General features: G+C 45.5%; 5 protein-coding genes across 17 annotated transcripts; 3 read left to right on the forward strand and 2 right to left on the reverse strand.

Annotated features, from left to right (window-relative positions):
* Positions 1-43,027: 43,027 nt before the first annotated feature.
* Positions 43,028-45,231, reverse strand: LOC135443528 (7-alpha-hydroxycholest-4-en-3-one 12-alpha-hydroxylase). Its single transcript, XM_064703775.1, has one exon. It carries the CDS (start codon positions 44,847-44,849, stop codon positions 43,320-43,322), a length of 1,530 nt encoding a protein of 509 aa, XP_064559845.1. The 5' UTR covers positions 44,850-45,231; the 3' UTR covers positions 43,028-43,319.
* An 862-nt stretch (positions 45,232-46,093) lies between these two features.
* On the reverse strand, positions 46,094-50,585 carry ACKR2 (atypical chemokine receptor 2). Its single transcript, XM_064703261.1, has 3 exons — positions 50,492-50,585; positions 49,876-49,933; positions 46,094-48,227 (listed from the first exon to the last, which is right to left on the reverse strand). Exons 1-3 carry the CDS (start codon positions 50,513-50,515, stop codon positions 47,110-47,112), a joined length of 1,200 nt encoding a protein of 399 aa, XP_064559331.1. The 5' UTR covers positions 50,516-50,585; the 3' UTR covers positions 46,094-47,109.
* A 3,333-nt stretch (positions 50,586-53,918) lies between these two features.
* On the forward strand, positions 53,919-60,295 carry HIGD1A (HIG1 hypoxia inducible domain family member 1A). The gene is made up of 4 exons (XM_064703776.1): positions 53,919-53,975; positions 55,755-55,862; positions 58,277-58,411; positions 59,413-60,295. The coding sequence occupies exons 2-4, from the start codon at positions 55,760-55,762 to the stop codon at positions 59,460-59,462; spliced, it is 288 nt and encodes a 95-aa protein (XP_064559846.1). The 5' UTR covers positions 53,919-53,975; positions 55,755-55,759; the 3' UTR covers positions 59,463-60,295.
* Positions 60,296-60,921: 626 nt separating this feature from the next.
* CCDC13 (coiled-coil domain containing 13) lies at positions 60,922-92,792 on the forward strand. 12 transcript variants are annotated; one of them, XM_064703777.1, is made up of 16 exons: positions 60,974-61,165; positions 67,054-67,190; positions 68,637-68,785; positions 70,744-70,886; positions 73,161-73,250; positions 73,466-73,582; positions 74,387-74,491; positions 77,719-77,883; positions 78,437-78,613; positions 80,008-80,193; positions 80,990-81,066; positions 84,849-84,923; positions 86,108-86,236; positions 88,488-88,642; positions 92,197-92,296; positions 92,493-92,792. In XM_064703777.1, the coding sequence occupies exons 1-16, from the start codon at positions 61,043-61,045 to the stop codon at positions 92,572-92,574; spliced, it is 2,010 nt and encodes a 669-aa protein (XP_064559847.1). In that variant the 5' UTR covers positions 60,974-61,042; the 3' UTR covers positions 92,575-92,792. The 12 variants fall into 12 exon arrangements, with proteins under 12 accessions (XP_064559852.1, XP_064559847.1, XP_064559851.1 ...); XM_064703778.1 differs by lacking the exon at positions 67,054-67,190 and adding an exon at positions 64,721-64,941 and having other exon boundaries at positions 61,032-61,165; positions 86,069-86,236; XM_064703788.1 differs by lacking the exon at positions 67,054-67,190 and adding an exon at positions 64,721-64,941 and having other exon boundaries at positions 61,032-61,165.
* A 7,302-nt stretch (positions 92,793-100,094) lies between these two features.
* On the forward strand, positions 100,095-121,384 carry HHATL (hedgehog acyltransferase like). 2 transcript variants are annotated; one of them, XM_064703789.1, is made up of 12 exons: positions 100,095-100,326; positions 101,974-102,124; positions 102,745-102,812; positions 103,598-103,711; positions 104,648-104,842; positions 106,375-106,584; positions 111,115-111,286; positions 112,584-112,728; positions 113,068-113,103; positions 114,583-114,784; positions 118,159-118,300; positions 120,275-121,384. In XM_064703789.1, exons 2-12 carry the CDS (start codon positions 102,019-102,021, stop codon positions 120,397-120,399), a joined length of 1,515 nt encoding a protein of 504 aa, XP_064559859.1. In that variant the 5' UTR covers positions 100,095-100,326; positions 101,974-102,018; the 3' UTR covers positions 120,400-121,384. The 2 variants fall into 2 exon arrangements, with proteins under 2 accessions (XP_064559859.1, XP_064559860.1); XM_064703790.1 differs by lacking the exon at positions 100,095-100,326 and having other exon boundaries at positions 101,997-102,124; positions 102,749-102,812.
* The last annotated feature ends 512 nt before the right edge of the window (positions 121,385-121,896 follow it).

Genomic DNA, 121,896 nt, shown 5'->3' on the forward strand with positions numbered 1-121,896 from the left:
CTTGTCAGGTTTTGCAGATGAGCCTCCAAGTGTAGCAGAAGGAGGTGAAAACAGAGCAGTGCTCCTCTGGTTCATGCCAGCAGCGTGAACTGAGCAGCAAAAATAGGTTTAAGCTTCTGTAAGTGGAGAAAAGAGACTTAAAAATTGTAATAAAGGCCACAAATAACCATCCATCCATCCATCCATCCATCCATCCATCCATCCATCCATCCATCCAGAGCAAGGAGAACTCACTTATCCTCAGTGTTCCATCACTTGTAAGCCGATGTTTTAATCTATTAACCAAAGAGATGTCTGGGCTGTCCCTAATGCTTACAGCTTTTAACCTGCTTATCAGGGGCTCCTGCTTTGCAAAGCTGTTTGCCTAAAATGCTCTTGAAAAGTTGAAATGATAAATCCTAAAAAAAATGCTAAAAATGGACGCAGAATATTTTCCTCTCGGGGAAAACAACAGGAAAAAAAATTTTAAAACCGCCAAAACCAAGCAAACAAACAAAAAACAAGAAAACCAAAAAGAAAGAAAAGAAACCCAAATTCTCTCATCCTACTTTCGTGTGGTTCTATCCTTCAGTATAGGATTGCTCAAATCCTCCCTCACACCTTGGACAGCACATATACAATTTATTAAATGCCATTTTCAGCTTTCTCATCCCAATATCGAATATTGAATCTCTTTGACATCTGCTACAAATAGAAATATCACAGTTGGTGTCATTTGGGAGGACTTCAAGACCAGACATTCATAGAGCAACCATTAAAGAGACTTTTTCTTACAGACATTGTGAGATTTCATTGAATTTATTCAACTATGTAGTTTATATTACTTAATTCTCATCTAAATTTATTGTTGCTAAAAGATTTGTAGAAAACACCTATTATCAGGTGTATAATCCAATTAATTAAAACATTTCCATCAGAGCTTCAGTATTTTTACTCATATACTCAGTGCATATGGATTAATCTCATAATATTATTTAAAGAGATTTCTAAAAGTTATTTAAAATTTGCAGAATAGTGATTTGAAAGTTCAGTGAAAATCTCTCACCTGAGTGTGGTAAATTGTTAGAGCACTCAGTTCATCTGCCATCACTGAATTATTATAATTCCACCATTTAAAACAAGGTTTGAGTTATTAAAAAAATATTAATTAAGTATAGGTAAATGGGTTTATTGTAATTGTGTCCAGGGATAAATATTTGAAAATAATTTTGCTCTTTACTTATCCAGTTAGTTTAAATTCAGATCTCCAAACAGATTTTGTTTAAACTCACCCAGTTCTGCAGCAACTCCTTTGAATCTCTGGGAAATTATTCCAGTTTTTTACAGGCATAAACAAGACAAGGCTCTGCAAAAAAAAAACCAAACATGAGCTCTAGGTCAGAAATTACCATCAATATTTGCACAAAATTCCTTTTCATTATGGTCAAATTTGTGTTTTTACCTGAGGCAGGGAAGAGCCCTTGGAAGTGAAGTGGAAGGAAAATTAGGTTAAAGTATTCCATTTAATATTGTAAATGTATTTTTAATTTTCAGTCAATGCAGGTTTGGGGGCACCATTGAAAACATTAGCACTAATCATCAGTTATTAAACAAATAATACAGACACTCCAGATTCCCTGGGCAAGAACTGTTTGTGATTTTATAGATATTTTTAAGTAGCAGTTCACTTAAATTGCACTGACTGAAAATTACCAGAGCTTATTTATTATAGGCTGGCTGGAAAACTGAAAACCAATTGCTGGAGATTAAATTATGGGGTTTTTTAAGATATTTTGCTATTTATTAAATAAAGAGTGAGGCTTGCTGATTTTTTTTTTTTTCTAGATCTGAAATAGGTTCAACCATTCAGATGTGCTCAAAGCAGTGTTGGTCAAAGAGTTTCTTAATTTTATTCCAGTGGAGGAGATGGGAAACCTGCTGAAAATATCAGTTAGTTCTTCAAACAGGATCTTTTTAGTTTTTAAAAATGTCAGTTTTAAGGAATATTTGCAACACCATGAAATCTTAACTTTTGATCTTGATATTCATCAACAGCTTCCAGTTGGTTATGGAAGAAGGGTCAGGAAAAATTGCAAATTACGGCAGAAAAAAAAGAGATGGAGCAGACACAGGGCTCTCCTGGGTTTCCTAGGATTTGGGGTTTGGGGGTTTTTTATGCTGATTTTCTCTACTGATGGAAATGATATTAGTCCACAAAAGTTGGGCCACAATCCAGTGTTTGGGGAACTCTTTTTTTCTAGGAAGCGAAATCAGTTTAAAGAATTTCAGCTCTCCAGGATTTTCCAGGTTGAGGCATTTTCAGGTTTCTGACACCATCACTACCTTATTATAGGATAAAGAAAATTTAAATAAGGACCTTGTTTTCTAGCTTTAACCTACCAAACAAAAATGGTAGAATAAAAAGTTTTTGCCAAATCATTCTCCCCAAAATATTTAATTTCAAAGCCAAATGTTCAGAGAGCATTCTGGATTCTCATTCCTGGTCAGCAACACTAAAGATGATGCTGGAAATAACCACAGAAAGCATGGATGGGATGGTACAGTTGGTTATTTTTCACTCCAGTTTATGTTGATGAACTGAGCAAAGAAAATTTAATCATTTCAGCTTTTGCCTTTCTTTAACCCCATGCTGTTCATACTGTTCTCTTTGTAGTCACTGAACAAGAGACTAAAGTGCCCAAGAAAACCATCATCATGTAAGTGCTGATTTTTTTTTTTTTGTAACATTTGTGGTTATTTTGCCTTGCTGCCTCTGCATGATCCAATAACAAGCTTGTGCTCATTGGCCATGCAAGTGTGTTCATTCCCAGATCCCACAGAATTCTGTGCCATGTCAAGTGACCACCTCAAAAAATGTCCTTTTGTTCTTTTCCAAAAATAGCAGCACTGGTGTTAGACACAGCCTGGGACAGTTATTTTTTGATATTACACAGGAAAAATATTCTCCCTAATGCTGGTAGAGTTTCACAAGAGCTTGGGAAGGGGGAATCTGACTTTCAGCGTTAAAAAAAAAAAAACAACTGAAAATTGTTTACCTGAAAATACCTACCAATTTAACAAATATCTCAGAGCTTAGAGTGATTTCTTCTGGCTTTATTTTAAACTTTTCAGGAAAGGCTTGTATGATGAAGCAGAAGGAAGATGAATGTTTTTATCCCCTTCTATCTCTGTATTTCTAATATGAATACTTGTCCTGATGACTTGGTCTTTTTAGATGCTTTGAGCCTGGTTTATAGTGAATGCCTATAAAATCCAAAGATTAGTTACTGTAAAAAGCAGTATTTTCTCAGTCATACACAACCTAGAAGCCAAGCAGCCATTAAAATCTTAATTTATCCTCTTGAGCACCATAGAGAAATACATAATAAAATAATTTCATGTGCTGGAAGGGAGGCCCTGACCTGGGACAGATTTCAGAGCAGCTCCAAACCACTCCAGCCACGTCCTGAGGGCAGGAAGGAGTTGTGCAATGGATATTTTGGGGAAATGCCTTCCCTCAAAAGCTGCACTATTGCTAAAATCAGCCCTTGACTTGGACAAGAGGCTTAATGGATGTATTTTATTTTTGTTAGACATAAAATTGCAACTGAAGGATGGTTAAGAGCTGCTTACCTTTTATCCCTTTTATTGTTTTCTGTGAGGATTATTCGTTTAGACCCATGCACTTGGCCCTTTTGGAGGCAGTGGTTTATAAGTTGTCTCCCCTCCCAGAAGCTGCAGATAAGCTCAGTTAAATTTCCAGCCATTATATCTTTTTCACCCTGCAAAAACCAGAAAATAAAGTGGTTTTACCTGTATTAGCTCAAGGATCAGGATTCAGACTGGGGCAACTGAACAGAGTGTTTTTGGGTTTTTTTTAATATCGCATTCAGAAATATTGTGAGAAAGTCATGAGGGAATCTCAGAGCCAGTCCACATCTAAAACTTGGTAAATCTCATTTAACCACATCTCTGTGCCTGTATCTGGAGCAGTAGCATTAATACTGGTGGATCAAATAATATTCATTAATACAAAATACCATCAGTTAAGTTGATTTCTAAATTTCTGAGCTCTCAGTTCCATAGGCTGTTTTTCAGGACAGCTCCAGGAGGGATTCCTAAATCAAGGGCTGTAGCCTCAAAGGAGTTTGATAAATTTAGGAGTGGAATCTCAGGCAGAAATTCCCCTCCTTTTGTGGTCATGAACTTTAAACAAGAGTAGACCTTCAATGAAATTGGGATAGTGATGGGGGAAAGTTTGGGAATAATTCTGTAAGGGAAAATTCCAACTCTTAATCTATAGGAAGCTGATGAACAGAAGCATCTTTAAAACTTCTGTCAGAAAATAATAGATAATTGAGAGATGGGATTGAACCATGTTCATATATGCAAATCCCAGACCCCAAAAACCCACTTTAACTTTGCAACATAGATCATGGTTTGCTGCAAGCACCCAAGGATTCATTCTCATCTACAATGATTTAATTCTGTGTAATTCAGAAAGGCACCATGGCCAGTAGGAAGGCCTCTGCACAGACCTTGAAGGTCTATGGAAAAACTGCAGAAAACTTAGAGAAAAGAGTAAAGCAGTGGAAATGAGCAGAAAAGAGGGTGCTCTGCAATGAAATAAACCTCTCTGTAGCTGATCCAGTCCTGGACTCCACCATGTCCTCAAAGGGAGAGATGAAAGGTGGAAACAAATCTGATCTACAGAGCAGAAGGAAGTACAAGTTTTCAAAAATAAGACCAGAAGATGAGAAAGGCTGCAGTAAAGCCAAGAGGATTAGTCTACCCTGATGGCTATAAACAGGTTCTCCATTCTCAAGGGCAAAAGTCAGAGCAGAGATGTCAGAGGAGCAGAGGAGGTGACCTTCAGCTCCACGTGGCTGTGACTGGAGGATGGTGAGGAGGAAGAGAGGAATTAAAAATCTGCTGTCTCTATTCCTAATTTCAGTTCAGGCCACTGTTTGACACTTCAGTTAATTCTTTGTTTTTGACCCCATTCCTTGGAGGTAGGGACAGAATCTCAACACAGAAACAAAATGAGTTTTGCTGTGATTTCCACTGGAGCAGATGTGGGGCATTGGCTTCCTTGTGCTTGCCAGGAAAACCCTGGCAGAAATGTATTTACCTAAAATAAAGGTAAGAAACACCACAGCAAAAACCTGCAGGAAAAACTGCATGATAAGTATATAAATTAAGAGCACTGGAGCCTGGGTTTAGGCCTTGGGTTAGAAGGGACTTTTAAAGATAATCTAGTCCAACCCCTTGCTGTGAGCAGGGACAATTCCACCTGGATCAGGCTACTCAGAGCCCCATCCAGCCTGACCTCGAATGTTTCCAGGGGTGAGGCATCTACCACCAGCCCAACTTCAGTCAAAAAATCTAAAGTAAAGCCAGCAGAAATATACTGAGAAATCATAATTATGTATCCCAATTTGGATTGCTATTCCTGTGTCTATTGAAGGCTGTAGGATCAGGCTGTGTCTGCACTAATGGTATTGTGAAGAGTAAAAAAATTCATTTCAGCATAGATGACTGGTGCAGAAGATGTTCTAACTTTCTTTTCCTGATCCTCCACATTTTAAGATTAATCCCTTTCAGTGTAACTGTTCTGCATGTGGAAGTGCAGATCTCTGGTCTCAAAAGAGGCTGTAATAAAAAAAGAGAGATGTGCTGCATTATTAACTATTATTAAGAAGACACTGACTCTACTGCAATAAAAGGCATTTAGCCATTGAGGTGGACAGAATTAGGATTTTAGCCAAGGATACTCAGGAAAAGGTTAAAGTCTTTGAGTGTTTAAATTTTTGGGGGGGTCTAGAGTAGCAGAGTAAGTGATCAACACAAGCACATGAAATGCAGCAGCACCCAGCAGAGCATCTCTCAGCTGGACGCGCTCGTTGTGTGCTCACACCCAACGGACGAGGTTCATGGAACTGGGGTTTTCCTTGGGGAAAAGGGCACTGGATCAGGGGTTTTTCCTGGATCAGGGATTTTCCCTGGATCAGGAAGTGGAGATGGGCATGTGGGTGTGTGCTCTGCGTGTGTGCCCCTCCCAAAATGACCGCTTCCCCAAAAGCTGCAATGCTCACCCCAAACTAACCCCACGTGGTGCCTCGGCCGGCCGTGGCATGTGCTGGTGGAGTGGGGCTCCCCAAAAAGTCTCATCTTCCCGCCAACTCCACCCCTTTCTGCCACCAGAGAGGAGACCATAACCACGGTGGTGAAGAGCCCAAGACAAAGGGGAAGGGTTTCTCCTGCACGTTCTCCTTCAGGTCATTCTCCTTCCCGCTCCCCGCGGGCTGAGCCGGCTCCGGAGCCGGTTTATGTCTCCAAGATCAGGCAGCCCATCCACAGACACGAGCAGGAGGCAGCAGCAAAGGCTGCTGCTGTTCCCAGGCTGTATGTCACAGAACACGAGGACATGCAAGGGGCAGCGGCGAGAGACGTCGTTGTGGAGAGCACAGTGGAAGAGAAAAAGCCCAAGTGGGTTGAAGTGGAAGAAATAATTGAATTCAAGGTGAAAAAGTCACCAAAGCCCACAAGGAAAAGAGGTTCTTCCCCTGTTAAACAAGAAAAAGATGAATCAGGGGTGTTAACATTCACTTTTCCAAGCTCAAGGCCGAAGCGCTCCCCAGAAGATGATCCCAACACAAACAACTCCAACAATAAATTGGTGGAACAGTCAAAGTCTCTGCCAAACGAGGGTCTCTCTGAAGGTGACATCCAGCCTCTGGTGTATACCACTGAGCAGGAAGGACCTCAAGTCAGCAGCGAAGAGAGAAACTCCCCGTGTGGGTCTGAGCAATTAGGAAGTGATTCGTTTATGGATTATGTGACTGAAGGAAAGAGTTGCCCTCAGGAACCTCAGGAACCATGTGCTGACTGCGGGTCAGGTGCCACCTCCCCTCTGCTTGCTTGTGGGGGTGAGCCTTTGGTCTTCAGTTTTGGGACAGCTGCTGGAGACCAACACCAAGTTCTGTTCTCCCCAGTGAGTCCAGAGGACAAGGAAGGGCTCGATGAAGTGGATGTGTCTTGGCCTGTTGGAGAAGAGGTGCCTGAAGTAATACAGGACATCCTTCCCGAAGAGGACAACGTCATCGTGGACGAGCCAGAGGAGCCACACACCGACGACATCAGCACCCGGGACCGCAAGATTTTAACCCACAACGGCAAACTCTTAACTCTGGAGGACCTGGAGGATTACATCCCTCAGGAAGGCGAGACCTACAGGTGTGAGGATCAGAAGCCCACGGCAGAGAAGCCCTGTGAGATCTCAGTGCTGCAGACGGAGATCAACGAGCCCACCATCGGCAAGCCGGTGCTGCTGAGCGTGGTCAGGCCCGTGGTGCCCGAGCCCAGGCAGAGGTTCTTCAGCCAGTACGAGGAGCACGTCCCCGGGGCCGTGTTCCTTTCAGCCTCTAGGGTGGCTGGCGTGCAGTCCTCAGGCCCCTCCAACATCTCCTTCCGCGTGAGCGACGCCCGCGCGGCGCCTCCCGGCCCCTCCTTCACGGTGAAGCCCTCGTTCTGCACCGAGGTCCAGCGCTCCGCCGACAACGGGCAGTCCAGCTTCAAAACTGAAGTTTCCACCAGAACCCTCAGCTACGGGACTGTTGGCGAGCCTGTCACCTTGCACATCAGCACAGAAGACCTCTCCCAGAGCTGAGAGGATGCCAGTGTGGTTTTTAACACCAAAAAGAGCAGCTTTATGTAAAAAATATAAATATCAGTATTGTTGTAGGCGAGGGGAATTGGTGGCGAAGATTACAAGGGAATGCCTTAGAGAGAAATGTATTTAAATATGATGTGTCAAGCTTTTCCAGTCTTAAAGGGAACAGTCTGTCAGAACAGTTTGTAGCTTTAAAAGCTTTGATCTAGGTGAACATGTATCATTCCATAGTGGAGCAGTGATGGGAGGTTTAGGAAAAGCCTGATTCTTCTACCTATGACAGAAATCTAGATGAAGAAGTGTGGGTTTTTTTGTCGATAAACTTAATTATTTTTTTCATGTGCCAGCTTTTGGTGTGGCAAGGAGGTGAAAGTATCTAAGCTTTTCAGCATCTTTCCGTAGCCCAGGACAGGGGGTGTCTCCTGTCACCGTGTGGGCCCAAAGGTCATGAAGCTTCACTGTGCTTTGACTCTGCTCTACACTTGTGACACCAATTAGCTTTACCAAAATTTCTTCATAAACCTTTCAAGATGCACAGTCTGGTTGCATTTTTTTAACCTTCTGCCAAATAATGAGATATATAGTAGATGTTAACATATACCAGGGATTCAAAGGGCTGCTCAGGCATTTTTTTAGTTGAAATCCCAGTTTGACTCTAGTCAGTGGAGAGAGTCCCACTGTCATGAGGAAGCAAGAGTTTTGTTGTTCTCTTCTGCTTTAAGTGAAAAAGACTGTCTTTTCTAAATGACTAATATTTTCAAATCCACTTCCTAGTTGCCTGATAATGTAGGTTTCATTATCCTGAATTCTAGTGTGGTGGATTTATAAACCATATCTTTTGAAATATAATTTAGTTAACATGCACTGAAAGATTAATGTGCTGCACAAAATAATTTCTGCATCTGCAATCAAACATTAACAAGGACAAAGAACCACAAAGTGGTCTTCAAAGGACACCACAAATGTAGTCTTTGCCAATAAATATGACTGGATGAGGATTTGTTCTCCTGAATGTGCCAGTGGTGAAACATTCCTGCTAGCAGATTAATCCCTGATGTCCCCTATATGTGATAAGAGGAATTTACCACTGAGCTATGGCAAAGTAGCAGGAGCACAAAGATTAAAAAAAAATAAAGAGAGCAAAAAGAGCTTTACCATAAATATTCAGTTGAAACATAGATCTGTTCCAAATGTATTGGGCTGCCAGTTGCAATTGCATCATTTTACTGTAACCAGGAAGGTCGAGGTGCCTCAGAGAGGGACTGACTGTGGGGTTCCTCTGGAGCTTTCCAGCAGGAACGCTGCACGAGGGGGAGGCTGAGGTGCACTGAGCACAGCCATCCTGTTGCTCACAAAATAGTGCGACCTCAACAAGCCCTGAAAGAGATGAGTTCCCAGGCCCAAATCTTGGTGCCAGCTGGAGTCAGGTGGAGCTCACTGATCTCAGCAGGACCCTGCTCTGGCCCTCTCTGGTGACAGAGATGTGGAGTGGAAGGTCCCCACACCCTCTCCCAAATGAGCTCTGTAGAAGTGTTCATTTGTGGATTCATTTGTGGTTTAGGGAAACCAGAAATGCTCAGGCACAGCTGAATTTCCAAGCAGCATGAGGAGAGAAAGTGGAGTGAGTTTCTGCCTTGGGAAGGAATGGATGGTGTTGGCTCAGGGTTTCCCAGCCAGGTGATATTGAGGAGCTTGTTTTGGAGGCAATATTCCTGCCAACAGGGAATGAATTCACAAAAGGTGCTTGTAGAAAAGTTATTTTTTTTCCTTCTGCAGCTGCACCTTGTGCTGACTAAAATGAACATATTGATTTCACAGCCTTTCACTTTCAACATCCACTCTGGATGTTGTGTGCACTACCTTCATGATTTAGGATGCTTTTCCAGTGGTGAAGGAAATCAAGCTTCCTTTGTGGTACTATCCCATTTTTTATAACATCTCCTTGGTTTATACTGTTTGTTTTGTAATGAAGCAATAAAATGGATATATATATTAGTGCTTTTTTCATATATTGCACTGTACATTGGAAAGTAAAGGAACACAACAGGGAAATGCTTTCAAAGCTAAAAATGTTTATTTTGAGCCTGATTCTGATCACAGTTATTCCAGTATCAATCTTGAATAATTCCACAGAAGGAAGTGGATTTTATTCAGATTTATGAAGATACTGCTGAGAAAAGAAATTGCCCTGTGATTGTCTTCAAAAAATGTAATATTCAAACAAAAGATGAGGATGTATAAAGGAACATGGAGGTTTCCTCCTGTTGTGGTTAACACTCAGGTTTTTTTAAAGAATCTCTAAGGCTGCACTTCAAATGGTCATACAACAAATAATTATACTTTGATTCATTAGCTCAAAGCAATTAACATCTGTTTACATTTTCTTTTGATATTTAAGCAAAAGAGAATCAGTTGAAGGGAATTTTTAAAATCCTATGCAGGGCTCTGTTCACAAAGTGAAAGGTTTATGAGATGTTCATTACATATATTTTCAAAATATTTTCCTAGAGGTTAAAAATTCTGCTTGTAAGTGATTAAACTGTGTAGATAACTAATGAGATGTGTGGGGATTTATTTCCTGTAGATGAAAAGATACAGCTGTACGAAAGATTTTAATACAGTGAATGTTTTAATGAAATTCCTGGAGGTAAATGGGTATTAATAAAGTGGAAACTTCAGTTTGCTTGAGATACAAAAAAGAAAAAAAAAAACACACACCAAAAAAAAGTTAAGTGCAAGATATGCTGTTAGATGCTGGGTTTAAATTAATAAATGTCTTGCATCAGCTGTCACTGGACTTGTTGGGTTTCTGTGTTCTTTGTTGGGTTTCTGTGTTCTTTGTTACATCACTTGATATTCCATCAGCTCATCCTCTTCTCCCACTGACTTCAGCAGGAACTGGGTTGCAGTCCAAGAATATTAATGCAGTTGGTCTCTTTCTCCTTTTTCATGGACAGTTTCAGGAGTGTTGAAGTGAAAAAAATCTAGTTTTAGGGATATTTCCAACTCAGGAATCTTGAATGATTCACCTTGTTTTGGGTCCTTCTCTGAGACCAAACTGAAGCTCCAAAATTTGTGTCAGTCTTGAGTTCCTGGGGATGGGCTGAAGTTGTGGGGTGGAAAGGCTCAAGGCTGAGATTTGAGAGATGGAAAAGAGGTTGTCCATCTCAGGGTGTCATCACTGTGGTGTTTGTTAGGTCTGTGTATCTTGGGGGTTTTAAAGTTTCTCAGCCTGAATCGGTGTCCAAAAGAAGGAATTGGTGTAATGTCCCTTGGGCAGGGAGGGAAATGATGGTGGTAGAGCATGGGAGAGACCAGTGATTATATATAACCTCTAGATCTATATCCACACACCTGTGGACATATTTCCTAGTTGAGTGTTTCATGCCTTTCCAATCATTTCACTCATTGGCAGCTGCCCTGTTCACAGGACAGCACCAGTTGGCAGAAATCACAGCAGGAACACCAGAGAATCCAGGTATTTCTCAGGGAAAATATTTATTGTCTTCCAGCCAGCCCAGTGCTGATGAGCACTGATGGGAAGTCTGGGACATCATGTGAGCAAATCTTGCTTTTTTCCATCCACAGATTCAGGAAATAAATATTCTGTGACCATCATGATCATTGAAAACAAAAATCAAGTGAGATGTCTTTATCCACACATAGCCTTTAACTTTATTTTCTCAGGTCTATAATGGGAATTTACTTTCTTGACGTCAGGAAAAGAACAGAATCAAAACCTCTACAGGGCATGCTCATTAATGTCAATGGCATTAAACAAGTCAGAGCTGTTTATTCCAAATGCTCTTTTTTTCTTTTTTCTGAAACCATGAGATTATTTGGGTTTTCTCTCTTGATTGGTGACCATCTGCATCATGAATGTGATCATTGTCTTAACCTGACCTGCATTTTCTCTGTCTTCATGATTACATGGGGGCTTCCCTAAGTACATCCATCCCTTTGTTGTGCCTTTTCAGGATTTGTGGGAGGTTTATCAGGCAGGAGATTGGGTGAGAAGAGCTCCTGCAGTTTGTGATCCCATCCCAGCCTTCTACATCCCAACCCATCAGAAATATTCAGATATCGTGAAGCAGGACAAACACATCACCCTAAGAGCAAGGAGTGGCTTTTCTGCGAGACTTTGATGAGAAAGAGCAGCTCTCTCTTCACCCCCCTGCCCTTCTCCAGAGTCACTGATCAGGCTGATTCCTGTGCACTCCCTTTCCTTCCCTGTGAGATAACATCTTCCTTCATGTAGGGTCTCTATCAGTGCAATGGGTCCATTTCATTGGTCTCATCCAATTTTTGGGTTGATTTTTCCCCCAGAGCATTCCCAGGCTCCCCAGGGAATGGGCATGGCCCCAAAGCTGCCAAAAGTGTTTGGATAACACTCCCAGAAACAGGGTGGGATTGCTGGGGTGACTGTGCAGGGCCAGGAGCTGGACTGGATGATCCTTGTGGATCCCTTCCCATTGAGGATATTCTGTGATTCTATGATTAATAAAGGTATTGTTGACAGACCAACCAACGCCAGGTTGAGCTGGGAGATGGATCCTTTGTTCCACTCTCTGGAACAGGCCAGGTGTTCACATAGGTACAACTTTCCAAAGCACATTCTGCCAGCCTTCTTATTTTAACTCTCACCTACACTCCCTCTTGCTGGAATAAGCATTTCTCCATCAACTCCCTTCTCTAGGAGGGGAAAATGCCACGATGGCAGATATTCCCATGGGTTGGATGCTGCTGCTGTTTTCCTTTTTTGCCCTGAAGGGAGAAAAGTTGTTGTTCTTGTCTGTAGGAATGACTTCCCCCCAGTCAGAGACGGAGACTTCTGTGCAGGCCTCGCTGCAGCGCGCTGACAAGGAGATCAAGACAGCCCTGAGAAAGCTGCTGGACTCGGCATCCCTGCTGGTGACACTTCCCCCTGGCATGAGGGCAGATGGTGGCCTTGGCCTTGTCCCTGCTGGCTCTGCTCCCTCAGAGCCCTCAGGGGCAGCAGCCGGGCCCTCTGTGGTGCTTCATGAAGCCAGCACCCAAACCCAGACTGCTGGAGGCCTCGGTAGGTTTGGTGTGAAGGTGGGAGATGTTCCCTGGGAGTTGAGAAACAGAAAAATATTGAGCATGCCAGTAATGATGTTTTTAAGCTCATTTTTCTGTGTTTTGGGGAGATGAAGTTTAAGGGAGAGGGCATTCAGACCATGGAGGGTGGGCTGGGGTTAGGTTGGATCTTAGTTTGGGGCAGATCTTTCTGGAAGCAGGAGGTGTTTGAAAACCGTGGCTGAAATAGAGTTTGGTTCATCACCTGCCCAAAATTAAGGAATAGGGGATCTTTTCCACCTTTGGGCGTTTTCACTGGTCTTACTTCAAGTACTTTTTTGGAGAAGGTGGGGTGAGATCCCTCCTTTACATAATTTCTTGGCCTTGGCCTTGGCCCTGCTGGCGCTGCTCCCTCAGAGCCCTCAGGGGCAGCATCCGGGCCCTCTGTGGTGCTTCATGAAGCCAGCACCCAAACCCAGACTGCTGGAGGCCGTGGTAGGTTTGGTGTGAAGCTGGGAGATGTTCCCTAGGAGTTGAGAGACAAAAAAATATTGAGCATGCCAGTAATGATGTTTTTAAGCTCATTTTTCTGTGGTGGTGTGTTTTGAGCAGGAGAATATTTAAGAGAGGGCATTCAGGCGATGGAGAGTGGGTTGGGGTTAGGTTGGGGTTAGGCCAGATCTTTCTGGAAGCAGGAGGTGTTTGAAAACCATGGCTGAAATAGAGTTTGGTTCATCACCTGCCCAAAATTGGTTCATCATCTGCCCAATCATCCACCCTCTGTGGTGGTTCATGAAGCCAGCACCCAAATCCAGACTGCTGGAGGCCATGGTAGATTTGGTGTGAAGGTGGCAGATGTCCCCCGGGAGTGGAGAGACAGAAAAATATTGAGCATGCCAGTAATGATGTTTTTAAGCTCATTTTTCTACGGTGTTGTGTTTTGAGGAGATGAAGATTTAAGAGAGAGGGCATTCAGGCCATGGAGGGTGTGTTGAGGTTAGGTTGGGTATAAGTTTGGGGCAGATCTTTCTGGAAGCAGGAGGCGTTTGAAAACCATGGCTGAAATAGAGTTTGGTTCATCATCTGCCAAAATTCAGGAATAGCGGATCTTTTCCACCTTTGGGCTTTTCCCCTGGTCTTGCTTCAAGTACTTCTGGGGAAAAGGTGGGGTGAGATCCCTCCTTTACATTCAGAGAATCATCTGGGTTTTGATTTGGTGGGGTGGGTAAGGGAGGTTTCTTTATTTTATTGTTTGCTGTAAACAAGCTGGAAATGTCTTTAATATCCCAACCAACTGTCAGAGACTTTCAGAGGGTTGGGTGCCTCAAGTTCACCTGCATTTCACTGACCCTGAAGCCTGGACAGACTCCTTGCAGCTTCTGTGTGACTAAAACCAACTGTGTATGTGGCTGTGTCTTGCCAGCAGAATAATTCCTTTGTTTTTCTGTTGTTTTTAAAAAACTCATGGATGAACGACAACCCTTCCACTCTTCCTCTGCTTCTGCCATAACAACTTGTCTAAGCTGTCTCTGTGTCAACTCAGAATAACTGTTCTCCACCACTGTTACCTCAAAGGACAATGCCAAGTAACCTTCAGCCCTCAAACTCCAGATAATTCCTTAAAAAATAAATATTCTTACTCAAAACTTAGCAAGAATAAAAGCTGTTCATGGAATCTGACCCAAAATAACAGCATAAAAAAAAGTGTCAGGGCTTTAAAACCTTTTTTCCTTTCTAGTCACAAATCATGTTTGGAAATAATCCTCTGGTGGAGTGGGATGACTCAAAAATCCTTAGTAAAATGTCACCTAGCAGATTATTTCCACAGTCACAGCTACAGAGAAAATACAATAGTGAATGAGATGGTTTGGCAGGTCTTTCATCTTGTTATGGGAATTATTTTAATCAGATAGAGACTTGACACCTCTCTCTATGATCACTTGCCTTAAATAAAAAGGAGGTAAATATTTCAATAGTGCTGGTGATAGGAAAGCACAATCCCACAACCTGGGATCTCTGATCCAGTAATTCCCTGAATAACCATGTTTTCCACCCCAATGGAGCTGTTTTATGTGATTTCTAGAAACAGCTGTTCTTTTCCAAAACCAGCCAGCACCAAACATCCCTAGAGTGCTCCCTAAAATATTCCCATCTGCTGGGTAGAAGACTCCTCTGGATTTAACCTTTTCTCCTTAAATGAAAAAGGAGATGATGCACTTTATCCTATGGTGTAATTCCAATGGTCAATATTAAAAGACAATCAAGTACTTTTGGAACATGAGATCAAACCAGGTTTTGACTCTATATCTGATAAAATAATTAATAATTAAAGAAGAAAAATAACTGAAATGGCCATCAAGCTGCACCATTTTTGGTTTCATCAAGTCCCATGTGCCAGACCTTGTTCTGGTGTAACTCAGAGCTGTGCAAGGACATTTTACAGTGGAGGTGCAGCAATGCTGATGCTAAAACACCACCAGGTCCTCTGTAAGAGTCCATATTACCTCCATATCAATCATATTGATATTGGGCTCTTTCTCCAGCAGCACTGACACAACCAGAGCACACAGCCTCAAGCTGCACCAAGGGAAATACAGGCTGGATATCAGGAAAAAGTTTTTACAGAAAGAGTGATAAAGTTCTGGAATGGCTGCCCGGGGAGGTGGTGCAGTCCCCATCCCTGGGTGTGTTTAACAAAGCCTGGATGTGGCACTGGGTGCCAGGGTTTAGTTGAGGTGCTAGGGCCGGGTTGGACTCGATGGCCTTGAAGGTCTCTTCCAACCTGGTCATTCTGGAAATGCTGTGAATATCCTCAGCCAGGACCTGCTCTGGCCACCAGCTCACATGGATGTGAACTCACTCCTGTCCCTGGTGCTGTCTGTGATCACAGCAGGGAGTCAGGAACTGTTCTAACACAAAGCTGAATGGAAGAATTCATGTGGACAAAGCTAACACTGGGTTATTCCCTGGAATGCATTTCAGGGATGGACTTGGCAGTGCTGTTGATGGCTGGACTTGTTTCTAAAGGTCTTTTTCAACCTGAATGCTTCTGTGATTCCATGACGTCCTCACAGCCATGAGCCAGAATTCAGACATGGTTAAATTATCCTAAAAGGCTGTGTTAACCCACACCATCCTTCCAGCTCACCTCTATTTCCCTGTCCCTACCAGCTGCCTTTCCACCTTTGTCTGTGTGCATTTCCTTACAGAACAGTCAGTTTAGCCCAGTCAGCCAAGTGCCACCACTCTGGTGTTGTCCAGCCCCTTTGTTTTGTGTGCTCTTTGCTAAAATGCCAAATTCTCCTCGAACTTTCAGTGTCTGCACCCAGCTGAGTTCAGGTGGGCTCAGTTCTGGCACGAGGCACACCAGGGATGTCTCCAGAGGTTGGCTCTGGGGTTTGGGTGTGATCTCATGGGTGGCATGTCTAACCTGCCCAATTTCTGCTGCCAGCCAAAGCACAAAGGGAGATTCCAGCTGAAGAACCAGGGGTGCCAAAGCCCAGCCCTGCTCCTTCCAGGGAAGAGGAGGCTTCTGGAGGGGGAAGCACTCGGGAACGTACTGTTCCCATTGACAGGTAAATAAATACCCACCTCCACATGTCCAGGATATCCACGTGGATTTCTGACTTTGGTGCAAGGAAAGCAAGTCCTCTGTGGTGGACCCAAACAGTTTCTTGTAGGTTTATCATTATTTTCAGAATCCTGATGACAATGCTTTGTCAAAGAAGGGCAAAAAAATGTCAGAGAGAAATTAATCCCACCCCAAAATAAAATTCTTCCTGTATTAATTTTAAGCAGATAACTCTTTGTCTGCTGGTTAAACAGATCAATGGCAGGGTGTAATCCTGCACCTCTTGTATGTGGCTATGCCATGATCTTTTCTCTTGGGTTTCTCCAAAGAACATCCCCAGATGCAGGGGCAGGAGGCTGGTACAGGAGAGAAGGAGATGTGGTCTGGGACGTGCACAGTGAAGTTTACATCGAGACCACAGAAAGAACTCGAGTGTATAAGACTGAGGAGAAGACTCCAACAAGTAAGACCAAACCCTGTTTCCCTTTCCTAGTCCCATGATTCTCACTGTCTTCTCTTTTGGTAACAACTCCTGACTGTTTTTTTAAATTTATTTGATTTTTTTAAATTACTTTTTTTAATTTAATTTTTTTTTAATTTTTGAGTGGTAACTGTTTATTAAACAAAAAATAATAAGTAAATTTGAAGATAAGAAGCCTAAAAGTAATATCAACATGAAGAACCCCAAATACATTGCTGTTGTACCTCTTGATTTGACTTTAAACTACTGTTACATCCTAAATGGCCTGTCCTATAAATCCCATTGAGTAACTTCACTCTGTCAGCACGCTGGGAAAGAAGTTTCAGTTTCACTTGCATGCAGCAAATGCTCTTTTTTCACCAGGTCCTCCTTACATGCAAGTGACAATAGAGGATGTGCAGGTTAACTCTGGGGAACGTGCCAAATTCCAGGCAGTCATTGAAGGAACCCCTCAGCCCACAGTTTTGTGGTTCAAGGTGAGTGCAGACTCTTTCCTGACTGAGAGTGCACAATTCCACAGGGAATTTAATCCGTTTTTTCCTCCCACACCTCTCACACTGACTCTGGATTGTGTCTGCAGAGTTTGTGGAACCAGCTGTTCCCACTGAACCACCACCTGTGCATCCCTCCCTGTGTTGTCACCGTGTCACCCTGCAGAGAGGGTGACACAGGGATGGTTTTGGGGACCAAAAAGAGCAGGAAGAGAAATTGTTTCTACCTGAGTGCCACTGAGAAGTGTGCTGCAGTTTGGGGGCAGGAATGGCATTGAGTGGTTTATCCCAATTGTCAGGTTTATTGTGACTTCCAGGCTCTACCTTTCCTGTAACTACTTAGTAAAATCAATGTGACTAAGGACAATGAATATTCTATAGAAGGGAGAGAAATTATTTATTATCCCTTAGAGTATTGTTGTCATATCTTCCAGGCTGAAGAGCCCCAGTCTGCTGTCAATATACTCATCCTGAGGCTTTTACAGAGGACATTGATGATGTACCAAATAGTGCCACATCATGGGCAAACCAAGCATTTATCAAATTATACTCTGTGTCTTATCCTTCATTTCTTCCCTAATAATTTCTAGTATCTGGTACCTTTTAGCTCCCACCAAGCACTGAGCTGGTGCTGCTGTAGAGTGATTTACTCCAACTTAAATTTTTGTTACAATTTTTTAAGGAAAACCTTAGAAACAGAGATTTTATGTGGGAAAACAGGATTGCGTCACTTCATATTTGTGGTATAATATACATATATGTACATATTATAGTATATGTTTTTATCTTGCATTTTTCTGTCATAGGGACCTTTTGCAATTGCTCACAATCTGCTCTGTGTCACACATACTCCATCCTGCCCCTTTCTTCATAGCATTTATGAAAAAAATCCAGTATCACAGAACCATTAAGGTTGGAAAGACCTCCAAGGTCACTGAGCCCAACCTCTGACAGAACACCACCTTCTCAACCAGACCCACATCCAGTTGTTTCTTGAACACTTCCAGGGATGGTGACTCCACCACTCCCCTGGGCAGCATTTTCTCCATGAGGTTTCCTCACATAAATAGTCAGGGTTGTAGCTCTGCTCCCATATCTTGCTTTTGAAGTGATGCCTTGAGAAGGCTGACCTGGAACAGAGACTGGACAGAGCTAAAGAATAAAGCAGGGATTTATTCAAAGGCCTCCAGGGATGCACCTTGGGCAGCACCAGAGCCCAGCCAGGGCTGCACCCAAGATGAACCAAAATGGCCCCAAAATGCACGAGCGCTCCCGGGCTCTCTCCCTGGGATCAGTTCTGCTCCATTTGCACCTTGCAGTTCATTGTCCCATTCCAGCTTTAGCCCAGGCAGTCCCACCCTGCTTGTTTTTCTCTCTCCAGCCCACGGGGTTTGTGCTCCTGGGCTGAGATTTGGATCATTTGTCCTTGGTGCCCAGCTGGAGCAGGAATTGTTTTGTCTCCCTGCTCTGTGCACAGAGCTCACCATGCCCTGATATGAAGCTCAGACCCACACACTAAAGCAGCACAGAATCTGAAAACATAAAAGCTAAACCTGAGGCATCAGAAGAGCAGAAACATCTGTTTCCATCTTGGCTTTCCCAGTGCCAAAATGTCATTTCCTTCCCTCAGGGCACTTCACTGTTGACAGACAGTGACAAGATCCATCAGGGGAGGGAAGGAACAACTTATTTCTTAGTTGTGGACAATGCTGCTCTGGAAGATGGTGGTGTTTATACCTGTGTTGCCAAAAATGCAGGAGGGGAGGTTTTGTGCAAAGCAGAGCTCGTCGTACGTGAAGGTAATGTCACCCTGTCACCTGTGAGGGCAATGTCACCCTCTCTCCTCTGAGGGCAATGCCACCCCCTCACCTGTGAGGGCAATGCCACCCTCTCAGCTGCAGGAGTTGCCTCCACTGCCATGGCAGTGTGTCATTTGTTCCTGTCATGTTCTGGTATCTGTATGGAATCTGTTCTGTGTTCCTGTGTAGTATCTATAAACGGCCGGTATGGCAGGATCCAGGATAAAATCAAATCACAAAATCCCAAAATGGTTTGGGTTGGAAAGAACCTTAAAGATGCTCTAATCCCAGCCCCCTGCCATGGGCAGGGACACCTTCTGCTATCCCAGGTTCCTCCAAACCCCATCCAGCCCGAACACTCCCAGGGATGGGGCAGCCACATCTCTGGGCATCCCCAAAGTTAATTTTAACACATGCTTCTTACCAAACAACTCCACTTAATTCTCCTTCAAAGTTTATAAGACCCCTCTAATTTTTCCTGCCTTAAATTGTCCTGTAACAACTTTGCACACTACTTGCAAGGCACTGTTGTCTGAATATTCACCCTTTTGTTTTTCTTCATTTCCAAAGCTAAGAAAGACCAAGAAGGAAAGAAAGTGGCCACCAGGAGAAAGCTCCACTCCCATTATGAGGTTAAGCAGGAGATTGGAAGGTAAATGAATTTTCCAACTCTACAGCCAGGGAATTCTCATTGCCCATCTGAGCTGCTGAGGCAGAGGTGGGTCCTGAGAATTTGGAAATAAAGGCAGAAGTGGGATGTCACTCCAAGGTGTGCTGGGGCAGCTCCAAGCAGAAAAACCATCCAAAGGCTCACAGATTAGTGCCTGGATGTGGCTTCTTGGCAACAGGAGCATCCCAAGCCTGTCACATCAGTCTGTCCAAGGGATGCAGGAGCACCAGCACGATCCTGCAGCAGCTTTTCCCTCGATGGGAACACCTTGCTTCCCTTTGGAGACAGCCAGGAGAGGGCAACAGCACCTCACACACAGCAAAACAAGCTTCTCGTGCTGGAGAACTGAAGCACAGAGCAGCAGGGAGCTGTCAAAGGCCAGGCTGGGGGGAAATCTCTGCCCAGGTCTGATCGGGGCTTGTCCTTCCATTCCTGCACAGGGGCTGCTTCAGCTTCGTGAAACGGGTGGTGCACAAAGGGAACAGGGTGTCCTGTGCTGCCAAATTCATCCCTCTGAGGAGCAAAACCAAGTCTAGAGCTCATCAGGAGAGGGATATTCTTGCCTCTCTGTCCCACGACAGAATTACCAGGCTCCTGGATGAGTTTGAGACACGAAAAACACTGATTTTGATTCTGGAGTTGTATCCTTTTCCGTGCAGTTGTCTGTGGAAGAGGCTGGGAAATACTGGGTATTTATGAATACCTCATAGCTAAGCTCATTTATGAAATAGCTTAAATATTAAGTATATTTAAGTATATTTAATATAAATATATAAAAATATATTATATAAATATTTATATTTAATATAAATATATTAATATTAAGTATATTAAGTATATTTAATATTAAATATACTTAAAATATTAAGTAATTAATATTTTTTTTTTGTTTTCCCTGGGAGAAAAGGGCACACAAAATTCTTCTCTGCACTGCAGGGCAGCACAGCTCTGTTAGAGCTCCACTGCAATCCTCAGCTTCTGCTGGGTGAGAAAAATCAAACTTGTATATACAAGTGTGAATGAGACATTAAACACCAAAATAATTTTGAAACATCTGGAAGTTATAAGCTCTGTTTCCATGAGATCCAGTCCAGGTGAGCATGAGGGAAATGCAGAACAGAAACCCCAAAATCAGCAGGCAGATTTTAGCAGAAGTGGCACCAGGTTTAGAGCAGGCCATGATGATCCCAAAGCCCATGATGATCCCATAGCCTGAGATCACCTTGTGAATTCTGCTGTTGGCTGGATGGAGGAGGCTCCAGAGTCAAAATAAGCTTTTCCACATGGTTCTGTTGTCCCTTAATGCCACTGTCAGATGCTCCAATGAGGAGCTCCTGGATCGTTTATTCAAGAAGAGCGTGGTCACTGAAGCTGAGGTAATTTCTCATTTGAAAGTACAGTCAGTTCTTTCTGCATTTTCCTTTTGGAATATGAAAAATGTCTTTGAACCAGTGATAATCTATCAAAGCAGAATCAGCCTTTACAATGTGTTCCTGGCAACTTTCATTGCTAGTTGGGTTTTTTTGGGAATAACTACAAGCAGCTAGGGGGTTTGATGATCAGCATTACATTCAGCCAAAATAAAAATTATTATATTTGCTCTCTTGTCATAATTTCCTTGCTATCTGTCATCTGGAGCTCTTATCTCCCCTTATTTAGTACCACTTTATCACTTTATCCCCCTGTAACTGTACTCTATCTACTCCCTTTCTGTCTTCAAAAGAAAAGTTGAAGTTATGGTTTCTAAGGGATTTCTTTTACATCCTTGGTGCTAAAAGTTCAAAATGTTTCACATCTCCCATCTAGTAGCTAGGTGCCCAATATTTATTGGTAAAATAAATTTTTTTTGGAGAAATTCTCAGAGGGAAACATCATAGAATGGTTTGGGCTGGGAGGGACCTTTAAAGATCAAATCTTGGTGAAATGAGGAACTCTCCCTGTTTAATAATTGTTCATTTATTAATTGCTTAATAATGGACTCAATTCTTAGGTCAAACTGTACATCAAGCAAATTTTGGAAGGAATCAAATATCTTCATGACCACAACATCCTTCATTTGGACATCAAGGTAATGAACGTGTTGGCCAGTGACTGGGTGTTCTCTGAATTATTCTTACAACTGAAAATACTCCCTGCTCTCAAGAAAAAATACCCCCATTTTTTTTTTTTTTTCCCATTTAACAGCCACTGAATATCCTCATGGTTTATCCTGAGAGGGAAGACCTGAAGATCTGTGACTTTGGGTTTGCCCAGAGGATCACGCCCGTGCAGCCCCAGTACAGCAAATACGGCTCTCCGGAGTTTGTTGCCCCAGAAATTGTTTCCCAGTCACCAGTGTCAAAAGCAACTGATATCTGGTAATCTCTCATTTTCCCAAAAAGCTTTTCCAGGCCCTCAATGGCCTGAATTTCCATTAGCTGTTAATTAGTAAATGGAGCAGTGACTATAACACAGGAAACAGAAAGTGAACGCTGACAATACAAAAGCCATCAAGGCTCTTTAAAGCTCCTTCTGTCTAATTTTTTTCAGCCATAATTGAACTCTGACTGCTAATTAATGCAAAGAAGCATCTTGGAGGAGATGATCTCTATTCCAGGCAGCAACTAAAAGAAATAATCCTAAAGAGCTTTCTAGAAAAGACAAAATAAGTTTAAAAAAAGAATTATTTTGAGTCCTTTCCTCTATCTGTGCTTTAAAAATTAAGGATTGCTTGGGAAAAATTAAAAATATATTGAAGGGGAAAAATTAATGGAAATGGAAAAAAAAATCAATAAATAGCTTTTGGGATTTATTATTATTGAAAGGTGAGGAGAAGGTGATCTTGCTGTTTCAGGGTGTCTAGTGGCAGGAAGAGAGGCTTGAGAAGGATGGGAAAATTGTGACAAAAATGACATTTGTGTTCCCTCTCTCCTCAGGGCTGTTGGAGTCATCACGTATTTAAGGTAAATAAATCTTGGAAACACTCCCTCAATAACCCTTTGTCCATCAGAGCCCTCCAGCACTTTCAAATGAGGGACTTTAGTGGAGCATTCAGTCCTTCCATAATAAATACAATTTATTTTGTGGTTTCCTCGTTTCCTGGTTGCTCCTCATGAACATTGCAAGTCCCAGGCATGGAGCCCCTCAAGTATTTAAAAACCCAGTGTAAGCACTTGTGCTTCTATCATTTGAACAGAAAACAGAAACCTAAAGCCTGTCTCCTTTCATTTTATGGTGCTCAATAAATAAGCCTCACATGCAAGTCTCCATTTGCTGGGGAGAACGACAGGAAAACTCTCCTAAACATCCAGAACGGGGAAATTTCATGGACCATTCCTGATGTTGTGCACTTGAGTGAAGATGCAAAGGACTTCATGAAAGGGATCCTGCAGCAGCACCCCAAGTGAGTGTCCTCCTGTGCCTCCCTCTGTGCAGAGCTGCTGGTGTCTCAGCAGCCACATCCAGCTCACTATTTGAGCTATTTCAAAGTCTTTTCTACTTTGAAAAGTAGAAAGCTGAGTGAGATGTGTGGCATTTTTCCCTAATTCTTCCTCATTATTCCCCATTACCCAACCCACAACTCGGATATTTGCCAAATTGGCCTCTCCCTGGCGTGGTGATGTCTTTGCTCCCTGCCTCCCCCAGGCTGAGGAGTTTCTGGAATGACACAGATGAGTGGGAAGAGCACAGACTGGTACTGAGGGAATTAAATAACATTGACCACATTCATTAAGCAATTTCAAGTACAAAAGTTGGCTTGAAGGCATATTTACAGGCATTTGGTTTTAATTTCATTCCTACTCTTTCTGCCTGCTGCCAAAGCTATTTTCACTCTGGCCACCTAAAGAGGCAAAGGCACTCAGAGCTGCTCTGGACACCTTTGGGTTCCTGCAAAGAGCCAGGAGCTCTTCCTGAGCATCTGTGGGGAGTGTCAGGCTGAAAAAGGAGGATGTTTTCCCCTCAGGGGAAGGAAACCTTGAGTTAGAAGCTGCTGTGTGTCTTTTTGGCTTCTCTGCTCCAAATCAGCATCCCAAGGACACAGCCCTGAGTGTACATGGGTGTCTGCATGCAGAAGCACCTTCAGGAAGATCAGTGATTGATGTTGGAGGGGATTTCCTACTAAAATGTCAATCTGTTCTCTTACCAGATCCAGGCCAAGTGCTTTGGACTGTCTTTCCCACAAATGGTTCATGGTAAGTTTGTCCTGGTCCTTTACTTGTCAATTTTCCCTAAGATCCAATCTAAACCTCCCTGGTGCAACCTGAGGCCATTCCCTCTTGTTCTGTTACATCAGTACAGAAAGGAAACTGGCCTTGCAGACCAAAGTTTATATTCCAAAGCCTTAAATCACTAAGGAAAAGAGTCAAAAATTGCTAACAGCAAAAATAATTTAATGACAGATATTGAACAGGTTCTGATTTAATCACTGAAAAGCTCATTTTGTCTGCAATTTAACTATGAAAGAACTGCAGCATTTGATCTACTGTAACTTTCCTAAATTAAACAATTGTGTAAAGAGAGAATTCTTTAAAAAACCCCACAAAGACACCTCAAGAAATGAAATCAGTATTTTTTAACCAGTGGTTTTCCTCTCATTCCACCTGGCAGCACAACGTCCCTCTTGAAGCAGCCCATTTCATTAACACCAAACAGCTCAAATTCATTGTGGCTCGGAGCAAGTGGCAGGTGAGTTGCCCCTAATCTGTGTTGATTCTGTTTAGTTATATCTATTTTTAATTGCTGAATAATTTAATATTATAACTGATAATTTAATATCTGAATCTTTGAAAATTTTTTTGGGCTAGGACAGCGAGCTCAGCAGAGATTGAGCGTGGCTGGGAGTTGGGAAAAAGCCCAGGAGAGATGGATGTGTCAGGAATTAATTATCTAGGCTTTTACTGCCTGGAAAACCATGCAGGAGCCTGTAAGACACAAGGTTGTGCCTGAGTTAGGTGCCCTCAGCTGCCTTTGCAATCAGAGCTGAATTATAGACAGGTGACAAGAAAATGTCTCTTTTCCTGAAGTTCTCTCAAATAATTGGATTGATTGCCTTCTGAACATGCCAGTTTCTCTCTGCTGGCTGGAAGGAGAGGCCCAGCTTCAACTGAGATGTCCCACATAGCAGAATTTAGAGCAGAGGAATCCCATCTCCTACACTTGGTAGGTCTTCTGCTGACCTGAGTCACTGTAGGTTGTATTGCAGTCAAAGGATTTAAAGCTATTTACACCAGCGAGTCTCTCATCTGATGTTTTCCATGAAAAACTCCTTTCCATCTGTTTTGAGTGGCCAGATTGACTTTGGAAATTTCAAACAAAGTCCTGTTTCCTCCCAGTCACCAAAGCAAGTGTGTTCCCTAAAATCAATTTAATGTCTCATCAGTGAAGAGGAAGATTTGGAGAGAAAATGAAGCCTGAATTGGTGACATTTTCAGAGGGTGGCAGTGTCTAGTTAGACTCATGGGTGCAGGAGTTCATTTTGCTGTGTTTGCTTTCCATACTCTGACCATGTTCCCATCTCCTTGTGCTGTGTTGTGTTTCCTTCTCAGCGCTCCCTGATGTGCTACAAATCCATCCTGGTGATGAGGTCCATCCCAGAAATCCTGGAAAGGACCCATGACAACAGCTCCCTGGCCATCTCCCGACACCTCATTGAGGAAAGCACTTCATCCAGCACCAGTGGCTCCTCTTCAGACAATGAGAACTCGAATTTCCCCCAAAAGAAGCACTTTGGCTCCACCCCTGAACTGCACTTGCCCGTATTTGACGCCCCGAGCCATCCCGAGCCTCTGAAACGTGCGAGTGAACGGGAGCACTCCAAAAGCTCCATCCCTCCAGTAAAGCCCATGAGGAGGAAATATGCTTCAATGAAAGCTGAGGTGGGGGATAAATCACCCACAGAAAGCAAAGAGCTCATGGCAGGTGTCTTACAGGAGAAAGAGGAGAGGCTCCTTCCCAGCCTTCGGGAAGAGCCATCCCAAAAAAGTGGCGCTGCTGAGCCTTCATCCCTGAGGGCTTCCACAGAAAGCACATCACTTGTGCATCAGAGAGAAAAGCCAGACACAGCTTCATCTGAAAAGGACAGAGGTGAAGAGGCAGGGGATGGGGCAGAGAAGCCATCTGCCTTTGTTCCCAGGCAGAGTGTCATTAAAAGCACCTTCTACAGCCAAGCAACGGAGCTGCCTGCGCGGCCGCCTTTGTCACCAGGCCGGGAGTTCAGAAGGCACCTGGACAGAGCCAGGAGGACTTTCCGGAAGGCTGGCTATTCAAAGGTGCCCCTCAGCGGCCTCCGAGAACCCCTCCTTGAGCAGTTTGAACTGGAAGAAGAAGAAGAAGGAGGAGATGATCGCAGAGAAGCTCTGCTGGGATCCTTGACCAAATCCGCGTCGTTTGACACGGCCAGGAAGCCCCCACACCCTGCCATTGCTGGTGGCAGCCGCAGCCGCTCCCTGGATGACTACAGGCTGAGATCCTCCAGATCCCTGAGGGAACAAGAGATTTTGGAGGAGGACTGTGATGTGTTGTCCCAGGAAAGCTGCCCTGAAGGCAGTGATCACTGCGATGTTTCTGCAGGGGCTGGCAAGGGATGTTCTGCGGGCACGGCAGAGCAAGGGGACATCAGGAGAGCCAGCAAGGATTGCTCAGGAGAGAAACCCTCTCCCTCCACACACTGCGAGGGGAATGGGTGCCCACCTGCTGTCATACAACACGTAGAGGGACTTCCAGTGTCACCTCACAGGAGTCAGAATAAGAAGCATTTACTGAAGAAGTCAAAAGCCACTGAGATTGAGGAGGACGTTGAATGTTTGGAAGAGAAAAGCCCCATTCCAGCTGCCCAGTGCTCAGATGTAACAGCACCATCAACTCCAAAACAGGAGAGCACAGAGGGTAAATCTGCCCCTGGGTGTGCCTCTGACTCTGCTTTTCAGGAGGGCAAAGAGTCCATTTCAACCCTCACACAGTCAGAGACCATCCCAAAGTCTTCTCCTCCAAGTAAGGGAGGTGTGCTTCTGCCTCAGGAATCTGGTCCCACTGACAGCCACCCAGATCTAACAGGTGGAAGCTTGCTTGTCAAAAGGACAGCCCCAGCCCCACCTTGGAAAGACAAAAGGCAGAAACACTCAGATGAAAAGACTTCTGCTCATGGCACTGCTGAATCTGAACTCATGGAGCATGAAAGCTCTCCTGCTCCAACAGAACAAACAGAAACTGAATCACTTCCAGTATGTAAAGACAAAAGTGAGGAAATTCCTGGGAAAAGTGTTCCAGCAGCTACTGTCACGCTGGGCAAGCAGCCAGGTACCCTCACAGCTGGTGAAGGTGTTCCTCAGAAGCTGAAGAGCCATAAAGACATGAGATCTGCTGTCCTGGAAGAAGCAGAAGCAGCTGTTACAGGAATCACTCTGCCATCAGTCCACAGTGGTGAAAGCCAAGCACACAAGAAGGCTCCTGTTCACTTGGACACAGCAGCAGGTGTCCTGAAGGGAGAGCAGCTCACTGCTTCCAAAATCCCACCACCAGGATCAGCTCTGGTCTCTGATGGAGCACAGCAGGCTCTCGGCAAGGAGGAACTTGCTGCTCTGAGGAGTAAAAGTTCAGCTGTCCCAGGGGTTGTTTCCAGTTTGGCCCATGAAGGAGCTGTGCCCCAGAAGGTTCCTGAAGGCCACGGCTCCGAGCCTGCTGCTCTGGAGAGCAGACACCCAGCCAGAGCTGCCTCCTCCCAAAGCACTGCCCTCCCTCAGGCCTGGGCAGGTGAAAATCAAGAACATCCAGAGGTGTCAGTTCACAGGGAGATGAGATCTGTTGTGACAGCAACTGGAAGCCGAGCAGCTGGACAAGCTGTGGCTGCTCCTTTCCCCAAGGCTGGACATGGGGTGCTTGAGCAGCACAGGGCTGGGATTTCAGATGGTCTGGAGGGTGGCAGTTCAGGTGCATTAAATGCTTCACAATCAGAAATTGCTCCAGCTGCAGCCTATGAACTGGTATATGAGGAATATCCAGAGGGTTATGGTGAGGATGGAGGCATCGCCTTTGAAAGTGGAAGAAGTGATGCTGGAGAAGCTGCCCCACCACTGCTCCGCAGGGATCACCATGGCCAGGAGCTGTCACACCACAGATCTTCTTTTTACAGTGATGAGGAGTCTGCTGCACTGGAGGGCTTGGTGGATGAGATGGTTTCCCTCTCTGAGGAGATGAATGTTTGGGCAGAGTCAGTTTCTGGAGAGAAGGGAAGCAGGAGGCACATTTCTCCTCCCAGAGGGATGTCCTACAAAGGCAGCCAGGCGCACATGGACAGCTCCTTCCCTTCAGTCCAACAGGGTGGAAAAGGAGAAGTTGCTGAGCAGGATGACTTTGCAGAACCCTGCCTTGCTGTGAGTGAGGAGCCAGGAGTCCTGGAAGAGCAGGGAGCACAGACTCCTCATGAATGTGAGCACCTGGAGGACTTGGCATTTGAGACCTCCCCTTCCAGCCCAGAGAGCCTTTCCTCCACAGAGAGCTTGGACACTGCAAGAAGACCCATCCCAGTGATCAAGGACACTGGCAAACACCCAGAAGTCTCTTTGGTGAAAATCAAGGACCTGTCAGATGAAACACCCAGTGTTGGCAGTGGCCCCCAAAAATTTGACATCTCAGAAGTGGAGCCTGCCTATTTGAATTTCTCAGATTTGTACGACATTGTTTATTTCCCATTTGAGTTTCTGAGCTATAAGAAGCCTTCACCCAAACCAGTTCCTAGAAGGTTCATGTTCCTTGGTGAAAGGGCAAGGTCCCCTCCTGCAGGACATCTCCATAAGGATAAAAGACTGTGCATCAGGGAGCAGGAAGACAAGAACAGGAAGAACCGTTTGGAAATATCTGAGGATTCAAAGGCAGCTAACTTATTAGCCATGGGGAAAGGGGCAGAGAGCCATAAAGAAATGTATAGCTCCCAAAAGGACTCCAGTGGGAAGCAGAAAAGCTCCTTCCACAGCAAGCCTGGACTCTTTAAGCCATATGCAAGGTCTCATTCAGTGGAGCAGTCAGTGGAGCAGAGTCTGAAGAAGAAAGTAAAAGCTTCTGTTGCCCACATTTCAAGAATCCTAAAAGGAAAGACATCTCCTGAGCCAGAGGAAGGTAAGTATTTCCCTCTGTTCCTTTACAGATTTGCTGCCATAACTGGGCTCTGCTACAGCTGCCCTTTTTTTCCCCAGCATGTTTGAAGCTGTGGTTAGACCAGAATTGTAAATCTGGCTGTGGCAGGTTCTGAATTCAGCAGTTTCCACCATCAGGTCTCTGTTACTGGCTGGCTTCAGGGCAGTCAGCTGGGTTAATCCACTGATGGAAGGGGCTCAAATTCCCTGTTTGAGGTGGCACAGAAGCAGAGCAGGGCTGGGTGATGCTTTCCTTGCTGCACTTGTCATCTGACCATGGCAAATCCCTCAGTGGCTGGGAGAAGCTGAAGTCACCCTGGTTACTGGACATGGGGATCTGTCCTTTCTTCTCTGCCATCCTGGATATTCCCTGTTCTTCCAGGACTCTGTTCTGTCACAGGCTTCCCTGTTAATCAAATGCTGGTTAATAAGGGAACCTGTGACTGTTTATGTGTGAAGGCAGAACAGTCACTGCAAATAGATGCCATGGGGAGAAGGGTGGCCTTGAATGACATTTCATCCTTTCTCACAGCAGAGTTTGGTGAGCTGGGAAGTGAGGCAGCAGAAAAGGAGCTGTTAATAGGGGCTGAAGGATCTCTGAAGAGGAAATCAGCACTCCCTTCATTCAAGCTACCAAGCCTCATCCCAAAGGAGAAAGGTATTGCTGTGGCAGGAGTCACTGGTTTGTTCTACCTCCAGAGGGTGATTCAGGAAAGAATTGCTTTATCCCTGACAAGTTTCCCCTTGGCTCCATCAGGAGCATTTTCTGAGGTCATGTTACTGTCCCAGCATTCAGCAGAGCCCAGACAAACACTGGGAAGGGCAGCTGGGGAGGCTGTGGCAACTGTGGGAGGCTGGCGGCCACTGTGGAGAAACACAGAAGAAAACCTGAATTCCCCCTTTCCCATGGAGATAGGAGCAGATTTAATGCTCTACAGGGTTTTTTCTTCTTCAATATCCATCTTTCATGTCTCCTTCTCTCTTCTTGTGTTGTCTCAACAAGAGAATCATTTAGCTGGCAAAGACCTCTAAGTTCACTGAGTCCAACCATTACCCCAGCACTGCCAAGGCCACCACAAAACCATGTCCCCAAGTGTCACACATCTGTTAAATCCCTCCAGGGATGGTGACTCCCTGGGCATCCTCCTCCAGTCCTTGACAACACCTTCCATGAAGATATTTTCCCTAATACCCAAACTAAACCTCCCTTGAGGCAACTGGAGGCCATTTCCTCTTGTCCTGTTTGATCCCCTCATCCTCAAAATTCCATAATTCAGTTTTGCCCCCACATTTAGGTGTGACCAGAGGAAAACTCTTGATGTGACAGGGTCTCTCTCTGCTCTGAGCTGTTCTGCTGCTTTAGCTGTACCAGGGCTGGGCAATGCAGATATTTCCCATGGATTTTCCAAGATCCATCTGGATCTGTCACACTACACCCTTGGGTGAAGAGGGCTCCTTCACCTGTGCACTCTGTGCCTGGGGGATTCTCCAAATGGTGGTGGTCAAAGGAATGGGACACCATGAACCAGAAAGGTTCTTGATCCCATTAGAAATGCTTTCTGATGTCCTGCGGGGATTTATTTTTGTACCAGGGCTGGGCAATGCAGATATTCCTCATGGATTTTCCAAGATCCATCTGGTCTGTCACATCCATGGGTGAACAGGGCTCCTTCACCTGTGTGCTCTGTGCTCAGGGCATTTTCCAAATGGTGGTCAAAGGAATGGGACACCATGAACCAGAAAGGTTCTTGACCACATTAAAAAAGCTTTCTGATGTTCTGCAGGGATTTGTTTTCCACCAAGCCCTCCAGGCCACCCTGAATCCCCCTTTCCCTCCTCTCTGCAGCCCCATCGTTCACTGAGGAGCTCACGGACCAGGCTGCGGCCGCCGGACAGTGCGTGACGCTCTCGTGCCGGACTGCACCTCACTCCTCCCTGCACATCAGCTGGTTCAGAGGTGACACTGCCATCCCTCCAGAGAGCCCCTGACCCTCAGGACAGGGCCTACAATTACCCCTTGGTATTATTTGCAGGGTACTTATACCTCCCATCTCCTGCTTTCCAGATGGGATACCTGTCCAGAGCAGCAGCCGGATCCTCATCTCCTCCACACTCAAACACTTCCAGCTGTTAACAATTCTCTCTGTTAATGCTGAGGATTTTGGTATTTACACCTGTGTGGCCACAAACTCTCTGGGCTCAGCATCCACCTCTTGTGTCATAAGAAAAGCAGGTGAGAGAAGGGGTAGCTACAGAAATAGGCATTTAAGTAATTTTGTCCCCAAAAATGTAACCTTTCAATACCTTTGAGGTGAAATTTCTGCACATGGGTGCAGAGGAAGATCTCTCCCTTGCTGTGATTCACAGACTGTGCAGGGTTCATTCCCTCTTCTTCACTCTTTATTTCCTCTCCTGGATTAAGAGCCACTCCAAGACAAAATCTTAGTACTGTGTTTAAATTACAGATGGTAAAATTGCTGTTCCACTAGCTGTGTGTATATATATGTATACATAAAAACATATACATGTTTTATATGTATATATATGTATATGTATATTTATAAATAATATCTGGAGCTGAGACATGCTGGGTGTAGAGTTTTGTATCACAGCAGTGCTGCTGTCAACACTCATGGGCTTTGTGCCTCCTCTCCACAGAGGTTCCCCCCAGCCCTCCACCCCCTGACATCGTGGAGGTCTACAAGGATGGAGTGCAGGTGGTTTGGAAACCTGTGGAAACCAACACCCCTGTCCACTACACTGTCCAGTGCAAGACTGAAGGTAAAGTGCTGTCTTGTTGCTTTGCAAGGGACATCTTGGTTTGTATGATCTCTTCACCAGCTGGATATTTTATTGTTATTCAGAAACAGCCTTATTTAACTCCCCAGTTTAGAGTTAGGAATGGGATTCATACAGTTATCATTTAACAATCTAAAAGTTAGGGGTTGTGCTGGTTAAATCAGCCTGGAATTTGCATATTCATACCTAGGCTTTGCTAAAGTATGAATCAAACAAGGCTGTGTGGAAGCTACAAGCAAAAAGTGAGCAGCTACAGGGGAAAATGCCTGGTCTGATATAATCTGATATAAACTCTGAGTAATCTGACAAAATGAGACACTAATGAAACAACATCATCCCAGGCTCAGGTTTTCTGTACAGTCTTGGAGAAAAATGATTTATCAAACAGGCAGTTTATCCTCTGCTGAACAGCTGTGCTTTCTTTTTCCATTGACTGTGGAGGAAGCTCAGGGCAAAGAGCCAGGACAAAATAACCAAAGTTTGCCAAAACTGCATCACCCCTCTGACATTCTCTTTTGAGGCTTGGTCCAGAGGCTGCTGAAAGTCAGTGGATCATTTAATCATGGAATGGTTTGGGTTGGAAGGCACCTTAATAACCACCAAATTCCAGCCCCCCTGCCATGGGCAGGGACACCTTCCACTGTCCCAGGCTGCTCCAAGCCCTGTCCAGCCTGGCCTTGGACACTTCCAGGGATCCAGGGGCAGCCACAGCTTCTCTGGGCACCCTGTGCCAGGGCCTCACCACCCTCTGAATAATAAATTCTTCCTGACATTTAATCTAAGTCTCTCACAATTTAAAGCCCTTCCCACTCATCCTGTCACTATCTGCCCTTGTCAAAAGTGGATGTTTTCCTGTTTAGTTACAAAAGCTTTGTATCAAATCCCCAAGGCTGTCCTGTCTCTCCTGGGGTGGATTTGCTGTTGTTATTATGAGTGTGATGTCTGATAGCAATTCCTGCTGCAGCCACACAAACACAGCCTGGATTCTGCTGCTCCCTGTTCCTTCACTTAATTCTCCAAACAAACAAACAAACAAACACCTGAACACTCCCTTTTGGATTAGCATGGGCAGCAGCTTTCTGCCCTTTCCCTCTGGAGCTGGTGTGAGTCACTTTCCCTCCAACACCACTTTCTTTATCATTATTCATTTTAACACCACTGTAGGAGAGATTTTGGGGAAGATACAAACACAAATTCTTCCAATTAGGAAGAGAAATGTGGAACAGCATCTATATTTTCCACTGTGTTCTGTTTATTTGGCAGGAACTTGCAAAATATGCTCTCCTGAACACAGGAACGTTAAGATAATCAGGAATAAATTCCTTTTTTATCTATTATTTGAAAACAGGCTTTTCTATGCTGCTTCTGCACATATTTTTCTCAATTTCTAATCTCTATCTGCTCTTTCTTGCACAAAGAGCCCCCAATTCAACCATTACCCTGTAAAATCATTGATACCTTGGGTTTGGGTGGGGAATTGCTGCTTATCCAATGGTTTGAGGCTCTTTGCCAGATTTTATTTGAATGGAAGGATGGGTTTAATCTCAGACAGTTGCAGGGAGTTGGGTTCAGCCTTGAGCACAGAGGGCACAGCATCATGTGGGAGGAATGCTGATTAAATATTTGCTGGGAATTTTCTCCTTCCTAACTTAGTCCCACGAATAATGAGTCCAGAATGCACTTAGAATTCCAGTTCCATGAGAAATCATCTGAGTTTCATAAAAACTGAGTAAAAACCCCCATGCTTCAAACACTGGGTTTGCTGGGATGGTGTGAGTGGATGGTTCTGTCCAGGAATCCTGCACCGCATGGTCTCAACTAGATTTAAGACAGAGTCAACAGGAAAAAATAAAATTAATTATGTTTTGTTTGGAGTTCTTGATGTATATTTCCAGTAGAGTTTGGTGGCATGAATTAGATAAAGAGAAAAAATACAGGAAAATGTCACCTTTCCTCTGGAACAATATTGGCACAATTTGGAATTATCAGATATGAACCAACTAATTTTAGAAAAGGTAGAGCCCCAAAGTTGGCCAAATTGGTTTCTCCACATTCCCAGCACATAAAGCTGGTGGGGAAAAAAAAAAAAGAGGAAAAAAACCACAACAAAACCCCAAATATCTAAAAAACCTCCAAGCCATAGTGACCACCTTAAAATGAATGCTGATTTCTTTTCTCTCTGTTCTTGGTTCAGATGGGGAGTGGACAACTCTTGCTTCTGACATCACTGACTGCTGCTACTATGCCAGAAATCTCCCCCAGGGCTTCATCTACAGCTTCAGGACAGCCTGCAGCAGCAAGGCAGGGATGGGCCCCTACAGTGACCCCTCTGCCAAAGTGACAATCACTGCCAAGGATCAGATGGGTAAGACCAAACACCCAGAAAACTTTGGGATTTTCCTGCATCAAACCCGCTGCATTTTTTTAGTTGTTGACCCAGAAGCCAACAAGTGAATCAAGGCCAATTCCTCTTGGCTCAGGGTTGTTCAGGGCTTTTGCATCTAAAATTAAATTATTTTCTAATTATTTTCTAGTTCTGGACACAGGGGAATAGGTAAAAACATATTAAAAAGCTCAATAACATAACATCGTGTAAATATAAACAATGTGTAACTATGTAAAATTTAATATTATAAAATATAATAAATATCTATATATTATTTATTAAAATTATATATATATATAATTTAATAATAAAATAACAGCCTGAGAGCTGTAGATTACCTGTTGAAGAGACAGTTTTGATTTGAGATTATGAGGAAATTGGTCTTGTACAATAAATGTTTTACTATAGGCATTTATCTACTGATACAGACCTTGCATTGGTGAAAACTCTGGACTTGCTTATATTACAGACTAAATCCTAAATTCAGTAGTTATTTTGTCTATTCTGGAATCTTCCATTGGGAGTTACTGTCCTGTGGTGAATTTTCCAGCTGTATTTTGTCTCTGAAGTATAGAAATCTTGATTTACTATTTTTGTCACCCGTTTGACTACTTTGTACTGCACACATGTTTTTAAAATTAAGAGGTCCATGCCCCACAGCAAACAGATCCTCATGGCAAAGGAAATGTCCCTTCTGTAAAGAGACAGAAGGATGCTCTAGCTGGAATTTCCTCCCAATGGAGAGGATTGCTCTGTAAGAATCAGTTCACAGAGATATTTTTAACTCACCCTAAGTCCTCTGCTTTCCTTTTTCTCAGGATTTCTTATCATATTTCAGTTTTTCCAACCAGATGCTTTAAAGGGATGCTTTAGTATTTCAGGGAGCGCTTGGATACAACCAAACACCAGAACCAGAGCAACAAGTTCCAGCTGCTGCTCTGAAATGTCCAACCACAATTTTTCTAATTGCTTCTAATTTCTAATTAGAGTTTCTAATTTCTTGTCAGTTTTTACCATATCCCGAGGATTTGCTGTGTGAGAAAATAAGAATCAGTGGCTAAGAGGTTTGATACCATAGCACACAACAAAGAATCCATCTCATTCTGTCTGCAGTGGCCATATCAGGGAATTTTGGGGTGGACAGAGCAGAATCTGCTGCATTCCAGTAGCAATGGGTGCTATATTCCAATATATATTCCAGTAGCAGCTGGAACATAGAGTCCCCTGGAGAAAGTTCTGCTTGTTGTTGTTCACAGATAGCAGGGGAGACTCAGAGAGGCTCCAGTTTCCACACAGAGCTGTTTTCCCATGTAAAGCTGTTTTCCCTTTCCCCCTGCAGAGCCTCGTGCTGCCACACAGGAGTCCCCATCAGCTGCCCCTGAGGAAGAGAGTGAAGTGATCTCACCTCCTGAGCCCTTCCCAACCTACCAGACCTACGCCTTCCAAACTGAGATCAAAAGGTAGAGAACCCAGCTGAGTTCTTAATGCCCCAGAGGGAAATCCCACATGTGATGGAGCAGCTCTCCCACAAAGAAAGGCTGAGAAAATCGGGGTTGTTCAGCCTGGAGAAGAGAAACTTCAGGGTGACCTAACTGCACCTTCTAGTACCTGAAGGGAGCCTACCAGAAAGATGGAGAGGGACTTTCCATAAGGGGATTTAGGGGCAGGACAAGGGGATGGCTTCAAAGTGAACGAGAGTTGGTTTAGATTAGATATTAGGAAAAAAATGCTTCCCTGTGTGTGGTGGTGTTTGCAGGGGTCTTAGGATGAGGGAAGGGATGAGAATGTTGACTCCATGTTTCAGAAGATTTGATTTATTATTTTATTATATATATTATATTAAAACTATGCGAAAAGAATAGAAGAAAGGATTTAATCAGAAGGCTAGCAAGGAATAGAAAAAGAATTATAACAAAGGCTTGTGACTGACTGAGACAGTCCAGACAGCTGGACTGGCTGTTAATTAATAACAATCACGAGACCAATCACAGATCCGCCTGTTGCATTTCACAGTAGCAGATAATCAATGTTTACATTTTGTTTCTGAGGCCTCTCAGCTTCTCAGGAGAAAACATCCTGAGGAAAGGATTTTTCATAAAACATGTCTGTGACACCTGTGAGGAGGGGGAGGCCCTGGCACGGGCTGTCCAGAGAAGCTGTGGCTGCCCCACCCCTGGAAGTGCTCAAGGCCAGGTTGTTTTACCCCCCTTACTGTAAAAAATAACTTCTTCCTCATATCTGGTCTAAATCAACCCTCTTTTACTTTAACACCATCCCCTCTTGTCCTGTCACAACAGATGTGCTGGGCAGGGGGCAGCCAATTGATTTATTATTAAATGAGCCCAGGGCTAATAACATTTCTTGTCCTTGCTGCACCAATCTTTGCAGATACAGAAAGACACTGATTTCTGTTGGCAACAGGAGAAGTTCTCTTGCTCTCTCCTCTCTCTCCAGAGGAGTTAAACTCTCACTCCTGTAATTTAAAGTGACTGTACAGAATACAGACACAGGAGGATGTGCAAACTGTGACAGTAGATGCAGTAACTCCCCACCAGGCACAGATGAAAAGCACAGCACGGGATCCTGGTGGTTTTAAAGAACAGGAGAGAAGCTAAACGTGCCTTTGTGTTCTTTGCACCAGGGGCCGGTTCAGCATCGTCCGGCAGTGCCGGGAGAAGGTGAGCGGCAAAACTCTGGCTGCTAAAATCATCCCTTACTGGCAAGAGGACAAGCAGGCTGTGCTGCTGGAGTACCAGGTGCTCAGGAAGCTCCACCACACCAACATAGCCCAGCTGAAGGGTGCCTACGTCAGCCCCAGGCACCTGGTGCTGATCCAGGAGATGTGTGTGGGGCCAGAGCTGCTCCACTCCTTGGCCTTACGGTAAGAACATGAGGGAAGAGCTTTCCTGTCAGGGCTGCTCATGGGAGGAAGATACCTGTTGGTTTCTCCTGACAAACTGGATCATCCCTCTCAATCTCATCCACTGTGCTGTCATTGAACACAGGATTTGTAAAGTGTTTGTTCTGCATCTTCTGAGATAAAAAAATTACTTGAGTTTTCTACAGCAGGACAACTCAGAGCCACCCAGCTGAGATGCTGAAAGCAGTTTACAGTGATATGAAACTATTGATGCCTTGTGAAGGCTGCCCTAGAACACAGACTGGACAGAGCTAAAGAATAAAGCAGGGATTTATTCAAAGGCCTCCATGGATTCACCTTGGGCAGCACCAGAGCCCAGCCAGGGCTGCACCCAAGATGAACCAAAATGGCCCCAAAATGCACGAGCGCTCCCGGGCTCTCTCCCTGGGATCAGTTCTGCTCCATTTGCACCTTGCAGTTCATTGTCCCATCCAGCTTTAGCCCAGGCAGTCCCACCCTGCTTGTTTTTCTCTCTCCAGCCCACGGTGTTTGTGCTCCTGGGCTGAGATTTGGATCATTTGTCCTTGGTGCCCAGCTGGAGCAGGAATTGTTTTGTCTCCCTGCTCTGTGCACAGAGCTCACCATCCCCTGATATGAAGCTCAGAACTACACACTAAAGCAGCACAGAATCTGAAAAATAGAAAAGTTAAACCTGAGGCATCACTATCTTCCATAATGTGATACATGAAGGGTTTCCTTACACCAACACCTGTTAACCCCAACACCATGACATGGAGGTTACTGAGGGTCAGGAAGATTCATTGTTTCTCACAGTGGCACAAAATGGATCTGCTGAAATCCTGTGATAAAAAAAGAGACAATTGTGGGCATCAATTCAGAGATCAGGTAAGATATCCATGGCCCCACAGCAAACATATCCTCATGTCAAAGGAAATGTCCCTTCTGTAAAGAAACAGAAGGATGCTCCAGCTGGAATTTCCTCCCAATGGAGAGGAGGAAAAGTCTGCTTTTTCTCTTTCAACTCTACAACATCCTGTTGTTGCATCTGTAAACCTGACTCACAGGATGGACCAGCCTCTCCACACAGAGCTGATTTGCTAAACTAGAGTTGTTTCTTGTTGTCTCTGAAGGGTCTGATGGGATCAGACACCCAGGGGAGTGTGACAGTGGGTGTAGAAAGGCATTTCTGGGCATGCAGACAGGACACCTGTGTTTTCTATCCCCTTTCTCTCACCAGGACATCATACTCAGAGGTGGAGGTCCGAGACTACCTGTGGCAGATCCTCAGTGCCACTGAGTACCTCCATGCACACAACATCCTGCACCTGGACCTCAGGTCTGAGAACATGATCATCACTGAGCCCAACCTGCTGAAACTCCTGGATTTTGGCAACGCACAGTTCTACACACCAGACAAATTTATTACCATGGATAAATGCTCGGACTATGTGGAGACCATGGGTGAGTAGAGCTCAGTCACAGGGACTTGGGGCTTATCTGCAATGTGTGATAAACAGAAAGACACAAACATTGGTCAAGGCAGCAGGTGGTCCCAGCCAGAAAAGCCTTCCAGGTGCTGCTCTCCAGTGCCAGTGAGAGTTTGTGGGAGCACTGAGTGGTGACAGCTGTCCACTGCAGAGCACAGGGGACAGAGCTCACAGCAATGTCACTTTAGCTGGCATCTATGTGTCCATTGCTGCCATCTGCCCAGAGGTTCTCATGGTTTCACTGCAATCAGCATCCATGTGGAAGCTCCTCAACCAGCTCCCTGTCCTGGGAAATGCCTCTTCTTCCGTCTTGGGAAGGCAGCAAAGCATGAGAGTATCCACTGCCTTTGTGCTGCTCTCAGTGTGTTGGAGAGGAGCTTGCCTCACACAAGTTTACTTTTCCAGCTCCAGAACTGCTGACAGAGCAAGGAGCCCTTCCCCAGACGGATATTTGGTCCATTGGAATTACAGCCTTCATCATGTGAGTCCATTGGTTGCTCCCTGTGCTGTTATTGGCTTTAAAATTACAGTTTCAGTTTTTAAATCACAGCCTTCATCATGTGAGTCAGTTGATTGTTCCCTACCCTGTGAGTGGCTTTAAAATCAGTTTCATAGAGTTAATCTCAGCTGTGCCCTTCCTTTGGCAATGCCATGGAAAGCTGGGGGATGAAGGGGATGGATGGGCAACCTGTGCCAGGGCCTCACAGGGAAGAATTTCTTCCCAATATCTAATCTAAAGTTATATTCTTTTAATTTAAAACTGTTCATCCTTGTTCTGCCACTACAAGCCCTTATCCAAGGTCCATCTTGGAGGCTCTCTTGGAGCCCCTTTAGGCACTGGAATGGGCTCTAAGGTCTCTCTGAAGCCTTCTCCAGGATGAACAATCCCAATTCTCTCAGTTTTTTTCCAAAGAAGAGGTGCCCCATCTTTCTGCTAACCTCAGTGGCCTCCTCTGGACTCGCTCCAACAGCTCCACATCCTCCTCATGCAGCCACCCTAGAAAATAAATTACTCAAACTCTAATTAACTCTAATAGTTTATAAAAACATTGGTCTTGTAAGCCAAAGATTGAAGACTAAACCCCTTCCTAGTTACCCCACCACCCTATCTCAGGAAGAAAGGATTCAAACCCTCATCTCCAACTCCCAAAGCTGGCATTTTTAACTAAACTACTTCCTGACCCTTCCACTAAAAAGCCCAAATCGCGCCCGAGACAGCCCCCACACAAGGTGCAACACCACAAATAAAGTCAACAACAATCCTCAATTCTGTCAGCTGCTGGGAGCTGGAGGCAGGTCCATGATTTCATTCTCTTCTCCTGGGGCAGGCTGAGTGCCAACTACCCCATCAGCTCGGATGTACCCTGTGAGTTCCTGAGAACAGCCAGGAAGGGGAAGCTGAAGCTGGCGCGGTGCTACGCGGGTCTGTCCGGGGGAGCAGTGTCCTTCCTGCAGAGCACTCTGTGTGCAAACCCTTGGTAAGAGGCTGCCTGTCCTCCCAGCACATCCTGGGTGTTGCCCCTTCTCTTTATTTGCAAGGAGCCTCCTGTCATGGATATATTTTCTGAAAAATCCTTTGCTAGGATTTGTTTCTCCAGAGAGTCTGAGACAGCTGAATGTGATTGGCCATTAATTAAAAACAACCACATGAGACCAATCAAAGATGCACCTGTTGCATTCCACAGCAGCAGATAATTATTGTTTACATTTCGTTTCTGAGGCCTCTTGGCTTCTCAGGAGAAAAATCCTCTGAAAATGATTTTTCAGAAAATATGTCCATGACAGCCTCCCCATGCAGCACAGACCCTCCATGACTGACCCCTCACCTCTGTCTGTCCTAGGGGAAGGCCCTCAGCCTCCGAGTGCCTCCAGAGCCCCTGGCTGCAGGAAACAGGTCTGGACAACAGGCAGCAGGCACTGGTCACCTTCCCCACCACCAAACTGAGGAATTTCCTCATGGACCGGGAAAAGAAGAGGGGCCTGCTGTGCTCCAAGTATGGCCTCATGATTGCACAGTGACGTGGATGTGGTGACAGATGGGAATCACCTCCCTGTGCCCTCCTGCACCGGGTGTTTGGTACCAAACCCTCCCACCAACCCCACTGTGTTCTGTCCGTGTGTCCTGCCTGCCGCGGGCTGTTTCTGTCTATGTGTGACTTGTGGGGGGAACTGGGACACTGGACAGTGAAGGCAGCAAACCCAACAGTGACCTTGTAATGTGCAGATTTTGTACCACTAAGAGACTTTGCCACTTTGAAGCTGAGCTGCTCTTCCCTGGGGAGCAGGGACACATCCACTGGGAGATGTGGCAGCAGTGTCCCTGGCAAAGGCTGAGTGTTTTAATTCTTTTTAAAAACCCTGAAATGTCACGTTCCTCTATGACCTTCACACCCTGCTTTCCTCTGCAAAGGATGGTGTTGGCTGTGTCATTGCTTTGTACTCATAACTTCAGTGTTCCTTTGAGTTTCTCTGCAGTGATTGATGTATCCCTCAATTTCCCATATGAGCAGCAGAAAGAGGCTTTATCAGAGCTGTGTCTGGCTGTGTTTAGTGGAAGGAGAACAGGAAAACAGTTCCTAATGCCCTAAAGTTCAATACTAAAAGTGAGGCTGTTTATCCAGGGATAAACATCCAGGGATGCTCTTTCCAAACAAGTTTAACCCATATTGTTCCAAATCTGAAAGATGGAGCATCATGACTCCTTCCCTTGCTGAGCATGCAGAGCAGGAATTGTGACTGAGAGCTGAGGAGCTTTCCCTGTGCTGTGGAGAGCAGGCACCAACTCAATAGACTGTAAAATTTGGAATGCTGAAGTGTGCTAGAGGAGAGAACCCCAAGGGCTTAGGGCCAGACTCCATGCTCAGTTCTCTGGGAGGAGAGGAGAGTTACACAAGACAGACACTGCAATGAGGGCTGCCCCCAAGAAACCCTTCAGGACTCTGGATCCCGTCCAATTTAACTTCTGTCACAAATCCAGACAGGTTTTTGTTGGCACAGGCTGGTTCTTTGCTCTTGCTGGTGCATTTTGGGATGGAAAGGTCAGTGCCAGGGAAAAACCTATCTAAACATAAAAAACATAATTATAGATTAACTCACTTGGAGTTTTCATGCTCTTCCATATATGAATTATTTTCTTTCTTGCTTCTCACAATTGCATGCATTTGAGCATGTCTGAGCTCTTTTATAGACTCAACACTGTTTGGTTAAATAAACCATTCTGACAAGCAAATAAAGCCACATTTTTCTGCTGAACCATTGTTGTTACTTTTACATTCCTTCCCCAATCCCAATCCACATTTGTGCAGCACACATCCCTCAACTCTGACCTGGGCTCTTTGTGATAACCTGCATACACTGTGTTAGCTAGGAACCACTTCCATGCAGGACATCCACATGAAAAATCCTTTTACTAGAGCTTTGGAAGGAGAACATCATCTGGGCAGGATGTGATGATGGCTCTGAGCTGCCCAGCTACCCCAGGGAATTCCTGGGCATGGTTTGGAGCTTGCATTGACCAGAATGTGAAAAGGGCTTCAGATGGCAAAAAAATAGGTGAGAGCTGCAGCTGGAGCATGGAAGGAGTGAAAAGGTGCTGGAATTGCTAATGGAAATATCAGCAGTTGCAGTCAAGCCTTACAGGTAGTTTTTTTCCTTGGTCCTGCCACAACTGCTTGATAGTTTCTGCCTGAATTTCCACCACATCCATGAGGTCAGGGCTAATGACCAGTCTGGCAGGCCAGGATAGTTTGCCCTTAACATGCAGTTACAACATCATGTAACATCATGACCTTTGCAGGACAAAGCAGAATCTGGATCTGATGTTTGGACACATGTGAAAATGTTTGAGTTTCATTCCTCGACCACAAATAATCTCCAAAGTTCAAGGTTAGTGTCAGCATTAAAATCAATCCACTGCTCTCCATGCAGGAGAGGCTTGGGTTTAACTTCTGTAAGGAAGTGGTGGAAGTTCTAATTGTTGAAGGGTGATAAAGCAAAGCAGAGCTTGTAGAGCAAAGTTTTATCCTGCACTGATTCAGCAGATAAAAAATATGTTTGAGGGCTGTAAGATCACAGTGGCTGTAGCCCATAAGGGATTGAGGTTGCTCTCTTTGGAGGTCTCATCAGATACAAGAAGGGAACCATAAACAAGACAAAATTCCCCAAGGAAATTTTTACATCTCTGGAGAGGATATCTGCTGCTCTCTGACCTTTCAGGGGTTCACCACAAGCTGATGCCATCCTGCCAATGATACTTACTGAGGCAAATAAATTATCAGGTGCAGGGTGTGACCTGACAAGTCTAGGGACCAGTCAGTCACCTATTTGCCCCCAACCAGCCCTTTTCACTCCCTTACATCTCAATTTTCTTCCCTAAATCACCCAAGTCCCTCTTTTAACCCTCTTTGGTTCCTCCCCCAAACACTCTATTATATAAAGTCCTGTGCAGTACCAAAATGCACTTTTCCTACACAGCATAGGAGGTCTCCCCTGCCTTGGCACAATCCCCCTTATCCCAGGCGGTGATCCAGAGAGCTGATGACACATCTCCATGGGAGTCATGCTGGGACCATGGGGCTGATGCTCTGCTGGGGCAGCCCTGGGAGGAACCTGGGCAAAACCCTTATTCCTTGGAAGCCCTGAATTTGAGTTCCCACCTGCCAATCTGACCCTGTGCTCCTCCTGGCTTTCAATGGGCTGATGGTCCCCAGGATGGGGCTGGGAGTAGCCTGGCAGGGCACATTTTGTCTCTATGTGTACATCACCCTCTTCTATCCCATAACCAACACAGCAAGCAGCAGCAGCACACAAGGAGGAGGAGGAGGTAGCAACAAAAGCCATGACAAACATTGAGCAAACAAGATCATATCAGTGCTGGCACTGCACAGATCTGATAACCATGAGATCAGACAATTTGTTCCACAGGTGACAGCAGAACAAACACCACCAGGAGTGCCCAGGTCAGAAGCGTGGCCGGTGTCTGAAGCGAACGTCGCGGACAGGCTGCATGGTCCCGAAGCCCCAGCGGCTGATGTCTATGGCTGGGATCTCCTCCTCCCCATCGACCAGCTCCAGGTCAAAGTGACTCAGCATCAAGAACACAAACAATTTCATTTCAGCAGTAGCAAAGAAGCGGCCGGGACAGGTGGAAACTCCTGCCCCCCAAGGCATGCTGACGAATTTCAGCTTTTTCCCGTTTCTGTAGAAATCTTTCCTGGTGCCGTCTGGGTGTACAAAACGATCGTACTTAAATTTGTGAGGTTCCTCATGGATTTCTGGGTTCATCTGCACGGAGATGTATGGGAACAGAGCCACCCTGTCCCCTCTGCGGAGGGTGAACTCTGTCCCAGTGCTTGTCCTCAGGGAGGTGTCCTCGAGCACAGCTCTGACCAGTATTGGGGCTGCCACCAGCCTCAGGGTCTCCTCCAGAGCACTGTCCAGCAGAGGGGTCTGGTTCAGCATGTCCCTAGTGACAGTAACTGGGGGGCTCCCTGCCTTTACTTCCTGCCCACTCTCCTTCAAGACTTTATCCACCTCATCTCTCACAGCCTTCAGAGCCTCTGGATGCTTCAGCAGATACAAGAGGAGCCAGAAGGCAGTCGGGCCTGTGTTGCCTTGGGATGCCCAGAGGAGCATGAACATGAAACGCTCCCGCATGTACTCGGGGACACCGTTTTCTGCCAGAAGTTTCTCTTGATCACTTATCCAGCCACTGATATTGTCCTTCTGCCAGACATTCTTCACAGACAGCACATTCCAGAAGTGTCTCTTCAGCCGCTCAGCCTCTCTTTTGTCCTTGGGAGGCAGCAGAGCATAGGCCAGGTGAGGGAAGAGGCGGTCGTACTTACGGAACTCCTGGAAGAGCTGGTTGGAGTGGAGGCGATCCTGCTCTTCAGCTTTCTCCTGGCTCCCTGCCCCTCGGGGTGGCTCAGTGCCATACAGAGCCAGATACCCAGCTCTGAAGACAATGTTGTAGCAGTAGTGGAAGAGGTTTTCCTCCTGCCACACTCTCTTCTCTCCTGAGCTCAGGTTGAAAAGCAGCAGCTTCCGAAAGCTCTCCATGGTGGCTTGTGTGAGGACAGTGAGGCCATCTCCCATCAGGTGCTTTATGCTTGATGTGTGAACTATGCTATGAGTGGCTTCGATGGGTTTGTAGCCAAAAACCTGCACGACCAGCTGAGTTGCACTAGTCCTAAAGTCCAGTTTGGATCGCGATTCCTTCACAATGGTGCCAAAGGAGAAGGGATCCATCACAAAGGTGAAGTAATAACCACCGATCAGCACCGTGAAAACATCCCCGTGTTTGCTCTGCATCCTTTTGAGAAACTCTGAGCTGTCCTTTCTGAATTCCAGCAGATGGCCCAGCCAGGGAATGGTACCTTTGTCCAGGGGTGGCTCATTGGGTCTCCGTCTCCGAAACACGCCCAGGACGTAGAGCCCACCGAGCAGTGATGACACCAAGGTGCAGAGGAGAACCACCCAGAGCACCATGAGAGCTCTGTGCCATCCAGGAGCTGGGACTAGAGGCAGGCTGGGGCAGGAATGTGCATTTTATCCCCACCCAGCAGCTGACAGGCAGATGCAGAGCTGACAGCCTGTGTCCTCATTGGCTGTGAGTGTTTGCCTTGCCCCTGCTCAGTGCTCTGCTCGAGGTGAACTCGTCCCTGGATGAACCGAGAATTTTAAGGTGGAAGGTATGTTGGAATCCCGTTGGAGTACCCATGCTGTATCGGGGGGATGGGCTTTGGCATGAGGCAAATTCCCTTCTCTAGGCTGCATGGAGCCCAGATTTTGTAAGGAAAATGTTCAGAGAATCCCACTCTGTGATTTTTGCCTTTAAGACCAGGCTATGGACACCCACTGAAAAAATGAAACCAATGGATGTTGGAAATGCTACTGGAAATGAGCACAGGACCGAGGGAAGGGGGTCACAGCTGAGCTGATTTAGTCTCAAAAGCCAAGAGAAGGAAAAGTCTCTGTCAGTTTGGTGATCTCCACAGCACATGGTGTCCCAGGGGTGCTTTGCCAATGAACAGTGCAAGGGCTACTGCTCTGTGTGAGTGCCAAGCAAAGCAGCTGAGCTGCCCCACGAGTGAGGAGAGCTTGAGCCACTGCATTTGCTTGGCACCAGAGGAGCCCAGAGCTTCCAGATGCTCCATCCAGCCCCTGGCTGGGGAGCAGCGCCCACAGGGACCACAGCACTCCTGCTTTTCCCACTTCCCTTCTGCTTCTCAAACTCCCCTGTTACCTCTCTCCAAATGGGGTTTGGGGACAATGTCAGGGACCCCTTGTCCCCTGTCACTGCTCCCCTTGGTGTTGCCACCCTGATCTACCCAGACTGCCACCACAGCCTGTCCCAGCCCCTGGTGCTTGGACCTCTTCTCATGCAGGATGGAGAGTGACATTAACTGCCCTCTATTCCTCACCTTTGCTCTTCCCTAGAGCATCTCATCAGAAGTTTTCCACAGTCCCAAGAGTCTTCCTCTGTCTGGGATCATAATCTTCATTTTTTAGCTTCCCAGCTGCTGTCCCTTCTGTCCCTTTCCACGTTCCCTACAGTGACCTGACCCGAGGAGTGAAGGCCACATCACAGCATCAGCTAAATATTTATTCTGGCTTTGTTTTTTTAAGGAAAGCTCCCAACCTTAGCATTTTGGAAAAACACTGCAGCAATGCTGGGAAGAAAAATAACAGCAGTGATCAACTCAAAGCCCTTCTCAGTCCTGTAACCTTATGTAGTAATAAAATAAACGTGATGAGTGCTTTCTCTTAAATTAATCATTTTATTTGTAAACTCTAGGCAAGTTCCAGACTTAATAGATTTTCAGGATGAAAAGGGACCATTTAAGGTTCAGGAGCATTTGGGGTGAATAACGCCTTGAAATAAAAGTCAGCAAACTCAGAACCTTGAACTTCAAAGCTGCACTGGGTAATAAGGATTGACCATCAGCCCTCTGTGCTCTGCTGTTCAGGACATGCTCTCACTCTGTTGTGTTTCAAAGCTAATATTTCTCTTACAGGTGGTATCCATGGATCGTTTTTATCTTGTCAAACTGGATCTTGGAAGACAAATACCTTTACCACTGTTCTGCTGAGCCCCCTTTTTATCTCTTTCTGATTGTTACTGGTCTGGACTGTTCTGCTCAAACTGTCTCAAATCAGCTGATGATCAAACTGATCTCTAACCAAGGCTCTGCCCCTTGGGGAGCCACAGTTCCCTGCTCAGCAGGTCCGTGTGCCACCAGCTCATCATGACAGAGAACAACTCAGCTCAAAGTGTCCAGTCCTTCCTGTTTTTCTCCTGGTAGGAAACAAGATTGTCCTGGTTAAATCATCTGGCAGATGGTAAGAGCCAGGAGAAGCAAAGCCATCCCTTGGCAGTCTTTCTGGCCTGATGGATGAGCATGGAATTCCATCCATGGAAAGCCCATGCCAGGGAGGAGGAGAATCTCTCCTCAAGTTTTAGTTTGCATTTTTTAAGGCACAACATTGAGAAATCTGATCCTTTGTTTGCTACTGCCTCACATTCTCCAGATGGGAACTGGGTTTCTTCCACTAGTGCAAATCCAGGACAATTCTTTCGTAATAATTCCACTTGCAACAAAAACAGATCCCACATGTACTTTTCCAATCCCAGTATGGAAAGTCCTCATCTCAAGGCTGTTGCTAGCATGAACTATCTGGTTACACAGTGCTGTGGGCTCACACCAACTCCAGCATGGGCAGGATACGATGTAAAAAATGTAAATATTTATGATGCATTTGTGATGCTCAACATTTCTATCTCAGCTGCATATCTGCTGCAAGATGGGCTCGTCTGGGAGTCCTGGATGGAAAAGAAAGCACCTCTCCTGAAAATGGCCTGAGGGATCTTCCACAAATATGCCCTGAAGTGTTTCTTCACAAAAGCATAGAGCAAGGGGTTGAGACAGCAGTGGACAAAGGACAAGCTCTCTGTGACCTGCAGAGCATAATCCAGTTTCCTGCTGCTTTCACAGCTCCTGATCACACCAACATCTTGCAGGGAGTGGAGGATGAGCACAACGTTGTAAGGACACCAGAGCACAAAGAAGACCCCCACCAGAGCAAGGACTAAGCAGAGAGCTCTCCTGGAGCCAGGTATCTGGGAGGTGTTGAGCACACAGGCGATGCGGGAGTAGCAGAAGGTCATGAAGAGGAGGGGGAAAAGGAATCCCAGGGTGTTTTGAATCACCCGAAAGACAACTTTCCAAAATAAGTGTTCCTGGCCATAATCCTGGGTGCACATGATGGTTTTGTTGTGAATTTGCCTTGTGCTGGTGAAAAGGCCATCAGGAATGGAGAGAGCTATGGAAAGGACCCACATCACCAACAAGAGGAGGATGGAATTCCTCCACACCGTGGAGCTGTGAGGAGACCAAGCATGAACTATCTGCAGGTACATGTCCAGGCTCATGCAGCTCACAAAGAAGATGCCACTGTAGAAGTTCAGAGTGTACATGGCATTCAAGAATGGGCACAAGATGTCCCAGGTGATCCACTGAGAAATGTACAGAGCCCAGAAAGGAAGGGTCAGTAGCAGGAAGAAGTCTGAAACCACCAGGTTCAGCAGATACAGCTCAGTCATCTTCTTTTTCTTCTTGATGTACATGAGGAGGACAGCAAACAGGAGAGCATTCCCAGCCATTCCAACCAGGAAGATGATGGTGTAAAATGATGGCAAGAACACCCTGCTGAAGGAGAGCACCTCCTCTTTGGTGCAAAGGCCATAGAGCCCATAGTCCTCCTCATCCAGGTACTCATATGGGTACTCACTCGAATTGGCAGCATGCAGCCACGAGTCTGTGGTTGTTGCTGTCACTCCTGAGCTTGTGTTTGACCAGTGGCTGCCTAGGAGTAAGGGAAAGGATCAAATGTTGCTCCAATTCACACAGGAAGCAAACAGAACATCACAGAGGGTTTTTCTTTAGCTCATAGAATGCCAGAATGGTTTGAGCTGGAAGGGACCTTCAAGATCATCTCATTCCAACCCCCTGCCATGGACAGGGATACCTTCCACTATCCCAGGTTGCCCCAAGCCAACCTGGCTTGGGCACTTCCAGGGATCCAGGGGCAGCCACAGCTTCTCTGGGCACCCTGTGCCAGGGCCTCACAGCAAAGAACTTCCTCCTAATATCTGGTCCAAACCCACCCTCTTTCAGTTGGAAGCCATTCCCTCTTGTCCTGTCACTCCATGCTCCTGTAAAAAGCCCCTCTTTGTCTTTCTTGTAGGCTCCATTCAAGTACTGGAATTTTATGGGTTTAAATTTCTGCCACTGTCTGGTGAGTATTTTGTGTTCTGAACAATTTGGCCTTTGCCTAAGCATGGGCATAGCTGTCTACATGTACATACAAAAAAAACCAAAAAAACCACAAAACCCAAAACCCAAAATTAATTCTGTTTTCCTTACTCAGACACATAAAACGTAAAAATGAATGAGCACGGTTTCCTCTGACATAAGTCACTACTTACTCCTGGCACCACCACAAGCTTTTAGTGAAGTTTCTGCTCCAAATTACAGGAAATCCACCACCACAGCTCACTGGAAGCTGCTTATATTCACCTGGGTCACTACTGAGAAAGCAATATCTCAATTCTTGGTAAAGAACCTGCCACCAGCACCTTTATGTCAGTGGGGCTGTTCCCAGGGGGGAAATGCTGAACATCTCCCTGCTCCTGGAGGACATGGACCCCTCTCCATGCCAACTCTAGGACATGGATTCTGGTAAAAGGCCTTTGTAAGTGGAAAATACAGAATTCATAGGATCCCAGAATGGTTTAGGTTGAAGAGACCTTGAAGAACATCTTGTTCCAACCCTCTGCCCTGGGCAGGGACACCTTCCATTATCCCAGGCTGCTCAAAGACTCATCCAAGGTGAGGACATGTAGGCACCAGAATCCAGTCCTGAATTTTGGTGAGAGGGAGAGATTCAGCTGGAAGAACATTGCTGGAATCACTTCTGCATGAGACAAGGCATGAGACAACCCCTGCAGTGGTCACTCCCTGGAACTGTGGGCGTCACAGATGGCTGCAGCCCAGATTTCAGGAAATGGTGAGTGATTGGGAGCCTCCTATTTTTGGGATTTTCAAGCAAAAAAGCTGTCACTGAGGAGCCCATTTCACACAGTAGGAGATGGGACTTGCCTGGTGCTGTTGGCATGAAGGTTAATGAGAAGTTTATAAATCAAGGCTAATCTTTTGACAGCAAAACAAAAAAGTTTTGCAAAAAGTTGTGTCAACACACCTGTACCCTTAAAGCAGATTTTTTTTTCAGCCATGGCCAAAGCTACCCATCTTTCCTGGAGCTCATTTTCCAGCAATCCCAAAGAGGCCTGGCTGTGTAGCTCCAGTTTCTCCTCGAGGATCTGTTTGTCCCTGCAGAGATGTGAGGGTTTAGGGATGGCTCCCTCCCCACACACACCCAGGAAAAGGGGTGCCCCTGCACCCCAGAGCTCAGAGTGGGTGTGCAGCTCTAAGGGGTGAAGCTCTGGACATACCTGCTGTGGTCCCATGACTAAGAAGGCTTAAATACCCATTCCAGGCAGCCCCAGGCAGCTGAAAAGCAAAGAAAAATGGGTTTGAGCTGGACTGAAATGTTTTTGTGCAGTCTCAGTTCTTTGGCAAGTGCTGCAGAGCACTTCAGACAGAGCGGTGGGAGAGCAGGGATCTGCCATGGGAAAGAGCCACAAAAAGACTTGTCTGGGAATGAGCTTTTAAAAATTTCTTTTCTGTGTCATATTTTGGAGGAAATTCACCCTCAGCTGTGACTGCAGACCTTTGAGAGGAAACCAAAGCTGCACACTCTGCTGATCACAGCAACACCCGAGACTCATAAACCCCTTCCCCCTCACACCCCCTCTGCCCACACCAGCACAAACCACTCCCAAAATTTGCATTTTGAGATGCCTTTTCTCCCTCTGCCACATCCTTCTCCCTCCACCTCAGCCCAGCCCTGGTGCCCACATCCCCACCCCGTACCTCAGAGTGGAAGGGAGGGCTGAGCCCAGTAATTAATCCCAGCCCCAAGCTGGCTACCCCTCAAAAACACAAGAGAGCCTTGCCAGGTTTCTTGTGTGGCCTTGTCTACAAGCAAGAAGCAGAAAAGGCACTTACAGGAGCTTCTTCTCCTCTTTCCATCCTGCCAGAGGCTTGAACCAAGCTTTTAGGAACTTCTTTCGTTCGTGCAAGAGGACAGTCAGGAAATGTGAGCTCAGCATGACCGCCCTGGTTTTGTTTTGTTTTCCTGCTTTTTATCATTCCTTGGCAGCTGGAAGAATGATCTCCACCCTGTCTGAGCATAACATCTACAACAGCTGCCAGGGCTGAGCCCCTGCTCTAAAAATCCTTGTGTTTTCCAGGAAATCTAATGCTGCAGGATCCTCATCCCTGGCAGACCAGAAATGGCAAAGGCATTTCTGATGGTTTATTGGAGGAGTTTTTGGGCATCAGCATGGGTGAGGTGTCACACTCCTGCTTGTTTCCTCATCTCACCAACACACAGGGCCATGGGAACACACTGGCTGTGCCAAGGCTTCCCCTGTGCCAATCCCAGTGAATTTTACTCACCCCAAACCAGCCTGGTAAAAACAGGAGAGCAGAGCAGCAGGGATGGCCACAGCTCCACATCCACAGAGATTCACAGAGGATTCACAAAAAGAAATTTGTTATTTCTACCCATTTCCATGTTTGCCACCATCAGCTGCTGCTGCACTTAAAATATACACTGTAATACATATATATTACTATAATACAATACATATATATTACTATATTACTATAATACTATATATTAATATAATATACAAATATATATTACTATAATAGGTCTGCAACGCACACATTAGCAGAGAACAAGAAGCCACTCATAGAGCTGAGACATTGGACACACACAAGGAAGCTGCAGGTGACAGAGGTTTTATTAGGCCAGCAATTAAAATGAAATAAGTTTTTGTTTTTAATTGAGTTTCTGCCCTGAAGCAGAGAATTAAACGTGCCTCTGAGAGTCACTGGAGAAAGTGGCCTTCACTGTAATTTATTACAAGATATTAACTCAATTTCAGGGCTGGTAATTGCATCGATTTTTTGTTTCCTTTCAGACTGCAGGGCCCTAATGGCTTTGGCAATTAAAGTAACCAGATTAGGGGTAATGGGCAGCACATTTAGAGAGATGCAGGCTTGTCTGAGCCGCTTTATTTTGTGCTGCCCAAAGTGCCACATGTCAGTGGCAGTGACCCAGCGGGAGCAGCAGCTCTGCCTTCCCCCAGCTCGGAGATGGGGAGGTACAAACAGCACACAGGAGCACTGGGCTTAGGGACAAAAGGATTTGTATTTGCTGGTTTGCTCTGACAAGATGTTCTCAGATTTAGGAGAAGGTTTTAGGCATCTTTGGGATCCCAGTGGACTCTTTTTCCTCTTCCAGAATATGGTTTAGATCAGGAGCAATTTCTAGGCTGTCTTTAGGCATCAAAATCCTGGCACAGAGTGGGGGTAAAACGAGGTCTGCTTGAAAGCTGAAATTTGGGAAAGCACAGTCAATTACATAATTCAGCAGCAAGAAATTCAGGCTGAGGGAAAGCCAGAGAAGCTGTGGCTGTCCCATTCCTGGAAAGAGTTCCAAGTTCATGGGGCTTGGAACAACCTGATCTGGTGGAAGGTGTCCCTGCCCGTGGTAGGGGGTGGAATGGGGTGAACTTTAAGATCCCTTCCAACCCAAACCATTCCATGATTCTGACATCAGGTGGGAGTTCTTCAGCAAAAAGAAGAGCCCAAATTTCACAGAATCTCAGAAGTGTTTGTTGCTGGTTGGGGTTTATGTACAAATCACAAACAGGACAGGACAGCTGATGAAGTGTCTCAAGCTGTTTTATTTTCCAGCATCAGTCTCATTCCATGGTTATGACAATGGGAAGATGCCAGCAGCTCACATCCCAGGCAGCAGACCAAGAACTTAATGTTGCAACTCACTTTAAAAGTTTTTTGACTAATTACACAAAGCAAAAGCATATTGACAGTAGTTCTAACTATTATAAGCACACGTACCTTTGGTTAAAACAATGCTTGCTTATTTCAAACACAATACTTGCTTGTAAGCTTTGAGATAGAATGCACAGAGCTCCATTATTAAGCTTAGAACTTCTTAGTATCTCTAGATATACTATTGGAGTAGATACTATATATCTCTAGATGTATAATAGTATCACTAGATGTACTTTTTTGTAGCTTAAGGAGTTACAAAAGCTTAGCTTATTTTTGATAAGTGTTAATACACAGACCATTGTTCTATTTGTCTTTACTTTCTACTTCTTGTATAATTTTTCTGCTGACCAATCTTCTGGCTACTGTTTAGCTCTAATCATTTTTGCTGTCTCTGAGGCCTGCCTTTTGCAGCTTTCTCAAAACCCCCTGATTTTATGGATTCCCATAGTGTTTAGGTGGGAAGAGACCTTAAAGACCATCTCATCTCATAGGGAAGATGTGTGCTGATGTTTTTACAAACAATTCCAGGGAGAGGGGATGGCTGCCAATGGCTTTGAAATGGGGTTTTAATGTCTCTACATAAATTCAAGTAGTGGGTTTGTTCCAGAGCCCAGGCAGTCTGACTCCTGAAACAGCCAAATGGGGCCGCACAACCCTGAGTTTCTAAACTTTGGGGTAAAATGACAGGTTGGAGGGGGGAACATGAGGTAGGTGGTTCGGGAAGCTGCAGAGGGCAGCGAGCGGCGGAGTTTGGATAAAGGAGGCTGCGCCCTCCGGAACCGAGAGAGAGAGAGAGAAAACCCCGCGGGGATGAGCCCAGGGCCGCTCTCCTTTACGGAATGAAGCTGCAGGATCCTCTGTCTCCCGTAAGGACACTGCCTTTTCCCAGAGGGATTTTCCGTACAATCCCATCCCCTGCCATGGCAGGGACACCTTCCACTGTCCCAGACTGCTCCCAGCCCCGTCCAGCCTGGCCTTGGGCACCGCCAGGCATCCAGGGGAGCCACAGCTGCTCTGGGAACCTGTGCCAGGGTCTCACCAACTCCCAGGGAACAACTTCTTCCCAATATCTAATCTAAAGCTCTTCCCTTTTTCTTTAAAACTGCTCGCCCTTGTCCTATCACTCCGTGGTGTTGCCAGCAGTCTCTCTCCACCCGACTCCACGTCACAGTGTGACAACACGGGACGTTTTTGTAGCGAAAAGCAGACAAGCCGCAGAACCACCAGCAGCCGTTTTTCCACCCTGTTGCCGGAGCCGCTGTTTTGCTGGTATTGGGGTTAACCCAGACTCGGAGCCCCCGCCCGGCTCTCGATGCCGCGAACCCGGGGCTGAAGGCCGGGGCTGAGGCAGGGCCGGGCCCCGCAGCGCCGCCTGCCGGCCGCCACCGCCTCCCCGCCGCAATGCGGAAAGCCGCGCGCTGACGTCACCGCCCGCCCCGCCCCCGCGCCCGTATAAGGAAGCGGTTGTGGCAGCCACGCTCCGGATTGGCTGTTGTTGGGCGCGCGGGCGCGGGGCACGCTGGGAGTTGTGGTCCCGGCGGAGGGGCGGGGCGGAAGCCGCCAATAAGAGGTAGGGGCGGGCCCGGGCGCGACAGACGCCGGCCGGTGTCGGATCAGCGCGGTGAGAGCCGGGTCTGGGGCGGGCGGGACCGCCGGGGGCACAGCGCGAGTTCTGCAGGGCCCTGCGGGTGCCTGGGGCTGGAGCCAGGAAGGGCTCCCATGTCGGGGGAAGATGACTGGGGCAGGAACGGAGCAGAGGCCCCGTGTGGGGACGTGGGGCACAAGGCCGGGGTGCGGTGATGGTGCCTGGGGCCGCGGTAGGGAACAATCCCCATGTGGGGTGCAGGGGCTGGAGTGGGGAAGGATCCCCACGTGAGCTGGGCTGGCGGAAAGCAGCGTGGGGGTACCCAGGGCCTTCCCCTTGCCGGGAGGGATGCTGGGAGCTGTCACCTTCCCACGCATGGTCCTCCCTCAGTGTCCCTCCCCATGGGTGACACCGGGCACACAGGTTCCCTGACCTCCCTGCTCGGTTCGGCAAGGTCAGGGCAGCCGGGCCGTGTGTTCCACCCGGTTTCTTCTGCCCTGTGCCCATCTTGGTCTGAGCTGAAGGTCACAGAAACTTCCCGTGGTGGATGAATTGTTTCACTTTTAATATAATTTTCTTATGTAAATCTCACCTCTGGCTGTCTCCTCCTCTGCTGAGTGATGGACAGCTCTTGTTACCTTCTCTGAATGAGTCAGGCTAAAATTATAGTTTACATTCAGCAAATAAGAGTGGTTATAGCACAGGCCAAATCCTAGAGAGATAGAGAAACCAAACCCTTTTGTCTTGCAGAGGAAATGGTTTGAGAACCAGTCAGTCTGCTCACATGGGTGTGCTCGAAATGCTGCATAACCAGGGAGCACGGCCACCTTTGAAATGTCTCTTCTGCCTAAGGTTACTGGCACCTGCTTAATGAAATTCCTCTTGGTTTATTCTGAGAGCTTGGAGCCTTTCTAAGTGCCCCTGAGCTGTGTTTTGCTGTTGATGATAAAGCTGAACAATAGCAGTAGAGATTTTTCTAGCAGGGCCCTCTGTGGTGTCACTGACAGAAATTGTCATTAACTGAGTGATGCTTATGCCGAGCACTGAGGAGGGAACAGGTCTTGGTGTAATCCTTGCAATTCCCAGCACAAAAAGCTGGGAAGTTCTGGAGGATGGTCTTACTTTGGTGATGATGATGGTTCTGTGAGTGGAGACCTTCTCAAGCTGTTGCTGCTTTTTATTTTCCTTGGGGGAAGGTGAGAATTCACCTGTGGATGACTTCTCCTTCTGAGTCTGCACCTATTGAGGGCTTCAGGACTTGCTCAACTCCTTGATGGTGGCTGGAGAACATCTCTGTGTTCTCCACCAGGAACTGGGAATTCTGTTGATGTGGGACAGGCTGTGGTGACTGAGGAGCTGGCAGGCAGGGCTGACCTTGTGCAGCAGCTCGTGCTTCCCAACCCAGCTGCTGCTCTTGGCAGGGAATGAGGGGGAGAAGTGAACTTTGCTGAGGTCAGAAGTGCCATAAAGGAGCAGCCTGCAAAAGCCAAGCGGAGTGGTGAGGCATGGAATTCCTAAAAGGAAAGGCAGGCAGTGACCAAAGCTTTGTGTGGCTGCCTGTGAGCATGGGGGGGTCACTGCCATCTCTGGATTGCAGAAATTTGGTGTTCTCCTACTTTTGTTTTGTTTCATTCTTGTCTCTCCTGGTAAGCACAGTCCTGTTTCCCAAGGCTTCACTTGAATTAAACCATCGGTGCCTGTTCTTATATCTCACTACCTGGATATTTGTACCTGGAAATAAGGGATTTTCTTTTCCTAAATATTCTCTTTATTTGGGGTTTCCAAAACCTGAAAGGAGGTTCTTTTTCTTCACAGCCACAATGTCACCCAGCCAGGAATCCGTTTACCCTGACTATGAGACAGAGACCAGCCAGACCTCAAAGCTGATAAAAAAGTTTAAGGAGACGCCGTTTGTGCCCATTGGTGAGTTCAAAAATGGAGAAATGTGTTTGCACAATCGATGTGGGAAACACCAGTACTGTTCACCTGTTTTCTGTAAACAGGAAATTACTTAGAAATTACCTCCCCATAATAGCTGTCCTAAAAGAAGGGGGGAAATTAATGAGGTTTATAGCCTTAAATAAAAAAACTCAGAAGCTACAAGTATAAGAAAGAAGCCCAAACCAACAAACCCTGAAAGGCTTTTTAGGTGAGGCTAGAAAACATGGGAAGGTGAGGCTGTCAAGTGCTTAAGGAGTGTGTTGTGCAGCTGTTCTGGAGCACAGTTCCTGGAAATTATGTGACCACTACAAAGTGACTTTAAAGCTGTAAAAATACAAACTAGAAGGATTTAAATGACAGCCTGTCTGGTAAATGTTTCAGCCCTCTGCTGCCATTGCTTAGTTCAAAATGTATTTTTTAGTAACTTTTATGTTACTCCAGCTTGAGGAAGTTGTTAAAGTTCTCAGGCTCTGTGTTGAGAGGCTTCTGAAGAGAGCAGGGATCAGCTTTTGTGTGACACAGGACACGTTTTGATTTCCAGCCACCTTAAATGGAGAGCAGCAGGGTCACTCAGGGTGAACCGTTCCAGGCTTTTGCCAGCACATTTCCGTCACTGCTTCCGTGCTCGCTGCACTTTGTCTCCACCTTGCTGGGCTGTACCATGAACTCCAGGAGTTCCAGTTCCCCGAAGCAGATTGGCAGAGCTCACCTTTGACCTGTGTCAGAGCTGGGCTGAAGGCCCTAAAACTGTTAATTGGGATTTAATGAGAGTGTTTATTAAGTGTTTACAGCTTTCGGGTGGTGCTGGTAATGCTCTGGCTCAGGGAAGACAAACTGCCCATGCTCTGCTCAGTAAAATATACACAGCACTTAAAACTTGGCATGCACCTATGAACTGTGCAAATAATCCTAAAAATGGAATGAAATGGATGGAATTGGAAAAGGTTGTGCATTTCTCTGTGTATTCTGTAAAAGCATCAGTGTTGGAGCTGGCAAAGCTGGGGCTGGTTGCTCTGCTGAAGGACTATCAGTGAATTCTGGCCCTGGGGAAGAGAGCTGGTGGAGCCTCCCTCCTCCCAGCTTGGGGACAATAACATGTGACTTGTCCTGTCCTGGTGGCACCTGGCCAAATGTGACAACACCCCAAATAGCAACTGCAGCAGGCCAGTGGGTACATCAGGGAGCATCCACACACTGAGAGTCTGAGCATCAGCTGGGTGAGGGTCTTGGCTGTGTGTGTGCAGGGAAGGAGGTGTGAGGAGCCCTGGTGCTGCCTGAAAAATATCCAGGGAATTCTCACACCTTGAGCTGCTCCTTTTGCATTTTAATGCTGGTGGAAATCTCTTCCTCTTCCCTGATGTGTGCATTGAATGAGGTGGCACTGGAGTGAAACCAGGGCTAGGATTTACCACTCCACAAAACCACAGTGATCAGACCAAAACAGGATTATTTTAGGATGAGAGAGAATGGCCTCAAGTTGTGCCAGGGGAGGTTTAGACTGGATATTAGGAAAAATTTCTTCAAGGAAAGAGCTGCCCAGGGCAGTGGTGGAATCACCATCCACACAGGGATTGAAAAACTGTATAGATGTGACACCTGGGGACATGGTTGTGGGGATCCCAGTTGCTGGGGTACTGGTTGTGGGTTTGTCTAGGTCTGGATTGAAAGTACTTGAGACAGTAGTTCATGTTTGGACTCAGGTGTTTATTATTTCTTATCAGTAAAACAGTCTCACTGCTGGGAGTTCAGCAGCTTTTCATTAGAAGGCACAAAATGGCAACAATCTCTTGTTCCAAGGCCTTTTCAGTCTAAACTATCCAATGAAGAACTGACACCTGGATTATTTTCCCTTTTAACCCAATAACTGATCCCACAGAGCTGCAATGGGGACTTTTCTGCCCAGTCACAAAATGCCACCCAAACCCATGGAGAAGAAGGAAGAAGCAGCATGAAGAAGAAACCCAGGATGACACCCTGTGCCCTCCATCTTGCTGCCATCCACAACACACTAAAAACCCCAAAGCCTCAATTTCTCACCAAGTGACACACCTACACTACTCTCTATAATCTATTGCACACTTTTGTGGGTTCCAGTCTATTTTGTAGTCTGGGAAACTTTCTCCATGGATGAGGGTCAGAGTCAGTGCTGCCCTGGGGGTCAGGGCACTCCAGAGCAGACACAGAAATATTCCCAGTGCCCTGGGTTTGCACACATGGTTTAGGGGTGGGGGTTGTTTCCCCTTGGCAGCTGTGGGGGAATGGTTGGACTCAGTGACCTTCAGGGTCTTTTCCAGCCCAGACAGCTCAGTGCTTCACAGGCTGTTTTGTTTAGGTGGGTCCCTGCACTCCTGGTGCCCTGGATCTCCACTCAGAGGGATGCTCTGGTTGCCTTGCAGGGATGGCTGGCTTCACCGCCGTGGTGGCCTACGGGCTGTACAAGCTGAAGCACAGAGGTGACACGAAACTGTCCCTTCACCTGATCCACATGCGGGTGGCAGCGCAGGGCTTCGCTGTGGGAGCGCTGACGTGTGGTACGTATGGAACGGGAGCTGTGCTTGGCAATGGCAAACCATGGAGAGCCTCCTGCATCTCTCCAGTGGGTAACAGAGCTAGCATGGAAGGCTGGAAGCATCCAGAATGTTTATTTCAGGATGTTTGTGCTCCTTACTGCTGCTCAGTCAGCCTTGCTGGAGTAATCTCATTTTATGTATTTAATTTCAGAGTAGCAATTTTGATTATGTCTAGATGTGGAATGTGAGGTTCTGCATCTCTGCCTCTTACAGACCAAAAAAAGAAAACATTCATCTGATATTAAATATGTTGCTGTTTCTGAATTTAATGCACTGGAACATCTAAAGCTTGTGTAGACCATGGTATTACATATATATATATATATATATATATTTTATATATACGTGTATACAATATATATACATATGTATATATTATATATACACACATGTATGCTATATATGTATATATTTATATATACACATGTATACAATATATACATATATGTATATATTTTATATATATACATGTATACAATAATTATGCATATGTGTGTATATATGCACATAGTGTTATATGTCTATATATGTGTATATATATTTTTTTATATATATGTATGTATGTGTGTATATATATATGTATATATATGTATGTTTTCAGGACTGGACTTGTGTCTCTGCATGCACAGGGACACTGTGCCTCTGATCTGTACATCCCAGATCTCCTCTGTGTGTAAATTTCCATCCCATAAAACACTATTTGTACTGCATTCCCAGCAGGAACATCAGAAAAGCTTGACTTTGGCCACAAAATCAACTAGAATCAGGATCTGCATTTTCATAAATTGTATATTTTCATACCTGGTTTTTCTGTATATGAAGAATTTTGTAGTGTTTATTAAAAAAATGCAGCTGAGGAGGAAGGGAAATTCTGCCTTGCTGAGAACTGTTCAGATTTTGAAACCCATTCTTTCTAATTTAACGCAATTCTTTAACTGTGTTTTTTTTTTCCTGTCTTGCAGGGGTGCTGTATTCCATGTTCCGGGAGTATGTGGTGAAGCCCAAGGAATAGTGGAAGCTGTCTGAAATCCCTGTCCTGGTGGTGGCCTGTGTACTGCAGCTCCCAAGCTCCTCCTGAGGGGTTCTTGAAGAAAACAAATAATACATGGCATTAGAGAATTTTTGTGTATGGTACACTGTGCTGAACCTGGCAGCCTCAGAATGTGATCTGTGGGGTCTGGGTCTCTCTGATTGACGCCACCACATCCCAGTTTTTAAGGGATATCGTGGAGTGCAATCCCTCTACCTTCCCCTATAACTCAGTCCTAAAACTGGTGATTTCTTCTGCTGTTGTTGGCCAAAACCATGATGTCTGAACTGGCTTCTGTCAGGAAAGCCTTGCTGTCATTTTCTATCCTCTGCCTCCAACTTTGTAATTTAGAAGCTTCCAGTAGCACTAAATGACTTCTAAAATATTGAGAGCTATATAAACATCTATATTTTTTATTTAAAGCATAGAGATAAGTATGTTGCAGCTATTTAAATGTTATATTTATTCATTGTTAACGAAGACACAGGCTCCCTATTTTTGCTATATCAGACCCTTGGATTATGATATTTTGTAACTTTATTTACAGTGTTCTTCTGAGTAACATCTAAATGTAACATTTAAAATACAGATTGTGGAAACTGAACTTTAATTTGGTGGTTTAATGCTTTTAAAGTGTGCGATCTAGCTGATTTCTGCAGTACTGTTCCCCACAGAAAAATTTAAAACATTTAAATCTGAAAAGCCCCCCATCACCTTTGAGGTATTAAAATCCTTGTCTGAGAGTTATTTTCCACTCAAACTCCTTGTACTTCCAACAGCAGTCACAAAAATAAAAGCCAATTTCTAAAAAAGCACATATTTTCCTGTCAGCTGACATTCCATGGTGACAGTCTCAGATGTTACAAGGTACAAACTGCACCTACATGTCTGTGACCTGTTGTACAGAGCAGGGGAAGATTAAACATGAATTAAAGTGAGCAGTGGAGGTAATAATTTGTACATAGCAGGGGGAGATTAATAACGAATAAAAGCGAGCAGTGGAGGTAATTTCTGTGAGCTGTTGTACGGAGCAGGGGCAAATTAAACACAAATAAAAATGAGCAGTGGAGATGATAATTTCTGCGACCTGTTGTACGGAGCAGGGGGAGATTAAGCATGAATAAAAGTGAGCAGTGGAGGTAATAATTTCTGTGGCCTGTTGTACCGAGCAGGGGCAGATTAAACATGAATAAAAGAGAGCAGTGGCGGTAATAGTTGTTCGCCTATGGATTTGTTGGCGAGGGGCTCCCATCCCGCTGCAGAGTGAGGGCGTGAGCTGAATAAAAATCCCCTGAGGAGGGAAAGGCAATTCCCAGCCTGGTGCTCTCCTTGACTCCCAGCTGCTCTCACCCTGCTGCCCTTGGCTGCTCCCACACAAATGAGGAGGGGCCCGACGCCTTTTTATTTTTCTGTTCCTCCCACCGTGAAGGGAGGAGAAAGAGCCGCTCGTGGGGTCGGGATCGGTGGAGGAATTGCAGGGATTGCGGGAATGGCGATAGGAGCGCGGAGTGAGGGGGAGCCATCATGGCGGCGGCGCTGAGGAGAAGGGCACGCGCGTTGCTATGGGCACCGCACCGGGAGCCGGGGCCACAACTCCGGTGCCGCCGCTGCCCAGCAGGAACCGGGGCCAGCCGGGGACACCCTCCCGGTGCCACCCACCCGGTGCCCTCGGGAACGCGGCTCGGGTAGGCCGGGGGAGGTGCGGGAAGCGCGGGCAGGAGCTCCCGCCATGGGGGAACAGCGCGGCGCTGTCGGGACCTAGCAGGTCCTGGCAGGTCACAGGGGTGGTGGCAATTACAGCTACAGGTTTGCAGTTAAAATATATAAACGTAAACACTAGAAATTCTGCCTCAAAGTGGGCGAGAAATTCTTTCTGCAGAGCGCTGGAAAGGGCTGGGCAGGGAGTGCGAGGAATTTCTTTTTCTGGGGACATCCCAAAGCCACCTGGGTGAGTTCCTGTGTCACCTGCTCCAGGTGACCCCGCCTTGGAGCCCTCCTGGCTGGAGCCTGGCATGGTTTAGATGAGATATTCGGGAATATTTCATCAATATTCTGGAGATATTTCATCACTGGAAGTTCTGAACCTTGTGAAAAAATGCGTATTTTATGTTTGGCTTTTCGCAAATATTAAAATTAATATTATATGTGTTGTGTTAGAAAGTTATGCTGGTTTTGTTTTTTTTTTAGTAGTGTGTTAAATATTGTTTTAGGTTATAACATAAGGTTAAAATAGAAACTATGCTATGTAAGATACTTTTTAAAGAAAGGACTCGCAGTGAGATAGCAGCCACAGGGCATCTAAATCTTTCAGATGTGAAAAACGCCAATCACTTGTTTTCAAAATTTTAAAAGTTTAATAGTAATAAAATGGTTATAAAAATAGTAATACAATTAGAGTAATAATAATTTGGACTATTTAAATTAGAACAATATGAGACAATAGAAACCAAGAGTTACAGAAGTCCAGGTACCTTTTCTGGGCAGCACAAGCCCGAAAAAGGACACAGGTTAACAGAGGATTAACCCTTAAAAACAATAACCTGTTGTATATTCATACACCTCATACATGATGCATAAATTCCATTCAAACACAGGATTCTGTCTGGGCAGTGTCAGCTTCTTCCTCCGAATCCTGACAGTGCCTTTGAGATGGGAAGAAGTTCATTTCTTCTGATAATGGGGCAATAAATTCTCTTTCTCTGAACGATTCAGGTGTCCTGTGGCTGCTGTCTCGCTGCAAGCCCTTTCTGTTAAACAAAGCATCTTACATAGCATCGTTTCTATTTTAACATTTTGTTATAACCTAAAACTATATTTAACGCACTATTTAATAGAATTAATACAGCATTACTTTCTAACACAACACATATAATATTCATTTGAATATTTGCAAAAAGCCAATCATAAAATACACATTTTTCACACAGAGGAAGAGAATTTATTGCCCCATTATCAGGAGAAATAAACTTCTTCCTGCCTTGCTCAGCCATGAAGACACAGTTAGGATTAAGAGGAAGAAGTTGACACTGCCCAGACAGAATCCTGTGTTTGAGTGGAATTTATGCATCATGTATGAGGTGTATGAATATACAACAGGCTGTTGCTTTTAAGGGTTAATCCCCTGTTAACCTGTGTCATTTTTCAGGCTTATGTTGCCCAGAAAGAGGTACCCAGACTGTCTATAACTCTGTTTCTTTTGTCTCATATTGTCCTAATCCAAATTGTCCAAATTGTTATTACTCTAATTGTATTACTATTTTTATAACCATTTTATTACTATTAAACTTTTAACATTTTAAAAAACAAGTGCTTGGCGTTTTTCACAAACCTTTCAGTGTGGAGCACTTCATCCCTGGAAGTGCTCAAATCCCACATGGATGTGGCACTTGGGGACAAGGTTTGGTGGTGGCAGTGCTGGGTTAATGCATTGCAGGACCTGAGAAGGTTTTTCCATTGTAGCATTGTGGGGTTGCAGCTGCACCCTGAGTACCATGCACATTTCTGGCCTATAGATAAATAAATAACTCAATGAGTTATAAAATAATAAAGTAAAGAAAATTCTGAGAAAAATCATGAAGCCTGAAATAGTTACTCTGCTAAGAATTCTAGGATATTTTCAGAACAGAGAGAACTATTCTTTGAAGATGTTCTTGCTTATCTTTGCTATCTTTAAGGTCAGTAGCTAAACCCATCAAGAGATCCAATCTAATTATAAATTTAATTATCAACCCAAAGGTTACTGAACCCAGAAAAGCTGTCTAAATTTTATATCCAGTTTGCTGAAGTAAATGGAATGGGTTCCTTATCTCTGTAGGCTTTCTCCAAATCTCAGAATTGGCTTTAATCAATTAAAATTAATTTTCCAGCCTCACTGACTCAGTAATTCTTTGATCCCTCATGCCCAGGGCCCTGTGGGCTGTGCAGATTTTCTTTGCTCTTTGCACCTTGTCCAGGTGACTCTGCCCATAAAACACACACAGGGCCACTCTGCCTTTGGTGCATTAATCAGGATTATTGGATTTCCCTCAGTGTGGGAAAGGCCCTGTGATAATTGCTCAGTGCAGGGCGTGCCTTTGGAGGGATTTATGTATTCGTTTTCCTAGAGCAAAGGTGCAACAGGGATTTTTTGCCCACAATAAATGTCAAACAGAAGGAGAAAGGGGCTGCAGTTTATCAGAAAACTGGCTTTAGTCATCCTAAGAAAACATTATATTATTACTATTTAAAATACAGCAATATTGTTATTATTATATTATATTTTATTATTATATTATGAAATACAGCAATATTATTATTTAAAATACATACTCATAATATATTGTTACAATTAAATATACTTAATAATGAATATATTCTTATTTAGTTATTTAATGTTATCACTCAGTGATTGCAGGGAAGGTGTAAGCCACACTTCTGTTGTGCCTGAAGGGAGCATAAGGGAAAAAATACTTTTCTTTCTCTCTCATTAACCCAAAAATGGGGGGATTTGCACCTTTCCTGGACATGGGCAGGGAGGCTGGAGGGTCCCAAACACTCCAGTGTGACCTGGCTGGGATTTGGCCCCAGCCTGCTCCTCTGTTAAAATGTTTATTTAAACAGGTCTGGTTAGGAACATTTGGAAACGTTGCTTTTTGAACTCTGGAGTGAAAAAAAACCCAACAACTTTTTTAAAAGGGCTGTTTAAAAGCCATTTATGGAAAAAGGGACTTGAAGCAGGGCTGGAGAGGAGGAGGAGGAGGAGGAGGTGTGTGGTGGTGTTTGCAGGGAAGAGATGAGAATCTTGACTCCATGTTTCAAAAGGCTGATTTATTATTTTATTATATATATTATATTAAAAGAAAATTATATATTAACACTCTACTAAAAGAATAGAAGAAAGGATTTCATAAGAAAGCTAACAAAGACAGGAAAAGGAATGATAATAAAATTTTGTGACTGACCAGAGAGTCTGAGCCAGCTGGACTGTGATTTGCCATTAATTAAAAACAACCACATGAGACCAATCACAGATGCAGCTGTTGCATTCCACAGCAGCAAAACATGGAGAAGCTGAAGCTTCTTAGGAGAAAACATCCTGAAAAAAAAGGATTTTTCATAAAATATGTCTGTGACAGAGGTGGGAGACTGGGCAGGGTCAGGGAGCAGAAGCTGCAGAGCAGCTGCCACAAGGGGATGTTTTTCAGAGCAGTGCTGATCTCTGCTCTCTGTCACTTCTTATTTTCCTCTCCTTATGCTTTTAGTAAACAATGGAGCCAGAGGTAAAAGTGAGTGAAGATTTCAAAAGCCAGTTCAAGGCTTACCAGGAGCAGCAGCAAAGGCGGCTGAGAAGTGTGCTGGAGGCCAAGAGGGAGAAGCAGGACAGGCAGAAGAGCACTGGCAGCACAAAGGAGACTGTAAGAGCCCTGAGTGATCTAAACCTGTTTAAAAAAGGACCTCCTGTAAAGGAAGATGCCAGCAAAAGGTAAAGGTCTGGCAGCACCATTCCTTCAGGAAGTCACTGGAGTGTGTTTTGCTTATGATCTCATGAAACTCAGGATTATTAAGCTGAAAGGACACTTTCTGTTTTCACACACTGGGCTTTCATTATCCTCAGCAGATTCTCCTTGTCCATAATTATCCTCAGGGCATTGTGCTGTGCTCTTTAATGTCAGTATTTCACAAATGAAGGGGCAGCCAGGTGCTACCTGACACAATCCAGCCTTTTGGGGTCAGGCTTAGCTGGTTAGCTCCTGCCTAGCTTTACACTAATAGATTCTCTGCAGGAATCATTTCCAAAGATGGACACAGGCAAAGCAGCTGATGGGAGCAAGCCACAGGCCTGCAGTGAAGTTTTCCCTGGGATTTCTTTGCAGTATATCCTGATTTGGTGGATCAGGAGATTACCAGCACATTGGGCATTTTGGTATGGATCTCCCTGAATCTTGTGTTTTCTTTTGGAGCAGAGATTTCAAGCCCCAGCTCAGACCATTTCTCTTCCTCCCAGGACACAGTCAGCCTTTCCCTCTGACCCAATTAATGCTCCTGACTGGAGCAGCTCTGGGGCTGGACACACCCAAAGGTGTCTGCACTGCTCCTATGGGAATAAATCACATGGACTCCATTTCTTCATGGTGGAAAATCTCCCTCTTTATTCACATAACTCCTTTTTATTCAGTATTTCAGACCTTTTCTGTGACTCCAATTGGTCAGTAGCTTTCTTGCCAATTACTTATTGGTTAGTAACAAATTGTTATTCTGTATTGATTGGTCACTCAAACCTCTGGGGTGTATGTGCAGGAAAAGTTGTTTATGAAAGATAATTTTCATTTCTCTAATGATGTAAAACAGTTTATACAGGTGCTGGTTGGTTTTCACCCAGGAATAAATTGTTATGTTAATGAACTGCTCACACCAGGATTGATTTCACATGGGAGCTTGCTAAGTATTAGCTTTGACCAGACCAACCACTGATTTTAACAGAGCAGCCTTGATTTTATGAAGCCTTTCTTTGTGATTTTTCTACCTTACTGCAACATCAGGTGTTCAGGGCTCTGCTCTGTGGCAGAAGTGAAGCCAAGTGAAGAAATTTTCATGCACTTACCAGAGCTGTCTGGTTTGCCAAGCCCCCAATCCAACCTCTACCAGCTGTCCTATTCCCTTCAACATTGTTTTCTGATACTCTGTAGAAGATTATGAGGGAAATTTGATTTTTTAACAAATTCCTGTGAGGCTGATTCCCATAGTTCAGATGTTTGGCAGAGCAAAGGGATTTAGGTGCTCCCATGGCACAGCCTGGGCAGTGTGCAGAGTACAGGAAAGCCCAGAAGTTCTCTGCTATTTAAAGTTCAGTACTTTAGGCCTGAGTCATCCCAGATGTTTTATTTCCCTCTCTTGCTGTGTCACTGACTGTCAAAAGTCCCCATTTGACAAGGCAGGTGTGGCAGATAGATCTGGCCTGTCCTTTGCTTGTGTGCATTCAGCAGAGTGGTTGTGAGTGATCAAATCCAGGCAGGATTTGTTTTTGGAAGGGATTCACCAGGATGTTCTCTGCAATATTCCCATGACAGCACATCAGAGGCTTGTTCCAGGATCACAGGGCTGCACGTGGCCTGCAGTGACAGGGATTGCAGTTTGTCACTGTTGTTTATAGCAGCAATCAGAAACATTCTCCTCTCAGAAGTCTCCCTTCCTCTGAGCCTTGGGAATTCTTTTTTCCTTCCTCACATCCTACTCCCCAGTCTTGTTTAGACAAGTGTTCAGCTGATATTTCTGCCTGTTCTGTTCTCTCTGTAACTTTATCCTCCCTTCTCTGTTTGTTGTACTTGAATGTATCTAAGTGACTCTCCCCATCACGTGCAGAATCTGTAACTAGAGTTGGGAAAGACACAATTTGACAAAAGTTAAATTAATTCCTTACTTTTTTTGTGGGGTTTTTTTTGGCCTGAACAGGGCAGGCAATTTGGGAAACCACCTGAATTGCAGGCAGAGCCCTGCTCATAAGCTCCACCTGGCTTTGGCTCCTTGAAGGAGAGTGCAGAGGGGCACCTTTGGCAGCCCATTTCTTTTGGCTCATTTTCTGTAGCCTCTGTGACAGGCAGAGTCACTGTGGGATGGGGTGGGAAGTTCCTCAGAGAAGACTCCAGCTCTGTGCACTTGGGATTTCTGTCCATCCTCCTCTGAATGCTTTTCCTCAAGACTTGGACTCAGCTCTCAGAAGACTTCACTGCTCAGGTGTGTTAAGAGCTTAGAACCTTTTTTCCATGTTAATCCCCCAAGTGTTCAGAATCTTTTGGTTCAGGTGTCTCTAATTGGATCTGAGTTTTGTTGCTCACTCCTCTCTGGGTGGTTCATGTGGGAATAACTCAGTTCTGCCTTTGCTCACATTGCTCTTTGCTTTCTTCTCCTTTGTCAGCAGCTGCCTTTGATCTCCCTTTGATTTGCAGCCTTGGAACACAAGTGCATTTCTTAATTATGCATTGGGAATCCTCCCCTAAACTGGCTGTGCTGTTTATGGCAGTGCTTTAAGGGGTCCATGGGCAGATGCAGGGTGCATTTAAAAGCTGTCAGGTCCAATGAGTACTAAGAGCTTGCTAAAACTTTGGAATAAAAAAGTTGAGATGATTATTGAGACATCTGACTTGGTTGTGTTTACAGGTACATACTGTATCAACAGGGCTTTGTCCAAACCACATCTCCAAAGTGGAGATTTAGGGTTAAATGAGAATCTAGGAGTCAATTAATCCAGCTGATTAAGGTATCTGGGTAACTGAGATGCTTTAGATTATCAGGAACTTCCACATGGGAATCCCAGGGCGCTGGAGACCTGCATCTCCCACCAGAGCAGCTGGGGTCAGCCCAAATGTCACCTGTGAGTGGGTAATTGTATTAAATCCCAGCTTTTCTCAAGGGCCCCATGTCAGGGAGCTCAGATAATCCTGAACTCCCACAATTGAATGGAGCCCCTGAGGCCACAGCTCCTGGATTTTATATTTGAAGGACCCATCACATCAGGGCCATAAAGAGATTAAAGTTATTAATTCTCTGGATGTCTTAGAGAGATGAAACCTTTAAATTTTGCTAAATGTCCTGAAGAATAGGAGAAGCAGGGCTGTTTCTTTCCATTCAGAGGGGTTTTTTTGAGTATTCTCTGTTTCTAAATGAATTCCAAAAGGCACCATTAGCAATACAAACTGATGCTCACAGGGTTCCAGGAGAATCAGCTGAGGACATGGGAAATTGGTCTTTTATGAATTGCTCTAAAACATTGATTTTTTTTAAAAGACCCCAAGGGCAGCTTTATAGTCAATGCTCTGTTGGCTTCTCTTGGCTTTGACAAGTATAGAAAAGAAAGCCTGAATGTCCCACATGCTGAATGCTGCCTAATTTCCTCTGAAGAAGCAGGTAAGTAACACTGAGGTGACACTATTTGGTAACCTCAATACACCTGTTTGGTGATGTTTTACCCCAGACAGCTCAAGAAAGTACAATTTTTAATTTTTTTTAAGATGTTATCTGAATAGATCAGATAATCAGCTTGTGTTCTTATCTGAGGTTTAGGACATTGTGCCTAATTCAATAAACTCACTCCTGATAAGCTCAGCCCATCTATCATGCAGTTGTTTCATTATTTTATTTCTATTTGTGCATTATTTCCCATTATGGTTGATTTTTCCCCAGTTTCTTTGAGGCTGAGAATGAGCAGCTGCAGGATCAGCTCCGAGAGCTCCGGGATGAGAACTGCAGGCTCTACAGGCTGATGGCAGAGAAAGATTTTGAAATAAAGGAGCTCCAGAAAAAAGTAAAGGAGGAGAGGTTGGCCCTGTCAGGTAAACACAGAACTTTGTGTTCTCCCCATGTTGCTTTGCTTGATGCTGGTGACCAAAAAATGTCCCTGAAAAGAATTGTGCTCTGTTAGGGTACACAGTGATTTCTGTTCCTCATAGAACTGTAAACTTGCTATTATTGGCACAAAATAATGATGTTCCATAAAAATATTATTTTGGAAAACTTGCTGTTAGTGTCAAAGAGCTGTGTTGCAGCTTTCTCTGCTCTGTAGGGTTAAATTTCTTATTCAGGCTCATTTTTTCTGCCTGCACAGGGCACAGGCAGGATGCTGCATGAACGCAAAATTCAGCTTCTAAAGCGATTTTGGTGTTTTTTGACAAGTGAGCTGTGCAGGCTGCACCTCCTCCACTGGGTGCCACTGTTGGTCAGGACAGCAGCGATGACCAGGCTTGAAGAGAAGGGGAAACCAGCAACGAGGAGAACTAAATAACATTAAATTCCACCTTAATCCTTGAAAAGCAGCTGTAGTTTGTGTTTAGGAGAGGTGATAATCCCTTCCTGGTCAGGAGCAGGAGGCAGATGTGCTGTTGCAGCTTCTCTGGCTGATGCCAATCCCTTGCCTCTGTTTTCCTCTCTCTATTGTGGCAATCCCCACATTGCTTGGGAATAAAAAACCTTGGGTCAGTGCAATGCATTTGAAGACCAGCAATTTTACATGGAAGCAGCAACCTGGCTTTGGTTAATTTAGTATTTACTGTGATTCTCAGCAGCCATTATTTATCCTGAAAACTGATGTAAAAGTAGCTCTAAGGTGAGAGGGGTAACACAAATCACACAAAGGAGTGAGAGCAGTGCTTTTGAAAATAATGAATTGATTTAAATTGCTTTTAAAATAAATTCATTTAAAACAATAAATTGTGTTATTTACAAGGTTTTTAAACAGTGGCATAGGAACAAATTCTGTTCCCAGTTTTATTCTGTGTGGCCCCATTAATGTCCCTGGGGCTTTATGGGCCTCAGCATTCAGTTGTGAGTGATCTCTCACCTCTCATCCCACCCCAGTCCATGAATATCAGAGAAAAGTGATTCCTGCAGAGGATGAAAGAGTTAAGAGCAATGACAGCAGCCAGGTTCAGTCTGCACACCCCCACCAAGGGTTTGTTGTTGCAGGCTCATGTTCCTCGCTGAGCTGGAGGTTTCTGTGGACATTGTTTGCCATGACATTGATTTTGCACTTGTACCAGAGCTTTGCTTCACCTGTGTGGTGTTAACCCAAGAGCCAGGCCTGGGGTTTGCTCTGTTTGTGGCACTCATCAAACCCTCCCTGATGAGGGAGCCACTGACTGGCTAATTAAAGGAGCAATTCAGAGAGTGATGCAGTAAAGCTCCCTGTGTAATCCCAAGGGAGTTATAAATAGGCACAATGAAATTTCCTGGACCTTGTCCAGCACCCAGCTGTAATATTGTGCCTGACCTTTGAGAACTGATGTCTAGAAACGTTCACACCTCTGTTCCAGCAGCTCCTCCTGTAGTAAACAACCAGGCCAAGCTGAGTGTTGCCTTTTTCTGTCATAATGCCAAAAAATCCTCTTCCCAGCTGTCCTTCCCACCACTGCCCTCTCTAGGTAAAAATGTGGCTCCAACCACCATTAAATCTCAGTTCTAGGGTGTCAGGTAAATTTCTCCTTTTATATTTCTCTATTGAGTACTATTTGTTTTTTATGAACTATTCTGTGCTGGGCATGATTTGGATTTATGTATATAAACATTGCCACAGTGTGAAATGTGGCTGTGATGTGCTGCTGAACCAAAGGACCAACCCATCCAGCTGGCACCTCTGACATCTCTTCCCTCACTTGTTCACTGAGTGCCTGGCACAGCTCAGAGAGGAAGGGATGGGACAATGCAGGTTCATTGTGACAGAGAACAAAAGCCTGCTCTGTTCTGAATCTGAATCCTGCCTGTGAGATGTGCCCTCTGCTTTGATGTGTCCTTTCAGGGGTGTCTGGCTTAGCTGGAGACGTGGCTGCCACCAAAATAGTGGAGTTGGCCAAAAAGAACCGGGAGGTGACTGCTGAGTTTGAGAGTGAGAGAGCCAGAGTGAAGCAGCTGAACCACAGAGTCAAGGAGCTGGAGAGAGAAGTGAGGCATTTTTCTTCTTCTTTTTGCATGATAAAACATGGAAATCCAGCCTCTGGGATAGAAAATGGGTTTGGTTCATGTTCCTATGTTGAATTTGCTCTTAAATCTGTGTTTGCTTGGGATTGTGGTCATTTCTGTCCATGATGTTCCCTCAGCTGTTTCACCTCTGCAGAGGAATCAGATTTCACCTGTGCAGTTCTAATGAGCCAAGGATTTATTAAACAGCAATTAGGAATGTTCATTTGTAGAAGCACAGAGACATTTCCACCCATTTGTCAATGCTATTTCTCTTTATTTTTTGTGAGGAGGAACTTCCACACCTTTATGTCTTACAGTCCCACCTTGTTAAGACCAGTCACTAATTAGTTCTTTTTTCTTCTAAGCTTTTGTTATCCCTGTAATGAAAGCTGTTTTCTGGAATAAGTACTTACAGAGCTGAGACAACACCAAGCTATATCATATAAGACAGCAAATCTTCACTCAGGCAGATTAAATTTTCTATTTTACTGTGACTTTTTGCCAACCTTTCACAGAAGTAATTTTGCTCAGGTGGCTGCTGAATTGAAAATGAGATGTCCTGATGTCAATATTTGCTTTGTCCTTTAGCTACTGCTCCTCTTCCTTACACAGTATTGGTGATTTTTTTATTATTATTTTTATTTTTTTCCTGAACTTTGCTTTCTTAGAAGACACCAGTTAAATAAATCAATAATGCTGACAGCTGCATTTTGACTCAGCCTTTCACCATCACTTATTATCATGAGTCATGCATCTACCTGAAGTGCACCCCAGCTACCTGAAAGATCAAGAAGTCGTAGATTAAATTAAATTTTGGAGAACTCCTGCATAAATCCACAGTGTTCTGGTCACAGGGGTCTTGTCAAACAGTTGGCAGGTTGGCAAACAAGTATCAGGTGTAGCTTGGGACCTATAAAATCACACAAGTAGTGGAGAAATTCATGAATAATTTAAGGAAAAATCAACTTGGTTCCTCTCCCTTACTGCAGAAGTGGAATGACCCTTATTCAAACAGAAACATTAAATATTCTCAGATTTTGGCCCAAAAAGAAAGGAGCACAGACATTTCAGGAAGAAAATAAAGATGTAAATGATGTGTAAAATGAAAGCAACGTTTGACACTGGGAGGTATCTAACAAAAATGTAGAGTGATGGATAGAAAACACTGTTATTTTACCTATTTTTAGCTCTTTCCTTGCCTGAACACTGAAGAATCTGTAAATCATAAGTATTTTACCATGATTATTTTCCCCTAAACAGAATGGAAGGTGTGGCCACTGAACAATCCCTTGGCAGAGGGTGGGCCATGTAAGCAAAGGGATGTTTGCAGAAAATTTCCTCAGAGCTGGAGCCAGCAGCTGCCAGCTCCAGCTGAAATCCCTCATTATCAGTTCATCCAAAACTCTCTGAACTGCATAGAGAGAGTGGCCCTAACCCATGAAAATGGGTGAAATTAGAGCTGGCCCTGAGTGAGTTTTTCCCCAGATGTCCCTTTTTAATGAAGGAGCTCTTCCTCAGAGCCTTCCTTAATTCAGGCAAATAATCAAGATTTTCCACCCACCTCAAAGAATGAAGTCCCAAACTTTTAAAGCAACACTTCCTGGCCTGTCCAGCCCCAAATTCTGCACTCTCATCCACTTAGAAATCTTTGCAACAGCAGCACAGGGCATGATTCAGAGCAGGAGGGTTGTGTGTCTGTTTTCCTTTGCTGTGGCAAGCAAGAGGAGACAGTGTCTTTATTCTTAAATAATAAATAATTTAAATAATAAGTTATTTAAAGCACTTAAAAAATGCTGCCTTAGAGTTCCCAGCTAAAAAGAGCCTTAACACCATTAAATCTCAGTTACCTGGTGTCAGGTGGATTTCTCCTTTTATATTTCTCCATTGAGTACTATTTGCTTTTTATGAAATATTCTGGGCTGGACAGGATTTGGATTTATGTATATAAATATTAATTTGAGATACTTTTGGTGATAAAATACCTCAGAAGTCTCCATACTTGATATTGATCCCATCTCAGCAAGTCAGAGACATCTTCTGAAGTTTTCCACAAATACAACATGATTCTTTGGGAAGCATTTCAGAAAAAAAAAATAGGCTTTTCTACTGTTTTAAAAAACATGGGAAAATTAGGGTTTTTTTGATTTTTTTTAGAGTACATAAACATGAAAGTTATACCTTTTTGCTGATTAATACTCCATGGAGTGATGCTGTTCTGTGCATCCATTCTACACTAACAATGGGGTTCTTTTCCAGCTACAGGCAGCTGCAGAAAAAATCCATTCCCTTGGTGGTGATGCTGCAGGAATCAAGGAGTCAGCTCTGAAAAAGCTGGAAGGAAACTTGGTAGGAATTGTAGTTGAAATGAGGAAATCAACAGCTTTGTAGAACAAGGTCCCCGTCACCACTTTTGGGACCAAATTCCCCTGTACTCCCTCTATGGCCCAAAAATTATGTCTGGAAAAAATAATCCAGTGATCCTGATGGATCCATGGATGTTAATCACTTCAGTTTTTCCCCTGAGGGTTCTGTTCTCACCAAGTGCATTCCTTTCCTCCAAGGCTGAAAATCCAGAGGTGAGAGCACTGCAAGAAAAATTGAGCACAGCCAACGTAAAAGTGACAGAATATCGGAACCAGCTCCAGAATTTGAAACAGGAACTGAAGCTGACCCAGAAGGTACCACTGCAGGGAGCACTCTGGGGTGGGACCCCTGCAGGAGGTTCAGTTGTGGGAAATTGGGAGGTTTTTGACCCTTGGTTGGCCCCCATGAGCTGTTCCATGGAGCAGGGAGGTGAGGAACACACAAGGGTAGGGGTTGGAATGAAATTGTGCTCCTGCACACAGGGATCTCATGTTTTGCCTCCCCCTGTCCACTGGACACAAATCCTTCTGAGTTTTAAAGTCCCAGATCAGCAGAAGTGTTTGTGACATACATCCAGGTTCATTCCTCCTTTCCCATACATTTAATTATGTATTTACTTTTAATGTAGGCTCCGGTGCCATGGGAATCAATGGGATTAAAGGTCTTGTTTGAACTAAAGCATGTGCTTAAAGAGTTTGTTGGAATGCCATCCAGAATAACCTTTTCCTCTGATTCATGGTGGATTTAAGTGTTATTATGTGCTCTGATTCTCTTTGGTTTCCCTACTTTGTGTAGGAGACCTGCAATGCAGATCAGAGTAGAGAATATGGTCCTAAAAATAGAACTCTGCTGACCTTTTTATAAATAATTTAAATGCTCTTCATACTAAGTTTAGCTGTGTCAGAATTTTGCAAGGGAGATTGGTTCAATTCCTGGTGTGTGTGAGGACAATACCTCTGCTCTGCTCCTGCTTAATTATGGTTAAATATTCATCCTATCAAAAATAATTGTGTATATTGAAAACTGCTTGTGCTCCCTTTTAGAGAGAGCTGCTTTTCCTTCCCTCTCCCCAACACATCCCTTTAAGCCCTATTGTTGATGTCAATCCCTTTTCCCAGATTTTAGCCAAAGAAGTTGGGGAAGATGTGAATATCCAAAATCTCTTGACCAATTCTGGCAGCTGGCGTGGGCGAGCTCAGCAAATTGTCCTTCTCCAAGGCAAGGTGAGTTCCAGCCCTGCATGGTGCTATTTCAGCTGGAATTCTCTTTCCAAGTACAGATATCACCTCAAATTAAGGTAAAAGTGCTGTTAGTTCTTCATTAATTCTTCACATCTCTCTGCTGCTGTGTGCACACCCTGTTAATGACTCTGCAGCCCTGCAAGCTTTGCTGTTTCAGCTGGGAATCTTTCACATCTGTGTCAAAGGAGGGAGTTCAGTGACCTTGAAGAGCTGTGGCAGCCCAGTTCAGGTCCCAGGGTGTTTTGAAGGTGCCTCTCTCCACTGAGAACAGAAGGAGCCCTGTCAGTGTCTGTGCTCTGACTGAGACACCTTTGTTCAGTGCTTGCAGTCAGATGGGAGGAATTGAGGCCAGATCAGGTTTTCAAGTTGTTCCCTCAGGAGCTTCAGTGAAATCTTTTAACTCTTGAGTCTTCTGAAGGGCAGAGTTTAGCTGAAATGTCAGCAGGAGGCAGGGTGGCAGTTTTATCTGCATCTAAATAAAACTTCTCTCAGGAATTTGATTTGTAATTTTTCTATTTTCCTGCTGTTCAATTATATGCCATCAAACTGTGATTTTTTGCATTCTGACTGAGATTTTTAACCTCTGCTTTCCCTTGAGCAAATTCCATTTCCCCCTGTTTTATCCTTCCCTGGGGTTCATCTGACCACTGTTCCTACTGTTCCCTGCTCTAATGTGCAGATTTCTTTCTGATCCAGGCCCCTTCTGTAGTCAGTGAGGATCTTGTAAATCCAGTCCCTGGATCAAAAGTGAGGCAGGTTCCTCCAAAGCAGGGCAGAGGAACTGAGCTGTGGAAGTGCCCACTTCCTTCCACTGGCTACAAAAGCAGCCTGCAGTGAGCAGTTGAGAGCTGAGTTCCCTTGGATTCACACAGCAGCAATTCCAGTGCTCTGGAGTGCCTGTCTGGCCTCCAAAATATGACTCCACAAAGGCACAAACCTCCCATGTGTCCCAGATCTCCATCCTGCACTGATGCCCTAAAATCTGCATGTTTATTAGCAGCTAAATTTCAGTTTGAAAGACCAGACACTGCTAGACATGAAAATATCAAGAAATAATCTGAGCTGCCTTTGGCTGTGTCCTCTTTGTACCCCTGGTAAAGCTCTGGCTGAGTTGTCATTATTGTGCCATAGGTTCTCGAGCTGGAGCACAAACTGAATTACCAGAAGTTCCCTTGGATTCACACAGCAGCAGTTCCAGTACTCTGGAGTGCCTGTCTGGCCTCCAAATGTGGCTCCACAAACCTCCCATGTGTCCCAGATCTCCATCCTGCACTCATGCCCTAAAATCTGCATGTTTATTAGCAGCTAAATTTCAGTATAAAAGACCAGACACTGCTAGACATGAAAATATCAAGAAATAATCTGAGCTGCCTTTGGCTGTGTCCTGAGTTGTCATTATTGTGCCATAGGTTCACGAGCTGGAGCATAAACTGAATCACCAAAAGTTCCCTTGGATTCACACAGCAGCAGTTCCAGTGCTCTGGAGTGCCTGTCTGGCCTCCAAATGTGGCTCCACAAACCTCCCATGTGTCCCAGATCTTCATCCTGCACTCATGCCCTAAAATCTTCATGTTTATTAGCAGCTAAATTTCAGTTTGAAAGACCAGACACTGCTAGACATGAAAATATCAAGAATAATGTGAGCTGCCTTTGGCTGTGTCCTCTTTGCCCTGTGCCCCTGGTAAAGCTCTGGCTGAGTTGTGCCATAGGTTCACGAGCTGGAGCACAAACTGAATCACCAAAATTTCCCTTGGATTCACACAGCAGCAGTTCCAGTGCTCTGGAGTGCCTGTCTGGCCTCCAAATGTGGCTCCACAAACCTCCCATGTGTCCCAGATCTCCATCCTGCACTGATGCCCTAAAATCTGCATGTTTATTAGCAGCTAAATTTCAGTTTGAAAGACCAGACACTGCTAGACATGAAAATATCAAGAAATTATCTGAGCTGCCCTTGGCTGTGTCCTCTTTGTACCCCGGTAAAGCTCTGGCTGAGTTGTCATTATTGTGCCATAGGTTCACGAGCTGGAGCACAAACTGAATCACCAAAAGTTCCCTTGGATTCACACAGCAGCAGTTCCAGTGCTCTGGAGTGCCTGTCTGGCCTCCAAATGTGGCTCCACAAACCTCCCATGTGTCCCAGATCTTCATCCTGCACTCATGCCCTAAAATCTGCATGTTTAGTAGCAGCTAAATTTCAGTATAAAAAACCAGACCCTGCTAGTGTTAGTTAACCATGAAAATATCAAGAAATAATCTGAGCTGCCTTTGGCTGTGTCCTCTTTGTACCCCTGGTAAAGCTCTGGCTGAGTTGTCATTATTGTGCCATAGGTTCATGAGCTGGAGCATAAACTGAATCACCAAAAGTTCCCTTGGATTCACACAGCAGCGGTTCCAGTGCTCTGGAGTGCCTGTCTGGCCTCCAAATGTGGCTCCACAAACCTCCCATGTGTCCCAGATCTCCATCCTGCACTGATGCCCTAAAATCTGCATGTTTAGTAGCAGCTAAATTTCGATATAAAAGACCAGACACTGCTAGACATGAAAATATCAAGAAATAATCTGAGCTGCCTTTGGCTGTGTCCTGAGTTGTCATTATTGTGCCATAGGTTCATGAGCTGGAGCACAAACTGAATTACCAGAAGTTCCCTTGGATTCACACAGCAGCAGTTCCAGTGCTCTGGAGTGCCTGTCTGGCCTCCAAATGTGGCTCCACAAACCTCCCATGTGTCCCAGATCTTCATCCTGCACTCATGCCCTAAAATCTTCATGTTTATTAGCAGCTAAATTTCAGTTTGAAAGACCAGACACTGCTAGACATGAAAATATCAAGAAATTATCTGAGCTGTCCTTGGCTGTGTCCTCTTTGTACCCCGGTAAAGCTCTGGCTGAGTTGTCATTATTGTGCCATAGGTTCACGAGCTGGAGCATAAACTGAATCACCAAAAGTTCCCTTGGATTCACACAGCAGCAGTTCCAGTGCTCTGGAGTGCCTGTCTGGCCTCCAAATGTGGCTCCACAGATCTCCCATGTGTCCCAGATCTCCATCCTGCACTCATGCCCTCAAATCTGCATGTTTATTAGCAGCTAAATTTCAGTATAAAAGACCAGACACTGCTAGACATGAAAATATCAAGAAATTATCTGAGCTGCCTTTGGCTGTGTCCTCTTTGCCCTGTGCCCCTGGCTGAGTTGTCATTATTGTGCCATAGGTTCACGAGCTGGAGCACAAACTGAATCAGCAGAAGATCAGAACTTCCCTGCTGGAAATGGATGAGGGGTTGCTGGTATTTCCTGATTCAAAGAAATTGTCAGTCCAAGAGAAGAACTTGCTGAAGATTCGCAGCTTGGAAAAAGAGAAGAAGGAATCTTTGGAGGTAGAATGCTGTGAGCTGACAGAGTTCTGTTTGGGTGTGGAGCAGTGTGTAAGGGCTTGTCCTGCCTTCAGGGTGTGTTACACCCTGCCTAAAACCATTTCATAAAATCATTGGTCTGCTGGAGGAAGCTCTGCCCCCCTTCACAGCCAAGCTGTGCTACAGCTGCACCCAAACTCCTCAGCAGCCCTGTCAGCCCTTGGCCAGGAGTGCATTCTTCATCCCAAACACATCCCCTCACACTCCTGGAGCTGTAGGGCTCTGGGCTGCTCCATTTGAGCAGAATGATGGAGAATCACAATCCAGAATAATGGAGAACCAGAATCCAAAATAATGAAGAACCTCCCCAGACCACCTAGATTCCTGAGCAGACCTTTTTGGATGCTGGCAAGCAGGCAGCCAGTAGCATTTATAATTTCTATTTCCTTAGGAATAATACAGCATTCCAGTGCCATTTTTTAGATTCTACCAGGTAATGTGTGATTGTTTTTGCTCACCACAGCACCTGGGGCTTGGTGATAAGTTATAACTTTCATTTCCTTTTACATCACTGCAGAAACTCTCTGAGCAACACAACACTCTCCAAAAAAACCATGAAGAACTGAAAAAAAAACTTGATGCCACAAGAGCCAGGAACCAAGTGCTGTGTGGAGAAGTGAAGATGCTGAAGGGGCAGATTGGAACCTTGCTGGAGAAAGGGAAACACGATGATGAGCTCATAGATGCCTTGCTGGTACAGTCTGTGTTGGTCCTATAGGTGATAAAACAGGATGTCCTTTGGTGGCACACTCAGCCTCAGGGTGCACAGGAGCCTGATGGATCCAAGTGTGACAGCCAGAGGTTTTGCTGTCAGCTGAAGCCCTCCTGCATTTTGGATGAGGTCCTGTAAGGGCTGTGAGACAGCACCAGGTGTGACAGTGACAGCCAAGTGGCCCTGAGCTGCAGGGACTGACTGGCAGAAACATTTTGCAGAAGGATTGAAGTAGGTAGAGGAAGGGCTTCAGTCCTGACCCAAGGCCTGTGTTCTTTATTCTGCTTTCAGCTCCACTGGTAGATTTTTTTTCCTTAGAATTCCTGCAGTCCTGCAGGATTTTTTTTTAATTTGTAACAAAACTTCCATTTATTTTGTTTTATTTTGTTACACAGCCCACAACACACAAACTGAGCCATGAGCACTAAACCATGTGCACACTCACATGCAGGAGCTGAGAGGATTTGGCCTCTTCTAAACCAAGAATTTTAACAAAGGCTCAAAGATGCTGAGAAATAAATAAATGGCTCCTGTCATGATCCTGCCATGGTTTTAAACAGCCTTCCTCAATTAAAATAGCAAATTTATTAGATATAAAAATAAATGTATACACCACCTCCTAGCAGGGTTAATTCTGTGTTTCCTGATCAACTCCTCACTGGTTTCAAACCACTCAGATTTCCCTGCTGCTCTGGGTAGGTTTTAGCTCAGCTGCCATTCACCCTTCTCCCACCAGGCCCTGTGGGTGCTGACCAGAAGATTAGGGGTGCCAAAGAACATTTGTCACTTTTTCTGAGTGTTCCCACTAAAATTAATACAGAAAGATGCAAGTTTATTAGGGAAGGGATGGGAAATCTCTTTTATCCCTTCTCTCACAAAAGCACTTTACTTGCAGGTTGTTGGCCTGGCAGAACAAACTGCCTGACAGGTATTAGATTTGTCAGTGTGGAAAAAAAAACCTCCAAAACTACTGGTGAAGCAGCCTGGCCTCATATCTGTCACCCCACAGTACCCTCAGCTTTTAATATCACTATCACAGGATCTGATCATCTTCTAACTCCACAAAAAGCACATTGAAATCTTGAGTTTCATTCAGTTTATGGAAAAAAAGTCACTTCTTTATCAAAGGCCAGCCTTTCTTGTTCTGTTTTCTGCTACACTGAGCAGCAGAGCTGGCAGCAAATTGAATCTGACCATTGCTCAGGTCAACATAACAAATCAAATTGCCAAAGTGGCACCAGTGTGATCCCACCAAGGAATGGGCTTGGCAGGGCAGGGGCTTGCCCTGCCATTCCTAAATGGATATTTGTCTTGGGGAAGTTTAAAATAATCATTTTGTACAAAATAAAGATCTCACCTGTTTCTATTTTTACCAGAGCCAGCAGAAGCAAATGCAGGAGATCTTAAAGGGCCTGAGCCAGAAGAAGGGTGAGAACAAGGAGATGATGGAGCCTGAGATTCAGAGACAAAGCACCCTGATAGATGAGCTCAGGCAGCTGGTGGCTGACAGAGAAGCAAAGGTTAAAACTCTGGAGGAGGAGATTGGGCAGCTCACACATCAGGTAGGCAAACAAATTAATTAGAGGAGCACACTTGGTAGTCAGATCTGCTCTTCCACTTCCTTGTCCCTTGTTATCTGAGATGGTTGCTGCCTCCAGACAGGGATCCCTGTCCTGCTGATGGAGTGATAAAGGAGGAATTCTCTTTTGTAACTCCTCAGTTCCTTTGTGCATAACTGGAGGCAGTTTCAGCAGCAGCAAACACAGAAATACCAATCACAGCCACACGTGGGCCATGTCAGGACTGTCACTGACTGACAGCAGGACTTGGGGCTGCACTGGGGACTCCTCAGTGCCCAGCACCCTTGGATGCTGGAAGCAGGAAGCAAACAAATGTGTCACACCAGCATCAGCAGCTGCTGCTGTCTCACAGGCAGGATTTGTGAACAATATTTAGGCATCCCATTCTCATTGATCCAAAACCCTCCTGGGGTTATGGTGATGTTGTGAATCTCCCAAATCAGGAATGGGAGCTGGAAAATTGAACCCAGGATGAAACCTGGGTTAGGGACACAGCCCACAGTGCAGCAGCATCACTGCCAGCACAGTTGGTTTATTAATGCACTCTGATTTCATATGAAACTGCCCTTTTTACTGACTTCTGCTTTGTTTTCATCCTGCAATGGATGGGAATTAAAGCAGAGCTTCTGAGGAGGCCCTGTAAATCAAAAGTTCTGGCTTGCTTGTAGCAATAATCAAAAGCTGCTGCTTTGGCATTGGTGCTGCTGTTTTCCTCTGAACTATGTAATTGCTTTTATAACTGCTCCACCATTAACAGAAGAATTCTGCCCATCCACAGGACAAGTCAGGAGCTGCTCATCCACCACACTCTGAGCACTCAGCATCACCTGAGGCTGCAAGGACAGAATCTGCCCGGTAAGAAGATCAGAAAGTCAATATTTCAAATTGTTTGAGTAATCCAGGAGCTTGGTTTTCCCAGGCAGTTTCATCAAACCACAAGTGCTTTGTGCCAACAGCCTGTTTGCAATATATGGGAATCTCTAATCACATTATCTCTTGGACTTTTGCTCTGGAACTGAGAAGGATGTGCAGACTTGCAGACATGACTAGATTTGGCATGGTGGTGGTGCAGCTATTTCTCCTCCTGCAGCTCAGCTAATGTTTATGTGGTCAGCTTAAGTGCCTGGGAATCTGTTCCCTTATGAGACACGAGGCTTCTAAGGAGCAGATTTCTGTGAGCAGGGTGGGCAGTGAAGGCAAAGTGCCATTTTAGGTAAGCACTAAATCACTGGTGCATTATTTAAATCAATAAATGCTCTTTGAGAAGGATTTACATGCAGAAATGTTGAAAACACACCACATCATTTGTTCTTACCAAACACCCTCTTTAAAGCCTCACTGAGGACTGTGTAAATTACACTAATCTTAGTGCAGCAATAAATCTGATTTGTGTTTACACTGATGTGACTCTGGGTCACTCTGGCTGTGTAAAGGGACCGTGGTACCACAGCAAGTTATATCCTTTCCTGTTAAATTGTTGCTAAAGAGTTCATGCTCTAATTGATAGTGAGGATTTGAGACTGGTCTGATGGGGATGAGGAAAATTTTTCATCAAGATAAAGTTACAACTGATCTCTTCTGTGTCATTTCCTACCTCATTACTTTAGACACCCAATTTGGCTGTAAAATCAGCTGAGTATCCCTAAGTAGTGCATTGCTATAAAATTTAAGAAGAAATCTGTAGTTTTGAGTTAGAGTTAAAACATCTTTAATTTGAAAGTCTCTGCACCCTTCTGGCTGTGTTAATTCTCCCCCTTCTAACTCTGCAGAAGTTGTTGTGCTCTCCTGGAGCAAATCTATATTTTATCCCCCTTTTTTTTTTTACCTCACATGTCTGCTGATGGTAAGCAGGAACCAAAGCTGGGTAATGGCTTTGTGGAAAGCACTAAGTGCAATGCATAAATTATTGCTTGTGTACAGGGCCAAGGAAAGAGCTGACATGTCAGGTGGGCAGTGAATGATCCTGAAAAACTCTGAGAGCTGTTAATAACTTGGTCAGCAAGGCTCCTTCCTTCCATTAACTTTAATATGCTGATCAACTCTCAATTCTGTTGGACTGTAGTGAATCATCTTTTCCTATCAGAAAAGGTGAAATGGAAAACACTATGAACAGATGCTAAACCTTTTGGAGATGGCAGAGTGAAAATCTGCATTTTTAGACTGAGCCAAGGCTGTCAGTATGAACCTTAACTTGATTTTAGGATTACCACTCCTAGCCCAGAAGGCACATCTGTCATTTCCACAATTCTGAGGCTTTATCCTCTTGTTAGCTACAGCTGAAGTAAGGAAACGTGGGGTAAGTCTGCAGGGACTTGGCTTTGGGCAGCTGAATTTGTGTTGAGGAAATGAACACACACTGAAATGTGGTGTCCCAGACAAAACCTCCTGAAATGGGGTGTCCCAAAAAAGCACACACTTAAATGGGATGTCCCAAAGAAACACACACTGAAATGGGATGTCCCAAACAAGCACACTCTGAAATGGGATGTCCCAAACAGACACACACCTAAATAAGATGTCCCAAAGAAATACACACCAAAATCTGGTGTCTCAAACACACACACCAAAATGGGATGTCCCAAACAATCACACACCTAAATGGGATGTGCCAAACACACACACACTGAAATTGGATGTGCCAAACAAACACATGCCTAAATGGGATGTCCTAAACAGACACACACTGAAATGGGATGTCCTAGGCAAGCACACATAAATGGGATGTCCCAAACAATCACACACCTAAATGGGATGTCCCAAACACACACACACTGAAATGGGATGTGCCAAACAAACACATGCCTAAATGGGGTGTCCCAAACAAATATACACCAAAATCTGGTGTCCCAAACACACACACATCTAAATGGGATGTCCCAAACAAACACACACTGAAATGGGGTGTCTCAAACACACATACACCTTGAAATTTGGTGTTCCAAACAGACACACACTGAAATGGGATGTCCCAGACAAACACACCTAAATAGACTGTCCCAAACAAACACCCACTGAAATGGGATGTCCTAAAGAAACCCACTGAAATGGGATGTCCCAAACACACATACACTAAAATGGGATGTCCCAAACAAACATATACCACAATTGGATGTCCCAGACAAAATCTGATGTCCCAAACACCCACACACCTAAATGGGATGTCCCAAACAAGCACCTAAATGGGATGTCCCAGAAAACAACCACTGAATTGGGATGTCCCAAACAAGCACCTAAATGGGATGTCCCAAACAGACACACACTGAAATGGGATGTCCTAAGCAAGCACACACCTAAATGGGATGTCCCAAACACACACACACTGAAATGGGATATCCCAAACATACACACATCTAAATGAGATGTCCCAAACAAACATATACCACAATTGGATGTCCCAAACAGACACACATCTAAATGGGATATCCCAAACAGACCCACACCTAAATAAGATGTCCCATAGAAATACACACCAAAATCTGGTGTCTCAAACACACACCAAAATGGGATGTCCCAAACACACACACACTGAAATGGGATGTGCCAAACAAACACATGCCTAAATGGGATGTCCCAAACAAATATACACCAAAATCTGGTGTCCCAAACACACACACATCTAAATGGGATGTCCCAAACAAGCACACACCTAAATGGGATGTCCCAAACACACATACACCTTGAAATTTGGTGTTCCAAACAGACACACACTGAAATGGGATGTCCCAGACAAACACACCTAAATAGACTGTCCCAAACAAGCACCCACTGAAATGGGATGTCCCAAACACACATACACTAAAATGGGATGTCCCAAACAAACATATACCACAATTGGATGTCCCAGACAAAATCTGATGTCCCAAACACCCACACACCTAAATGGGATGTCCCAGAAAACAACCACTGAATTGGGATGTCCCAAACAAGCACCTAAATGGGATGTCCCAAACACACACACACTGAAATGGGATGTCCTAAACAAGCACACATCCAAATGGGATGTCCCAAACACACACACACCTAAATGGGATGTCCTAAACAAGCACACACCTAAATGGGATGTCCCAAACAGACACACATCTAAATGAGATGTCCCAAACAAGCACCCACTGAAATGGGATGTCCCAAAACACACACATACACCTAAATGGGATGTCCCAAACAAGCACCCACTGAAATGGGATATCCCAAACACACTCACACACCTAAATGGGATGTCCCAAGCACACATCATTATGCACAAAACTCATCCAGGCTGGCAGTGATACTCCAGTGTTATCAGTTGGATCCTCTTCTTACAACAGTGAGCATGAGAGATCTTCCTGAGGGTTTTCACAAAGCAGGTTTCATCAAGCTGTGTGAAATACATAAAGCTGTGTGAAATATTTTATATATTTTAAAGGGCCTTGGGAAATCCAAGTTGTGCCCTGGATTTCAGAGCAGGGGTCGCTTTGTTAGGAGAATCTGTGGCATGCAAACCCCATCAAACTGCACAGAGCTGGGATTGCCTCTGCCAGTGCTGGGTGAAGGTGTGGGGTGAGGGAGCCCTTCCCCACAAAACCCAGGCATTGGGGAAGGGCTGGGATTCTGGGGACACTGCCCTGTGTGAAGCCCTAACCCAGCTTTCCTCCCCCCAGCACAGTGTCTGCAATGGGCCACGTGCTCGTGGAGTCAGCAGCCACAGAGCCTTTCTTCCTCATCCCACCTGCAAGGTGGGTATACAAACCTCATTAGCAGCAAGGAAAGTGCTCTGCCATCCTCTGCAAGCTGCTGGAAATCCTTGTCTTGCCTGCCTTGTTTCTGTAATGAAAGCTTCTTGCTCCATCCCTCCTGCCTGAAGCTGTCCCAGAGCTCTAACATCTGATTTCTCTCTTAATTCTATAATTGACTGCTTGTTTGACACCAATTTTTTTTCCATTTTTACTCCCAACCACCAAGATTTCTCCTGCCTTTTTTTTGTTCTAAAGAAGGTCTTCCTGAAAGCAGAGAGGTCAGAGAAGTAATGAACTACATAATAATGGGATGCATGGGAAAACTGCCCCTTCCTTTCAGCACATTTTGGCCACAAGAACTGCCATTGTGCAAGTGCTGCCTGAAGCCTTTCAGAGGGAGAAAATCAATAGCAGGGCATTTCATAGTTTAGTGTAGCACTTGGGAGATAGAATCTCCTTTTACTTTGGCAGTAGCAGTGGGAGGAGAGTCAGGGATAATGAATTGATCAGAGTTGGAAGTTTATTGAAGTTAGACGGGAGACGACCCACCTTGCGTTGGTCAGCATCGACTCCACTTTATTGATCAATCAGGCACCTTTTATAACAGTGTTAATTCACTTCATGCATATTGCAAAATCTGAGCTCACAATAGGTCAGAGATAACACACCAACTCCTCCTTATGTTTCCAATACCAAGATTTGGGTTCTCAAAATTATTCTTGCTTTCCCAAAACAGCCAAAGATAGAACATCCACTTGTTATGAGAAAGCTGCCTGAGAACTCTGATGTGCAAGGCTCTCAAGGCCTTCATGTTTGTCACTTTTACCTGTAATTAAAAATAACCTGAGAACCTCTGCTGTTTACAGAAGCAGGCTGTGAGAATCTGCTCCTCACAGCTGCCTTCTAGGCCATCCCTGAAAAAATCTCCAACAGAAGTTTGTTTTCAGGGGTCATGGGGAGGGGAAGCATCCTGGAAGCAGCTTTTTAATGACACTCCCTGTGACTTTATAGCCAAATATTTCTGTTCTGTTTATTGCAGTCTAGAGATGGGTGCTGGGGGGAGGTAGTGAGCTCTGCATTCTGCCTTCACCTTCAGACAAGTGTGTTGGAGACAGTGCTCAAATCCTGCCTTTGTTTCATTCCAGAGGTGGCAACCAGACTCTCTGTGCTTGTGCTTCCCTCAGGTCTGCTGGCACGGACAGCCTGAGCTGGGAAACGCTGCTGGGAGAGCTCCTGACACAGAGGCTTCTGTGCCAGCCTGCTGAAAAGGAGAGGGAAAAGCTCCTGGAGCTGCTGGCTGTGCTGCAGAGAAGGTAGAGCCTCATCCACCCTGCCAGCAGCATCCTCTGTGGGATCAGGGAGCACTGCAGAGTCTGGGACGTGCCCCACACAGCATCACACGCTGCCATCCTTGCCTGAAATAAGGGCTTTTCAGTTTTATTCTGCTCAATTTCCCTGCCTGGCTTGATGATTCATTCTTTTTATTATTCTTTTAGAACAAAGGGCAGAAAAAAATGGAGCCATCTTCCAGCTTGCTGCACCTAGATAAAAGCAGAATTGCTGTATTTATGTATGCATGGCTTTATTGAGGCAGCAATATTATTCATCAGTAGTAAATACTGCAATTATTGTTATAATATTCCCTTCCAAAGCTTTTCACATTCTTTTTAAGTTCCATTGTATCCTTTTCTAAATGAATTTATTCTGATTTAACAGAGGCATAGCAGTGATTTTTTTTTTAAATTTTATTTTCTATGATTCAATTCAATGTAAGATGATAAAAGCCAACCATGTTTTAGGAGAGAAGAGAAAGCAAAGTAATTTTTTTTTGACACCTTTCAGCTACATTTTTTTTTCCCCATTATTTATTATTTGATTCTTAAATCTGTATTCCAATATTGGAAGTATATTCCTGCCTGTGTGCTTGTCAATACAATAAGCACTGTTTGCTTACTTGCTTTCATTTACCACAGTTATCATTCTCACTTGTATCACTTTTATCCTGCATGATTAATCACAATCAATAAAAGAATAGATCTTTTTTTTCTTTTAGAACTGTGGAAAAGGTGCTTTTAAAGCTATATTCTGGAAATACATGCTGGGAAAAAAAATCTTTTTCATGTTTGTAAGCCCAGTGACTTTAACAGAGCTGTGCAGTCAGATGAGGATGGGGCTGTGAGTGGTAACTGAAGTGTGGCCACCACCAGTATGGAATAATGAAAAACAGAGTCAATGAAATGCACAGCTGCCTGTAAAATGTGCCATAAACTGATGATTCAGCAGCTCCACACTTATCACACATTTATCAAGCAGGTAACATAAATTTTGTGGGACTGTGTGCAATAACTCTTGGAAGACCTCAGGGTAATATAGCACCAGCCAGATTTCAATGTGAATATATTTTTAAAAGTCAGGTTTTCCTCCTCTTCACTGCTGGGGTGTAACAAAGTTCAGGTAACACAGATAATGCTTAAATCAAGAGAAGAGCCCTGGGAATTGTTACAAGTGGGATTTTTCTACAGCACTTTAATTTAAATTATTCCTGTTGGCAGATGATTCCATTAAAAAATCCCACAGATCTTGCCATTTTTCCTCCAGTTTTTGTGCAAAGTGGATGCCAGACTAACACCAGGGTCAAATGAAAATTTAGTGAATGCAGAACCACTGAGAGGAATAAAATGTCTCAGAGCACATCACCAGCCTGGGAATTCACTGCCACAGGAGGTCGAGTCTTGCCTGCAGCTACATTTTTAAACCAGTGATATAATTTTATTAGAGTTGTAATATTATTTTTAATTATACCAGCTAGGAGGGAAATAAACCAATCAAGTCTCTTGATTCAGAGTGTAACCAGCTTCCACCCATGGGGTCAGGAGGGAAATTCTCTTTTTCAGTCCAATCCAGTGAGTCAATTTGTGTTTCTTTTTGGCTTTAAACTCTTTGGAATCACTTGGTGTCAGTCACTGCCCCACTGGCAGCATCTGTGGGTGCACATCAGATTTTTGCAGTTAATTCTCTGAGATGTTACTCAGGATAGAGAGAGGAAATTTGCTTTTTTGTGATGCAACCACCAATTTCTTTTCCACCCTCTCCCATCCATGGTCATGTCTAATTGCCAAGTTTATTAAAAGCAGAAGTTTCTTTTCTTCCTCTCAGATAACTGACGCAAATGTTAGACTGTGTTTTTATAAACTATTTGCCTTCCAAGCTTTCCCAGAGTGGCTAAAAAATTCAGTTTATTATTCCTGTAATAAAAGATCTCTCCTCAGCAATCTGCAGTTTCCCTGCTCATCTGAAGGGTGAATTCACACAGGGAGCCAGAATTAAGGGATCTGAGCAAACAAACCCCTTGTTTCCAACTGTACTCATTAGCTAATTCTCTTTTGCATATTTAGAAGATGTCACCTGATACAATTTCAGGGGGATTTCTGCCTGTGGATGGATGGAAAGTTCTTTCCCTTCTGTTGGAAGAAGCAGGATTCAATACCAAGACAGATTTGACATAGACATGACACAAATGAGCTGAACTCTTTTTTTTTTTATCATTATTTTTTTGCCTATCAGGGTGGAGGAAAGCAGCAGCAAAGTCTTGGAAGCTGAGAAGAAGCTCCAGGAAGAGCAGTGGCAGAGTGACAGCCTGGAACAGCAGCTGGAAAAGCTGCAGGTGGATCCAGAGAGCAGCACAACTGCCCAGGAGCCTGCCCTGAGGAGCAGGAAAGGTAAAGGGGAGCCCTCAGCTATTTTATTTTCAGGGTGCCCCATGGCAGGGAGGAATGATGGATCTGATTCCATGTTCTCAGAAGGCTAATTTATTATTATATTATATTATATTATATTATATTATATTATATTATATTATATTATATTATATTATATTATATTATATTATATTATATTATATTATATTATATTATATTATATTATATTATATTATATGCTAATTTATTATTCCATTCCATTCCATTCCATTCTAGAATGCTATACTAAACTGTACTAAAGAATACAGAAAGGATACTTCCAGAATGCTAAAAAGATAATAATGAAAACTTACAGAGCCCAAACACAGCTTTCAATGAGTGAAAACAATTCACATGAAACAATCTCCAAACACATTCCAAAGCAGCAAAACACAGGAGAAGCAAATTAGATAATTATTGTTTTCATTTTTCTCTGAGGCTTCTCAGCTTCTCAGGAGAAGAATCCTGGGCAAAGGGATTTTTCCAGGAAAGAAAATCCCTTTCCACACTCAACCACAGCCACGTCCCCTGTTTCACCTCTGGCCTTTACAGGCAGTGACAACATTTGGGCTCCACCTGCCAAACCCAGCCCAGTGCTTGACCTTGCACGTGGTGATGGGACCTGCTCAGAGCCAGCAGCAAGGCAGGAGGCAAAATCCTGGCCCTTCTCCACGGGAGAGGCTTTTCCCTCAGCTCTGAGGGGGACCAGGATTTTTGCAGTGTGTTTCCATGGGATAATTCCAGGAAAAAAAAGCTTTTCCCTGCTCTGTGCTGCCCCCAGAGCTCTTTGCACTCGTGCCTGAGGGATTCAGCTGAAGGTTAAGAGCAGAATTAAAGGACATATCCCAATTTAAGGCCTGTCAGTGCCTATGAAAAACTATTGCTGGTGATGAAGTAATTAGATCTGGTGTAATTTATTATCCCATGAACGTGATAATCTCCTGCTATAAATATGAAAGCCTCCCTGGCGTAGTTAAAGAAGAAGAATTCATGGTGGATGTTAAATTTTTATTTCCCTGATCAGATCCTTTTATTGCTTAAGGACTCTGATTCTGTAAAGTGTCTAAACCAATAAAATGGCACATATTCTTAAGGAAAATTTTCCAGTGGTTTCCCTTTTTATGTGTATTTTCCTAAAGTAAAAAGACTTCAAATGCCAGAAGATGAACAGCAGGGAGGGGAATTTCAATTTGGCAAATGTTGGGGTGGTGTCAGGCTGAGTTAGGGTGACCACAGGGCTCATCAGAAACCTTGGATGAGCCCTTCAGAGGAACCTTTATACTGAATATGTGCTTCAGACCTGCTTCTCTCTGTAAAAGATGGATTTGTTCCTTGCTGTGTCCTGGGAAGGGGCTCCAGCCCACTCTGACTCATTCTCATGTGGTTTTTTATCAGCACTGATTCTCAGAGTTGTCTCACCTGTATTAGCTGAGAGCAGAAAAATTTCGATCCCAGAAGTGTGGGAGCATTTTGGTGCTGTTTTGTACAGAATTTAACTGAGTTTCTGAGTGCTCAGACTTTTACACAACCTGGTGAAGTGTTGATGTGTTCTGTTATCAAATCTTCTTTTTGAGAGACAAACTCTCCAACTCCTGGGGCTTTTTGGTCAAGTTTTGTTGTGCTGTAGTAAAGTTTTAGTAACTCCCCTTTGCTGGCTGGCATTTCATAGCCAGAGGAGGAAGCTGTTTTCACCAGTGACAGATCCCTTCTCACTAAATATTTAGTTCATTAATCTCCTCTGCTTAAGGACTAAAAGCAAAAGTAGAAAAGGATTGGCAGGAAGGCTAATAAGGAGAAATCCTCTCTAAATCCATGAGATGAGTAGGTAACAATCTATTTCACTCTCCTGCTTTGATGAGAGCTTTGTGATGTGCCAAAATTGGAGTTTGTACAAGAACCAAGTCTGTAGTACACCTCTTCAGCAGAACATGGAGGTTATCTCAATGCTTTCATGCCAGTGGTTGAGGAAATAAGAAAAAATGAAAAGCTTGAATACAAAATAGAGACTAGAGAACCTGCTAATTAACATAATATTTTCCTTTCTTTCTGAAAGTACAAAATTGTAGAGAGCTGATCTAATTGCTAGTCTAATGTTTCTGGTCCCTTCAATTCAAGGGAAGTAGATAATGATGCTGAGGAGCTGCAAACAACCCAGTTGTGTTTTTAAATCATTCAGGCTTTTCATTTTCTGTGCCTTTTTTCCTGTTTTATCCAAATTCCAAATTATCAAAGAATAATCCCAGAGGAGGCATAGGTAACAGCAGGTTTTCCTCAGCCCTGTAAAGCACAGCCTCAAGATCAAAAGCATTTTTTAGCTGTACAATGCAGCCTTTTCTTCTCATTTGTTTTTGTCAGAGTTCAGTGCTCTCCAACCAGGTTCTTTCAGATAATTCCACACAAGGAGGATTTGGTGTTTTAATACCAAATTTGAAGATATTTGATATTATGAGGGAAATGAATTGGGCAGAGGGATACAGAAATGTGCCAACACGACAACACAAGCACAAACCAGCAATTGCAGTGTTCAGTAGGAACAGAGCAAAATTCCAGCCTGGCTGTTCCCTGTCCTGGTGCTGGATTCCCACTTAGGACTGCAGCCAGCTCCAGCCTGTTGTTCTCTTCATTTAGCTGCTTTCTTGATTTTTATAATTTATTTGGGGCTGATCCACACAAATCCTTCCCTCATATTACCTGGCTCCAGGTAGGTAGTGCTGGCTATTCAATATTTTAGAGAAAGCCATTTATTTACATTTACTAAAATGATTCAGCTTTCTGTCCAGAGCAGAGATGACCCTGCAGTCCCTCAGGGCTGGGATGAGTTCAGCATCTCTGCAATAGCTCTGCTCCCTTCCTGCTCTCCTTTCTGAGCTCCCTGAGCACTTCTCTGCTCCTCCTTCCACTGCAGCCATTCACTGCTCACAGCTTTTGCTTCTCCACTCCCAGCTATAAATTTGAATTATATGTTCTCTGTCACCCTGAAAAAATTTTATGAATTATTTTGGGATGACCAGAGCTGCATGTTTTGGGCAGACCTTTATTTAAGAAAGCATTCCTGAGTGAGAACCTTGGTTTGAAGTACATTTAACCTACATTTTGTTTATGCTGAGGATCAAAGTGCTTTACAAAAGTTGTTTCAATGGGTGCCACGCGCAAACTTTGTCCCAGACATTCAGGAAGCAACAAGCTGTCATAATCTGAAACACAATTACAAGATTAACATCAAATTAACCCTTTTCAGGTGTTTGTAACCTCTTGTTCTTCATTGTTTTCCTCCCTACATATGTAGGCACATATTTAGCCCTGAAATGTAAATTCATCATGTTTTCATTTTACTGGAAGGAAATTAAAATAATTTTGTCATATATTTATGATATGTTAAGGGTATAACCTAGAATTTAGGAGATTAAATATTTGTTTAAGTGATTTAAGTACCTTATTTGAGAGAATAAATTCAGTGGTTTTTGCCACTGACTCAGCATGGTGCCAAAACTGATTTGCTGTTTCACTAAAACTCCATTCTGTGATTGAATCTGCAGGCCAGGCCAGCCTCCCCTTGCATGTGAGTGACAGAGAGGAGCTCTCTGCAGCCCTGTCTGAGCTGCCCCTGGAGTCTCAGCTGGAGGAGCTGAGCAGGAGGTGTGTTATGTTCTCCCTTCCTCCCTGCTGGGATTGCTCTGTTCTCCCTCAGGGAGAGGAGGAGCGAGGGCTCACTTTGCTCTTTCTCAGGACTCTGGGTTTCAGTGTTTTGTCCCCACAACACAGGTGACTGTTCTCAGTTTGCTTTGAAGCTCCCCAGCTCACAGAGAGGTTTTTTCCTTTTGTTTTCTTGCAGGCTTGGCTTCCAGCTGGATGAGAACAAAAGTCTGAAGGCAGCTCTGAAGGAGACTGTGGCAGCCAAAGGGGAGGATTTTTAACTGCATCAAGCCACAATGGAGAAAGTGAGGGATGGGTTTGCAGGGGCTGTTCAGCCCCACACACCAAAGAGTTAATCCAGATATTGCCAGACCTTTGTGCTGCAGAGCAGGGACAGAGCCCAGGCACCAGTGTCATTTTGCAGCCTCAGATCGTGTCACTTCTTCAGCATTTGCAGGAGAGGATGAGAAGCAGAGATGAAATACAAAAAGTGAAGGTTTTATGTGTCAGCACTTTCTGTCTCTGAGGCTTGGCAAGCAGGGTGGTGGGTGTAGTTTGGGAAGCTGCAATTCTGCAGGGGGATTTGGGACAAAACCTTCCAGGTTCCAGCACAGTGTTCCCTGGCAGGGCTTGATATTCAATCTGCTGCTGCCTTTATCAGCTCAGGAAGGAATTTGCTGTACAAAAGTTAGGCCAGCCCCCTTCCTTAGAACAAAACAAGCTCTGTTTTTATCCCACACTGCTACCTGCCTGTCTCAGGCTTTCTGTAGCACTCCAGTGCCCAGGCACAGGATTAGCCTGGCCTGGGACTATCTGCAAATCAGCTCTGGGTGGGCTCCTCTCATCATCCCAACCTCTCTCTTTGCTTGAACATGCAGCAGTTTTCTGAGTTTCCACTGAAAAGCTGTGCAGATTACCCCTGCAATGAGTCAACCTACCTTAAATTCAGCTCATTCCATAAAAAACTTGCCATCCAGGTTATGAATTCCCTATTTCTGGGTCTCTGCATTCATCCATCAGGCAGATCTTGTTCTCCCTGGGAAGAAATGTTATAAAATGCACTCAGGTCCTCACTGCAGCAGTGCTGGGACTTTTGGAGCTGCTGCAAACCCTGGCAGCCCTGTCCTTCTCTGCTGCAGCACAGTGAGGACACAGAGTGCAAGCTAATCAGGCATTGCCATGCAGCCTGCCAGTGCAGAGCAGCCTTGGGGATTCCAGGCAAATGGAGAGCCAGGCATGTTTGTACAGTGCTGCTTTGTTTCTCACTTGAAAGTCTTGAAAGCTTTTCTTTTTTTTCTCCTTTGCTTTGTCAGCCTCTTTTTATGAGCCTGAAGTTTGTCAGGCTTTAACCCCAGGCAGCACCACCATGAATTTGCATTTCAGGGCTAAATACACCAGTGCAAAGTGGATTTTTGGGTTTCATCCTGACTCCCCTGTGCAGAGTGGAAAAAAGCAGAGCAGGAGTCACTCCAGATGTGTTGTTCCTGTCTTTTTTTCCTGTTTAGGTTCAGAAATATCTCTCTTCAAGAAATGTTTCTTTTCAAACAGTTTTAGGAGTCCCTGATGGAGGAAGTCAGGGAGCTGGGGATAAACTCAGCAACTCAGCACCTGGAAGTTAGCAGGGAATTAACCCTCCCTGTGCTCATGGGGCTGCTGCACTGCCCTGGAGCTCAGCCCAGCTCTCTCACAACAAGCAGGACCATCCATTGTGATATTTTTCCTGCCAGTATCATCAGAGGAAAAAGCATCTTGCAACCCTCAATCATCTCTGGACAACTTGAGGAATAAATCCTGGCTTGAGAGGAGCCACAGCTTTGGTTTCAGCTCCATGCTGATGCTCTGTGGAGGGGAGGAATCCTCTGGTGGGGATTTTAAGGAGCTGCAGGAGGGAGCAAATACCTTGGAAAAGCTGCCTGAGCAGGAGCAGGGCTGTGGGAGCTGTGCTGCTAAATTCAGGCTGGAACTTGGGGCTGCAGGTTCTGATTTCACTTACACAGGAGTGTGAATCAATAATTATTTCCCAGGAGCAGAGCAGAGGCATCTGCTGCCCTTCCTTGTGCCCTGGCCCAGGGAAGCTGTGAAGATCAAACCTCTCTCCAGGAAAAGGGCTTGGAGTCAGCCCCTGAAGCACAGGGAGGAAACTGGGATCTCACAGAACACACATGGACATTTTCTCCTTTTTTCTGCACCACCAAATGCTTACCAAAGAAAGAACCCAACCACTATAAAGCAGTTTATTTAGGCAGCCTGTACCTGCGAGCAGCTGCTGCTCATGGAAATGGGCAATCTGGCTCCTGTCACAGTGGGGAGTGCACAACGTCCAGGGCTTCTCAGGATTTTGAAATGCACTTCCCCAGAGTGACCTGGCTTGAATTCTCCCCGTGCTGCCTCTTGCTGGTTCCCAGTTTTCAAAGGATGAGACCAATTTTATGCACCCCAGCCCATCACTCAGAGAACAAAACCAATGACAATATTGTTCTCTCTGCCTGAAAAATCCCCACACTGGAGATCCTCAGCCCCAGGATCTCTCCAGCACACAATTCTTTCAGGGATACAGCTGATATGGAATCACCACAACTCTCTGCTTCCCTTGGAACTTTCAGTGTTTTGTTGGTTTGTTTTTTTTTTTTCCTCATGGATAACCCACCAGCCTGTTAAAATCCTGTGTTTCAGTTCTAATTGGAATTTCTCTGGCTCCAATTTGCAGCCAGCCATCGTTTTGCCTCTCTGGCTCTTGCTGGTTCCCAGTTTTCAAGAAATGAGACCAATTTTCTTGCAGCATTTTGCTAAATATAAGAAGCCCTGGCAGACCTTGGGAGCAGTAGCCCCTGCCCATGACACAGAGAACAAAACCAATGACAATATTGTTCTCTCTGCCTGAAAAATCCCCACACTGGAGATCCTCAGCCCCAGGATCTCTCCAGCACACAATTCTTTCAGGGATACAGCTGATATGAAAATCACCACAAGCCCCTGCTTCCCTCAGAACTTTCAGTGTTTTATTTTTCCCTCATGGATAAACACCAGCCTGTTAAAATCCTGTATTTCAGTTCAAATTTGAATTTCTCTGGCTCCAGTTTGCAGCCAGCCATCGTTTTGCCTGTCTCAGATAAAAGCACTGTGAGTCCCCAGCATTTCCTCACTGGGACAACCTCATCCAGTGAGAAGTCGTGTCCCAGGCAGCTTTTTGATAAGCTCTGAGTTTTTTCAGCCTCTCCCTGCAGCTGATGGTGGTGACAGGCTAGAGGTGACATCTCTGGCACAGGCTGGTGGGTACAGTTAAAGTTAATTTTACTGCCAGTATTTAGTTATGGGCACTCCTTGTTAGGACTTGGACAGTTCTTAACTCCAAATGTGAGTTCTCCAAACTCTTGGAAAACCAAAATTTATCTCCTGCCCTGGAGCTGGGCAGAGCTCCTCCATGGAGCAGCCATCAAGTGCTGATGGATGGATCCCATTTCAAAGTACAGCTGAGCTGCTGGCAATAAATGATCTTTGATGAATTGTCCTCCTTTCCTTTGGGCCTCTTGCCAGCAGTTTACCTGCAAAGAGCTTTCCAAAGTGGCTGTAACATTAATTGAGTGGCATTAGGGTGGTTAAACATAGTATTGACACAGGAGAGCTCTCCCTGCCCTGAGATCTGCTTGGACAAGGGGCACAGGATCAGCTGAGGGGTCAAAGCCCATCCCATGGGAACTCAAAGCTGTGGATTGGGGCTCTGGGTGGCTCCTGCCCTCCCAAAGCAGGACAGGGATGGCAGGAGGAGATGGATTTCAGTTTTGATGTGGGAGAAATGGGGAAGAAGCTGGTGGGACAAGGGAATTGGTTTGGAAACTGCTTTGCTGACCGCCCCAAGCAGCCCCAGCCATCAGCTGCCACTGCCCTGCAAGGCACAGTGCAGGACAAAAGGGAAGAGGTTCAGCTTTAAATGGAAAAACACTCTGGCAGAGCCCCTGTGCTCTAAATTAAGCACGACAGAGCCAAGAAGGGTGTTGGGTTTCTCATTCCTCCCTTCATCCTCTCCCCTCCAGCTCCTGAGCTGGCTGCTCCCATGGGACAGGCTGGCCTCGCTCACAAATGCCACCCAAATCCCTGGCATCTCCTCTTACAGCTCCCAAACCATCCCAGGAGGGATCCTGGGCTCACAGCAGATCCTGGGTCAGGGAGAAGAGGGAGCTGGGGGTGCAGCAAGGAGCAGAGGGGTCATTCCAGCCTGTCCCTGGCCTAACTGGGGCAATTCTGGGGAATGGGAGGGGACTGGGAGGGGAGGAGCTGGAGAAAGGGAGGTTGGACATGATCTCGGTGAGGGGAGGTGGTGGGAGCCTCCTTCAGAGCCTTCATGGGGTGGCTGAAAATTTGGGAGCTTGGATGGGGTCAGTGGGTGTCATGGGGGATGGACAGAGCCATTGTGGGGTGCTGAGAGGGGTCCTGGAGGTGGGGATGGATGGATGGATGGATGGATGGATGGATGGATGGATGGATTATGGATGGATGGATGGATGGATGGATGGATGGATGAGGGATGGATGGATGGATGGATGGATGGATGGATGGATGGATGGATGGATGGATGGATGGATGGATGGATGGATGGATGATGGATGGATGGATGGATGGATGGATTATGGATGGATGGATGGATGGATGGATGGATGGATGGATGGATGGATGGATGGATGGATGGATGTCACGTCCCTCTCTCCTGAGCCATCCTGGTGGGATTGGCATGTTCCCAGTGATGTCTGCATGAGGAACCCAATGGGACAGCCTCAGGCAGTGAAAATAATCCATGTGAGAACAGGAGAGGAACTCTGGACAAGGACAGGGAATGTAGGAAAAGGGGGAATGGCTTTGAACTGACAGAAGGGAGTAGGTTTAGAATGGATATTGGGAAAAAATTCCTGGCTGTGAGAGTGGTGGGCCCTGGCACAGGTGCCCAGAGCAGCTGTGGCTGCCCCTGGATCCCTGGCAGTGCCCAAGGCCAGGCTGGACAGGGCTGGGAGCACCCTGGGATGGTGGGAGGTGTCCCTGCCATGGCAGGGGATGGCATTAGAGGAACTTTATTGTCCTTGCCAACACAAACCATTCTAGGATTCTGTAATTAAAACCTTCCCTGCTTCCCATTCAAATTTCTGCTCCAGCAGCCAGGGACTTTGTGTGGTGTCCCCACTAATGTCCCCACTTTGTCCCAAGCCGCCCTGAGATAGAGCCAAGCCCTTTTCCTGGAACCCCACCACCTTTCTCAGGCCCTACAGAAGGGTCTGGCCTCAAATCCTGTGCCTCAACTTCCAGCAAGCCCCCAAATATTTGAAAAAATATCACTTGAACCAGCTCAAAGCCATAAACACTGGGGCCATAAAACACAGAAATGTCCCCAGTGCTGAGGAAGACGCCCTGGTCACATTAAAATAAATCTTATTATAGTATGAATCACGAACAAGGGGGGTTTAAATTTTAAAATATCTATAAATTAAAGCTAAATTATTTTTATCACGACAGCTCCCAGAGCCTCATGAAAAAACCACTGCTTGGCCCTTCACCAGGGTTGCACTTTGAATTCAGCAGGATTATAGATTTCTCAGGATTGAAAAAAATAATAAAAAATAATATAATAAATAATAAAAATAATAAAGAAGGTGAAAATCTACCATCTGCCTGAAACTCTCTAAATGATGCCGGTGCCCAAGAGGAGCAGCACCATGGGGCTGTGACAAAAAAAAAAGGAAAAAGAAAAACACAAAAATAGAAGAAAAATAATAGGAAAAATAATAAATTTGAGGGCTGCCTTTGCTTCCTGCATGGATTGGGATGGGGAGTGGGTTTGGGAGCCAGGGGGGTGACATTGATCTGCTTTTCCTCGTGTCCTCCCTCATGTCCCCAACACCACACCAACCCCATGTCCATCTGTGTCCAGATTTCTTTTCCCTCCTTGCTGGCCACAAACCCCTGCCTGCCACAGGCACCGGGAGATGGAGGAATTGTGAGGAATTGTGAGGAATTGTGTCCCGTGTTATCTGCAGCGATCTCTTAATTAGCCAGGCAATTACTGCGAGGTCTGGGAGCCCCCGGGCAGGGATGGAGCTGCAGCAGCAGGATCAGGGCTGGGCCATCCAAGGGCCAATATTATAATATGTATTTATAATAATCTGCATCCAGATTGTTATAAATACATATTATAATATTGGCCTTTCACAAATATTAAAATGGATGCTATATGTGTAATATTAAAGTAACTTTGTTATAAAAATATAGGTTTTATTTCTGTTAGACATAGCAGTGAAATAACTGATAGAAATATATTTGTGTTAAAATTCCTGCTTGGTTGAGATAACATTCAATGGACAGATGAAGAGGACCCCAACTTCTGATATGCCAACTATCAAACTTCCCATCAGTAGAAAACAGACCAAAGCCCAAACTAAACGTGATAACAAGAACAGGCTAAAACCACAGCCAAGAAATAAACACACTCTGAAAAGGCAGACCGAGGAGAAGCCCTGCTAAACATTTCTTAGAACATGAAACTACTTTGGGGGAAAGTTTAATATGCATAATTGTGAATATGTAACAGGCTGATGCAATGGAAATGGTATATAAAGGATGTTTCCAAAACAGCAGGTGAATGCCAAGCACCCAGCCATAAATCTTTGCTTTATTGTCTTTTTCTCCTCTTGTCCTTTATTAAACTTTTACATTTTTACAGGGGAGGGAACCTTGTTTTTCACAAGATTAAAGCTGCTCGTTGGGTGCTGGAAGTGCCAGCACACTGCCCTGGCTGGGGAGAGCCTCTCTGTGTGCACCAGGTGGAAAACAAAACCATGCTAAAAAGGCTTTTTGTTCACAGCCAGTGCAACAGCAGAGCTGCAGATCCTCCCTCCCAGAACACAGCACCTCGCCCCAAAACTAACCAACCATGGAGGGATTTATAAAATCCAAATTTATACAATATAAAATTAATAAAATATAACGTTTTTATAGAATCTCTGCCTTGTTTCTCAGTGCTGACCCCTCAGGCGGCCCAGGGAGACATCCCCAGGGTGAGCTGTGCCCAGATGTCACAGGGGTTGGTGACAGATGTGGGCACTGGGCACAGGCCTGGCCCTGAGGCTGTGCTGTGTTTGCCCACCCTGACATAACAGAGGCCACAGCCCAGCCCTGTCCCTTCCTGTCCCCTCCTGGAACACCCCACAGGTGTTTTGTAGAGATCCCAGGATGTTTAAGGTTGCAAAAGAGCTCTGAGACCATAGAATCCAAGTGCTAAACCATGTCCCCAAAGTGCCACATCTACGGGATTTTTGGAGCACTTCAGGGATGGTGATTCCACCTGCACTGTTCCAGTGCCTGACAACATTTTCAGTGAGGAGATTTTCACTAATATCCAACTTAAATCTCCTCTGGCACATCTTGAGGCCGTTTCCTCTTGCCCTGACACTCCTTACCTGGCAGCAGGAGATGCTGCAGCCTCTGAGCCTCTCTTAGATTTAAACCCTGCCCAAGCTGAGCAGGAACCACACTTCCTTTTGGCTCCGTGCCTCAGTTTCCCCATCCCCACGCAATGATATCTTCCTTTGGAACAAGGTGATGGGGAAAACCCCTCCTAAAAGTGGGGACCAAGGATGGGAGCCGGTCCCTGCCTGATGCTGTGGTTCCCAGGGCTCTCCCAGCCCGGCTCCCCTGGCTCGGGGTGAGTTTGGCAGCCAGCACGGGTCCTCTGAGCAGCTGCCGTGACAGACAGCTCCCGAGCCACCCCCCTCTGCAGCGCTGCTCTAAAATAAAAATACCTCCCGCCCGCTCCGCTCCACTCCCAGCCAAACTTCCTCCGGGGGCAAGCTGGGGGGGACGGCAGCCCAAAACCACCCCTGCCCCCCTCCCCGAGCCGCGCTCAGGGATGCTCTAGGGCAAACCGGCCGCCCCCAGACCCTCGGTGCTTGTCCCCTGTCTGTCCCCTGTCCCCCTGCTGCTGTCCCCATCGCGCTGCCGGACGCTGGATCCCCGACCCTCGCCCGCCTCCCCCCGCGGCCCCGGGGCTCAAGGTCAGTAGCGGGGAGCGGTGCGGGGCTGGGGGGGACACGATGCGGGTGGTGACACTACAGAGGTGACACTTGCTGTCACCTCTGCGTGTCCCTAGCGCCCGCCCGGGGGCCGGGAGGGAGCGGGGGGTGAGGATGATGAGAATAGTGAGGATGGTGAGGATGATGATGATGGTGAGGATGGTGCTGCCCTGCTGGGACCCCCCGAGCCTCCTTGAGCAGCTCGGAGCGATCAGAGTTAAAATCACCCGAGGGGTCCCCGCCAGCCCCCGAGGTTGGTCACCGCCTGCCGCCCGCTCCCTCGCTAAAGAGGAAAAAAAATAAAAAAAATCTTTGAAAGCGTGGAAAGGAGGGGGAAAAAAGCTTTTTCCAGGCACGGCCGTGCGCGCCCTCCAGCCGCAGGGGCACCGCAGAGCGGGGGCAGCGCCCGCCCGCAGCGGCCCCGCACCGGGAGGGAGGGACCGACTGCGGGGGCACCCCCGAAATTCCTCCTCGAGGAATGCGAAATTCCCCCCGTATGAACCCCAAATTCCTCCCGGATAAACCCAAAATTCCGCCCGGGATGAACCCCAAATTCCGCCCGGGATGAACCCGAAATTATCCCCGGGAAGGACCCGAAATTATCCCCGGGATGATCCCGAAATTTCGCCCAGGATGAACCCGAAATTCCCCCCGGGAAACGCGTTTGGTGCACGCCGGGGGGAGATGGGGTCACCCCGCATCGCTGCCAAGGACCTCCCCCAACCCCGCTTAAAAACCCCGGCGACCGAACATAAAATAAACGCTTAAAATGAAAACGATAACTTTAATATTATTTTAATTTTAACATTACTTTAATTTTAATATTATTTCAATTTTAACATAATTTTAATTTTAATATTATTTTCATTTTAATATGGAGTGATTTTAATAACCGCGGAAGCTTTTGCAAAGCGGATGCCAGAGCAGACAGAGGGTGATCGGGCGCCGTTTGCGCCTTAATCCCTTGAGGGCTCTCAGGGATGGTGGCAGGGGGGTGCCAGCACCGGGGGTGTCCCTGTCCCCTCTCCCTGTCCCATTGTCCCCCGCATCGCCCCTGCTCCTGTTTGGGCACCTGCCGGACACTCAGCCGGGGAGGCAAGGCACGTCGCGCCGAGGTTAATTAACCTCGGAGGAGTAATTAGCCCCAGGGCTAATTGCTGCTGATGCCGCCGGGGGGCTCAGCCGTGTCTGCCTAAAGGCTCCTGGCAGGGGAAATTTGGGATCACGGGGATTTGGGAGAGCCGGAGGTTGGGCGAGGTGAGCAGGGGATGGAGAAACCCATCAGGTCCCCTCCATCAGTGGTGTCTCCGTGTCCTGGATCCCCTCCAGGGATCCAAGCAGGAATTAGAGGTGGAGGAAGCCCATCCTGGAGCAGCTGTGAACATCCCAGGGATAATGGGAGGAACAGGAACACCTGGCCCCAAATCCCGGCTCCCGGGTGGGGTTTGCAGGACCCTCTGGGGCACCTGAGTTGTGCCCCAGGTGTGACTCTTTTCTCCATCCCTTCAGCCCTCAGGGAATCCCACAAATCAGAGTTGGGGAGGAGCAGCGGCAGGAATTTAGGGTGTTTGAGGGGCAGTTTTCCCCGTTTTCCCCCGGTTTTCCTCCCTCTCCTCTCTGCCTGCCCAGGTGTGGATCCCTCCCTGGTGCCGGCCGGGGCTGTCACCTCCCACCATGGGGGTTAAGGCGACGCTCCCCAGCTACGAGCTGGGCTTCTATGCCCTGGTGGTGACCTGTGCCGTGCTCTACAGCGGCAGCGGCATCTTCGAGGCATCCAGAGGTAACGCTGCATTCCCTGGGAGGGGCAAAACGGGTGGCAGGCTGCTGCTTTTACAGCTGTTGATAGCACCAGCAGATCCCGGCTTTAACTGCTGCAGAAAACAGATTGGAAATCCTTTTTAAAGGGATTTTTGCCTGGTTGTCTCTTTGTCCCAATTCCCACTGCTCAGGGTAAGAGGGATTTTTGCCTGGTTGTCTCTTTGTCCCTATTTCCACTGTCACAGGTCTCCAGGTAGTGCCACACCAGGCAATCACCACCCTGCCCACACAGGGCTGATTCCCTTTTTTGTTTGTTTGGTTTTGGAGGTTTTTGCTTGTTTGGTTTGGGTTTTTTTCTTGGTTTGTGGTTTTTGGTTTGTTTTTGGCTTTTTTTGTGTTTGGTTGGGTTTTTGTTTGGAAGCCCACAAACCTGAAAGCTTTATGGGATCAGCCAGGGAATTGCTGAAAATTCCTGCAGAAACCTGACTCTTTTGGTTATCCATGGCAATCAGGCAATTTTGGGGTGGGGTGTTTGAGCCCTGGTGGCTTATTATCACAACGATGAAGGTTCTGGGCTTGGTTTGAACCCAGATCCCGTTTCCCAGAGCTGTTTCTCTCCCTGTAACTCTGGTTCTTTTGCAGACAGCATGAACAGAAAGGCATTTCGAGATGGCATAAAGCCAGGCTGGCACTACTTTGGCAGGAAGATGGTGAGTGAGGAAGGGATTGGGCTTTTCTAGCTACAGACAGCCTGGGCAGTGGAGAAACAGAGCTGGGTTTTCTGCTACTGATGCATTTCTGTGAGGTTCACCTGACTTGTATTTTTCTTCCTAAAGTAGTGGGGAAAATACCAGTCCTGCTGAAGCTTTGTGCAGGCTGCCCAGGAACAGAGACTGGACAGAACTAAAGAATAAAGCAGGGATTTATTCAAAGGCCTCCAGGGATGCACCTTGGGCAGCACCAGAGCCCAGCCAGGGCTGCACCCAAGATGAACCAAAATGGCCCCAAAATGCACGAGCGCTCCCGGGCTCTCTCCCTGGGATCAGTTCTGCTCCATTTGCACCTTGCAGTTCATTGTCCCATTCCAGCTTTAGCCCAGGCAGTCCCACCCTGCTTGTTTTTCTCTCTCCAGCCCACGGGGTTTGTGCTCCTGGGCTGAGATTTGGATCATTTGTCCTTGGTGCCCAGCTGGAGCAGGAATTGTTTTGTCTCCCTGCTCTGTGCACAGAGCTCACCATGCCCTGATATGAAGCCCAGACCCACACACTAAAGCAGCACAGAATGGGAAAAATATAAAAGCTAAAACCTGAGGCATCACTGCAGGGCTGTGGATGCTCCACTTTGTGTGTGCCAGGACGAGGAACCTCTGCACATCCCTCCTGGGGTTTTATGTCTGAGCTAAAGTGCTTGGAAGCCCTTGGGTGGAAAATGGGAAGAAAAAGCTCTAAAAGTTGTGGAGCTGGGGGCAGTAAAGTGCCTGGTGCTGCTCCTGCAGGACGTGGCTGATTTTGAGTGGGTGATGTGGTTCACCTCGTTCAGGAACATCATCATCTTCGCCCTCTCGGGACACGTCCTCTTCGGCAAGATCTGCTCCATGACCGTGCCACAGGTGAGCAGGGATTCGGGAGCACCAGGGGTGGCCTGGGATCTGTGGAAAAGTCTTGGGTTTAGTGTTGCTGAAATGGCTCACGAGGTATTGAAGAGTCCTTTTTTCTAGCTTCGCAACCAAAGAAGTCAAAATTCTTTGGCTTTTGCTTTTAAGGTTGTTTATTTTCTCTTATCTATGACATTCTCTCTCTGACCTGCTGGGATCTGTCTGTCAGGTCAGGTTAAGGCACACTGACCACCCCTGGGGTTGTGTTAACTTTTTATACCAAGATCTACCTGTACTTTATTTACAATAATTTTCCAATACCTATCACCTGTGTTAGACAGTCTGTCTCTACTCTAAACCAATCCAGAAGTGTCACCATCACAGCAGAAGATGGAGGGCAAAAAGAAGGAGGGGGACAGGACATGCCCAGATTCCTCCATTTTGCCTCTTGAACCCCCATTCTAAATCCCCAAAATTCTACTTTTTCACCCTGTGACAAATTCACTATCATTCTACTCAAACCCTTGTGGCTTGTAACTCCTCACACAAAGTTGGTAATTGTTTCTATGGGTTAAAATCAAAGGCACAGGTGTTTGTGACTCCGTGCCAAGGTCTCTCAGCCCCTTGCCAGGGTCTGGAGTCCTCCAGGGCAGCCACAGGAATGTCCTGGGTTCTGACAGAAGGGGTTTGGGGATGTTCTGGGCTCAGGGCTCTGACAGGAGGGGTTTGGGGATGCTCAGGGCTCTGACAGGAGGGGTTTGGGGATGTTCTGGGCTCAGGGCTCTGACAGGAGGGGTTTGGGGATGCTCAGGGCTCTGACAGAAGGGGTTTGGGGATGTTCTGGGCTCAGGGCTCTGACAGGGGGGGTTTGGGGATGCTCAGGGCTCTGACAGGAGGGGTTTTGGGGTGTTCTGGGCTCTCCCCACACTGACCCCACCGCTCTCTCCCCAGCACCGTGCTGTGATGTACATGATCTACGGGCTCCTGGCCGTGCTGGCCAGCATGGGGCTGCTCTACCTGATGATCATCCTGTCCCACTGCCTGCTCCTCTACTCGGTGGCCCTGGCCAAGCAGAAGTGGCTCTGCTACGTGGCCGGGCTCTGCTGCCTTGCCTCCTTCAAGGTGGAGCCCTTTGGCTCGTGGCAGGTGGGTCCTGTCCGTGTGTCTGTCCCATTTCCAGCCCACTGCTGTCCATCTCCTCGGGGTTATCCTCCAGAAGGGCTCCTGGAGCAGCCCCAGGCCCTCCTGGCCGTTTCTCCTGCTGCATCAGAGCTCTCACAGCATTGTGGAGGGAAGGGACTGTTGAGGTGTGAGCTTGGGAGTAATCCCTCAGTGTTTATGTCACGTTTTGTGGCTTCATGCTGGTCCAGAACAAAGGAGATCTGAGTCCTTCTTGTGAAGGCTGACCTAGAACAGAGGCTAGACAGGGCTAAAGAATAAAGCAGGGATTTATTGAAAGGATATCCTCAATGGATCCACCTTGGATCCATTTGTCAGCCTGTTGCTGCCCTGTGCCTCAGTTTCCCCATCTGTAACACAGAGCTGAGATGGATGCAGTGATGTCCATCACTTAGGTCACAGCCTAGCTAAGATTTTGTCTCACTGGTGGGTGGAGAGAAGCCCAGAAAGGATTTTACCAAAATATTCAATCCCTTGGCAGGACAGTGCTGTCTCTCCCTGCCTCCAAAGGTGTGTTCCCTCCTTCTCCATCAATCCCAAACAATTGGCTCTGCTTTACTCTGTGGGGACACCTGTGACAGGGTGACATTGCCACCAAAACCAAAGCCTGTGTGACCAACAGCTGCTTGGTGACGTGGCCAAGAGGATCTGCCACTTCCTGACTGCCCTGAGCTGCAGGAGCCAGCTGGGAAATCGAGCCCCAGTTTTCCCTTTCCAGCTCATTAACTTCAGAGACAATTGGTGTCAGAGCATAATTAGAGGTTTTCCTTGAACTGAAAACTAAGCTGGCAGAGGTCAGGGTTAGAGGAGATGCTAGGAAAAAAATTCCTCACTGTGAGGGTGGAAAAAGGGGCCCTGGCAGAAGTGCCCAGAGAAGCTGTGGCTGCTCCTGGATCCCTGGAAGTGCCCAAGGCCAGGTTGGATGGGGCTGGGATAGTGGAAGGTGTCCCTGCCATGGCAGGGGTGGCACTGGATGGGCTTTAATGTCCCCCCAACCCACACAATTCTCTGCTGCCCCAGTGTGAGGGTGTTCACAGGGGTCCCAGGATGAGGGAAGAGATGAGAATGTTGAGCCCATATTTCAGAAGGCTGATTTATTATTTTTTTACATATATTATATGAAAAGGAAATGATAGATTAAAACTATACTGAAATAATAGAAGAAAGGATTTCATCAGAAGGCTTGAAAGGAAAGGAATGATAACAAAAGCTTGTGACTCTCAGAGTCTGATACAGCTGGACTGTGATTGGCCATTAATTAGAAACAACCAACATGGACCAATCAAAGATGCACCTGTTGCATTCCACAGCAGCAGATAATTATTATTTTTCTTTTCCTCTGAGGCTTCTCAGGAGAAAAATCCTGGCAAGGGGATTTTTCATAATATATCACAGCAACACCCCAGGAGTGGTGTCCCCCACGCAGCGAGGCAGCACAGAAGGGACACCACGTTCCTGGTGGTAATCTCTGTTTCTGTTAATCTCTGTTTCCTGCCCAGAGCGGGTTTGTGACGGGAGCTTTTGATCTCCAAGATGTGCTTTTCTACGGAGGCTGCACCTTCACCATCATGCGCTGCATGAGCTTCGCCCTCGAGAGCTCCCAGAAGGAGGAAGGCATCTACTCCATCTTCGACCTCCTCAAGTACAACTTCTACCTCCCCTTCTTCTTCTTCGGGCCTGTCATGACCTTTGACCAGTTCCATGCCCAGGTGAGTCATCCTGAAGCCAGGCTGGAGCAGGATCTCTCCCCAGAGTTTACTTGCTTGGGGTCAATGTCTGCAAAAACCCCAACTTTTGCCACAGTGAGGATGCAAATGGTTGTTGAACTTCTTGTGGTCACCTCTAGTCTGTGGGGGGCCATTTCTGTGGGGAAGGGCATAAACTGATGGATTTTTAAGCTTATTTTGGGGGTTTTTTTGGCCATTTTCACTGGCCAATTCACAATGGAAGGTCTTGCTGTGATGTCCTTGCTCCCTGGGCATCTGCACTGCTCCGTGCCTCAGTTTCCTTGTGTTGTCACCCCTGCCCCTTCATGGTGAGGGCCACACATGGGACCTCTGCAGGCTGTGACAGCAAGGACATTTGTCTCCCATTTCTATCCAGCTGCTTCACCAAGGGATGGTTTGTGTGTCTTTAGATCAAGTTATTTCTCAGGAAATAAACAAGATTGGGTGGAAGGCTGAGCTCCAGCAGTCAGGGCCTCCTTTAATACCCTGATGCCCCAAGTCTTTGGCTGTTCCACACAACCAAGGGAATTTTGGATGAGCAGATTTCAAACAGAAATGGAAAATCCCAGCAGAAGCCTGGCCTGGGAGCTCTGGAGCTGTTCCACACTCCAAGATCAAGGAAAACAATAATGCTGTGTCCCCCCTCACTCTTCCCACCTCAACCTCCTTCTGCACCAAGGATCAGCCCTGGCCACCAGAGCAAGCTGGTGATGCTGGCAAAGGGAGGAGTTTGGTCAGCACTGGTGTGTGGAGGATTCCCACCACCACCACCACCCCCGGTTGCTTTTGCAGAAGAACAGCTACACTGAGTTTTTGGACCCAAATTGATGCCTGGATATATGAATGTTTTGGAAAAATATTTGTGGATTCAGAAGAAAAACTAACCCAGGGCAGGGGAGAGCTCAGAGCCTCAGGGTGAGGAGAAGACTGAAGGCCCACCAGCCCAGAACCTTCTCTCACACTTGGAGCTGTTTTGGTTGCCTAAGAAAGGGTTTGTGTGACGGTGTTCACAGGGGTTCTTGGATGAGGGAAGACACGAGGATCTGACTCCATGTTTGAGAAGGCTGATTTATTATTTTATGGTATATATTACATTAAAACTATACTGAAGGATAGAAGAAAGGATTTCATCAGAAGGCTGGCTAAGAATAGAATAGGAAGGAATGATAACAAAGGTTTGTGGCTCAGCTCTCTGTCCAAGCCAGCTGACTGTGATTGGCCATTAATTACAAACATCCAACATGGGCCAATCAAAGCTCCGCCTGTTGCATTCCACAGCAGCAGATAATCAATGTTTACATTTTGTTCCTGAGGCCTCTCAGCTTCTCAGGAGGAAAAATCCTAAGGAAAGGATTTCTCATAAAAGATGTCTGTGACAGGTTTGCACTGGGGTGTTTCCTCCAGGATGAGCCATGATCCCAGTCCTGCTCCTTGCTTGCTCTTCACCTGTGCAATTTACAACTTCATGATGCCTCTTAAAAGGAACAGGAGCCCTTGGGTCTTACTGGACATATTAAAAATGATTTTTAGAGCATTGGACCCTGAAGATCATAAGGTCAGCTCTAGTGTCCCCATCAGGAATGCAGCCAGGAACCTACAAATGGGGACAGGAAACTCCTCAAGTCTCCAACACCTGAACTCCCACTTCTCCTGCAGAGCTGCATCCAGGGGGAGTTTTATTTCTGCTCCTTTGCACAACCCCAAACCAGGCTGTCTAAAGCCATTTAATGAGCAATTCCCCTCTCTGCTAATTCAAACCCCAAAGGCACAAGGATTAAAGTCCCCAACCCTTCTTCCCCTACCCTGGGCAGGGGTCCTGGCTTGGCCTGGCCACCACTGCCATCTCCTGGCTACATCCCCCCTGCACTGCTGGAGGTGAATTCTTAATTGTCCAAGAGCAATTAGGGCAGGAGGCAGGTGGAGCCCTTCCCCAGGGTGGGATGTATGGCCCTGTTAGAGATTGGATCTGTCCCTTTGCATCCTACTGGTCCCACATCATGGTGGAGCTCTTGCATCTCTATGAGAGATGGGAACTCATCTGTACCAGGGCTTGGCCAGCCAAATTTGGGTGGAGAAGCATCATTCTTGCTGAGATCAAGGGAACAAATCCCTTGATTTGGGTCTCGATTTGGATCTCTAGGGCTGGGAGTGTTGGTGACACAGCCCTGACCCCAAGAAGGTGGTGGCCAAGTGCTGGCACCACACACAGATGTGAGGACAAGAGCAAACAACCTCAAGTTGCACCAGGGAAGGTTTAAACAGGATAATAGGAATAATTTTGTCAAGGAAATGGTTGTTAAGCATTGGAACAGGCTCTCCAAGGCAGTGGTAGAGTCACCATCCCTGGAGGTGTTTAGTGCTGGGTTAATGGTTGGGCTCAATGATCTTAATGGATTTTTCCAGCCTAAACCATCCTGAGATTCCATGGCAGGAGGGTTCTGTGCCCATCCACACATCTCCATGCCAGACCCTCTCCTTCCTCAGCTCAGGGTCCAGCGACCTCTTTGTATCCTCAAGACACCTGGTACTTAACAGGCATGGAAAAAACATCTGGCAAAGGCTTTAATTCTCAGGAATCATCTGGATTTGACAACAGGGCTGGTGCAGCAGCCTGTAGATTATGCAGGGAGAGCTCCCACCTCTCGCAGGGAATAAAGGGGAAGTAATAAACATAAGAGGATTTTGAATACAGCAGCGATTTTATGGCCATGCGGGGAAGCAAGGACATGGCTCTGCCCTGTGTAATCCTGAGAGCTCGCTCTGGTGATGGTTATGTGACAATGAGCAGGGATGTGACAGCTTCTGGAGGCAAAACCCAGGCCCTGTTTGTGCAGGAGACAGCAAAAATGAAATTCCCACCAATTCAGGACAGCCCCTCGATCAAGTCTCCCTTTCATTTACAGCAGGAATCTCCAGCAGAAACCTCAGCCATCATCAGTTCTCCTCCTCCTCGCAAATGACCCTGGACAAAAATACACCAGGCCCTGGCAGAGCTGTCAGGCTGGGATTCCAACCCTGGAATCCATCTTGGAGATGTAATGGGTGCAAGCATTTTCTCACTCTTAGTGCCTTTTGGAAGGGGTTGTCCTTAAGCAAAGTTGATTTCCTGAGCACGCTGCTGCAGAAAGAGCATGAAACCCTGGGAGCTCCCTGGTCAGAGTGGATTTCAGCCCATCTAGAGTCCCTGAGGACAGTCAGGCCTTTGACCACACACTTGCTCTGCTGGAAAACCCCTGGGAGCAGCAGGGTGATGCAGCAGGGACATCCCTGCTGTCCTCAGCCCTGCTGTGGGTGGGACACGTCCTGCTCCTTGTGCATGCGCTCACCTCAGCCAGCCCTTGGGAATTCCTTAATCAGTGCAAACTTGGGCAATGTAGTCCACAGTGTGATCTTGGCCCTGGTTTAGGGCAAATTTGGGAGAAAACCTCCAAAGGGGGCCCCTCCAGCAAGCAAACCCACACAGCCCCTCCCCCCAGCAGTTTGGGAAGGATTCCTGGGAGAGAAGTGGAAAGAACCTGTTTATTTAACAGGCACAGCAGCCCCAGCACACAGAATGAACAATACCAGGTGACACCACTCTGAAAAAGATGACAAATTCAGAAAGTCTCTCTGGGGGTGGTTGCTCTGTTATCAGTCCCTCCGGTGCTGGGGCAGCTGCTGCCCAGAGTAGGCCCCGGGTAGGCCACAGGGTGCAAACTCTCAGTGTTCCCAGGGCCCAGTGCGGAGCAGGCTCAAGTAGGCCCAAAGAAAGGGAAAGGAAAAACAGTCCAGGGAAAAATTTGGACTGCTTAGCTAAACTAGCTAATGAGCAGAAGCAAAAAGCAAGAGTAAAGCAAAAGTAGCACTATGTACTGCCCCCATCTCTGTGTTCCACCAGCTGTGGACGAGCAGGCTGATAGCAAAACCAAAACAAGACTTTCACTCTTCAGAGCCAAACTTGAAGGTACAGAACATGATATCCAGCATAAACAGAACACACAAATGGGGATACAAGCATCATAATGTCACCCTAGGAGAGACCTCTAAAGGGGAATGTTGAATCAATCTCTGTTTGGACCTTGGCCATCCTTGTGGATGAAGGAACAACACCCATCCTGTCTGTGGGCTCAGCCCTGCCCTGTGACCGGGGTCTGAGGATGAGGAAGGAGATGAGGATCTGACTCCATGTTTCAGAAGGCTTGATTTATTATTTTATGATATATATTACATTAAAACTATACTAAAAGAATAGAAGAAAGGATTTCATCAGAAGGCTGGCTAAGAATAGAAAAAGAAAGAATGATAACAAAGCTTGTGTCTCAGACAGAGAGTCCAAGCCAGCTGTGCTATGATTGGCCATTAATTAGAAACAACCACATGAAACCAATCACAAATGCACCTGTTGCATTCCACAGCAGCAGATCATCATTGTTCACATTTTGTTCCTGAGGCCTCTCATGAGGAAAAATCCTAAGGAAAGGATTTTTCACGAAAGATGTCTGCGACACTGCCCCCGTTTGTCCCTCCCTGCAGGTGAGCACCCGGGAGCTGAGGCGCAAGGACGACGAGATGAAGAGCATCCGTGTCAATGCCCTGCTCCACGTGGGGGCCATCGTGGCTGTGGACATCTTCTTCCACTTCTTCTACATCCTCACCCTCCCTTCTGACCTGAAGTTCGTGAACCGCCTCTCGGACTGGTCCTTGGGTGAGTGGCTGTGCTTGGGCACCTTCACCCCCGTGCTCAGCTCCAAGGCACTGGGGAGGGACCCAGATCTCCATCCACCCCCCTTGAGAGGCTTTGGGAATGCCTGTGTTGGACAGGTTTGAGTAAAAAGCTCCTCATCCTTGCTCTGGCCATGCACAGAGTTGGGCTGGGCAGCCATGGAAGGCACATGGTGCTGGTCTGGCCTTTTCACAGGATAAATTCTTTAGTTTGGGTTTAGGAAGCTGAGCACCAAATTGTTTTAGTTGCCTTTGGACTGGGAGGGAGCTCAGCACCTCTAAAAAATCAGCAGGACAAAGCAAACCATGTGCAGCAATGCAAAGCCTGATTGGATGTAAGGAAAGTTGTCCACAGAGTGGTCAAACACTTGGAGAGGTGCCCAGAGAGGTTATGAATTGTCCCAAAAGAGTTTGTTCAACACTTACATGGACAATGTCCAGGGCAATGTAATCTCTACCTAAAGGTGGGTGTTCCCCAAGCATGGCTGGGCTAGAGACCTCCAGAAGGCAAATTCCCAGGATAAGTGATGGGAGCAGCACTGGCAGCTGGAGAGAGGGTTCCAAATGATCAAATCCATGTCTGATGGCAGCATTTCAGACACCAGCACACAGCAGGGGCCAAGCAGGGGCTGGAGGAGCCTCCTGTTCCTCCAGAGTGTCAGCTCAAGGCCAGGATAAAATTCTAATGCAGTTGGAGGGGTACTAACATGGATTTAGGTGTCCCAAGAGCCCTGGCTGGATGGATTCCATGTAACTCCAGAGGGAGCTGAGCTCTTCTGACTGTTCTGACCATGGTGGGACTGGTCAGATTTTCCCTTTATCTGGGAGCTGGATCCCACCAAGACAGGGGTATTTTAGCAGCTCTTTGCAGAGACATTTGAAATCTTTAGGAGCTGTCCCTGCAGGGTTTGTTTCCCAGTGCCAGACACCTCTCCAAGTCAGAGGTTCTGACCCTGGCTCTGCTGCAGCATGACATCCATGGCCAGAGGGAGCTGAGATGAGGGGAATTTTGATGGAGGTGCCAATAAAAGCTCAGAGGGCAGACCTGAGAACTGCTTAACAAGCCTCAGAGGAAAGGCACAATGATGGAATAAATGACTGCATAAACAGAATTTCTTGGACTACTAAGACCAATAAGCTGTTTGCTCCCTCATACCCTAAGAAGAAATCCCCCTTTGGTTCAGGCCTCCTAAAAAATTAGTTTTAAATTATTTGCTCTGCAGGAATTCTGATACATTTTGTGTTCCTTTTTCCCTGTTTGGCTCACATTTTTGCTCCAGCTGGCCTGGCCTATTCCAATCTGGTGTATGACTGGGTGAAAGCTGCTGTCATGTTTGGGGTCATCAACACCATTGCTAGACTGGACCACCTGGACCCACCCCAGCCCCCAAAATGCATCACCATGCTCTACATCTTTGCTGAAACGTGAGTACCCTGAAGGAAGAGTGATGGAGCTGGACACGACCTGTGTGGAGGGGAGGACACCTGGGCTGTCCTGGGCAGCAGCTCTGTGAGCTGGAGACCTCCTGAAACCATAGCCTGGACCTGGCCAGAACCCAGGGAAATATTCCTAGGTAGGGAGAAATGGATAAGGAGAAAAGTTAAACCACATCTCTTGTGGGATCTGTCCAAGGAATGAGCCTGGAGGAGTTCTGTGAGCAAGGTCCATGATGTGCCTTGCCAGGGCATTGGGGGTTTCCTCTGTTTCAACAGGTTTTTATTGTCATTGTGTGTTTTAACCTGTTCTTACCATCTTATTTTTAGGCATTTTGACAGAGGGATTAATGACTGGCTGTGCAAGTAAGTGTCTGGTCTGGTTCAAGATCTTCCCTTCCATCCCAGAGAAATGAAGCATCACATGCTGTTCATCCCATAGCTGGGGTGTCCTCTCTTCTGGATAAATTCCACTATTTGCTCTATTTAGTCCCTTTGAAATTAATTGCACAAAGAGCAGCAGCCCCCTCCTCCAAAGCTGGCAATAAGAGTGCTGTCCCAAAATCCCTTTAAGTCTGGTGGGTTTAGGGTTCCCCCAGAGGAGGAAGAGCCAGGTTTACATTTCTCCAGGAGGAAAGGGGAACTGAGTACTGTAGCTCCATCTGCATCTTCCTCAGCCCTTCAGCTCCCTTCATCCATGAGTTCACACCAGCAGACCTCTGCTGAGAGCGGTGGTGGCTGCTCTGTGGTAAAATCCTGAACACCAGCACGTGTGAGAGACCCCAAGTTTTACCTGCCAGAGGGGGAAAGGTGGATATTTTGTCCTTTAGGATTTATAGGTTTGTAGGAACAAAAGTCCCAAGTGGTTGAGGCACAGCAAAAATCAATTTATTGCCATAACATCCCTCCTGTTTTACTGGGATGTTCTGGGCTGACCTCTCTGTGAGGAGCTTGGGAAAAGAAAGCCCAGAGGGATCTCCTGGAGTACAGGGAGTGGTGGTGATGGTGTTCACTGGGGTCCCAGGACGAGGGAAGAGATGAGGATCTGACTCCATGTTTCAGAAGGCTGATTTATTATTTTATTATACATATTATATTAAAAGAAAATTATCTATTAAAACTATACTAAAGAATAGAAGAAAATTATTTCATCAGAAGGCTTGGAAGGAATAGAATGGAATGATAATAAAATTTTGTGACTGACCAGAGTCCCAACACAGCTGGACTGTGATGGGCCATAAATTAAATTATATATTAAAACTAAATAATACATTAAAACTAAAGAATAGAAGAAAAGGATTTCATCAGAAGGCTAGCAAGCAAAAGGAAAAGGAATGATAATAAAATCTTGTGAGTGACCAGAGAGTCTGAGACAGCTGGACTGTGATTGGCCATTAATTAAAAACAACCACATGAGACCAATCACAGATGCACCTGTTGCATTCCACAGCAGCAGATAATCAATGTTTACATTTAATTTCTGAGGCATCTCAGCTTCTCAGGAGAGAAAAATCCTTGCAAAAGGATTTTTCATAAAATATATCTGTATTTTTCATAAAATATGTCCGTATATTTTCATAAATTGTATTTTATTTTATCATCATATATAATTTATAATTTATATATAAATTATATATAATTTATATATTAAAAATAAAAACAACTACAAAAACAAACAAAAATTAAAATACAATACTATAAATTAATAAATTATAATCATATATAATATTTTATAATATATAATTTATAATTTAGATATAATTATATAATTTTATAGAATATAATATATAAATGCATATTATAGAATTTATATAAAAAACATTAACCACCTTCCCTGGCTTTTAGGTACGTGTATGACCACATTGGAGAGAACCACGACAACATCCTGAAGGAGCTGGTGGCCAGCATCACCACCTTTGCCATCACCACGCTCTGGCTGGGGCCCTGCCAGGTCGTTTACATCTGGTCCCTCGTCAACTGCTTCGGCCTCAACTTCGAGCTCTGGGTGCAGAAGTTCTTCCAGCTGGGGCCCTTTGCCAAGCTGGAGGTGAGGGCATGGACATGGGGATGGGGATGGACATGGGGATGGGGACAGCTCCAGGGGGATGGGGACCAGCTCTGGGGCTGGGAAATGTCTGTGCCTGGAGGGAGCTCACACTGGGTTGGAAGGGTTGGGTTTTTGGGTGAGAAAGGAAAGCAGAATCCCTGAGGATGCCACGGGGCTCCTGCCTGGAGATCTTTCCTGTGGCCTTCAAAATCATGGAATTATTAAGGCTGGAAAACACCAGCAAGTCCAGCTGCACCACCACTGTGGTGGTGTTTGCAGGGGTCCTAGGATGAGGGAAGAGATGGGAATCTTGTTGTTGACTCTATGTTTCAGAAGGCTGATTTATTATTTTGTGATATATATTATATTTAAAGAAAATGATAGATTAAAATTATACTAAAAGAATAGAAGAAAGGATATCATCAGGAAGCTAGCAACAAAAGGAAAGGAATGATGATAAAATTTTGTGACTGACCAGAGTCCCAACACAGCTGGACTGTGATTGGCCATTGATTAAAAACAACCACATGGACCAATCAAAGATACACCTGTTGCATTCCACAGCAGCAGATAATTATTGTTTATGTTTCATTTCTGAGGCCTCTCAGCTTCTCAGGAGAAAAATCCTAGCAAAAGTATTTTTCATAAAATATATCCGTGACACACCACCATGTCCACCACTAAACCACATCCTTTAGTGCTGTATCCATGGGGTTTTTGAACATTTCCAGGGTTGGTGACATCCCTGGACAACCCTCGGGATCAGGCACTGAGCTGTGCAAGGGAAGCTCAGTCCTGGTGCTCTGTGTCCCCTCATCCCATGCACTTTGTCACTCACCCAGAGCAAACAAACTCCTGTGCTGCTTCACAGGGAAATTAGATTGGAATTTAGATTGGGGTGGAAATTCCAGAGGGAAAACAGAGGTCAAAGAGAAGCAGGAATGCATCTCCAATGAGGCATCAAAGTGTCACAGATGGACACAAAATTTGAGATATCTGTCAATATCTGTCCTTGGGAATAGCTCTATGCACATGGGGAATATTCTATGGGGAATATCCAGATCCTAGGGGGAAGTGTTTATATATTTCCTTATGGGATTAATTTGTTCTTCTTGTTCCACAGAGCATCTTGGCATTCTCAGTGCTTTTGATCTGATTTCTTTTGAAATCAAGTGTTTGGATGCTAAAACAAATGATTTTAAATAATAATAATTTAATAATAATTTTAATAATATTTTAATAATACTTTCAATAATTTGTGCCTTTTGTTTGGGACCAAGGCGTCTCAGGGACATACTGGAAAAAAAAAATCTTTAAAACTTACACCCTGAAAACAAATATCTTCCTGTTAGAATCCTAAATACAAGAAACTCTCAGAACTTTAAACCTGTAAACTAAAGCTTAGAATTAAACTCAAGATTTAATGTAAAACCTTAAAAAAACCTTCCAACCCTAAATACTAAAACTAAAAATATAAATTTATAATTTAAAACAAAACCGTGTTAAACTAAATTTTAAAAATTTAAAGTTTTAAAGTTTAAAATATAAAAATTAAAATAACTGCAAAAAACCACAAAAATTAAAATGCAATACTATAAATTAATATATCCTCATATATGTAATGTATATTTTATATCCTTATATAAAATTTATATATTATATACTTTTATAGACTATAATATATAAATGTATACAAGATAATTTATAATTATATATAATTTATATATCATATATATTAATTAACTAAAAATCTTACCCTATAACACAAATCCATAAAACAAAATATTTAAAAATTAAATAAAAACCATAAATATCCTTATTAACAATATTTTATTAATCAGTAACTCCTTAAACAGCCTTAAAACTAAAAATCGTAAAACATTCTAAACCATGATATAACGATATAAGCGGAATTCACCCCTCCTACCTATAAAAAGTCAAATATAAATATGAAATATATTAACCACATAAATATAAAAAAACATAATTTTAAAAAATCACATCATCAAAATAAAATAAAAATAAAAAATAAAAATAAAAAATAAAAATAATATAAATGAATATATAAAATATAAACCACATAGGAAAAAAACCCCACAATTCAAAGATCCCATCTCAAATTCCTTCAAAAAAATATATTCCATCCATTAAAATAGAATGGAAGGAATATATTTTTTGGAAGGAATTTGAGATGGAATTTATTATATAATTTGTATTATATTTTAATATATAAAATATAATACAAATAAATATATAAAATATTTTAATATATAAAAATAAATTATAAATATTTAATAATAAAAATAATAATAAAATATAAGAAAATAAACCCCAATTCAAAAATCCCATCTCAAATTCCTTCCAATAAATTATCATAAGTTCCTTATTTCTTTTTTCCCAATTTAAATCCTGGAGGCCTTAAATTAGTTAAAGATCTGCTTTGAATACAAACCACGGAGAGAATCCTCCTGTTTGCTCTCCTGCTTGAACTCCTAATCAGATTAAGGCTCTGGAGGCAGTGAAATCCCCTTCCCTGCAGCACCACAATTCCCAGCCCTAAGTAGCCTGGGGGCTCTTTGAAGGCTGCTCTAAACTCCATCCCTGCTCCACTCACAGCAGCTGATCCTGGAGATTATGTGCCACTGACAATTCCACTCTGCTGCTGTCATTGGTTTTTGAGCTCTTTTTTTTCTCTCTTTAATTCCTAGGGAACTATTTTTAACGGGAGCCAGGAGTGATTTGCATGTAGGGCTAATAATAATCCTGGGATACAACAGATTCTTCTGCCTTGAGGAGTGGCAAGAGGTGGAGAAAGGAGGATTCAACCATTTCATTTTAAAGAGGATCTGAGAGAGCTGGAGAAGGACTTGTGACAAGGATGTGGAGGGACAGGACAAGGAGAAATGGATTTAAACTGACAGAAGGAAGATATTGAGAAGGAATTCTTCTCTGTGAGGGTGCTGAGGCCCTAGTACAGGCTGCCCAGAGAAGCTGTGGCTGTTTCTGGATCCCTGGCAGTGCCCAAGGCCAGGTTGGATGGGGCTTGGATCACCTTGGGATAGTGGAAAGTGTTCCTGCCATGGCAGGGGGTGGAATGGATGATCCTGAAGATCCCTTCCAACCCAAACCCTTCCATGTGTCTGTGATTCTACAATTACCATGAAACTGTGTCTAACATCTTGCCCCTGCCCATGGGACCCAGCCCAGGGTCCCTAAAGCACTTTTGTCCTTTCCTTGTCCTTTCATTTCTTCATTCCAGAGGCACTGAAAGCTGCTCTGATTTTTGCCTCCTCTCTGGGATCCCAGCTGGGGCTGCCCCAGTCACCCCCTTGTCCTTAGAGAGCCTTTTCCCTCTGCTCCTCTCTCCTCCACAGGCCAAGCTGTCAGGGGCCATGTCTCGGCGGATCAGGGCAGCTTTTGGGGCTGTGAACTTCTGGGCCATCGTCCTCTACAACATCCTGGCCCTCAACAGCCTGGAGTTTGCTCTGCTGGTGACCAAGAGACTCCTCGTGATGGGTAAGGTGCTGCCAGCCTTCCCCACTGAGCACCCCTGTCTGAACCTGAGCACTGGGATTCTGAATCCTTTTGGGTCCAAAGTGCCCTGACCACTGTTTTGTGATGCGGCTGTTCCAAATGTCCTTAATTCTTCTGCAAAAAATGGTTTCTTAGCCCTGCCTGCTCCTCATTGAGTGTTCTGGGGTGCCAGCTGCCAGCCAGGTCTGTTTGTACAGCTCCTGGCACAGCCTGAGCCTGGTTCAGCCTCCCTGGAGCACTGCAGAGGTCACATTCACCTCTCCAAGCAGGGCTGAGTCCCTGCCTGTGAAATGTCCCCTTGCTGGAGACAGGGACTGACCCCTCCTGCCTCATTTCCTCTGCTCCAGCAGATATTCTGCATCATCCCAAAGGCAACAGGTACAAATCCTCATCCTGCATGTCTTGGTTTGGAAAGACAGGAGTCTGCTAAGGAAGGCAGGAGCCTCCCCTGAAATGAAGAATGTAAACCCTTTCCACCCCTCCCAATTGCTATAAATTTTAAATTAAGGGGCTCTTCAGGCAAAAAATATGGGAGCAGGAAATAACAGTTCTTTAATAGGGAAGAAAATAAAAACATAACCAATGCAGTACACTAGAACAACACTGACAGAGTCAGAACCCAGCCTGACACCCTGTGGGTCAGGGTGTTGGTGGCAGTCCCATTGGAATTGTGGCTCAGCCCTCCTGCAGTGTCAGGGGTGGTTCTGCTGGAGCAGGGATCCTGTAGAGAAGGATGGATTCTTCCTCTGAAGATCCAGTGGAAGGAGAGGCAGCTGCTGTTCCTCTGGGGAATCCAGTGGAGAAGCCGTGCTGGTGTCTCAAAAACCTCTGGATTATATCCAGGTAGGAATGCTTGGCTCCTCCCTCTGGGCTCACATCTCCCAATGGGATGCTGTAGTTCTTATCATTTCTTATTTAATGCAGTGACATTCATTAGTCTGTTATCTGCAGATGTCCTCCCAGAGGGAGGAGTGATTGTGATCACTCAGAGAGAGAGATAAGGAAAAATGCCCCCTTGACAAAAGACAACTGCCATACAGATGGTAACAGAATACATCTCACCTTGCAATCTGGAACAGCACATTTCTAATCAGTGGATTGTGGCACTGTTCTGAAGTCTTCTTGAGCTGCCCAGGGTATAAATAGCCCTGAGGAGCCCTCTCTGGGATGGGGATGGATAATGTCACGCTCGCTGTGCCAGGAGTGCCTGCCCGCTGAGCTCGCTGGCTTTTGCTGGTTGCATTATTCATTGCACAGCTCCTGTTTTAGCAGGAGCAAACCCTGGATCCACCTCTCTGCTGTGGAGACCAGATCTGTGATTGCAAACACTGTCAGACCCTTCTGAAGAGGAGGGAGAGCTCTGTCACTGACGTAGGTGACAAAAATACGTATTTTCCTGGGAGGACACTGTGTCCCCATGAAGTGCAGGACAAGGAGACTTCAAAGCAGTGCCACAATGCACTGATTAGACATGTACAGACTGCAGGATGAGGATTTGTCACCTTTGGGATGAGGCAGGGGGTCTGCTAGAGCAGAGGAAATGAGGCAAGACAAGGCTGGGGTTGATGCTCAGCATCAGTGAGGCCCAAAGCTTCCAGAAGGTCACAGAGCTGAGCAACGATGGACATGGGCAGGTTCAATGGGCAGAAAGTCAACCATGATTTCTGAACTTGGGGAGAAGAAGGATTTTGGGAGGTAAGAGGGGCTCAAAACCCCTCCAGCATGTCCCCACTGCAGTCCACTGTGCTTTGGTGGGTTCAGCTTCACCTCAAATCCAACCCTGAGCATTTCCCTCTTGCTGAAGCCGCAGGGCTGGATCGATGACAAAAAATGTCACTGGCCACCATGATCTTGTGGGACCTCCCAAACCCATCTGAGAGGCAGCTGTGCTGGGGTGAAGAACTGGCCTTGTCAGGCCAGCACAGCTGCGTGACCAGGTCTCCCTCCCTGCCCTAGGTTTCCCTGAGAGCACCTTGTCCATCTGGTTCATCACCTACTGCGGTGTGCAGCTGATCAAGGAGCGCGAGCGCATCCTGGCCATCCAGGAGGAGGAGAAGGGGGACAAGGCCAAGCTGGAGTAGGGGAGCCTTGTCCTGAAGCTTCACCTCCCTTCCAGCCACTGCTGCCAGGCCAGGCACCGTTCAGGGCTCTGCAAGCCCTCCTGACAATCGGACTGCTGTAGCTCATCCACGTAGACGTCACCTGGAAGGCACAGGTCACCCCCTTGCTGCAGGGAAGATTTTCCATCAGGCACAGCGGGTGTTTCACAGTCTCCCCAGGCGTGGCAGGATGCTGAGGCAGCTCCCAGGATGTTTCTTCCATGCCAGAGCCATCCCTGTTGTTTTCTGACCCTCTGAAGTGTGCAGGCTCAGAGATTTCACCCCCTGCTTCCCTTGGTGCACCAGCACTGGGCTCCCCTCAGCCCTTGTCTCCCAGAGGAGACTCTCCAGGCCCCATGGCTGGAGGTTTTAGGGCCCTGCACTGCTGGATCTGTGACCACCCTGCTGTGACACGTGTCCTGGGACTCAAGCCAAACCCCACCTCAGTTTTTTTACATGCTATGGACAAAGGTCTAAGCTCACATTCCTGCCCATGGCTGAGGGACAGAAGGTGCTGCAGCCACCCCTTGCTCACCTCCATCCCTTTCCTCAGCTGCCTTTGGTGTGCACAGCCCAGTGAGCACACAGCTGAGCACAATCCAAGGAGAAAAGCCCCAGGTGAAGGTCAGGGAGTGGGGCTGGGTGGTGGAGGGAAAGCCCATGGGAGCCTCCTTGGAGAATCAGACTTTGGGAGCGTGTGAAACACAGTGCCTTGGGGAAAAGGTGGGTTTGTGACACAGAAATAGCTCTCTTGCACTTTAGAGTAACTCTCAGTGGCCTTATGTCTGAGTTCTGTCTGTCTGGGGCAGGACCCACACCCTCTGCAGTGGGGTTGAGACCTTGGTGCATCCCTCTGGGGGAAACAGGATGGGTTCTTGCCAGCTTTCAGCTCTGCCAAAGCATTTTGTGGATTTGTCCCTGGTAAATGTCTCTTATTTATGTAGCCAATAAATGTTGGATAACTCTGGCACCTGTTGCTCATCCCTGTTAATGCTGCTGGCTGCAGGTGACACCCCTGGAAATACCTGAGCTGAGAGGACAAGGATCTGTTTGCAGGTCCTCACCTGCCCCCCAAAAAGTGACACAAGACATTTGTGACTTCAGCACAAACCCATTTGCCATCACCAGACTGGAGTTTGGACTGCAGCTGGATTCATATTCACCTTTATTTTGACTCTGCTTTTGCGTGTCATCACCAGACTGGAGTTTGGACTGCAGCTGGATTCATATTCACCTTTATTTTGACTCTGCTTTTGTACATATCTTGATCCTGTGGCCAGCAAACTTCACTCATGTGGGTTTTGGGTTAGAAGCCAGGTTGTTTTTACTTTTGTGAGCCTCCCAACAATTCTGGGAGTAAGGGGCAGGCATTGTGCCTTGGTGGCACCTTGTCACATCCCTTTTTGACACATCTGTCACTGCTGGACTTTTCATGGGTGCTTCTTGGCATCTCCGTTATTTCAGATTTACGTTTTCCAT

This window comes from Zonotrichia leucophrys, chromosome 2, assembly GCF_028769735.1.
Source record: "Zonotrichia leucophrys gambelii isolate GWCS_2022_RI chromosome 2, RI_Zleu_2.0, whole genome shotgun sequence".
NCBI lineage: Eukaryota > Metazoa > Chordata > Aves > Passeriformes > Passerellidae > Zonotrichia > Zonotrichia leucophrys.

Excerpts from the sequence above, each read along its gene's own strand:
- LOC135443528 (XM_064703775.1), bottom strand. The coding sequence starts at position 44,849 with ATGGTGCTCTGGGTGGTTCTCCTCTGCACCTTGGTGTCATCACTGCTC.
- ACKR2 (XM_064703261.1), bottom strand. The coding sequence starts at position 50,515 with ATGGAAAGAGGAGAAGAAGCTCCT. Across the intron at positions 49,934-50,491 it reads AAAGAGGAGAAGAAGCTCCT|CTGCCTGGGGCTGCCTGGAA; the intron begins GTAAGTGCCTTT and ends TTTGCTTTTCAG. Across the intron at positions 48,228-49,875 it reads TAGTCATGGGACCACAGCAG|GCAGCCACTGGTCAAACACA; the intron begins GTATGTCCAGAG and ends CCTTACTCCTAG.
- HIGD1A (XM_064703776.1), top strand. The coding sequence starts at position 55,760 with ATGTCACCCAGCCAGGAATCCGTTTACCCTGACTATGAGACAGAGACC. Across the intron at positions 55,863-58,276 it reads GACGCCGTTTGTGCCCATTG|GGATGGCTGGCTTCACCGCC; the intron begins GTGAGTTCAAAA and ends GTTGCCTTGCAG. Across the intron at positions 58,412-59,412 it reads TGTGGGAGCGCTGACGTGTG|GGGTGCTGTATTCCATGTTC; the intron begins GTACGTATGGAA and ends CCTGTCTTGCAG.
- CCDC13 (XM_064703777.1), top strand. The coding sequence starts at position 61,043 with ATGGGCACCGCACCGGGAGCCGGGGCCACAACTCCGGTGCCGCCGCTG. Across the intron at positions 61,166-67,053 it reads CCCTCGGGAACGCGGCTCGG|GCAGAGTCACTGTGGGATGG; the intron begins GTAGGCCGGGGG and ends CCTCTGTGACAG. Across the intron at positions 80,194-80,989 it reads TTGGGCAGCTCACACATCAG|GACAAGTCAGGAGCTGCTCA; the intron begins GTAGGCAAACAA and ends GCCCATCCACAG.
- HHATL (XM_064703789.1), top strand. The coding sequence starts at position 102,019 with ATGGGGGTTAAGGCGACGCTCCCCAGCTACGAGCTGGGCTTCTATGCC. Across the intron at positions 102,813-103,597 it reads ACTACTTTGGCAGGAAGATG|GACGTGGCTGATTTTGAGTG; the intron begins GTGAGTGAGGAA and ends CTGCTCCTGCAG. Across the intron at positions 106,585-111,114 it reads TTGACCAGTTCCATGCCCAG|GTGAGCACCCGGGAGCTGAG; the intron begins GTGAGTCATCCT and ends CCCTCCCTGCAG.